This window comes from Meriones unguiculatus, chromosome 1 (genome assembly GCF_030254825.1).
Source record: "Meriones unguiculatus strain TT.TT164.6M chromosome 1, Bangor_MerUng_6.1, whole genome shotgun sequence".
Classification (NCBI taxonomy): Eukaryota; Metazoa; Chordata; class Mammalia; order Rodentia; family Muridae; genus Meriones; species Meriones unguiculatus.
Window position 1 is genome coordinate 159,150,186 of NC_083349.1, and position 136,925 is coordinate 159,287,110.

Below are 136,925 nucleotides of genomic sequence, written 5' to 3' on the forward strand. Positions count from 1 at the left end.
GCGGGTTCTGGAGATTGAACTCAGGTTGGCAGTATTGGCCCCCATGATTTGTATCTTAAATGTCCCCCAAAGCAAGCCAATCATGGTGGCCCAAGACCTTAATCCCAACACTTGGGAGGCAGAAACAGGTGGCTCTCTGAGTTTGAGGCCAGCTTGGTCTACAGAGGGAGTTCCAGGTCAGCCAGGGCTACACAGAGAAAACCTGTCTTGAAAAACCAAAACAGAAAGTTAAGCCAGTAAGGCGTTGCCACCAAACCTGAGGGCCTGAGTTCAATTCCTCGAACCCACTTGGCAGAGGGCAAGAATTAACTCCTGTAAGTTGTCATCCAACCTCCACACACATCCTCTGCCATCCAAAGACATACTCTAACCTCCACACACATGCTCTGACCTCCACACACATGCTCTGACCTCCACACACATGCTCTGACCTCCACACACATGCTCTGACCTCCACACACATGCTCTGACCTCCACACACATGCTCTGACCTCCACACACATGCTGTGGCATGGCCCACCCCCACCCCCATCCCCAACAAATGAAACCTTTTAAAAAGAAGAGCACAGTTTCTTGGTTTATTCTTGAGATGCCAATTTTGCCCTGTGGCCTGGGGAGGAGGGGTGCACAGTGGACGAGGGAGGGTAGAGATCCTTCCGGAATCTCTCGTCATATCCCAGACTCCTTCAACAGGAAGCGGATTAAATAGACCATAGACCATTCATTCCCTTTTTCATACAGTTCCCAGTTATGAACAGGGCAGCACCATTTAGGATCCTGATTTGTGCCCAACAGCTTGGTCCCCAGGCTGCTTGGGGACAGAGGAGTCGGGCAGAGCAGGGAGGGGAGAATGTGCAGAGCTGGGTCAAGGAAGCAGAAGGAAGGCATAGCTATCTCAGGGGCGGGAAGTCCTGCTTTGATCTTGCTTCACCTCGTACCGGAGAAAGAATAGGAATGAGGGGGAAGGGTCCCAGCCAGAGATCAGGAGGTATCCAGTGCTTAACTATGGGAAGGGGTAGCACCAAAAGGTGAAGAGGGCGTCACCGATGGAGGGACGAGAGGCAGGTGACGGGGCTTTCATCAGCTCTGAGGAAAAGAACAGACAGAGCTGCACAACCCCGGATCCAGAGTCCCTGGTGATCAATAGAACGGCCTCAAAGCCTCAGCACCAAGCAACCCCTCATGGGGCTCCCTTCGACTTCCTTCCCACCTCAAAAATTCAGCTGATGAAGCAGATGGGGCCAAGTTCAAACCCAAACTTCTGGTTCGTCTGGCCAAAGTCAATGGCAGCCACATCCCACAGAGGCAGAAAACCCGCACGAGAAGAGCTGAATTCAAAGAGGGTCTTCGCCTGTCCCTTCCGGAGCTGGCCATGAGAGAGCAGAGAGGGTGAGTTAGAGAGAGGGTGAGGGGAGGCTTCCCGCTCCATCCTAGCCAGCCCCGTGGCCCCGTGGCCTTACCCGGCAGCCATCGTGGGAGACCTTGACAGTAGCCGCTGTTGTCTGGTTGGAAGACAGCTCTTCCCAGTTGGTCCCTCGGAAGCGGATGGCGTGCCTGTAGTCTCCCGTAGCTTCATCCAGCCAGGCCACTGAGTTCTGGCAGGAGTAAGTGAACCTCTGATAGGCGGCAGCGCTCAGCAGCTTCAGGAACGTCAACTGGACCACGTTTACTGGGGAGCCATCGGCATCCACATAGGAGAACTGCGATAGGGCAAGGTAGTGTGAGGGGCTTCATCAGCCCACGCTCCTGCTGAGGAGCATACTCCCCAGACTCCTGAAGTCCACCAGCAGACCTGACACTTCTCCCAAGTCTCAAGTAGCCCTAACTAGTCTCCTGATGTAGCTAAGGATGGCCTTGAACCCCCGAAGTTCCTATTTATGTGGTGCTGGGAATGGAGCCCAGGGCCTCATAGAGAAGTGCATGTCCTCCTCTGTCTACCCTGTTAATCTCACACCCAAATTCCCACACCAGTTCCTGCCAATTCTCATGCTGCCCTCCACGTCAGTGTTTGGCCACTCACCTTCTTCCCTCGGCGGAAGGTACTGTACCAGCCTCCAGGCTTTTCTTTGGACCAGGAGGCCAGTTTCACCTGGGGGAGGATGGGAAGGTCATCAGGAACCAACCCAAGGCCCCTCTGCCTCCTCATACTGGAAGTCGTGGATGGTGGATGCCATAGGTGGCACCCTTAGAAAGGCACAGCAAGGGAGGGCTGGTGGGTGGGTTCACAGCCTCCTCACCCCCACATGAAACAACTCCTAGGGTTCTCTGTGGTGACTGGAGACAACCCAGGGCCCTGCCCACACTCAAGTTCAGGGGACAGAAGGCTTGGTACTGCTAGAGAATGGAGCCCGGGGCCATGTATGCTGTTTGGGCTTTGGGATGGAATCCAGCCACTCCACCCCCATCTCCCACTGCCCCCTCCTGTACAGGCCTGGCAAGTACTGGGGATGAAACACAGAGCCTCGTGAATGTGGGCAAGTGCTCTGTTGCTGGGCAGTACCCTTGCCTGAAGGTATGGATTTAGGTACTCTACCACAGGATGTTACTTGACATAGGCAAGAGGGCAGAATAAGCCCTCACAGGTGGCCAGGGATGGAAGAGGTGAGAAAAAGACAAGACGGTTTCATTGACTCACCATCTCAAACTTCTTGTCCGGATGGAGACAGGTCTCACCTCCCGCCGTGAAGTTGCAGAAAACCTTGAAGGCATCTTGTGCGCAGCCCTGATTGGGGTCAATCCAGTATTCTCCTGCCAAAGGGTCAGACCCAAAGGATCAGTGGATACAAACACCGCAATGCTCACCTGCCCTTCCCTGGAGGATCCAGACCTCACCATCTGGCAGGTGTGGGTGGTTGCGGTGAAGCTCGTGGCACGTGAGGCCTGGGCTCTCGGCTGTGCCTGGAGGTCGCTGCAACTGCTCCAGCTCCAAGCTCAGCGAATTGAGTGAGGCCATCACCTCCTCCAGGCCACCTTCTGGGGTGTCCAACACGGATCGGCGGCGCCTTCGCAGGCCATGTGGCTCAGCAGAGGGACCCTGAACTCAGAAGGGAGCAGGAACAAACGAGAGGAAGAGTTGGAGATGAGCAGAGAAGACAAACAATGGGAGGCAGACAGATTCATAAGAGGAAGGAGAGGGACGAGAAGAGGAGGAGGACATGGGGAAGAAGGGGAGGAGAGAATGAAATAAGTGAAATAGAGATGGAGACAGAGATGGGTAAAAAGATGGAAATACGGGGTGGGGGAGATGGATGGAACAGAAAGAATCGAGGGAGATAAGCCCAGGTCAGAGCCCACAAATGGCCTCACCGGGACTGCCACAACCCCCAAGCTCAGACTGTCTTCGAGGGACTCTTTTGAGTATTTGTTTTGATGCAGGGTCTCATGTACCCCAGGCTGGCCTCAAACTCACTATGTAGCTGAGGCTAACCTTGAACTCCTAATCCTATTGCTCCCACCTCCCCAGTGCTGGGGAGAATGGCAGAGTGCACCGCCATTCTCGGTACTGTGCTCTTCCCAAGGCTTTCAAGGAGCCACAGACTGGAATACTGCCCTGGGTTCTGAGGGACCCAACAGGAATACCCCAAGCCCAATTCCTGCCCTCCTCCAGATTCTGGGAACTCACCGGGGGCCCAGGAGGACCCGCTGGTCCAGGGTCTCCACGAGGACCAACAGATCCCTATGAGAGAGGTCACTTTGGAATGAATCCTGTCTATGGAGACCAGTTAGACCTGTTTCTACCAATACAGACGCACGCACATACGCCTCAACATATCGGTTTACTTGCACATATGTGTGTGCATACAGATGCACACATATGCACACACATACACATGTATGTGCATGCATATATAACTGTGCATACACACACCCATGGATACATGAGACATGCACATGACCTCCCAAGCTCCCACACAAAGCTTCCCACATTAAAATCCCCATTACAGCCCCCTGCTTTCCTCAACACAATCCCCACCATTCCTGACCCTGCATCCCTCCTCTAAACCAGCTCTTTCTGAACGTTTTTCTCCCTGCTCAGAGCAGGGCACACACATGTATACATGTGTCCATACTTTCACATACATGGGCATGCAAACACACACACACACAGAGCCCAAGAAGAGACTCCCACTATTCAGTGCTAAATAAACCTAAGCTCTGTACTTCCTTCCCTTGTCCTCTGAAATCAACACACAGTCTCCTGCAAGCCACAGCTTCTTCAGCAAAGCTATTTCCTTTTACAGAGATCAAAACCCTCCTACAACGCACAGCACCTCCGATTCCAAAAATGCAGAAGCAGCTGCTGAACACAGGATGAGTGAGCAATGAACAAAGAGAAGAGGCTGGAGGGTGGGGTGGAGAGGAGCCGGGGGGGGGAGGCTGGGGTGTGGAGGCCTGGGGCAGTGGCACTCACCGGGGACCCCTTGGAGCCCTTCTGTCCCAGAGGGCCCTGTGGGAAGACATAAGGAATATGTCCCAATGCCACCCGTCAGGTGACCTCCCCATTCCACCAAGATCCCCACACTCACCAACACACCTGGGGGCCCAGGGTGACCTAATGAGCCAACAGGACCAGGAAGACCCTAGAACAGAGACATTGGGGTTAGACCTGTTACCGAGACATCTTTCCACACACCTCTAAAGCCACACAGACTCCCAACTCCTTTGGAAGGCCCTCAAGTGCCCAGTCATAGCTTCCTACACAACAGTCCCCAGCTACAGGCCCCCATTCCTCTAACACAGCCCTCCCTCATCCGGAATCCCAAACCCTTCAACTGCCCCCCTTGAACACTTTTCCCCACCCCGGACAGGGCACACACTCACAGCGTCTCCCTGGGGGCCTGGCGGGCCCTGCACTCCTGGCAACCCCTGATCGCCTTTCTCGCCAGCCTCCCCAGGAGGACCAATGAGGCCTATTAGCCCGATGTGGCCCTGAAAGAGAAAGCATTGAGAAACAGACACGTTGGCGTTTTTTCTTTTTTCCTCCCGGAACCTGGGAAGGAATGAGTTGCAGAGGCAGGAAACGCCCAATTCTCCCAGGCCAGGGCAGGAGGTAAAGGTGAGGGAAATGTGGAAACCACAGAGGGAAAGCTGGCTTACCTTCTCCCCCTTGAGGCCAGCGTCTCCCTTCAGCCCTGGGAGGCCGGGTGGACCCTGGGAAAAGGTGAAGTCCAGTTTGTGAGTCCACGGGGAGGTCTACCAGGGAACCACCAGGTAAATTCGAGTGACCAAGGATGGGGGCCACCGGATAGTCAAGAGACAGGAGAGGTAGTGAGAAAAACGGGGGCGGGAGGAGGGATGGCTGAGGATGCCAGGGGTCAGGAACGGAGGGAGCAGTCAGGATTAACCATCAGTGCAGGTCAGCGCAGAGCACCAAGATGGGGGCTGCCATAGAAGGCGTGTAAAGGCTGGTGTGTGGGGTCAGTGCGGATCATAAAGATGGAGGGACATTATGAACAGATGAATGGCAGCAAGGGGCTAGCCTGCACCATCAGCACCACTGCCCACTCGCTGCCCTTAGGTGCCTACTGTGATTTCAGAGCTGTAGCCACAGGGATAGAGAGGTCTCTTACCAGCGGTCCTGGAGGACCTATCAGCCCGGGAGGTCCCAGGTGGCCTGGTTCACCCTGAGGAGGAGACAGAGCAGAGGTGTCTGGTCTCCACCAGCACCCAGTGGGAACATTCCCCACAGTTGGCTCCCCAACTGTGAGGAGGCCCCAAACTAGAAGCCCCGTCCGTGCTGCCCCTTCCTCATTTCCACACCACTCACCACAGGACCAGGGATTCCTGGAAGACCATCAGGCCCAATCCGTCCAGGGGGCCCTCGAGCCCCAGTGGGGCCTGTCCTGCCTGGGGGCCCATCAGGACCGGCATCTCCCTGAAATGGATGTGGGTGGGATTTCCTGCTGGGCACTGATGGGCATCCCCAGGGGAAGGACCACAGGGCTCATCCCATGGGCGTGCTCACCTTGGTGCCTTTCTCCCCTTCTCTGCCTTCTGGACCCATGCGGCCAGGGGAGCCCTGAGGAGGGGAAGCATGAGGGGCATGAGGGCCAGGTGTGGGGCATTCAGGTTTATGTCAGGAGAGGGGTGTGTGTGGAGAGTGAAGCTACTGTGCTCCCGGAGACGAGGTTGGCAGGAGACGATCACTCACCCGCTTGCCAGGGAGTCCACGGGCACCAGGTTCCCCTGAAGCTCCAGGCGGCCCCTGTTTGGTCAAGAGCAGCTGCAGCTTCGGCTCAAAGCTGAGGATAGTCCCATGGACACCACCACCTCCCCCTCCGACCATCCCAATCACAGGGGCCCCTGCTGGTGCCTCAGGCACCCCACGCCCCCATCACCAGCTCTACACACTCCCAAGCACCACACCCCTCTGCGCCCCACTCACCGGTCCCCCGATATCACCAGCATTTCCCTTCTCCCCTGGGATGCCATCCAAACCCTAGGAAGGGGAGACAGTGGGAGAGTCTTGGGATAGGAGGGATTAAGATGATAGTGGAGGGGGTGGGAGCCATTCACTCCTCTCAGCTTGTCCAGGTTTAGGGCCCACGGGGGGGGAGGGGGTAGATGGAGAGACATTTAGGGCTTGGGCTACAGGGAGAGTTTACACCCACCGGAACTCCAGGGTCTCCTGGGGGTCCTAGGTCGCCAGGGAGTCCTGTGGGACCCTAGAATAAAAGCTGATTGCTGAACACATCTCACTGAGGAGGGACTTCTCCACACACCAGACAGTGACCCAGACCAGCTTCAGGGTACATATCACAAACACAAACTAAAGGGCTGGGATTTTATATTCAGGCAGTAAAGTGTTGGCTGTATTCCCAAGATGCTAGGTGTGGGGCCAGCAGGAGGGCTCAGCTTCTCTATTATGTTTTCATATTTCATTTACTCATTCATTCATTCATTCATTCATTTATTCATTCATTCATTCATTGTTGCATCTATTCATACAGTCTTTGTCTGGGTGGCTCAGGGAATTAGAAAATAGAAGGAAGTGGGGCTGGAGAGACGGCTCAGTGGTTGAGAGCCCTGGCTGCTCTTCCAGAGGAACAGGGTTCCATCTCCAGCACCCACATGGTGACTCACACCCATCTGTAACTCTAACTCCAGAGGATCCGACATCGTCTTCTGACCTCTGCACGCAGCAGACACACATGTGGTGCACAGACATATGAGTCGGCAAAATACCCATGCACATAATTTTTTTAAAAAACGGAAAAGAGAAATTAAAAGAAACAGGAAGAACAACTATCTGGCCCGTCCTGGGGATCAGGTTTTACTACCACAAGGGCCCACAGTCTCTGCTCTGTCTCCTTCCAGGACTTACCATGTTCCCCTTAGCTCCGTCCTCTCCAGGGGGTCCCTTCTTGCCTGGAGGTCCAGCAGCCCCTGACGGACCTGAATCCCCCTTTTCACCAATTTCGCCTCTGGGCCCCTTTGCAGAAACAGAGGTCAGAAGTCAAAGGTCAGAGTAGCATGGTCTCTTCAGGTAACAAAGATGAGCACATGTTGAATAAAGGTCCTTGCCTTGGAAGCCTGACAACCTGGTTCAATCCTCAGAGCCCATGGCAGAAGAGAACTGACCTCTAAAACCTGACCTCTGACCTCCACACATGCGCCACACCCTTACACACAATAATTATAAATATATAGATATTTTTTTAAAGATTAAAGGAAAGCGCCCCTGTGATTAAAAGCACATACTGCTGTTGCAGAGGACCCAAAGTCAGCTCCGAGCACCCACATCAGACAGCTCACAACCACCAGGAACTCCAGCCCCAGGGGAATCCAAGGCCATCTTCTAGCCTCTGTGGGCACTTCATTTGCATCACATCACACACACACACACACACACACACACACACACACACACACGGACTCAGGTAGCCTAGGTAACCCAAGTGCTACAGGCCACAGAGCACTAGAACTAGCTGGGTCAGGGATGATGGCACAGTTATCATCTGTCCTAGCCCGTGTGCTGTTTCCAGGTGCATTACAAAATGGCCCCACTTTGGGCAACTTTACAGTTGCCCTTTTCAATTCAAGGTCTGTCCCTTGGACTTAAACCCCTAGCTGTCTCCCCAGCCCTGCACCCTTATGCAGTGGGCATCCCTGAGATCTTCCTCAAGGGAGCATCCTTCATCAAGATAACCAGGGATAGCCATTGGTCTACGGTCAGGGAAGTTCTAAGGACTGCCTAGAGGTCATGCTAGCATGAGCTGCTCGAGGTCAGCAGTTCCTTCTGGTGGGTACAAGGACAATGCTCTGTAGGGACTCACAGGGATACCGGGAATTCCTGGGGGTCCTGCATCTCCAGCATCCCCCGGCTCACCCTGTGGGAGGCAAAGAAAATAGAAGAAGATCATCCCACTGACAGGCAGGGAGGAGGGTCTCCATACAGCTGTGGCCAACAGGAACAGGCCTTCTACCCTCCATCCTGGACAAGTTCAAGTTCTCCTCTTACCTTCTCGCCCACAGCACCAGGCTGTCCTATTCCCCCAGGCAGCCCTGGGGGGCCCTGGAGAGACAGTGAGAGGAGTATGAGTCCCTAGAAGTGTGGCAGACCCACAGAAACATTCTACCCATCCTGGAATTCTCACCTCTGATCCACCGGGCCCAGGGGGACCCCGAGGGCCTGGTGCTCCATGGGGACCCTGTTGAAGAACCAAATAGTGTACAATGAACTCCCATGACTCCACCAGAAAGACTACAGTAGCCACAAATAGCCCGTAGGATGTGTGTGACCCTTTAGATGACAGAGCTCCCAGATGGACCAATGGCCACTCCCATTCCCTCCCATCTTCCAACCCCCAGGGAGTTCATACCATGGATCCCACATCTCCAACCTCTCCCTTTTCCCCCGGAGGGCCCGGCAGCCCCTGTGAAATAAAGAGTGACATGTAGCTGGTGAGGTGGCCCGTTTGGTCAAGCAGCTCTCAAACGAGTGTGAGGACTTGAGTCTGGATCCCTAGAGCCCGTTCTCAAAAGGCCAAACACACCAGAGCTCTCCTGCAACCCCAGCGCTGGGAGGCCGTGACAAGAGGACCCCCGGACACCCCAGCAGCCAGTGGAGCTCCAGGTTCAGTGAGAGATGCAGCCTCAAAAGTAAGGTGAGGAGGGCTGTCGAAACGGCTTAGTGGGTAAAGGGGTTTGCCACAGAGCCTGCTGGCCTGAGTTTGATCCCTGGGATCTACATGGTGGAAGGAGAGAACTAACTCCTGCAAGTTGTCTTCTGACCTCCACACACATGTGCTGCGGCGTGAATGAGCATGTGAGTGCACACACACACACACACACACACACACACACACACTAAATGTTAAAAGAAAGATTAGTTGACTAACAATAGAAAACCATGTCAACCCTCCTCCTCCGAGTGCACATGCGTACATGACAACCTTCATCTTTTAATTTGTGTGTTTGTTTTGAGATAGAGTCTCACTATGTAGCTCTGGCTATCCTCAAACTCACAGAAACCCACCTGCCTTTACCTCCCGAGCTCTGGGACTAAAGGCATCCACCATTACATCTGGCCCTTCTAAGCTTTTCATCTTTACGTATCACTAAGACACAGAAATGGACACACACACACACACACACCACAAAGATTAGAGCCCAGGGTAAGAGGATCAAAAGGTGGCACCCCAAACTCACACACCTACCTGCAGGCCTGGAGGACCAATTACACCTACAAAACCTCGGACTCCATCATCTCCCTTCTGCCCAAAGAGGCCAGGGGGTCCTCGGCGACCCTGAGCCCCATCAGCACCCTGTGAAGATGGGGACAAACGCAGTTGATGTCAAGGTTGTAGACGGGGTCAAAGGTTGGGACTGAGGCTAGGGGATAGGATGAAATTTGCTGAGAGTCAGGTTTTAGTTTGATGTGGTGTTCAGGTGACATTTTGAGTTAATGACATGCTGAGTCAGGGTCGTGGCTCATGTAAGGTTATGAGCAGGGTTTGTAGGAAGTTGAGATGAATTTTAGGGCTAGGTTGGAAGTTATGACCTAATATGATTCGGTAACACTCTAACCTGGACCATCAGGTCATTCTTCAGTGACAGGGTTCCTAAGAGGGAGGTGGCCAGCAGATGAGAAAATAAAGAAGACAGAGAGCAGGGGTCGGGGTCTTGTACAAGCTATGTCTTATGCTAAGCAAGCTTACTAAGATATACAGCATCTTTTAAAAAAAAAAAGATATTATTTATTTATTTTATGTATGTGAGAGCTCTGTCTCTGTCTCCATCTCCATGTACCCCTGCATGCCAGAAGAGAGCATCAGATCCCAGTATAGATGGTTGTGAGCCACCATGTGGTTGCTGGGAATTGAACTCCGGACCTCTGGAAGAGCAGACAGTGATATTAACCACTGAGCCATCTCTCCAGCATCTTATATACAGATGGAAAATGGGACAAAGTCAACAGAAAGCTGTCACACTTCAGAAGAAAGCCGGAAGAAGCTAATGAGTCAGTGTTGCAAAATGGGGCACAGGGTCTCTCAGGGACATCAGCACACAGCAGCCATGGGACTGACAACCAAAGCACCTTAGAGTGTGGGGAGAGTTGGATTCTCAGGATCAGAAGCCACAACTCTTTCAAGGTCATGGTCCCAGGCCACAGCCAGCTCTGCCAACCATGTTCCTGGTTTACAGGAGGATCTACATTCTTTCTCTAAATATCAGGGCCTCAGGGAAATCCTTGGGTTAGGCTACTCAACAACTCTCAAAAGTTCCTGTTAAATTAGAACCTTGAGCCCAGAATCCATATGCTATTTTGAAGCAGGCTCTCATGGGGCCCAGGCTGGTATCAAATTTATTTTATACCTGAGGATGACCTTAAATTCATCATCTTTCTGCTTCTACTTCCCCAGTACAGGCATGGGCTACTATGCATTGGCTCCAGAGTGCTAGAGTTGAAACCCAGAACTTTGGGCATGATAGGTAAGCATGCTGCCAACTAAATCACATCACCAGCCTCCTTCCAAGATTAAACGTTGATAGTATTTGGAGGTAGGGCCTTACGAAAGTACTTAAGATCAGATGCAGTCATAAAGGTGGGGCCCCATGATGCAGTATTAGTGGCTTTATAAGAAGACACAAGAAAAGACCCAAGTTTACCTACTTACTAGTAACACACTATGTTATGATAAAGCAAGAAGACTCTGGACAGATGCCAGCACCACTATAAAGGACTTCCCAGCCTCCAGGACCATGAGTCACCCAAATAAATTATTTGGCTTTAGTGATTTTTGCAACATAAAATTAACTAACGCGAGGCTAGAGTCTAATTCAAAGTTCAAGTCCCCATTTGAGGCCAGCATTGGAGGGGGCAGACCTTGTTGGGACAGACAGTAAGAATAAGGGTGGAGTAAGCTAGGATTTGCTTAATTTGGATATTTGAGTTGGATGAAGATCAAAGCGGAAGCAGAGAATTCAGGCTGAGGTGGGATTCAGGGTTGGAGTTGGGTTTATCATGGGTGTTGGCATCGATGGGAGACCAAGGCTGGGCAAGGACACAGGGATTTTATTCGGGAGAGTGACACACAGTCTTCACTTCAAGGACCCAGGGTACAGTCACCAAGTTGGGAGCACTCACCGGAGGGCCTGGGTGGCCTGCTGGACCCCTTATCCCTGTTGGTCCAGGAGGTCCCTGAAGGGGGAAACAAAGCAGAAAATTCTATCAGAGCTGAGCATGGTGGTGCAAGCCCGTGATGCCAGCACTCAGGAGTCAAGGACAGCCTCAGCTACATAGCAAGTTTGGGGCCAACCTAAGTTACATGAATTCTTCTTTTACCTGAAACAAACAAGCAAACGAAACTCTCCCTATTTGTTCTGAGACTGAAATTCTGAGAGAAAAGCTGCTGGCCACAGTCCAGTGTAGATTCTCACCGCGAAGGGATAGAGGATTTTGAGCCCAAGAGGGGCCTTTCCATAAGTTTTTATTACATTTATGTATTTTGTGTGTGTGTGTATTCATGTGTGTGGCAACCTATGAGAGCGAATTGTTTTCTTCCACTGCGAAAGTTCTGGGGCTGGAATTCAGGTCACTGAGTTTATTGGCAAGCCCTTTACCCCCTGAGCCACCTCACCAGCCCTAGAGGGCTCTTTCTTACTGTCCTGTGCTCTCAGGGCTCAAACAGTGTTCAAGTAGGGCTCTTTAGCCACTCAGTGCCAATGAGCTGGGTGCCAAGACTGGGCCAAGCAGGGCAGGGATCGCAGGCCACCCATGAGCATCGTACCCGCCCTAGGGTCCCCGCTCACCGCATCTCCTTTGTCTCCCTTGTTTCCCTTGTGGCCAGGCATCCCAACTTCCCCCTGTGGGAGAGACACATCAGGAAGTGTCCACCCCCGTCAGCCCCATCCTCTCCCTGTGCTGTCCCTCTCCCTGGCCCTCTCACCTTGTCCCCTTCCTCACCAGAAGGCCCCGCAGCTCCCGGGGGCCCCTGAAGCCCCGGGGGCCCTGGAATACCATCTTTGCCAGTGGGACCAGGAGCACCCCGTTCTCCCTAGTGGAGGAAGAGGAAGGAGAGATGTTAGAAGAGGAAGAAGACACAGACGAAACCATCTGTGCAGCAGTTTCTTTAAAATTGAAACTAGGGCCAGGTGTAACGGCGCATGCCTGAAATCCCAGCATTTGGGAGGCAGAGGCAGGTGGATCCATGTGTCTAGAAAATGAATCTAGAATAACCAAGGCTACACAGAGAAACCCTGTCTCAAAATAAATAAGTAAGTAAATAAATAAATAAATAGAAAAGAGAAGAAAGAAAGAGAAGTAAAGAAAAGAAACTTGGGCTAGAGAAGACCCAGGTTCAATTCCCAGCACCCACATGGCAGCTCACAAATGTCTGTAATGCCAGTTCCAGGGGATCCGACACCCTCACACTGACATACATGTAGGCAAAACACCAGTGCACGTAAAATAAAAATAAAGAAACTATGAAATTGTCTGTCCTAAAGAGAGCTCCTTAAAGGTCAGGATATAAACAAGCTTCAAGTCTCAGAAAATGCCTGGAACTTACAGGGTTCGCCAGGCTCTCTGCTTGGGGCTGTAGAAGCAGTTCACAAGTACTGGGGAGAGAGTCTGTGGCCTGTCAAGCTGCCTGCAAGCTGTACACAGCTCTTCTGAGGCATGAGCCAGGCTGGTGGCTCACTCAGTGATGCAGCTACCTTTGAGTCAGTCTGGTTTTGTAAGACACTCCTCACCCATTCTCTTGTAAGTAATCCCAATAAACTCACAGCTTCGTTAAGCTGAACTTGGGAGAGGTAATTTTATGAAGTGATTTTTTTTTTATTTTAATTTTATCTTTAATTATGTATAGACGTATGTGAATGGGTGAGTATGAGCACACGAGTGCAGTTGCTAATAGAGGCCAGAAGAGGGTGACAGATCACCCGGAACTGGACTTACAGGCAGATGAACCTACCAATGTGGGTGCTGGGAGCTGGCCTCAGGAACTCTACAGGAGCAGTAAGGGCTCTTCTCCGCTGAGCCGCCCTCCTTCCAGCCCACAGAAACAAGCTCTTTGGTCAGACATCGCTGTCCTATCTGGACTGGAGTCCAGATACTTGTTCATATCTCTTCCAGAAAAAGCCACCCAACAGACACTTACCGGGGAACCCTTCTCGCCAGCAGGACCAATAGGGCCTTGCCCACCACTCTGGCCAGGAAGCCCAATGCCACCAGAGGGGCCCACAGGACCACGCTCACCCGGAGAGCCCTGGAAAAGGGGCGGAATGAGAAAGTGACAGGGCTCTAGGCACCATTGCCGTGTCTTACACGCAGCCAGAGGGCACCTCTGAGCACTGTGGTAGGATCCTCTCCACAGGCCTCAATGGCTCCTCAACTTGAGGAGCACATAGCCCTGAATGAACTGCCCCCATCACCATCCACCGTCTTCTCTTCACTCACATACCTAGCCACACAGACCTCACTGTTCCTCAAACCTGCAGGGCCTGGTCCTGACCTGGGGTTCTTTACACATGCTGTTGCTTCTACCTGGAGAGCCATCGCTCAGATCTCCACACGGCCCCATGCTTATCTCCTCCAGGTCTGACTCAGTCAAACCCAGAGCTAGCTGAGGTGCTCCCCTGCTCACCAGCTTCCTCTGGGGACCCCTTGCCTCCAGCTTCCCAGGCTGAATTAAAGGTGGCCCACCACGCCCGCCCAACGTTCATGCTGGTGCTCGGGCTCTGAACTCCATGCTTGCGTGGCCAGCACTTTACCCTCGGAGCCAGCTCCCCACCCAGTCCTACGACCGCTGGGAAGCGTCCGGGCTGAGACGCTGGTGGTGGGTGTCAGAACTGAGTCTGTTCCAGGCCTTCCTTCCCCTAGAGCCCAGGCTCCATCCTGACGCTCTCAAGTCCCCCCCCCCCCGCCCTCTTCCCACCACTTACATTTGCTCCAACAGGCCCAGGGGGCCCCTTGTCACCCTTCAAACCGATGGGTCCCTGGGGGAGGAAATGGCCAGTCAGAAAATCTCCCAGGGATTCTAAGAATTTGCCTTCACTTTTGGGGACCTTATCTGAAGGGGGACCCCGAGTTCTGTAGCTCTGTCCGCTCCAGCTCTGTGCCACTACCATGTCTGTGTGTGTCTGTGTGTATGTTATGTATGTATATGCAAGCATGTCTGTGTGTGTGTGTGTGTGTGTGTGTGTGTGTGTGTGTGTGTGTGTTCCTCGGCACATGTGTCAAGGTCAACGGACAACTAGCAAGAGTTAGTTCTCTCCTCTTCTATCATGTGGGTCCTAGGGATCCGTTCATCAGGATTGGCAGCAAGCCCCTTCCCCTGTTGAGCCCTCTCACTAGCCACCACTAACATCTTTATCCAGGGCACCCTCCTGTTCGCCATCACTGTAGCCAACCTTGAAGAGCCTTCTCTTCTCTACCCCGCAGCACCACACTCCACTCCAGTGGACTCTCCAAAGATACTTACTGGGTCTCCGGGGGCTCCTTGGGAGCCAGGGAAGCCCATGGGCCCAGGTGGCCCCTCCTTCCCAGGGGCTCCCAGGGGTCCTAGTTCACCCTGCGGGAAGCCAAGGCATGAGGTTAGCCTCGGAAATGGGGTGTCTCTCCCAGTCTCGGACTGCTCCCAGCTGCTCCCCACACAGTGGGAGGCCCATGGTGTGGGGCAATTTGTCCAAACTCTTACCTTGGCCCCTTCTCTGCCTTCTGTGCCTGGCAGACCTTGTTCACCAGGAGGCCCAGGGGGTCCTGGGGGCCCCCTCTCGCCTAGAGGCCCCACATCCCCCACCTTTCCCTGGAAACAAGCAAGGGACATCTTGAGCAGCCTGGGGATGGGGAGTATGCCAAACCTCCAGCCCATGTGTTCCTCAGGTGATGAAAAACGGGGGAAGACTGAGGAGGTCCACTCTGACCTGAGGACCAAGGACACCAGCTGGTCCAGGGGGGCCTGTCTGACCTTGGAAGCCCTAAGGAGAGAAACAGAAAGGGGCGTCACTTGGGAGGAAGAAAGGAGAGCCCAAGGGACCAGAGAGAGAGAGCTCAGTGGGCAGAGTGTTCTTCATGCAAGCAGGAAGACCGGAGTTCAGCCTTCTACCCTCCATGCAGAAAGCCAGCTGTGCTCTCCACATTCCTAATCCCCGTGCTGGGGAGGCAGAGACCAGGGCCTCACTGGGGGTCACTGGCCAGCCAGTCTAACCTAATCAGTGAGCCCCATATTCCGGTGAGAGGCTCTGTCTCAAAAAACAAGGTGGAAGCCAGGGAGGGGGCTAAGTGAGTAAGAGCACTTGCTATTCAAGCAAGAGAACAAGAGTTCGAATCCCCAGCACCCATGTAAAAGCCACGCCTGTGACCCCAGCAGGAGACTGGAGACAGGCGAATCTCGGGAATTGTTGGCCGGCCAGCCAGCCTAACCAAAACGGAAAGCTTGGGGCTCACTCCCAACGAGCAAGATGGGGAGAGATAGAGGGAAATCCCAGCATCCTTTTCTGGCTTCCACATGTACACCCACATGAACTCCACCCCATACACAAGGGCCCACCATGGTCAGGAGTCAGAGGTCACGGGTCACTTACCAATTCTCCTCTTTGCCCAGGGTGGCCAGGTACCCCGTCTTTCCCCTGAGGACCCTGGGGAACAAGGTAAGAGGGAACGAAGATTCAGAGCTGGAGCCATCCTCCCTTGTACCCCTCCCCCACTGACTCGGTGTCAGGGTGACATCACTCACTGGGGGGCCCTTTGGTCCAGGGAATCCTGGGGGACCTTGCAGACCAGGGAGACCCTGAAATGGAACCAGAAATAATTACCTCATCCCTCCTGAGTGTCTTGCACCTAAGACTCACAAAAAGGACCTTAAAAGCCAGTCCGGTTGCTGGCAAAATGGCACACACACACACACACACACACACACACACACACAATGCACACATATTCACTATTCACTCACCTTTTCTCCAGGGGCCCCAGGAGAGCCGCTCTGGCCCACATCACCCTGGAACAGAAGGAATGAGCTTCAAACCCAGAACACACCCAACTGGAAGGACTGGGCAGATAGCTGAGTCAGCCTGAGATAGGCAAAGGGCCCTTGGTCATCCCCCATCCCTACTCACTCCCATACCTTGGGGCCAGGCTGGCCTGTGGCCCCTGGCTGTCCTCTGTCTCCACGGGGGCCCTGCACAGAGATAAATTAAGAAAAAAATAAAAATAAAAAAGCACGTAACAGAAGTGAGTGGGAGGGTGGACCTGGGAGAGATCACCACACACAGGTTCCTTCCTCCAAAAGTCCCCTATGGTTCCACCAGGGACAGGACCTGTCCTTTCCTGCCCACTCATGGCTTCACTACCCGGCTCCCCTCAGCCCATTTCCCCTGTGTGGAGTGGCCATCATTTCCTTACCGGTGTGCCACGCTCTCCTTCCTCCCCTGGCTGTCCTGCTTTGCCCTGGAAAGCAAGTTAAAACCGAGAGAAAGTGGAAGTTGCCTTGTGCTTCGTGAGACTCATGTGCACTTATGTGTTCAGCAGGTGGGGATGTATGCATACAGGGATGTCTGCAAAAGAAAGCCTCATGCAGGGAGAAAAACCAGCCCAGAGGAGAGGTCTATGCTGCCGGCAGCAGCACTGGACGGATGGAACCATCTCAGCCCTTTGAAACTGAAGCCCCAGACAGCAGACACGGAGATGCGGAATTTGGTGTTTGCCCTGCTCGCTTTCAGTCTTGTTTTGGTCCAGGATTTCCTCATCATGCCACTCACTATTCTTCCCTTGTGGAATGGGAGTTATATTCTGTGGCATTGTAATATGTTTTCAGTTTGGCTTTTAAAGCATTGGAATTTTGAAAGACTATAAGATTTTAAAAATTAGACTGTATTTTACATTTAAAAATAAACATGAGACTTTGGGGACAGGAAGTGGAAGGTTATGTGTTTGTCCAGTTGACAAGGAGAGAGCTATGCCAGTTAGGTTTCCTTCTGGTAAGATTGTGTGGGGTGTGTGTGTGTGAGAGAGAGAGAGAGTGTGTGTGTGTGTGTGTGGGTGTGTGAGAGAGAGAGTGTATGTGTGTGTGAGAGAGAGAGAGAGAGAGAGAGAGTGTGTGTGTGTGTGTGTGTCTGTTGCTGGGGGTGGGAGTGTTGGTGCACAAAAGTGCAAGTGTTCCCAGCAGCCAGCAGAGGGCATCAGGTCCCGTGGAGCCAGAGCTACAGATGGTTATGAGCCACCTGATGGAGTGCTGAGAACCAAACTCCAGTCCTCTGGGAGAGCGGCCAGTGCTCTTACACTCTGAGCCAGCCCTCCAGCCCTCCAGCCCTGCCTGTGATAGTTAGCTTTAGTTGTCAGCTTGAGGCAATCTAGAAGCATCCAGGAAGAGCCTCACTGAGGGATTCTCTAGATCAGATTAGCCTGTGGGAATAGTGTGTGTGGGGATTGCCTCGACTGCCTTAACTGACGGAGGAAGATGTTAACAAGCACAGACAAACTGCCCTGACACCCTCCTCCTGGCACTCACAAGGACACATTGTTCCACTTGGACCAGGCCACCACCCCCATACCCTCTGGCTTACAACTTACCCTTTTGCCCTTCTCTCCCAGTGGTCCTAGGGGTCCAGGAAATCCAACAGATCCCTAAGCAGAGAGAGAATGAGACATGAGATTTGGGGATTAGTGAGCATTAGGCAGAACTGGCTCCTGGCTCCATCTTTGGAGGCTTCCTTAGGCTACTGAATCTAATGGCTTCCTGGCATCATCTCCAGCCCCAGGCTCCTCAGGGCGGTCCTCCACCCTCCTCCCCACCTCAGTCTCTGACTCTCACCCCCACAGCAGCCACACGGCCCTCCTCCAAATGCTCCAGGTATGCTAGTGTGTTTCTGCCAAGAATCTCTGCACAGCTCCCCCCTTCACCTTAAACGCTCTTCTCTCAGGTCCGCACAAAGCCATCAGTCACTCGTCACTCACAATTTTTATGTGCATGTGATCCATGTGTACATGTATGTGCAGACACACACACCCACATATAGAAGAAGCACAGGAGAACGCCAGGTGGCCTACTCTATTATTGTGTGGCCGCAGCTGGTAAAGCACTTGCCTATCGTGCAGAAATTCCTGAGCTCCACCCCCAGCAACACGTAACACAGGTGTGGTGGCATCTACAGACCAAGTGTAAGGCTAGCCTGGGCTACATGAGACCCTGTCTCAACAAAAATCAAGAGGGGCCGGCTGGCTGGTGAGTGGGTGTGGCAGCAACTCGGAAGGTAGAGAAACGGAGTTCCCAAAGGCGCAAGCTCACTAGCAAGAAAACTAGAATGGGTGAGCTCTAGCTCACGTGCGAGACCCTGCCTCCATACATAAAATGGGAGTGATGGAGGAAGACACGGACACCAGCCTCCAGCTTCCATGCTCAGGCACGCCTGCACACGTGGGAGGGCAACACACATCTGAACACAAACACACACACACACAAAACAAGCAACTCAAAGGCCAACAAAAAGGGGTGAGAATTTGTAGGAGGTGGCTACATTATTGAAAGTGTGTCTTTGAGTGGGACTGGGTGCCTTGGTTTCTCTCTCTCTCTCTCTTCTCTCTTCTCCATATCTCCTCTATCTCCATATCTCTTTCTCCTTTCTCCTCCCCCCCACCTTTTTCTTTCTCTTCCTCTCCCTTTCTATTCTCTTCCCACCTCTCTCCTCTACCCCTGTTCTCCTGGTTCATGATGGGAGTGGCCCGTCTGCCACCAGAAGCCGAAAGTCCAAGGGTCATTCAAGACCACGAACCAAATGTAACTTGCCTGCAAAAGCTGGTCTCCCCTGAGGTATAGACAAGACAACCATGTTAACTCCAAACAGGAAAAATGTGGAACTCAGCAAGAATTCTGTTTCCAGTGAGAGGGCTCGGCGGGTTAAAGGGGCGCCACCAGTCCTAACGGGGTGAGTGTGGTCTGCGGTACCCACGTGGTGGAAGGAGTGAACTGACTCCCATAGGTTGTCCTCTGTGTGTATCTGTGTGTGCCTAGTGCCCACCGGGAACAGAAAATGGCACTGGATCCCCAGGAGCTGCAATTACAGCCACCATGTGAGAACTGATTCCCAGGGTCTCTGCAGGAGCAGCAAGAGCTCTTAACCTCTGAGCCATCTCTCCAGCCCATAAATGCGATTTTTAAAAGAGAATTCTGCAGTTGCTCCCACATATCTTCAAGTTCCCAAGTGACTTTACATAAACTGACATGCTCAGACACCCACGATGCAGTCTGGGGTGTGGCTCAGACAGAAAGTACAATCTCGCACACACTCTTATCCCTGAGGCTAGCACGTGTCTTTCTCCAGAGCCACATCTCTATATTAGTACGCTGTGTTGGGTTATAATGAATTCAAGCTTGGGAAGATCTCAGTTTTTTCAATTTACTCATTGGGATTTCAACGTCTTTGTGTGAGCTGCCCCCTGACCTGTGCTGGTAGCTAGATTCTTAGTGTGAGAATGAGGATGGGGTATCTTTAAGGGGCTTAGTGTGGTGGGAGGTCTTTAGGACATTAGGACTAACAGGAAGGGATTAACATAGTTCTCATGGGACCCAGTTAGATTCCATGAGGAGGTTTTTAAAGGAGGCTGGAGAGATGGCTCAGCAGGTAAGAGCACTGGCTCTTCTTCTGGAGGACCTGGGTTCACTTCCTCCAGCGCCCAATCAGCAGTTCACAACCATCTGTAACTCCAGTTCCAGGGGATCTGACACTCTCTCCTGGCCTCTCCTTGCAAGCACCTGTGGTTCACAGACCCATAGGCAGGCAAAACACCCATACACATAAAATAAAGATAAATACAAATCTAAAAAAAAAAAAAACATTTAGAAGAGATTCTTAAAAAAAAAAAAAAAACATTTTTATCAAGGCCAGCCTGATCTACAAAGCAAGTCCAAGACAGCCTAGGCTACACAGAAAAACCCTGTCTCGAAAAACAAAACAAAAAACCATTTTGATGACCAGCACTCAGAAGCTGGCGGCAGGTGGATCTCTGTGCGTTCAAGACCAGCCTGATCTACGCAGTGAGACTCTGTCTCAGCAAAACCAAGGCACTTTTATTATATTTACTTATTTTCTGTGTGCATGTCCGCCACAGCCTACATGTGAAAGTCACAGACAGCTTGCCGGACTCAGGTCTCTCTTTCCACAACTTGGGTGCTAGGGACCAAACTCAGGTGACATCAGGTCTGGAGGCGAGAACCTTTACCTACTGAGTTATCTTACTTACCCAAGGGGAATTGTGTTTGTTGTATGTGTGTTCCTGTGAGTGCACATACATGTGGAAGTCGATGCTGGGTGTCTCCTTTGACTGTGCTTCACGTTAGTGTACACGTGCACACGCTCTTGGGTTCGTGTGGTAATGAGCATGTGTCCAGGCAGAGGCCGGAACAGGACATCCGACATCCACCTCTATTGCTCTCCACCATATTCTTTGAGACAGGGTCTCTCTCTGAATGTGGAGTTAGGCTGGTGACCAGCAAGCCCCACTGATCCTCCTGATTCAGACCCCCACGGCCCTGACATTACAGATATACACATAGACCTTGCCTGACTTTTTTTCCCTTAGTATTTGTTTTGTTTTATTTTAATGTGTGTGTGAGAGAGAGAGAGAGAGAAAGAGCCAGAGAGAGAGGAAGAGGGGGTTGATTTGTGGGAATGCTGGCAAAGGACAGACTATGTCAGATTCCCTAGAGGTGGTGGTGTTGGCAGTTGTAATGTGGATGCAGAGAAATGGGCTCTGGAAGGGCAGCTGAGCCATTTCTCCATCCTGAAGTGGATGATGGGAATTTGAACTCAGGCTCTTATGCTTGTTATAGCAAGCACTCCCCACTGACTCATCTCCTTGGCTCCTCCTCCCTAACTCGGAGATAAAGTCTCTCACTGAACATGGAACATTGGCTAGATTGGCTGGTCACTGAGCCTCAGGGATCCTCCTGTCCCCACCCCTCCATTGCTGAGGTTGCCCGTGTGTGGCATCACACTTGTGTGGCATCACACACGGCTTCTCACAGGGGTGCTGGGACTCAAACTCAGTGCTTCGGAGGGAGCTGGCTTCCTGTCCTGTTGTGGGATCACTCTAACTTGGAACTGCTTTCATCATGACACTATCCTCTAATAAAGGAACTCAGCCAGGGAGGAAACTTAAGTAGGGCCAAATCAGTGGAGTCTCCATAACTATGCCCACAAAACCTCTTTTCTTCATAAAATATCCAGCTTCAAATGGTTTTTGCTACAGCAATAGAGAGGTCTACTACACCTCTCTGAATGATGAACCAAACAACACACCAAAAACCATCAAGTGAATGAGTCAGGCATCACAGGTACCTCCATTTAGCAGCTGAGAAAACGGGTTCAAGAACCTCACTCAGAGTCATGTAGGTCATGAGCAGTGACCATCTGAGAAAAAGTCCATGATCCTTTTTTACACTCTCTCAATGACATGAGCTGCACACACACACACACACACCCCCCCAGATCACGGCCTCCACCCTCAGGCAGTCTGTCTACCTTTGCCCCGCCTCCCTTCAGTTCCATGGCGGCTTACCTTGGGTCCTGGGCGTCCTGGGTAACCCGGAACACCTGGCACCCCAAGCTTGCCCTACAGAAAAAAGGTGGTAGAACAAAGGTCATACATTGCAAGCTGGAGACCAGAAGGGAAAGGCCAAGATGTCTGCACAGCAGAGTAAGAGCCAAGGAAACTGTTCCTACGAGGGGTTTGCCTGTGAGGAGCTCACTCACCAATGCCAGCCAGTGCCCTCATCTGTAAGGTGTTGATAATAATTTACTACAGGGACCGGAGAGAGGGTTCAGCAATTTGGCTCTCAGCACCCATATCAGGCAGCTCCCAAGCGCCTGTGACTTTAGCTTCAGGAAATGGCCACAGAGACAAACTTTAAAAAAAAAAAATCCCCCCTTTTTAAAGACAGGGGAGATCTCACTGTGTAGCCCTTGATGTCCTAGAACTCACGGTATAGACATGGCTGGCCTCAAACTCATAGAAATACGTGAACCTTTGGCTCACCTCCACCCCTACTGGTGCTGGAATTAAAGAAATGCATCACCATGGCATGCTAAAAACAAAATAAACCTTTTGAAAGATCTGTTACACAAAGTCTCTGTGGGGATTAAAATGAAGGTATATGCAAGGTATGACTCTACAATGCTCAACAAAGAAATTACGTATGACAGCCTTACATCCCTGTCCAGAATCCCCCAGTGAGGGGCTGGGGTGTGGCTCAGTGGTGGAGCCTCTGCCTAGAATCCCCCAGTGAGGGGCTGGGGTGTGGCTCCACAGTACAACTGTTTTCTAACAGGTGAGAATCCCTCGTTCCATCTCTAGATTGGAGGGTGAAGCAGTAGAAAGGTACAGAGATGAACAGGGAACTGTAGGAGAACCCTGTCTCGTCACCTTCTCCCCTGCTGCTCCTGGGGGACCCTCATCGCCAGGCAGTCCCTCAGGCCCCTTTTGTCCTTCTGGACCATCCTCTCCCCTGGGACCTGGGAGTCCCGGGTTTCCCTGAAACAGAAAAGAAAGAGATTGAAACCAGCCATTTGTCGCTCCTACTCTGACCGCCTTCTCTTTAACCCCGGCTCACCCCACTGTGTTTCCCCCACAAAGCTCCTCATCTAGAGCTCGTCTTACCCGGTCGCCTTTTGGTCCCCCATCACCCTTGAAACCAGGAAAGCCATCCTCTCCCTGGGGGACATACAGAAATGGGGATAGAGGAGAGAGAAGAAGGGGAAAAGGGAGGCATAGTAGAAGAGAAAAAGGGATGGAGAGAGGCATGGGTCACAAGTCAGAGCCTTCAGGGACATAGCCAGGTTTTCTATGGGGCTCCCTCTCCCCCCTCCAATGAACCCCTTCCTTCTCACCCTTTCTCCTTTCTCTCCTTGGAGACCCCGGTTACCAGAAGTGCCCTAAAAAAAAATTTATTTTTAGAGCGTTTTCAGTCTCCTTCCTTGCTTAAGAAAGGTTCTAGACTTCCTCCCTTGACCGAAAATTGTGAAAACAGTTTCAAGACGACCAGTGTGCAGTGGGAAGCCCTGAAGAAAACAGTCCTGCTTCCCTAGCGCCCCTCCCTCAGTGTGCTGGCCCAGCTGCGCCTACCCATTGCATGCCTGGTAGCACCCCCTCCTCCCTCCCCTCACCCATTTCCCCCACCAAGTTCATGTGCGTGGTGAGAACCCGGAAAGCTGAACCTCTGTGCCATTCATCTCTACTTCCTGAGGACACAGCGTCCACAGTTCCTTCTGGCAGCAGAAAGAGCATTCCAGAGTCCAGCCTTCATTCCAAAGGCAGGAGCGACTTTCTCCCATTGTGCTGGCCACAAGGAGACTCTGTGCCTGGTGACAGCATGCCCATCCCGTGCATACCCTGGACTGACTTCCTGCCTGCACCACGCTGACAAACTGCAGTTGGCTCAGCCAGGAACTGAGCTCAGCTGAAGAAGGAACTAGCAGTTGGAGCTGATGCAACTATGCGCTTGGAAACAGCAGGGCCTTCTTCAGCCCCACAGTAATTCACCCGACCACAGCAAAGAAAGCTTTTGGCTCCGGCTGTCCCCTCCCTTGGCTACAAAGTAACTAGATTCAGATACAGCACAGGCTGCGGCCACAGCCTCTTGCTTATCTCCAAAATAAACTGGAAGCCCCAGGGGTTGCCGGAAGGCATAAGATCCAGCTCTTATCTGCGTTGCCTCCTCTGTGAACACATCAAACTATGATAAAATTCAATTTACAAGTTAAGCAAAGAACACGATGAAAAAACAACTAACAAGAAAATTAGAGTACCATTTTTTTTTTTCATTTTTTTGCTTACTTTCTGCTTTGTTTTGATTTTTTTTGAGCGGGGGACTCTTGTTTTGTTTTTGGGACAGTAGCACCGCCCACCTGGCCTGGTATTCTCTTGTGTATACCAGGATGGCCTAGAGAACACAGAGATCCTCCTGCCTCTGCCTCCCAAGTGCCAAGAGTGGGTTTGTTTGTTTGTTTGTTTTCTTTCATTTTCTTTTTGAGACAGGGTCTCATGTAGCCCAGGCCGATTTCAAATTCACTACATAGCTAAGGATGACTCTGGAATCCCAATCCCCCTGCCTCTACACCTCAACACTAGAGCCACAGGTATGTAGCACCAAGCTGAGTTTATTGGGGTTCAGGATTCCAGCCACGAACAAGCTGAGCTACAGCCCCAGCTTTCTTGCTAGTTCTTATTTTGAGACAAGCTGGCTTCATCCTTGCATAACTGAGGTTCACTTAAAATTTCTGATCCTCCTCTCGCAAGTACTGCAATTATTGGGGTGTGTATCTGTCTGTCTGTTTGTTTTCTGAGTGGTTTTTTAGACAGGATCTCAAAATACAACAGTGCAGTGCAGCCCTCCTAGCATAAAACTCACTATATAGCCCAGGCTATCCTCAAACTTGCAGCAATCTTCTTGCCTCTGCTTCCCAAATACTGAGACCAGACAGACACACCATGCCTGGCACCTAGCTGGTTTTCCGACACCAACACTAATGAACTATCCCACCTCCAAGCCCTTAAGTGTTACCTACCTTCACACCCCGAGGTCCAGGATAGCCCTGCGGGCCTGCTGACCCTGGTGGACCCTGAAAGGAAAATAAGGTCAGTGCCTTCTTGTTGCAGCCTTCCCTGTTCTCAGTATCCTCTGTCTCCTCACTGGCCCATGGCTACTTCCTACTGCCCTTCCTCAGCCCCGCCACCCTCCTGGTCACTCACCTGGGCCCCTTTCTCTCCTGTGGGACCCTCGTGGCCTGGGTGACCCTGATAGAGAAACACATTCGGTCATGAAAAGCTGAAATTTGCTGTTCAAACCCCCAAGCCTTCCCCTTGCTCCAGCTCTGGGCTCTCACCGGGGGGCCCTCAGCTCCTGGGACACCTGGAATTCCGGGGTTTCCGGGAGGACCCTGAAAGAAGAGGAACAGTAAGAGTAGCCTGAGAGTCTCAGAGTCCAGACAGCAGGGTCTACCCAGGCAGCTCAGAGCAAGCCCGCAACACACTCTGCCCATCTCTGCCAGTGTTTGCTGTGTGACTCTGGTAAACCAGCTTGCCTTCTCTGAGCTTCAGGAATCCTCCTTCTCTGGGAGGGATGTGAAAACATCACCTGGGTGATGGTAGCACAAGCTTTTAATCCCAGCACTCCAGAGGCAGAGGCAGGTGGATCTCTGAGTTGAAGGCCAGCCTGCTCTACAGAGGGAGTCCTGGGACAGCCAAGGCTACACAGAGAAACCCTGTCTTGAAGATCCAATAATAAATAAATAAATAAATAGATCTTTCTAGAATTCCCTAGTGTGAGTGCAGCTCCGTAGTAGAGTACTTGCCTATATCACGCACAAGGCCTAGTCCCAGCCCACAAAAGAACAAAACCAGTATAAAATACATTGGAGTTGGGAATTTCTCCTCCATATCCTTTTGTCCTTTCGTTTTGTTTCTTTGTCTCATTTTATTTTAATCATTTATTTACTTATTTATTGAGACAAAGTTCTGCAATATAGCCCAGGCTGGTTCTCACCCTCAGTTACTGGGACTTTTGGAGTGTGTCCCCACACCTGGTAAGATCCCTTTCTCTGAAAGTACACCCCACCCACAGCTCCATCTGCAGAAGGATGGGCTCAGACAGACGTGAGGGCTTTCCAGTCCTGGTCTCCACGCCTCCTGTTTCTAAGTTCCTGAAGGAGCTGATTGGCTTTGCTGGGCTACACCTTTGGACCTGCCGCATGTTTGCAGGTTGTGGGACATTTTCTTGATTAATGATTACTGTGAGAGGGTCTAGCCCACCTGAGTTGTATAAGAAAGCAGGCTGAAATGCTGGATGTGATGGCACATGCTTATAATTCCAGCACTCTGGGAGGCAGAGGTAGGCAGATCATTGTGAGTTCAAGACCAGCCTGGTCTACAGGATAGCCAAGGCTACACAAAGAAACCCTCTCTCAAAAAAGAGAGAGAGAGAGAAAAGAAAAAGGAAACAAAGAAAGAAACATAAAAAACAACAACAACCAAAAGAAAGCAGGCAAGGCGGAGCCAGTAAGCAGCATTTCAAAACAGCCTTTGCTTTCAGTTCCTGCCTGTAGGTTCCTGTCTTGGCTTTCCTCAATGACACGGAAGCATAGGTTGAATGATCTCCTTCTTCCTCAAGTTGGTTTTGCTCAGGGTTTTGTTACAGCAAGAGTAAAGCAAACTAAGACGTACAAGTGCGTGCCTGAGTGAGTGTGCACACAGCACACACAGAGTATCCGCCAAGGAAGTAAGTAAGCCACAGATGTGCAGAGAGACAAAGCTGGGAGCTCTCTGGTCCCCAGAAAGGGCTGTCTGTCCTCAGCATCTTGGGAGTCTCTTCTGTGAGGGCTTCTGTACTGATAATGTGTCCTCTGTCTGCTAGCTTTGGTGGGATTCTCCTGGAAACCCTCCCCCATCAATGCCACTCTGTCACTCTGGACTGGCTTCTGGAATGTGACTATTCATCAGCAGGAAGTCCCTCAAAGGGGCCATTGAGAGAAGCTTTTCCTGATGACATGAGGAAGTTGCTCACCTTTTGCCCAGGAGCGCCAATGGGACCCTGAGGGCCTGGAATTCCCTGGGACGTAAAAAGAGAGTGAAGGAGCCATGAGGAGAGAGATGGGTGGTAAAACTGGGCAAGGGAGGACTGTGGCTCAGCTGACCACTGCACCCCCTGTCAGGACAGAGGGCTCGAACCTGGGAGCCATGGTTTCCTTGCTGCCCTGGGGGACCTGGTTCTCCAGGAGGACCCTGTGGAGAAAGGAGTAAGTTCAGCAAAGCCGGCAGTCGGGATGAGGAGGGTAAGGAGAGTAGACGAGGCTGCGGATGATGGTGGGCTGGGAGCGTCAGGAGATGGAGAGAGCAGTGGGATACTCACCACGTTGCCTTTGGCACCTGGTGCTCCGTCACTCCCAGTCACACCCTGTGAGGACAGAGGATGTGAGGCCAGGACAGCTCAGGATCTGGGTGCAAGCTGCCGGGAAATGTGTAGGAAAGGAAACACCAGCCACGGAAAGCATATTCCAGCCAGGGACATGCTCAGGGGGAAAGGCACTTGCTACACAAGCATGAAGGTCTGAGTTCGGATCCCCAGAACCCATGCAAAAGCCTAACCGGTGGCATTAGCACTTGTAATCCCCTATAGGGAGATAAGAAGCTTGCAGGCCAGCTACCCCCAGAGACAGAGTGAAAAAACAACAGAAAAACCCTCAATTAAAACCAGCACTTGGGAGGCAGAGGCAGGGAAAAGAGTTCTGGGCCAGCCTAGCCTACAGAATGAATTCCAGGACAGCCAGGGCTACGCAGAGAAACTCTGTCTCAAAAAACAAATACAAAACGGTCAAGCAGGGTAGAAGAAGAGCAACTCCCACAACTGCACCCTGGCTTCCACATCCTGCTCTCATTGTTGGTGCAGGCATCACATCCACACAAAGCCAGGAGAAGAGGGAGCAAGACCGCAAAGAGGCAGTGGGTAACAGCACGTGCTGCTAAGCCTCACGACCTCAGTTTGATTCCAGGGACCCACATGGTAAAAGGAGAAAGCCTGATCTACACATGTGGGACAGATACACACATACACACACACACACACACACACACACACATTGAGGGGGGCAGGGCTTGCAAGAGGAAGACAGGTAAGAATAAAACACAAACAGGGAGCCAACGAGATTCTTACCGGGCGTCCCAGGGGGCCAGGGAGGCCTCTTGGGCCAATCAGACCTCGGGGACCCTGCGAGGAAGGGGCCATATAATCCCAGCATCAGAAGTGTAGACTCTTGCAAGGTTCATGGCCCAAAGGGAGTTTTCCCTTTCCCTCAACAAGGAGTCCCCCAATACTTACTGGCTCTCCAGCCTGGCCAGTGGGCCCTGGAGGTCCCTGTACGCCCTGTGAAAGATGTCATCGTTATTTGGAGTGAAGAAGTACAGTCCATGGGCTACAACCCCGTTCAAGTCAGCCTGGTCTCTCCATGCACCTGTACTGAGCTTCTGGACCCCAGGCCTCAACTTACCACCCCACATCCTGACCCTACAGGTGGCTTTCAGCTCCAGGGCTGTCTTTTAGAGGTCCCTGGTGCTTCCTGCTCCCTCCAATGCAGAACCCGCTCCCTGGATACCATTCAGCCTGTTTCTGGGTTTTTGTTGTTTTGTTTTTTTTCAATGTTAGGAATAGAAGCCAGGGCTTCATACATGGTAAGCAAATGCTCCACCCCTGAGCCATGCCCTCGGCTCCCTGAAGGATTCTCTGCAGGGGCTCTACTGCTGAGCTACTCTCCAGCAAGCTGAGGCATTCTAGGCAGGAGCTTGTCTGCTGACCCACAGCCCTGTTTCTCTGGTTTCCGAACCTCCAAGCCAACCTCATTCCTGTACCACCCTCCAACTTACCTTTTCACCATCCTCTCCTGGGGGACCAGGTTGCCCTACACGTCCAAAATCACCCTGGACCAGAGGAGGAAGAGGACATTTGAATAGATTAGCATATGCAGGAACCACACACTTCAGAAAGGAAGCTCGCTGCTGTGGGGACATGAGGGCTCAGTGTATGAGGCGCTGATGTTAACAAAACACTGGACACTGAAACCAGGGCATGGGTATAGGAAGATAACTCACCCTCTGGCCCTTCTCACCAGGCAGCCCTGGCAGGCCATCAAAGCCCCGGTCACCCTGTTGGAAGACACAGCAGCTGCCTTAAGCTCTTGACCTTGACAGTATCCACCCGCATCCAGTCCCGGCCCCCGGCACCCACCTTAGGTCCTGTGTCTCCTGGGAGACCCCGAGCTCCATCTGCTCCAGCTCGGCCCTATCAAGAAAGTGAAGCTAAAGTCAAGGATGCACTTCCCAGAGCTCTTACCTCTAAAGGTCACACTGCCTTTTACTGACTCTTCTCCCAAGCACTGCTTTCTTAATGTTTGTCTTTTTATTGAGATAGGGTCTTGCTGTGTAGGCCTGGTTGGCCTGGTACTCACTATGTATGCTAGGATTCCAGGCCTGCCCCAGGCCTGCCCAGCAACCTACCTGGCTCTGACTCCTAAGTGCTGGGATTAAAGTCACATGCCACCATACCAGACTAATGTTTTAATTTAAAAGTATTTAGTGTGTGTGTTTGCAAGTGTGTGTGTATGTGTGTGTGCATGTGTGTGTATTTGTGTGTGTGTGTGTGTGTGTGTGTATCCCATGGCACACATGTGGAGGTCAACTTGTGGAAGTGAGTTCTCTTCTTCCATCAGATGAGTCTTGAGACTAAACTCAGGTCACCAGGCTTGACAGCAGGCACTTCACTCTATGCAGAAGGGTGACCTTGAATTTCTAATTCTCCTGTCTCCTCTCCCAAGTTCTAGGATTGCAGGCACGCACTGGCATGTGCAGTTTCAGGATTCTTTTTCATATGTTGTGCTGCTTAGGTTGTTCTTTATCTGCTCCTGACTACGCTTCAGATCCCAGGCCAAGCATTACCCCCCTTCTCAAGTCCCCCTGCAGCTGCGACGCCCCCCCACGTCCCTTCATCCACTGCCACCTTCAGTGCTTGGGTCCCTCCGATAACACAAGACCAGAGGGAGCAAAGCCAGCGCTGGTGGTGAGCGAAGCATAGCTGAAGAACCTGGAAGTTACTCACTGTCTTGCCTTCCCGGCCGGGAGGCCCAGGAGGGCCCTGCAATCCTCGGGGACCCTATGGGGAGAAACAAGAAGGAAGAATTAAAAGGGAAAGCTTATGCTTGTGGGGGGGGGGAGGGGAGTCTTACCATATGACTCCGGCTGGCCTAGATCTTAATAAACAGACCAGGCTGGCCTTGAATTCACAGAGATCCCCCTGCTTCTGCTTCCTGAGAGCTGGGACTAAAGACTATGGCCGTGGAAGGAACACACACCTTTCATTTCCTCCCAAGCACACTCCAGTGCTTGGGAGGCAGAGGCAGGTGGGAATTTGAGGCCAGCCTGATCTACAAAGTGAGTTCCAGGACAGCCAGGGCCATCCTCTGGCTCAAAACAAACAAACAAAAAACAAAACACAAAACAACAACAATAAAAGCTCACCACCGCCACACCCAGCTTATTTTATTTTATTTTTTGAGATAGGGTCCTATGTAGCCCAGGGTAGCCTCCAGCTGTCTAAGTAACTAAAGATGGCCTTGGCCTCCAGCCTCTACACCCCACTAAGGGCCAGGATGACAGATGTGCACCCCACACCTGGTTTATGTGGTGCTGGGCTGGCACCCAAGGCTCCGTGCGTGCTCCTTAGACAAGTGCTCCACCAGCCGGACCCAGCCCCAAGCCCAGGACCTATTTTACTTATTTTCATTTCATGCGCATTGGTATTTTGTGAACATGTATGCCTGTGTGGGGGTACCTATAGGACTGGAGTTACAGACAGTTGTGAGCTGCCATGTGGGTGCTGGGATTTGAACCCAGGTCCCCTGGAAGGGCAGCCAGCTCTCCTAACTGCTGAGACAGCTCTCCAGCTCCCTCGGGGCCTATTTTAAATCACACCCTGGGAGGAGCTGAAATTTAAAAGGTATATTTTATTTCTCCTGTTATTTTCCCCAACCAGCATTTCTCCTGTATCTTTTCACATCTAATCCATTCCCCTGCATCCCTCCAAACTCACCTGTGGCCCTACTTCTCCCAGTTCACCTTTCAGACCTGGATATCCAGGAAGGCCCTTGGAGGAGGAGAGATGGAGGAACACGGCTTGAGCAGCGCAGCCGTCTGGCGTGGATGTATTCCTCTCCCCACCGCACACCCCTTACTCACCACAGGGCCCGGGCGCCCGGTGAGCCCCACTGGACCAGGGGGCCCTTTCATGGAGAGCTGGAGAGACAGAAGCGAGAATTCCCCATAAGAGCACAGAGGCAATGTGTGCCTTCTCCACAGGTTGCAAATTGGTTCCCTAATTCCTGTGTTGATAACACTTTGAGGGGAACCTTTCGGAAGATGATTGGGGTTAGGTAAAATCAGAGGGATTGGGTCCCCGTATGCCAATCAGTATCTTTGTAAGAGTAATGGCTTGTCCTAGTGCATTTACTGTCTTGCCTTCGACTGCCTCCACCAGTCACAACCACACCCAACTAGCCGCTCTGGGTCTTCCCAGCCTCCTGACTCAGGATTTTACTATAACAACAGCAATTGGTGGCAAGCATCATCAGGAGAGAGAAGTCCTCTGTTTCCCTCCTGTCCTGAGTAAACCTTTATGTCTGCCATACCTCACATAAACACACTCCCCTTGTCCCACTCACCTGAGCCTGCTGCAGCACCGCCTGGGCCTGGGCCTGCTGGAAGGAGACTGGGGGTCCTTTCATCGAGCCGCTGGCTAAATGGAACTAAGGAGCAACTAGCGATGAGGAGAGGTGCACAGGAAGGCAGCCCCTGGAGTCAGAGCTCCTCTCCCCAGGGATGGGACACTCCCTCCTTACCGGCATCAGAATCACCGTGCCGGGCAGGCCCCGGACTCCATCAATGCCTGGCATCCCAGGGAGGCCAGCAGGGCCCTGAGAGAGACAGCAAGACAAAGGGACAGATGGAGGAGACAAGAAACAGAGGTGGGAACAGGAGATGGAAGAGAAGAGGAGAAAGAGGGGGAACAGAAAGGGAAAGATTGAGAAGGAGCCCCAGGAGGAAGAGAGAAGAGAGGAATGAGATGGAGACAGAGAGAGTTAAAGGTGACAAGAGAGACACTAAAGTAGAGAAGCAGGAAAAAAAGAAAAGATGGAGGGAAGAATCGAATCACAGAAATGGATGGCCAAGGAAGGCAGAGAGAGGTATAGGAGGATGAGAGAGATGTGGACTCACACAGGGCTGGAGAGATGGCTCAGCAGTTAAGAGCCCAGATGCTCAATCATGAGGACTGGAGTTTACAGCCCAGAACGCACGTGATAAAGCAGGCACCCCACAGAGGAAGGCAACCCCAGCTTCTGGGGATCCAAAGCCCTCTGGGGGTCTCTGTATGTGCACAGTATAAACACACAGGCACAGACACTCACTTGCACACATGATATAAATAAGGTAAATATTTTAAAGGGGGGCATTCCAGAAAGATGGCTCAGCAGGTAAGGGCACACTCTGCCAAGCCTGACGACCTGAGTTTGATCGCCAGGATCCACATGGTAGAAGAAGAGAAGTGACTCCTGCAAAGTGACCTCTGACCTCCACACAGGTGCCAGGGTACATGCCACTATCCTCCATGTGTGTGCATGCACACACAAAATAGATATAAGATGTCATAAAAAAAATTAAAGACACACAAAAACAGGCATGAGGTGAAAAATGGGATGAGGGGTCAGAGAGACTGTTCACGGATGGGGCAGCTTCAGCAGTGAGGGTGAATGTCATTTCTGGGATGGTGTTCCTAATTCTGCCACCACACCCACACTCAAACCTCCCCTCTCCCAAGCTGAAATCCCACCCCTGCGCTCCACCGCACACCCCAGTGGAGAATCTCTTACCGGCAGACCACGGTCCCCAGGGAAGCCCGGAGGCCCAGGAGGGCCTGAGGGACCAGATATTCCCTGTGGAGGCAGAGAAAAGAGAAGTCACAGGAGATGCAGAACTTGAGCCCAGCTGGCTTCTGACACACACACACACACACACACACACACACCATGACCTTGACTTCAAGCAGACTCTATCGCCTAGCCAGTTCTGTTCCCTTCATGGTCTATTGGCTTCTCAGCTTTGCACTCTAGACCTTTTTATAAATACATCTTTTGAGTATTGAATATCCAATGACCTCCAGGCAACACTATAATCCTAATCTTCTCCCCAGCTACAAGAGGGTCAGGCACCATGGTGCACTCCTGTAATCCCAGCACTCGGGAGGCTGAGGTGCAAGGATCAAGAGATGGATTCCAGCCGAGACTACATAGTGAGTTGGAGACCAGCCTGAGCTCTTATCAAAGAAAAGGAAGGAAGGAAGCGAATGCAGCTACGTGAGCATAGCGTAGCGTAGCTGTTCTGTGCACGGGCTCTAGAAGAAAGGGGTGGGGAGAAGGAAGCTGGAGTGTGGGACTAGGACCAGTACTCACGCGGGGTCCCGGAGCTCCTGCAGGCCCCTCGAACTGCTGTCCCTGGAGAGACACACAAGTATGACCCCTGTTCCCATGAGGCCCCTCAACCTCCTCACAGCCCCCCATCCTCTCACCTGCTCTATTGTCGCAGGCTCTCCTTTTGCTCCCTTTTCTCCAGCATTCTGGGGAAGGTGGACAGACAGAGGAAACATGAGACCAGAGACAGAGACGGGAGGGCAGAGGGACAGCTGTTTGCAAAAGCAAGTTCCGTTCAAGCCTGATGACTCAAATTCAATCCCTGGACTCCACGGTGGAAGAAGAGGGCTGACTCCTGAAAGTCATACAAGGTGAAGGCAAGGACTCCAGAGGTCCTTCTCATGGCTCCACCTCTTCCGCAGTGAGGGTGGGACCTTACCCAGCCCTGCAGCCATCCACACTTAACGCAGAAAGTCAGTGAGTGCAGGACACCCGTATGGAAAACGGGTTACAACATTGGACACATGTGATGCCTGCCAGGTGTGATGGTTCACACTTTAATCCCAGGATCTGGAGGCGGAGGCACAGAGATCTTTGGGAACTCGGGGCCAGTTTGGTCTACATAGCAAATTCCAGGATAATCAGGGCTACATAGTGAGACCCTGTCTCAACAAATGAATGAATGAATGAATGAATAGATAGAGAGATAGATAGGTAGGTAGGTAGATAGATAGATAGATAGATAGATAGATAGATAGATAGATAGATAGATAGATGGATAGATGGATAGATGGATAGATGATAGATAGAACAACAACAATAACATAGCAAAATTTCCTAGGAGACTGGTAAGATGCAACTGTGGGTGTGTCTGTGTGCTTCCAGAGAGAGCTGACTGAGGAAATCATCCAGAGGGATGGTGGTACTTCCCCTGACAGAGTTAAGGGGGGAAGGGCTGCGAGAAAGCCAGCAGAGAACCGGCTTCCCCTACTCACTGCTTCCCCTTCTCCAAGAACTGAGACCTCCCTACCACGTGCTCCGTGATGCTCTGCTCAAGCGTGGAAGGCCAGGCAACTGTGGCCACCCTCTGAAACGTGAGCAGAACAACCCTTTCCTCCCACAAGTTTTCTCCGTCAGGCATTTTGTGACAGCACCAAGAAAGTCAACGCCAGTCTCCACTCTAACTCCTCTGCCAGCCCCAAGGAGAACCAGGACCGCCAGCCCCTCTAGCCGCTTCCACCCAAGGTTTTATGACTGAGGACACGGTCTCTCTGCTCAGGAGTCAGTCCCGAGTCTGTCTCCCCAGCCTCGGTGGGCTCCCCTGGACTCTAGAATCTTCTAGCCATCCCTGGTTTGGAATCTCACTTGAACGTCAAGCACAGGTTACAAATTTGAGGCCCCCAGAAGGGCTCAGCTTTCTCCCTTGTCCTGCAGCTCACTTGACGGCCCCGCTACCTGCCTGCCTTTCTCCACTGTCTGCACTGCTTTCCTCGCTGTGACAGATACCAGAGGAAGCAACTAAGTGGAAGAGGCTTGTTTCAGCTTACACTTCAAGGGGATTCGGTTCACCATGGCAGGGGAGGTACACGAGGCAGCTGGTCACAGCACAGCCACAGCCACAGCCACAGCCACAGCCACAGCCACAGCCACAGCCACAGCCACAGCCACAGCCACAGCCACAGCCACAGCCACAGGTGGGGCGAGAGCGATGGCCACTCAGCTCACTGTCTCCTTTAATGCTGCCTGCCCACGAGCTGGCGTTGCACACATTTAGTGTGGGTCTCTCCTTCCTCGTTTAGCCTCATCTAGGTAATGCCTCACAGGGCATGGCCAGAGGCTTGTGGCAGGTGGTGCTGGAGCCTGTCAAGGTGCCGACCATCACATCAACCTCCAGCAACAAGAACAAAGGAAGCATGTCCCCAAACAGGGGCATTCTCTCTCCCATTGCCAGTTAACAGTGCAAGTGTCCCCCACAGACTCTCTGGCTCCCCCTACTGTCCACTCGGCAGGCAGGGCACTCAGAGAGCTAGAAGCAGGGCTCTGGAGGAAGTCGAGTGGCTTCTCACCCTGCCTAACTAAAGGCCAGTTGCATCACCAGTCTCTGTCACACTGTAAGTGCTTGGTAAACACTTTTCAACTGCAGCTGTGCCGCGGTCACACAAAGGTTGTTGACACAAGGCAAACCCAATCAGGAGAAAGTGTGTGTCTACAGTCCGTCTCCTCATGCAACCCCTCTAGACTCACAGGGAAGATCTGGAACTCAGTCTGTGAAGACTGTTCCGCTGCCCGGAACTTGGGGCCCATGGTGGGGCCACCTCCTTCCTCATCCTCCTCGGCAGCTTCCATCTCTTGAGTCCTCAGCTCATTTTTAGCACCAGAGTCCAATCCCTGCAGAAGGACATTGGGGACGTCAAGGTTTGCTCTCTGTCATCACCTTCACCGCCCTACCAGCTGGCCCAGCACCATCCACTTCCTGCCAACCTGCAAGACAGTGGCATTTCGTCCAATAGTCACAGTGGTGGTGACGGCCGAAGGTGGAGGGGTCGGAGGCGTCTGGGGAGCCGGCTTCTCCGTCTCAGCGGTGTGGAGGGAGGTCTGCAGCAGGAATGGAAGGCGTGTCAGATCGGGATGAGGCCAGTCAAAACAGAAGGAAACAAAAGAGGAGCCAGGTCTCTCCCTTAGGGAGTTCCCAGTTCGGGGGCAAGGCGTGGACAGACAGAGGCAGCTTCCCACCAAGCGCAGAGGCTGGCGTGGAGAAAGGAAACAGGTCTAAGGTGGCCAGAGTGGTAACGTCCCTGCATACAGGAGGAGCAGGAAGGGCCAAGTCTCCCAGGCCTGGGAACAGAACTGGATGAGCTCCAGGGGCCCGGTGGTAAAAGTCAAGAGCCAGCACGCAGGGCCAGACTCCCGGAAGCCCAGCCCCGCATGTCTTCTTCCCTGACAGCTCAGCAGTCGGCCAGCCAGGCTGCAGCTTCTCCAGCCTGGACAGCTGCGGGAGAACTGGGTCAAGGCAGAGAAAGGAACCAGAGGGGCGTAGGTCAGAACCAGGGGCTGGCGAGGGCGTGCTGCTCTCGGTATTCATGCTATGGGCTAGAAAGATCCAGAACTGTACTTAAACAACCGGTGACCCCTACAACCAAGGACTTCAAGCGATGACCCAGCCAATGACCTAGGACCCCTTACAAGCACCAGTGACTGCTAAGTGAGCTCTGCGTCAGGATTCCCGCCAACGTCTCTAAACAGAGATCATTCCACCTGGGGACCCTACTGTGACCCCAAGCAGAGGCATCTCGTGATGGGGGAGGGGCATTGGCCCCTCATCTGAGATTCCAGCCCCTCACTCCCAGCTATCTATCATTCTGCCCAGGCTGCACATGGTCTCCTGGGCTCTGGAAAGGCAGGAGTCCTGGGTGTGAAAGGCTAACTGAAGGAGCCCTCCATTTGTGCAGCATGCTTGGGGTGAGCGCTTAGGGGGGACCCACGCCCCAGTAGGTAACCCCTCGCATTAGCTCTCTGTAAGCACACCCAGTCAACTCATTGGTTTCCCAGGCTAGATCTGAGTGAAATTGAACGTTGGTTGGCCGTTACTGCCCTATCTATTGTTCTCCCCAGGAAAAGCTCACACACAACAATGAACACCAAAAACACCAGCAGTGACCTTTATCGATGGCCTCCTAGGGGACACCTACAAGTGGGAACTGTTGGGGGATAATTTAAATAATGACAATTAGGAGCACAACAGATCTTGTATGAAAGGGGTTTATTAGATGGAGATGAAGAGAGAGAGAGAAAGGAGAGAGGGATGATGAGGTGGGGAAGAGAGAGGGGGCAACCGGATAGAGAAAGGGGAGAGGGGCAAGAGGGCAAGAGGGGGAGCAAGAGGCAAGAGGATGGCAGGCTGGTCCCTTTAAGGAGGAAGGTAACCACGCCTTCCAGGTGTGACCTCCTGGCTGGCAACACGATGACATCATAAGTTGCTAGGCAACCCAGAAGGAGGTTTCCTAAATACTAACATTCCTCCCTTTTTCTATAATTAAAAAATGAGGAACTTGAGCTGCTTCTCATGTAAGACAAGTCAAAGTATATAAACTTAGGTTCATTAGAAGCAGCTCTTGGTTGCCATGCAAGGGGTTAAGAGAGAGAAGAAATAATAACAACAAAATGTCCAGATTACACCGTCAAGAGGAAGGGAAGCCTCTGCCCTGGAAAATTTGGGGTAGAGGGTTGTCAGTAGAGAGTTGCCAGCCATGCAAGGCAGCAGGTAGGGACTGAGGAATGCTGGGAGAACCTGGAGCTGCTTGTCCTGGGCCTGAAGCACACCATGTATGTCTCGGGAGTACCTGTGCCCACCAATGGCCCCCAGCAGTGAACCCCACACACTGACACAATAACCAATGCACCTGCAGCCAGTTACCCCAGCTGGTGAGTCCCTCGTTAAGACTCATCATAGCCCTTCTAGTCATCAGGTCCTCTTGGGTTCAGAGGTACCTTCTCTAGCTCCTCATGGGCACAGAGTGACACCAGAGAGCCCCTGACACAGGACCCGGCATCCCCTCTGGCTGAGAGGAGTCAGATTCTGAGGACCAATGCAGAAAATGAGGAACCAGAGATGGGGGCATCAGGCAGCAAAGGGCAAAGCGGGACCTCCCAGGTTCTTACCTGATTCTCAGGAGCACCAGCGGTTGGATCCAGCCTTGAGGTCTCCTTGTTTTTGTTTTTCTTTCTCCCCTTGCCCTTGCGACCCCGCCCTTTTTTCTTTCCTTTGCCCTTTCGACGAGGGGCGGGTGTTTCTGGTTCATCTCTGGGGGCCTGAGGAAAGGGTTCTAGTTAGGGCTAGAGTCTCTCACCATAGGATATGCCATCACTTGGGTACTGAGAGAGGTATGGCACAGTCCGTAACTGTGAGTATGTAAGTGTGCATGCGTGTGTGTGTGTGTGTGTGTGTGTGTGTGTGTACCTGCTCATGGAAGCCAGAGGGCAGTGTCAGGCACCGTCCATCTCTTTTGGCTGTTGTTGAGACAGAGTAATGGCCTGGAGCTCACCAATTAAGCCAACTTAGTTCACCAACTAAGCCGAGCTCACCAACCGGCCAGTGAACCCCAGGGATCCACATGCCTCTGCCTTCCCAAGCACTGGGATTAGAAATGTGCCACCATGTCCAGCTGCTCCACACAGGCTCTGGGGGTCAAACAGGTCCTTTAAAGTGAAGGCCCTTTACTGACTGAGCCATCTCCCCGTCCCCAGATGGATCCTTTTGTTGTTGATATTTTGAGGACAGGATTTTGCTACGTAGCCTAGGTTGACCTCAAAGTCCTCTCACATCTGCCTCCCAAGTACAGAGCTGACAGAGATGTACCTCAAGTACAGAGCTGACAGAGATGTACCTCACACCTGGCTTGTCCTGGCACTGGAGGTTAAGATCACCGTCGGGATCTGCCCTGCGTTTGGGGTCTGAAGTGGCCAGCCTCCTCGTTTCTGGGTCATCACCTGCTCTTTCTTGACATCTAGAGCCAGGGAGGCCTCACCCGGAACAGCCACCCGGAACAGCTCACTCACCCCTGTGGTTGTGGACTCCAGGCTCTCACAGCCAGGGAGGAAGCGCTCACAGGCCTGGAAGGCAGCCTGAGGGTCTGGAATTAACAGCAGCTCCTGGATGTCTCCCTAGACAGGAGGAAAGGAGCCACAGGATGATTCTGGCCCTGGTTTCCCAGCGTATCTCCGCCCCGCTCCTGACATGGCACCGTGGTGCTTCCCACCCGGAGCGTCCTAGGGTGGGGAAGGCCTGTGGCCTTCACACCTGTAACTGAGAGAAGCAAAGAGCTCCCCAGCCTCATGACACCACAGAAGAACACACACCCAGTGTGCTGGTCAAACTTGCAGGCTCCTAAAACTTGCATTGGTTTATTAAAGCATGTGGCTGCACTCACAGGGCTGCCAGCTCACTCCCGTGTGGAGCGAGGGGCTAGCCTGCGGGATTTCATTCTCTCCTCCCACCACATACATTGCAGGTCCCCGATCAGGTCACCAGGCTTAGCAGCACGCACCATTGCTGACTGAGCCGGCCCCTGATAGCCAGCTTGACCGGATCTACATTTACCTAAGCCTCGGGGCACACCTGTTGGCGATTGTGTACATTAAGTGCCTTCATGCTTCTGTCTTGAAGCAGCAGTGAAAAACATAGCAATAATAACACTCAGCATCCGCCCCCTGAGGCTCAGGGTCCCCTCCCTCTCAGGTCACCTCCGTGTGCCAGGTACCAGACACCAGGTGGCTCACTGGAGAGATGAGTTTTCTAGTCTCCCCCAAATCACACTGCATAACCTCCACCCCAGCCAGAGCCACACAGAGCTGCCGCATCTGTCCCAGACGCTCGCCTTACGGCCAGACACTATCCTGACCACGGGCACTGCCTCATGTGCTGTCTCAGTCACAGTTTACCCCAGCAGGGACCCAGTCTAGGCACGTGCATGCTGAGCTGATAATCCAGATTTCCTGACGCTCTCTGGTGCAGAGCTCCCTTCCGCCTCCGTTCTCTTCTGGTTTAGGCTGAGGAAAGAGTTCCCCTCCCTCCTCCTCAGTTTCCCCTGCCACTGAATTCTATACCTCGAAAGCATCCTCCCCACTGTCCTGGGTTCCCATCATGGTGAGTCCAGCTGTGCTGATAAACCGAGGCCCCTGACCAAATACGGGGGCCTGAGGTTCACAATCAGCCACCAGGGTCACCATGTCACCACTGATGCTGACGGCCACGCGGTGCCACCTGCAACAGGAAACAAGTCTCAGTGCCCGGATATCCTCCGGGCACCCCCTCCCCCTTTCTCATACTCACCTGCCATCCATAAGGTTGACCTGCTTGGGGAGGGGCCTGAAGGAGTCACCAAGGAGACCCAGAGCGGGCCCCAGTGACAGCCCCAGCTGCCGGACGCCCTTCTCATCATAAATAGACAGAAGGACAGAGCCATTGGCTGGCTGGCCCCGCAGAGTAAGCAGCACAGAAAAGTTCTCAGGAAAATGCCCATCTGTGTGGGCAGAGGCAAAGGGATCGGTTAGACAGCCCTGCTGACTTCACCCATCCAGGATGAGCCCCCGCCCCAGCATTCCTGCCCCGACTCACCCGGAAAGAGCTGCCATGTGGGGACGCTGAGCGGGCTGGCTTTGCCCACCCTGAAGGCGCGGTCGCCCTGTGGAATCCTCTGGGGGCAGAAGCCAGGCCCCTCGGCAATCCCAGCCTGGCCCCCACGCACACCCCAGGCTTTCAGCACATCCACAGGCTCCACTATAGAGAGACAGCAGGGTGAGGAGGCACGCTCAGAACCTGCTGGTTGCCCTGCCCCCAATCCTGATAGCTACCCGGTGAGTTCAGAGCCAGCCTGAACAACTGAATGAGACTGTCTAGAACATGGAGAAGTTTAACAACATCAACAGAAAAAGCCCCGAACTCCACAATTCTTGCTCAGGTTTTGGGGTCTCCTCTCCTCACATGTGTGTCAACAGTCCGGGAAGAACTGGGCGGCCCGGGACCAGCAGCACCTCCCCCACTCCCCGACAGATGTTCCTGGTACATCAATCTGTTGACTGCGTTTTTTCCCCCCTAAGTTTTTGGTGAGAAAAAAAAAAGCTGACCTAGTTCTAGGATGAATCAAAGCTTCCTGGCTGGAACCCCAGAGCCAAGCCTTCCCCTCTCCCTACGCCCCCACACTGGTTCCTGGGGCAGATTCCCAGCATGGAGCCCCCTTGCAAGGAAAAACCCACGGGGGGGGGGAAGGGGCGTAAGGGTGCACTCTTCTCAGACCCCATAGCCTCCTCCCTCTGACCCCCGGCCCCACGGCCCCCTCCCTCTGACTCCCAGGCTCCACAAACTTCTCTTCCTCATTCTCTCTTCTAACTCTTCCCTGACTTTTCCGCCTGACTCCCTATCTAACGTCCACCCTGACCTCTTCCTTTATCTTTCACATGATCCTCCATATCACCCGGACAGGTTTTATCACCTTCTGACCATCTATTTCTGATAACCCCCTGATCCTCTCCCTCTCTCATCTCACAAAGGAAAGAATAGGTCTAGCCCTACAGGCCCCTAAGCCAAGCCATCCTTGCAGCCCCACCCAGGCAGCTTGGCCAGCTTTAACTGGATCCACATGGTCTGGGCAGGGCGGGTGAAGGCTTCCCCTGGGCCGAAAGCCCCTGGCCTGTCCTCTCCCCCAGCAAACTGTCCCACTAACCCCCTGACCCAGACTCTTGGCAGGAGCCAGGTTCTGCTCAGTCTGCCATGACCTCACTCCAGGGTGGCTCAGCTAACCTTGCCACTGAGAACTGGGTTGGGGGGCGAGGCTTGGAGAGGCATGAACTTGGGTGAAGACCCCCACGCCAGCCACCCCCTTTCCCCTCCAGACTTTGTAGAGCCCTGTTCAGGTCCCTCTGTCCCACTTCATGGCTCAGGTCTGGAGTCAGCCAGTCGACAATCAATCTTGCTCTCTTGACATCCTCTCCTCCCCGCACCACCCTCTTCCTACCATCTGTAACTGTCTCTTCAGTGGCCAGGCTGTCATTAAGAAGTATGTGGGGGCTGAAGAGATGGCTCAGTGGTTAAGAGCACTAGCTGGTCTTCCAGAGGACCTGGGTTCAATTCCTGGTACTCACATGGCCGCTCACAACTATCTGTAACTCACGTTCCGGGGGATCCGACACCCTCCCATAGACACACATGCAGGCAAAAACCCTAACACATGCAAAATTACAATAACATTTTTAAAAGTTTAAAAAGAAGTATTTGAGGCTGGAAAGATGACTCAGCAGGTAAGAGCACTGTCTGTTCTTTCAAAGGTCCTGAGTTCAATTCCCAGCAGCCACATGGCGCCTACAACCAGCTTTAGAGAGATCTTGTGCCCTCTTCTGGCCTGCTGGCTCACATGCAGGCAGAAAGCCATACAGAAATAAATAAATAAATAAAATCTTAAAATTAAAAAAAAAAAGTATTTGATGACAGCACCCGCCCCCAGGACTGAATTTGGGTTCTCAAGTTCTGCTACCACAAAGTCATCTCCATCAATCCCAGAAATCCCCTCCAGACTGGGAGCCCCTGGGAAGACAGATCTACGACACCATCCAGTGGAGGGACTGTGCCCGGCTCAGTTTGTTTTTGTTTTTGAGACAACGTCTACTGCAGGCCAGGCTGGCCTTGCACTTGTGAAGCTCTGTTACCGCCCCCGGAGTGCTGAGATTAAAGCATGCGCCACCATGCCCCATCTATGCATCGAGGGGATGGAACACAGGGATCCCCGAGTGAGGGGATCACGTCACCAACTGCGCCACCTCCTAACACAGACCCCAGCTTCAATGCAGTAGGAAAAGGGGTCTCCCCTTAGTCACTGCTCACTCCAGTTTCAAAAGTCCTTCCTGCCATCCAACCCAAAAGACTCTTGCTTCAATCTGGAGTCTTCTCTGCCCTGACCTTTCCACTGGCAGGCTGCCCTTTCTCTCTCATGGCTCCATGACAAGGAGACACACAAGAGCCATTGAGCCTGTGGGGCACACAGGAGGGGTCAGGAGCTGCCCAAACTCTCCCCCACATACACCCTCTCCCTGCCTCGGTCAAGACCTCTAGGGAGATAGACGCCTGGTGGAGCTAAGATGTGGAGGGAGGCTGGTGAGGATCCAGCTGAGTCACGGATGGAATCCCCCACAGTAAATGCACGACGTTTTGCAAGCACAGGACTTGCCACTGGCTGAGGGATGGGCAGCTAATTAGATGAAAAGTTCTGAGGACCGGCAAGATGGCTCAGCCGGTAAACGCACTTGCTGTCAAGCCTGATGCCCTGAGCTTGACTGCAGGAACCCACACGTGGAAGGAGAGAGCCAACTGACCCCTTCAGGTTGTCTGAATTCCATGTGTGCACCGTGCCATGCGCACACACATACAAAATAAATAAATGAAGAAAAAGAAAAATTCGTATTTGATGCCACTGCTCCCCATGAGGGGGTGCCCTGGGCAGCGAGATTTCCACACCATAAAACCGCCAACAGGCCAGACTTGCAACTGGAGATGGTGGCTTTAACTGAAGGAGATTCTCCCACGCCATGCAAGGGAAAATATGACCAAGCCACTGAGTGGGTGACTCGTGGTGGAAGATGACAGCATTTGTCTGTGGGCCACGGGGAAGCATGAGTGAGACTCTGAAAACACAGGAGGGCCCTGTCTGGGTGGCAGATGGGGTTGCCTGGGTGTGGCCGTGAGTTGCACATTCCTGGAGTCCCCGGGGTCTTGTATACTGAAGGAATGCCTGAGGTTGCATGACCCTGAGGTTGTTGTGAGCGTGGGAATGGGGCATAGGCCAACGCGGAGTTCTCAACGCTGGCCGCAACCTCCGTAGAGTCAGCACAAACCGGGAGAGTGTATGCGCCTGACCTCTGGGAGGCCATCTTCCTTTACCCCGGGGAGGTGATCTAGATCACAGCGGCCCCGATCAGGGAGGTGATGGAGATCACAGCGGCCCTGCTCACCCATCACTTGGAAGGTCGTCATGCCCTCTCACCATTGCCATCGCAGAACCCTGAGAGGCGTGGCTGGGGCACCAGGCCAGATGCTCACAGCTGGGCATGCGTCAGCGGTGACTCACCCGTCCCTTTGCCCTGGGGACCCCCTTGGGGCCCTGAGAAATTCTTCAGGAAAAATCACCCCAAGATCTTGCAGCTGGGGTGAGATGCAGCTTCCACTTGGCTGCCCCTCCACCGGCGCTCAGCCCCACTCCGCCTCCTGCCTCACCCAGCCTCGCCCCTCGGTGCAGCCCTCCCGAGGGCCCTGTCCATGGTGCTGATGCCGTGGCTCTAGGGAGAGCAGAGTGGGGGAGGGGAGGGGAAAGGAAGGGTAGGTGCCAGTTTTGGGCAAAGAAGAGAGCATGGTGTGAAGCCCTTGGAAGAAGCAAAAAAAGTAACTGTGGGTCGGTGAGACAGCTATATCGGGCTGCTCACTGCCAAGTCTAAACCTGAGTTTGATTGGGGGGCTGGGGGGCCCACACGGTGGGAGGAAAAACCTGACCCTCTAAATTTGTCATCTGACTGATCTCCACACACACTCTTGTGGCACAAGTGTACACACGCGCAAGCGTGCGCGTGCGTGTGCGCGAAAGCACACACACACACTAGATAGATAAATGTAATTTTGAAAGAAAGCTGTGAATTCCTGATTTGGCCATTCCACTCAGCACCAAGCCCAGAACCAGCCTCTCACGCTCCCATGGGCAATAATATAAACTCCTAAATCCCATCCACAGTCAACCAAAGACAAACACATCTGTAACACATGATTACTCTGCAAACCATCCCTGAGGGGTAAGGGATGAAAAGGTGGAGAGAGTGCTTCCCTAGCGTGCGGGGAGTCCAGGGTTCCAGCCCCAGCACCACGTGACCTGCCGTCCCAGTGCTTGGAGGACAGAGGCAGAAGGATTGGAAGTTCAAAGCTACATTCCTGGGTTCCACGGTGAGTTCGAGGCCAGCCTGAGCCACGTGAGACCCTATCTCATACAACAGACAAGAAAGAGAGAAGAGGGCAGAAAAGTCTCACAGCTCCACAGGCACGCTGACCTCTCCCATCTGACCCACCCTTCCAGGGACTGCCCTGTCAGCCACTCTTACAGTCCCAGCCAACCCTCACACCCAAGTGCACAGGTATACACAAACCCCTCTAAGATACAGTTGTTGGTTTGTTAAGGCAAGCTGTCATACAGCCCCCTGATCTCAAATTCAGTGTGTACTTCAGACTGGCTGTCAACTCCCTATGCTCCTCCTCTACAGTCCCAGTCCTGGGGTTTCGGGTACATTTTTACACAGTGCTGATGATGGAACCTGGAGTTTGATTCATGCTAGAAAAGCTTGTCTGCCAGCTGAGCCACAGCCCATGCCCCGTACACCCACCAAGTAAGTCCCTTTGAGAGACAGGGTCTGCTTGCGGAGCCCAAGACGCCCTTGAATTCAGTACCTAGCTCAGACTAGTCTTGAACGTGCAAACCACCTAATTCTGCCACTTGAGCGTCGGGACTGCACCACACCCAGCAGCATCTGCCTTCACACACCAGCTTGTTTCCTGGCAACATCCCCCTCCTCAATGGTCACATGCACACATCAGCCCGAGCTAGATCCTAGGATCTTCACATCACCGTGACACCCATTACTAACGACCTTTCCCTTGCAGCCCCAAATGCTGTTCCAGCCTCTCCTCCCAGCTCACCAGCCAGCGTCCAGGACACGAGCTGCAGAGAGGCCAGGAGCAGGCAGAGGCCGGCGCAGGGCTGGTGCAGTCTCCGGCAACTTCTCATCCCAGCGGGGCCTGGTGCGCTAAGGCCAAGCGGGCTGTGGACTGGGCTGACCACCGGGAGCAGTCACTCTGGACAGCCGGAGGCTGTGAGGATCTACAGGAGACTGTCCGAGATCCCGCCCTAGCCGCGCCCTGCGCTCCAGCGCCTTGGCCGGGAGGGGCCCGGGCCGGAGGCGGGGGACCCACAGCTGCACGGAGGAAAAAGTTTGCGAAGTGTGAGCCACGCGCTGATTGGCTGGCTGAGGTGAGGGGCCATTCTCGCATCGTCCACCACAAGGACGATGGGCTACGCCTACCAGCCCTGGAAGGGGGGGGCCGGGGGCGGGGACAGCGGAGTCCCAGCCTAACGCTGGCTCCCAGACTGGCTCTCTGAAAGGCTTCGACCTCAGAGCTAGACAGAGCTCAGCACGGAGAGGCACTTGCCACCAAAATTGATGACCTGAGCTCTGTCCCGGAACTCTCAAGATGGAAAGAGAGAACTGACACCCAAAAGTAGTCCTCTGACTTCCACCCCCATGCCATGGCAACACACGCTCCCCACCCTTTGGACACACACTAAACAAATAAATGTAAGTTTTAAACCAAAGCACACACACACACACACTAAAGGCATGCTTTTTAAATCCCAGCCTTCAGAAGGCAGAGGCAGCGGGATCTCCCTGAGTCTACATAGTGGGTGATTTCCAGGAGAGCCGGAGCTCCATAGTGAGACCCTGTCTCGGAAAATAAATCAATAAGACAAAATAAAAGCACCTCCAGCCTTCCCTCAGACGTGGGGTTAAGGTTAGGTGTAAAGCTACACCTAACCCTTGTTGTCTCAAGGCCTGCAAAGAATTCCCAGCATCACCCCAAAGCCTTTGGGACCCCACTTCTTCCATAATCCTCACCCCAGAGGCCCAAACTGTCCTCGCCATTCTCTAAACCTCCGTATGCCCACATGAGCCTGGAATTTGGAATTCAGTGCCTGCTACCATCCTTAAACTCTCACCATTGACTTCAAAACGCACTTCTGACTTTCCATCCAACTTCTGTGTACGTTCATGAGCTGTGCGTGTGCATGCAGCTGTATGTGGAGGTCAGACGTTGGCTATCTTCCTCTATCACTCTTCCACCTGTGTGTGTGTGTGTGTGTGTGTGTGTGTGTGTGTGTGTGTGTCGGGGTCTCTCGTTGAACCTGGAACTCTCCAGTTTGGCTAGGCTGCCTGGGCACTGAACCCCAGGGAGCCTCCTGCCTCTTCCTCCACAGTGACTCTGGATTCTAGGCAGGGGCTAGCTTTTTACGTGGGTGCTAAGCATCTGAACTCAGGTCCTTGGACCCAGGTCCTCACTCCTGTACAGCAAGAACTTGAACACCTGAGCCCTATCTCCAGCCCTCACACGGTTTCTTTTCTTTGTTTTTATGGAGTGGGGATAGAACCCACTGCCTTCTATTCTGTGAACACTCTGCCACTGAGCCACACCCCAGGTGTCCCTCTTAATCTCCAAGGAGAGGAACTGGTGTCCATTTCTTCTGCCTCACCTTCCATAATTCGAGGGAGGCAACCACTCAGGTCAGGGACTGCTCTGCCAATGACTGGCTGGTGTAGACAGGCAGGAGTCAGAGGATTTGCCCAGGGAGGAATCAAAGCAGCGGTGTGGGCGTGTCTTTTCCTAAATGCCCCTCCTGAGGGACTGTGAGGTGCCAAACTGCTCCCTCCCAGTCTGGGCTCCTCAGACAAAGGCTCTCTGTCCCTGGAGAGAAGGGGGTGGGGCCCCATGTAGCTAGAGGAAATGGGGCTCCCTAGGGTGGAGAGAAAAGAGAGATGTTCCTCTCTCCAGAGACAGCCTTCTCCAAAGAAAGGAGAAGGCTGTCACAATGTCCTAGCCATAGCCCCTTGCTAGGAAGTTCTTCTGGAAGTCTAACTGCTTTTTCTTTTAACATTTATTTATCATGTGTGTACGTGCGTGCATACAGTCTTGCCCAAATGTCACAGCTCCCAGGAGAGTCAGAAGACAGCTTTTCAGGAAGTCTGCTCTCTCCTCCTCCTGCCATACGAGACCCTGGAATTGAACTCAGGTCGTTGGGCTTGGCAGCAGGTACCTCTATCCACGGAGCCATCTGGCTGCCCCCAGTCTGACTTCTTGACCTCTAACTGGCTTTTTGAGGGGAGGGGATACTGGGACAGAAGCCAGGCCGTATGCATGCTGGGCAAGGGCTCCACCTCCAACCTCTGTCTCCACTCGGCTCTGACTGACGTCTGTCAGTGGAGACTTCAGGAGTCCTTTCTGTTTCTTCCTCGGTGCATCTAGACCTTTTGCAGGCCGAGTCGGTAAGAGAAGGAATACCCATTTGCCCTCAAGCTGGATGACACCTTAACAAAATACTTAGAACCACTTATAAGCCAAGCAGTGGGGTATGACCTGTGACCACAGCACCTGAGAGGCTGAAGGTCTCAAAATCAGTTCTACCTAGACTACAGAGGAAAACACGTCTCAAAAGAGACAAAAAGTTGGGGGGCTGGAGAAACGGCCCACAGGGTGAAGACGCTTGCAGACCAGCAGCTCAACCTGAGTCAGATCCATCCGTGGAACCCACAAGGTGGAAGGAGAGAACTGACTCCATAAGTTGTCCTCTGACCTCCATGTGCATGCCATGGCATGTGACACACACACACACAAATAGTTGAATGTAGTTGTTTTGTTTTATTTATTTATTTTTTAAGGGGGAGTTGAGTACAGTCTCTGAAGAATGAATGTGTGTGCACAATCAGGGCTGGGCCTTGAGCCACATCTCCATTTTGTTTGTTTGTTTTAATTGAGGCAGGCTCAGACTAAATCGCCCAGCCTGAAAGAAAACAGCCAACCTGTGAGTGCGGTGGCGTGCCTCTTAAATCCCAGCACTTTGGAGGCAGAGGCAGGCAGATCTTTCTGAATTTGAGTCCAGCTGGCCTGCATATCACTTCCAGGAGAACCAGGGCTCCATAGACCCTGTATCCAAATAGCAATAATAATATTAGAAAAAATAATAAAACAAACAAGTAAATAAATAAATAGCCCGGACTCAGCCTCAACTTTCCAAACCAGTGCTGGAATTACAGGCCTTATGCTCCTAGGCTTGGCTCTAAGAAGAAGCATCTGCTGGATGAGAGTTAGGGCTGCTGAACTGAACAGAGTCTCTGCAGCTGCCTGTGCAGATCCGCCTCAGCCAAGTCCTCCTTAGGCCTCCCGGCTCTGCTCCGCAGGGGACCAGGTGGCTGGGGTTTAGGAGGGAGGGATGAGGAAAGCCGTGGGCCTGGTGGGGGTGGGGCAGGGGCTGTGTGGGTGACGCCACAGGCTCCTGAGAGGATCAGCATGGCCTCCCAGCCTCGGAGCGTGCTCATCTCTGGCTGTTCTTCAGGGATAGGCCTTGAACTCGCTCTTCAGCTGGCTCATGACCCCAGACAACGTTACCAGGGTAAGAGCTAGAAGCTTCCTAGGGCCCACAGCCTCTAGCACCCTCCTGGTGTAGGTTGGATACATGATGCCTGGGGAAGACCCTGGACACATAGAGGGAAGCTCTCTATTCCCCTACCGTAGGTAATTCTCTCATCTTATATATTTCCTTTTTTTCCCCTAAGATTTATTTATTTTTATTTTATGAGTGTGGGTGTTTTGCCAGCCTTTGTATCTGTGTAATACTTCTGTACCTGGTGCTAAAGGATGTCAGAGAGATTGTCAGATCCCCTGGAACTGGGGTTACAAACAGCTGTGAGCCACCCTGTGGATGCTAAGAATGGAACCCCGGTCCTCAGGAAGAACATCCAATGCTCCCAAGCCATCTCGCCAACCCCTCATATGTATTACTTGAGTACTGGATGGCAGATGAGAAAAAGTTATGAACAAGAAACAGGGTGTGTGTGTGGGTGTGGATGTAGAGCAATTGACACTATGCTTGCCTAGCATGCACAAATCCCTGGGGTCTAGGCCCAGTTGTTGCCCTTGCCTGTAATCCCAGTACTCAAGATGTAGCCAGGAGGATCAGGAGTTCAAGGTCAGCCTCAGCCTTAGAGCAAATTCAAGACAAACCTGTGTTACATGAGACCCAGTCGAAGAAGAAGAAGAAGAAGAAGAAGAAGAAGAAGAAGAAGAAGAAGAAGAAGAAGAAGAAGAAGTTTAGCCCCAAACCAGGCTATGACAGGGCACATCTGAAATTCTGCTATTCAAGAGGTTGAGGCAGGAGGATTCTGAATTCAAGGTAAGCCTAGGTCACATAGTAATGCCTGTCTCAAAATAAAATAGGCAAGCAAAGAAAACACCTTCAGCTCTGGTTGGTGTACAGAGGCAGAGGCAGGCAGATCTGTGTGAGTTTGAGGCCAGCCTGGTCTACAGAGCAAGTTCCAGGACAGCCATGGCTACACAGAGACACCCTGTATCCAAGCAAGTAAAGGAACGAACAAACAAAAAAGATAGATAGAAAGAAAGAAGAGAAAAGAAAAAGAATTGCAGGCTGGGAGTGGAATGGTAGTACATGCTTGTAATCCTAGCATTCCAGAGCAGAGGCAAGAGGATCATGGTAAATTCAAGGCCACCCTAGGCTATATAACCAAATTTCAAAAAAGGAAGGAAGGAACGAAGGAACGAAGGAACGAAGGAAGGGGAGGGACTGAGCATGCCCAGTGGTAATAAATGTTAACGTAATAAAGCAAGGAGTGTGGGGCCGAGTGTGGCGGCACAAACCTATAATCCCAGATCTCGGGAGGCAGAGGCAGGTGGACCTCTGGGTTTGAGGCCAGGGCTACATAACAAGACCCTGTCTCAAAAAAAAATAAAGAATAGAAGCTGGAGAGACAATTAAATAATTAAGAGAGGAGCCGGGTTCAATTTCCAGGTGGCTCACAACCATCCAGGACCCCAGTTCCAGAGCATCCAACAGGCACACAACACCCAAACACACAGAGTAAATAAATACATCCCGAGGGGTGGGGAGTGTGGGGTGTGGGGAGGATCTGTCCCAGAAAGCATCTCAGAGGAGGCTGGCTCCAGCACCCCTCAGGCTGCTCACTGACAATGCCCCTACTAAGCTGATTACAGCTCCAAGATGACATGCTTACTGCCTTGCCTTGCCTTGTACCTGACCTTGGGGCCTTAAAGGAGCCTTTAGCTACTGCAGCTGTGCAGCTCATGGCTGTGCTGTGTGGGCCGTCCCTGGGTCCTCTGACCCAGAGGGGAAGCTGGCCGACACGGTCACTTGAGAGCCAGCTGCCGGAGTGAGGACATCACCCCAGTTGGCAGAGCTGATTCTCCCAGCTCTCTGGGTTAGAGGTGGGCAGAGCTGTGAGTGTGCGAGCGTGAATTCCCATGAGAGCAAGGCTCAATCCCTGTGGGTGGGTATTCAGCAGGTGAAGGTGCCTGCCACACGGCCAATGCCGGAATTCAGTCCCTGGGATCACACCGGGAAAGGAAACCAGTCACGACAAGTTGTCCTCTGAGGTTCGAGCACACACACACACACCCACACACAAATACACAAAAGTAAAACTTTTTTTTAAATAATAATGCTAAAGGGGGTTGGGGTTTTTATTGTTGGTTGCAGTATGTGTATGTGTGTGTATTTGTTGGAGTATGTGAACATATGTGTTGGACTGGTGCTAAATGTCCGAGTGAAAACATGTGGGTCTCTATCTGTGACTGTGTAAGACCACAGAAACAGCTGGGCGTGGTAGCTCACAGCGGTCATCCCAGCAATCAGGAGACTGAGGCAGGAAGACCTCCACAAGTCCAAGGCCAGTTTGGTCTACATACTGAGTTCCAGGCCAGCCAAGGCCATGTAGCGACACCCTGCCCTAACCAAAACAGGAAAGCTAGGAAGAGCACTTGCTGTTCTTGCCGAGGGCCTGGGCTCAGTTCCCATCATCCACATAGCTGCTCACAACTACGTGTAAACACACATCATGAACATACATACTTGCAGACAAAACACACATAGAAATAAGCGATATAAATCTTAAAAATTTAGGTCTGAGAGACAGCTCACCCAGGAAGTGCTTCCCACACACGAGAGGGCCTGGGTTCTACTCCCTCACCCAGGTAAAACAGCCAGCATGGTGGCCTGGTCTTGACATCCCAGCACCTGAGAGGCAGAGGAGGGAGGAGCCAGGAGCTCACTGGACGGTCAGTCTAGCAGGGCTGGCAAGACGGCTCACCAGGTAAAAGTGCTTGCCTCTCAAACCTGACAACCTTAGTTCGCTCCCCAGAACCCACAGCATAAAAAGGAAACCGACTCCCAACTTGTTCTCTGGCCTGCATGCATGTGCTATGGCATGGAGGGGTGTGTGTGTGTGTGTGTCATAACATACACACTTAATTTGTGGTGGGGGGGCAGTTGTCTCCAAAGGAATGACACCAGGGTTATCCTGTACACACACATGAATGGGCATGCGCAGAGAAAGACACACACACATGATAGAAAAACGCACAGGACAGAGGAGCCCAGCACCTGCCCAGCTCTGCTCTCTTTGCCCCCAGTGGTGGCCACCATGAGGGACCTGGGGAAGAAGGAGCCCTTAGAGGCAGCTGCTGGAGAGGCCCTTGGAAAGACGCTCACCGTGGCCCAGCTGGACGTATGCAGTGACGAGTCAGTGGCTAACTGTCTCAGCCACATCGAGGGAGGACGAGTGGACGTGCTGGGTGAGATTGCAGCCTCTTGGGTCACTCACGCACACACATCGACTCTTAAGTATACACTGTCAGCCAGACGACAATTTCTAGCCCCAGACGGATAGACGGGTAGACCAGTTGACTAGGAGTCAGAGGTACCAGTCTGTTAATTAGAGATGCCAGACTTTGGGGGACGGGCTGCATGGGAGAGACACCCTCACATAAGGAGAAAACCATATGTGGTTGGGAAGATTACTTCAGTGAGTCACTTGAAGGCAAGAGGGTGATGACGCAGCGCTCACGGCCTCGTGGAGCCTGCTAAGGTGGGTGGGTCTGGCCGTCGTGGTGCAATTTTGGGGCAGATGGGAATTGCTCACATATTGTATGACAAAGATTTGGTTTGCAGTTTTTTTAGTTTCCAGCTCTTCCACCCACTCTCCCAGGACCTGAGGCTTGTGCAAAAACCAAACTGTGTAATTCCACCTCGGTTCCACGTGTCTCCTCCTAGACTGGTTCTGAGGACGCAGGTCCTCGGGGCAACTTCAGACCACACTCTCTGTGCATGCCCTTAGTGAACAATGCTGGAGTGGGCCTCGTGGGGCCCCTGGAGGAGGTCAGCCTAGCCACTATGCAGAACCTGTTTGACACCAACTTCTTCGGGGCCGTCCGTCTGGTCAAAGCTGTGCTTCCGGGCATGAAGAGGAGGCGCCAGGGCCACATCGTGGTGGTCAGCAGTGTTATGGGGCTCCAGGGTAAGTCCGGGGCCGCCCCCCATACAAGGTCAGAAAGCTGTCCAATAGTTCAAATGAACTTGTGTTGAGAAGGACTCTGCAGCCCACAAGGGAAGCATTCTAGGGAAGCATTTGTCTGCCCTGGGTAAGAGTAGACAGCCAGCAGAGGTATGCCTGTCACTGACAGCCACCCACATCCCAGGATCAACTCCACTTCTGGATGTACCTGAAACATCTCTTAACTCACACGCCTGAAATCCAGTGAACCGTCAGAAACACACACACCCCCCCCTTGACAAAAGCCGCCATCAGACCATAGGGACTTATATAGCGCTGGGATTCTGAGACTCAGCAGACAGAGGAATCTATTTGTGATATCCTCCGTGGACCTAACAGCCACCTACTTGCCATCTATGCTCCTGGCATCTTCTTTCTCCTCAAATCTTTCTAGGCCCTCTTCCTCATGATGGACATCCTCTGTGAGCTGGCTCCTGCCTCAGCCACTCTCTAACTGCATCTGTCATGGAGAAGCATTAACAACTCACTGTGTTCATGGGCCCTAGGGACGCCATAAGTAAATGAAGCCTAGATACAGATAGAGGGAAATGGGGGAGGGGGACCCTGGGAGCAGGTCGAGCTGAAAAACGATGACATGTTGCCCAGAACAACCTTGTCCTCATGCTATGTGTGACCATTGCAGGATTCCATACACCTGTGATTTGGGCCCTGGGCAGCCCCTCATTCAAATGCCCAGATCCTCCTTGCTCTGTGGTCCAAAGACCTCATCGCTCTGGGACGCACAAAGACTATCACTGACACACACACACACACACACACACCTGAGTCTGCCTCACTCTTCCTCTTCCAGGTGTCATGTTCAATGATATCTATGCAGCCTCCAAGTTCGCCCTGGAAGGGTTCTTCGAGAGCCTGGCTATCCAGCTGCGGCAATTTAATATCTTGTGAGTCATGAGTCAGGCTCTTGGGTCGCCAGGGGAAAGGGGAGATGGTGATGTGGGAGGCAGCGAAGGACAGAGTCTGAAAAGCAAGTTAATAAAGCAGGGGCCTCATGCCCTGCCCCTCTCTCGGGACTGACGGGCAGTTAACAGTTGCTGGGGAGCCCTTCACCCACTCTGTAAACAACCCCCAGGGAAGTCACTGGGTCACACACACACACACATACACACAAAAAAGTGGGGAGGGCTCGTTGGGAGGAGGGAAGGGTCAGCAGGAGTAGAAGGAGGTGAGGGTCAAATATGATCAAGGCACATTATGTCCGTAAGATACCCATTATTAGGCATAATTCATGTGTGATGATGAAAACCATTTTCAAAGTGGGAAGGAGGGGGAAGCAAGCTGAGGAGGAGACAGGAACGGAAGCAAGATGAAATAATGACCACAGAGGGCTGGGGCCACAGCCTAGAAGTCGAGCATTTGAACCTTAAGCCCATGCAACCCAGCGCTGCAAAGTAACAACAACAACAACAAATACTAAGGAGGGACCAGACACTGTGGACCGTGCCAGCACTCAGGAGGCAGGCAGGTCTCTGTGAATTCAAGACCAGCCTGAGCTACATAGGAAGTGCTAGGATATCCAGGGATACAGTATAACCCTGTCTCAAAACAGCAACAATGATCACACCGACACCTGGAGGGAGGGGGACAGGACAGTGAGGGAATTGTCTGGAGCACAGCCAAGCCCTGGTCCTCTTCCCAGTGTCTCAATGGTGGAGCCAGGCCCCGTCTCCACTGACTTTGAAGGAAAACTCCTGGATCAGGTTTCCAAGGCGGAGTTTTCGGACACGGATCCCGACACCCTCGGCTACTTCCGGGACATGTACCTCCCAGCCTCCAGGGAGCTCTTCCGCTCTGTGGGACAGAGCCCACGGGATGTGGCCCAGGTGAGTGGACAAGCACGGTGGCTCAGGATGCTGGAGAGCTCTGTAAGTCGCAGAGCTCAGGGTCCCCTTCCACAGGTCATTGCCAAGGTCATCGGTTCCTCCAGACCCCCGCTCCGCAGACAGACCAACACTCGGTACCTCCCGCTGACGGTGCTTAAGGCCGTGGACCCCTCCGGAAGCCTGTATGTGGGAGTTACCCACAGGCTCCTTTTCCGCTGGCCTCGCCTTCTCAGCCTTGGTCTCCGATGCCTGGCCTGTGGTTGCCTCCCAGCGCGCGTGCGACCTAGGTGAAAGGTGCAGAACGGACCCTTCCCCCTGAACAGGCCGGGCTCTGCCCCTAGATTGTACAGACTCACTTTTGCACTCATTCAGGCCCCTGGGAAAATTTTCTTGGACAAGGTCCCACTGTGTAGCCCTGGAACTCACTATATAGACCAGGCTGGCCTCAAACTCCTAGACACCGGGCTGACTCAGCCTCCCAGATTGCTGGAATTAAAGGCATGCACCACCACACCCAGATAACTTTCTTCGTTAATGTGTATGTTGGCATGTGTGCCAGGGGTGCCCTCAGAAGCCAAAAAAGGGCATTAGCTCCCCTGGAGCTGGAGTACAGTCTTAGGATCGCCCAGTACCAGTACTGGGAACTGAAGCTGTGTGTGTGTGTGTGTGTGTGTGTGTGTGGTGTGTGTGTGTGTGTGGTGTGTGTGTGTGTGTCCAGCCATCTATATGCACGTGTAAATGGAGACCAGAGGCTAACCCTGGACGTCTTCCTGGATCGCTCTTCACCTTATGCATTGAGGCAGGGTCTCCCAGCAGCACATCTGCGGTCTTGGCACTGCGGGATGCAGAGTCAGGAGGACCAGGAACTCAGGGCCGTTCCTTTGGTCTTCAATTAAAGGTGATGATGTGAGACCTCCATTTGAACATCATCATCTCCCTGAGGGCCCCTCCACCCTGTCCTCGCCTGCTTTGATCATTGCCTACATTATCCACCTCCCAAGTGCTCTGTCTCTCCACCTGAGGGCCATCAAGATGGCTCAGGGGACAGAGGTACTTACCACTTAGCCTGACCACCTGAGTTCAGTTCCTGGGACCTACATGGTAGCAGGAAAACAGCCCGTATGTAGTCCTCTGACCTCTACGTGTGCTCTGTGATGTTCACACACACATGTACACACACACACACACACACAAATGTACATACATGGGGGGAGAGTTCCTTGCAGTTTGGGGTCAAGTGGGAGGCAGAGGGGCTGAGGGGTTCTGGCTGTGGCTTTGCATCACTCTGGATTTCCCGAGGCTGATGCTATGAACCCTGAACTTGCCATACATTCCTGTGCTGCTGAAATCACGCTGAGTCAGACTCAGCTGCACAGAAGAAAGACTCCTCATCACTAAGAGCGGTAACTATACAAACAAACACAGCGAGGGGAAGCTGGTGTTGGACACTGGCGGGCTGTTATCGCCGACCTGACGGGGAGACTGGCCCAAGTTCAGACAATGCTGGAGACAGGCTCGCGCTTGGTTCTACACTGCTGCCCTGTGAGGGTCCCAGTCCAGCCAGGACACACCCAGCCTGCAGCTGGTTAGGCTAAGAGACACCTGAGCTTCTCTCCTGACAGGACAGCTATGGCTTCCTCCCTCCCTCCCTCCCTCCCTCCCTCCTCCCTTCCTCCCTCCCTCCGTCCCTCTCTTCCTTCATCTTCCTTCTTGCTTTCCCTCCTCTTCTTTTGTATTCTCTCCTCAACCCCAGGAGACTCCAGCATGCCAATCATGTGCTCTAAAGTCCCTTATTACTTTTTTGTTTTTGTTGGGTTTGTTTTTGCTTTTGCTTTTTTTTCATTTGTTTTTTTGCTTTTGTTTTTGAAACTGGGTTTATATGTTTAGCCTTGGCTGTTCTAGAACTCACCCTACAGTTGAGGCTGGCCTCGAACTCACAGAGATCCCCCTGCCTCTGGCCCCCAAATTCTGGGATTAAAGGCTTCTGCTACTGTCATCCAGCAACTGGTTACTTTTTAGCAATGTATATGGTCACCAATTGCATGCAGCACCTGAGGAGGCCAGAAGAGGGTGCCAGATCAGGAACTGAAGTTACAGGTGGTTGCTGAGCCACCGCGTGCTGCAACCCCAACTCAGGTCCTTTGAAAGAGCTGCGAGTGCTTTAGTCATCTCTCCAGCCTAGAGGTGTCAGCTGTTGGTGTCAATATAGAAGCCTCATAATACCCATAGTAATGTTCCCGGGAAGCAAGCAAGCCAGCACGTAGACAGCAGCCCTTCAGGATGGAGATGAGCTTGAGGATGCTCGTACAGTGATTACACAGGCACAGACCGTGGCCAAGTTATCTCATGAACTCTGGCACATGTGTGAAATGATGTATTCATTCTAGTGTTTATATAACAGCAGAATACACACTGGAGACCGCCCAAGGATCTGTCAGTAGCAGACCAGCCCCAGAACTGATCATTCCTCTAAAGCTGGAATGCACTGCAGGTCTGGAGAGAACGAGGAAGCCTATTTGGGCTTCTGCAGAGAATGCTCCAAGGTACATTATTCAAGAAAAGAACTCGCTCAACAGATCAACAAGATGGCAACAAGTAAAAAGGTTTAAAAGAATGATATATTTGGGGTTTTTTTCCTCATTAAAACCTTCTCTCCTGATTTTTTTAAATGATAAAATATGCACAATGTAAAATTTACCATCTTAATTTTATTTTCTGAGTTCGGGGTCTTAAAGAGTCATGGCTGGTCTCCAACTCCTGATCCTCCCATCTCTGCCTATAAGTGCTAGGATTATGGGCCCGAGGCACCGCACCCAACTTTGGTCAGTTTTTAAAGAATGATTATTTTATGTGTGTTGGCATTTTGCCTGCCTGTATGTGAGGATGTTGGATTCCCGGGAACTGAAATTACTGACAGTTGTGTTGCTGGGAATTGAACCCAGGCCCTCTGGAAGAGCAGCCAGTGCTCTTAATCACTAACCCATCCTTCCAGCCCCCAGCTTTAGTCATTTTTAAAAATTAAAAGTGAAATCTGGAGAGATGGCTCAGCAGTTAAGAGCACTCATTGCTTTTGCAGAAGACCCAGGCTTGTTTCCGAACACCCGAATTAGGCAACTCAGAATCAACTGCAATTCTAGCTTCAGGGGACCAGACACCCTCTTCTGACCACCAGGGGCACTCCCCCCCCCCCCCCGTGCACACTCACACAAATGAGACAAAATAAATCTTTTCTAAAAGAGAATATCACAGGGTCTGGAGAGATGGCTCAGCAGTTAAGAGCACTGGCTGTTCTTCCAAAGGAGCTGGGTTCAACTCCCAGAACACATATGGCAGCTCACAACTGTCTGTAACTCCAGTTTCAGGAGATCTGACACCCTCACAGAGACAGACATGGAGGCAAAACACCAATGTACATAAATTAAATTGTTAAAAAAAAAAAACAAAAAACATCACAGCGTGGAGTTATTTCATTTATTCAGTTTTGGTTTTTGTATTTTAGATGTGTGTGTGTGTGTGTGTGTGTGTGTGTGTGTGTGTCTTTGAACACCTTCAGGAATCTCCTCCCTCCTTCCATCTTGTTGAGGCGGGGTCTATCTTTTTGCTCCTCTGGTGCTGAATACTCCATGCTAGCTGCTCTTTGAGATTCTGGGAAATTCTCTAGTCCCCACCTCCTACCTCCCCCGAGAAGTGCTGTGATTACAGATGGGCACCTCTGTGTCTGGATTGCCACATGACTTCTGGGCCTTGAACTCAGGTCTTCAGGCTTGCAAAGCAAGTGCTTTTTCCCTCTGAAGCATCTCTGGCTCTAGGGCTTTTGTTGTTGTGGTTGGTTGGTTGGTTTTTGTTGTTGTTATTTAAGACAGGGTTTCTCTGTGTATCTGTGTGTCCCTTACTGTTCTAGAACTCACTTTGTAGACTTGACTGAACTCAGAGATACACTTGCCTCTGCCACCCAAGCACTGGGGTTGAAGGTGTGAACCACAACACTGGCTTTTTCTTTTGATTTTTCCCTTGGCCTTAGGCTTGTTGGTGTGTCTGTTTGTTCATTTGTTTTGTATGACAGGGTCTCAGGTAGCCCAGGGTGGCCTTGAAAATACTGAGAGTTGAGGATGACCTTGACCTCCATCCTCCATCTCTGGAGTGCTAGGATCACAGGTGTGCACAGCTGTGCCTGCTTTATTCGGTGCTGAGGCATGCTAGGCAAGCCCTCTGCCACTGAGACACACACACACACACGCACACACACACACACACACACACACACACCTGTTTTGACACAGGATCTCACTTTGTAGCCCAGGCTGACCTTACACTTGTCGGTAGCCACACCCAGCCCTTCTCTAGGTCTTAAACGGCAGTTACCTCTGTGAAATAACTCAGTCTTCCTTCCCTTTCCATCTCCGTCATTCCCGACTCACGGAGGCTACTGCAGCGGCCTGATGTCAGTTCTGGTGATTTGAGCTCTGCACTCTGGGCAGCAAGCACTTTCCAGTAAAATGTCCTCATCCCAGAGGTGTCTCCCATGCCCCCACCCCCGCCTGCAGCCCTCCTACCTTTCTTTTGGTGACAAGGCCTGTGCATGTTGCCCAGGTTAGCCTTGACTTCCTAGGTCCAGGGGATCCTCCTGCCTCAGCCTTCTCAAACAGTTGGGCCCACAAGCACTTGCCTGCTGATGACTTTCTGATTGCAGCCTAAGCATCGCTTCCTCTGAGAGGCCTCTGCCTCCGGAGTGCTGGGATTAAAGGCGTGCACCACCACACCCAAATGACAAACCTCTCAATGGTCTTGCTCTTGGGCACACAGCGGAGCACCTCATGCAGAGAATTAGCTGCACTTGGCCTCCACCCTTTTTGGCACGACCTTTGTTTCCTGGCGTCAAGGATCAAAAGAGCGCTAGTGAGATTTCTTTTAAAGTCAGGAATGAAGCAGACACTGCGTGCACCAGCACTCAGGAAGCAGAGGCTGAGGAGCAGAACTTCAAGGTCATTTTCAGCCAGCCAGCCTAAGGTACGTGATGTCCTTGGAACTTGGGCTGGAGCTGGGAGTGACTGCCCTTGGTGTCTTCGCGTCTCTGCGGTCCATTGGACCGGATACAGCGCCTTTCCGCAGGCCTCAGGACCTCATCTGTAAGCTCATGCGAGCTAGGGACGACTTCGCCGTTCTGTGCTGGGCCCGCTAGGTGTTTAATCACTTATCAACCCTTGTCAGTTCCGTGGACACTGGTAATATCTTCTGGCCTCCAGAAGCCTGCCTAGCCTTTTCCCGGGAAGCCCTGGGCTGAGTGCCCTGGAGGAGGCGGGAGGCCCCAGGCCACTCATCTCAATAAGTCCCTGCAAGTCCGCTCCTCCCGCCCGTGCCTCTGCGCTGCAAATCCCCAGGTCCCAGGGAGGGGAAGGCTAGCTGGATGGCAGCCGCAGCAGCAGCAGCTGCTCGGGGCTGGAGGCCAGCGCCGCCGCCTCCCTCCATCCGCAGCGTTCCTGCGGGAGCGGGAAGCCCGGCCTGTCGTCGGCTCGCTGTCGCCCCCTGGTGGCCACGTGTGAGACGACAGGCGGACTTGACCACAAGTCTGCAGACTCCCTCCGTCCTGCCAACCCTGGAGAGGCTGACGCTCCAGGACTGCTGCGAGTTCGAAGCCACAGTGATACTCAAAAATCACAACAGCAGCAAGTAGGTTATAGGGGCTGCGGCTCAGTGGGTAGACACCCTGCCAACATGTCGGAAGTTCTGGGTTCCACGCGCAGCACCACATAAACAGTGCCAGCCTGTAATTCCAGTATTTGTCAGGTGAAGGTGGGGAGAGGGGGAAGATAGGGATCCGGGAGTTCCCATACAAAATAAAATTAAATTTAAAAAAAAAAAGGGGCGCTGGAGAGATAGCTCAGTGGTTAAGAGCGCTGGCTGCTCTTCCAAAGGACCCGGGTTCGATTCCTAGCACCCACATGGCGGCTCACGACTGTCTCTAACACCAATTCTGAGGGATCTGAAGCCTTCACACTGATGCACATAACATAAGATTCAATTAAAAAAAGATACTCACGTAAGGAGTTTGAGGGCCACCTGAGACCCTGTTTGAAAAGAAAAGCAAGGAAAACAAAAGGAAGGCGAGGGACAAGTCCTGCCAGCTGCCAGCTGCCCTTGAGTGCAACCATGAATGTCACACAGCACCGGACACACATCTTTTTAAAGTTATTTTTTTTGGCGCTAATTCTGCACCAGCCCACATCCCAGGTTTCAACCTGACCCAGGGACTTCCTCCCCCAGTCTCCCGCTGTGCTGCTGTATGGGTAGGGCTTTTGGTGTTTTGTTTTCTTTGTTTGTCAATTGCCACAAGCTAGAGTCATCTAGGAAGAAGAACCCCCACTGGGGAGTTGCCGCCATCATACAGGCCTGTGGGGCATCTTCTTGATTAATGATGGATGTGGGCCAGTCCACTGAGGACAGTACCACCCCTGGGCAGGTGGTCCTGTGTAAGACGGCAGGCTGAGCAAGCCATGGAAATCCTGTCATTACTCGGGGGTTCTCCTCTGCTTTGGTTCCTGCCCCCAGGCTCCTCCCATGAGTTCCCATCAACATGGACTGTCCACTGTAATATTAAATAAACCCTTCCGTCCCAAAGTTGCTTTGGTCCTGGCACTTATCACAGCAACAGAAAGCATGCTAGGACACCTACCCACCTTGACTCCATGAATTTCCTCCCCGACCCAGGACCTGGAGCTCAGTCCCAAAGCATGCTGTGTGGCCCTGGGCAACGTGTTTACCCTCTCTGTGCCTCGTTTCTTACACGCGCAATTTATGGCAAGTACGTCCTCCATTCTGGGCCTCAGTTTTTCCTCCTCTGCAAAATGAGCCGCCAATGATGCCCCATTCATTAGGTTGCTAAAACAACTACAAGAAAAAGGGAGCTACATCTGTGGCAGAAATACCCATGCCACAGGACCCTTTATTTCTGTCCTGTTCCATGCTGCCCAGGGACTCAGACCTGGGTCTTACTTACTTTTCTCATTATTGTGATAAAATAACTGACAAGAAGTGTCACAGTTGCTGGGCATGGTGGAACACGCCTTTAACCCAGCACCTGGGGAGGCAGCGAGGCAGGCAGGCAGCAGGCAGGCAGGCCGCCGGAGCCGTAGCTAGGAGTTTTAATCTATCTGATCCACAAGCACAAAGCACAGAGCTAACTGGGAACAGCTCGGTTATTAAAGCCTCAAAGCCCACGCCCATTGACACACCTCCTCCAAGGCCACACCCCCAGTCCTTGCTAAACAGTGCCACCGGGCATTGCCAACCAAGCATTCAAATATATGAGCTTTGGGGTGGGGGTGGGGTTATTCAAATATCACAGGGACTTAGGGAAAGAGGACTTAGGTTAGCTCGCAGCTCAAAGGTGTCCGTCATGGCAGAAGGCTTGGCCGTAGGAGCGTGAGGCAGCTGCTCACTTTGCCTCCATAGTCAGGAAGTAGAGAGAGATGGATGCTGGTGCTCATTTTGTCCCCTCATTTGTTCATTCCAGGCCCCCAGATCATGGTATGGTGCCGCCCACACTCAGCGTGGGTCTCCCCACCTCTCTTAACCCAATCTAGAAACCCCCTCACAGCTGTGCCTACAACTTCATCTCCTAGATGGTTCTAGATCCTGTCACCGTGAGCTGGAGAGGTGGTTCAGGCTCAGGTGAGCATGAGGACCCCGTTTAATCCCCAGCACCCATTTAAAGGCTAGGCATGATGGCACGTGTCTAGGAAGAAGAACCCCCACTGGGGAGTTGCCGCCATCATACAGGCCTGTGGGGCATCTTCTTGATTAATGATGGATGTGGGCCAGTCCACTGAGGACAGTACCACCCCTGGGCAGGTGGTCCTGTGTAAGACGGCAGGCTGAGCAAGCCATGGAAATCCTGTCATTACTCGGGGGTTCTCCTCTGCTTTGGTTCCTGCCCCCAGGCTCCTCCCATGAGTTCCCATCAACATGGACTGTCCACTGTAATATTAAATAAACCCTTCCGTCCCAAAGTTGCTTTGGTCCTGGCACTTATCACAGCAACAGAAAGCATGCTAGGACACCTACCCACCTTGACTCAGCCCGAGGAAGCAGAGACAAGCAGAAACAGGCCACATCTGGCTGGTTGAATTCTTGCCTAATTGAATGGGTGAGCCCCAGGTTAGTGAGAGACCCTGCCTCAAAGAGTAAGGTGGAGAAGAACGGCATGATGATACACACCTTTAATCCCAGAACTCAGGAGTCCAAGGCAGGTAAGGTAGATCTCAGGAGTTTCAGGACAACCAGAGCTATATACACAGAGCATGTCTCAGATAGATAGACAGACAGACAGACAGACAGATAGATAGATACTTAGATGTTAGATAGATAGATATGATAGATAGATAGATAGATTGATTGATTGATTGATTGATTGATAGCTGATAAAGTGGAGGCCCAAAGAGATGGTTCAGTGGGTAAAGGCATTTATCACCAAGACTGATTTCCTTCAACCCACAGGGTAGAAGGAAAGAACTGGCTCCTGCAAGTTGTCCTTTGACCTCTGCAGGCATATACATACAAGTACAGATATACCACATTCACACATGCACACGCAGATGTCTACATACCCCACAACACTGGACACACAGAAGACACTCAATCTCTACATGTCGATCAAATGCTTGTCGTTGTAGTTTGCCGGACCTGAGGTGTGTGGGATAGGAGCTGATGTGGGGGGGACCAAATTAGAGAAAAAAGTGGCAGGGATGGAGCTCAGAGGCCCAGACCCTCTCACCATTGGTCTGTTGCTGCCCTGGGCCCCTTAGCATCACCCCCAACACAGAGAAAAACCTGGTGAGGGGCAAAGATCAGCTCTCCTAGCCAAGGGTGAGTCCTTGAGAGCCTAGGACTGTAAATGGACAGCAATGTTCTAGAACCTTTCAGATTAGAATTGACCAGCTTTCAGACATCAACAAGCAACCCCCAAGACTCACATGGAAGGAGCGAATGGGCCTCGGGAAGTTGTGCCCCAACCTGTATGTGTGCATCTTAGAATGTGCCAGCACCTGGCGGCCTGAGCTCCAAAGCAGCCTGTTGGAATCCACCGCCTTCTTAGATGCAGTGTCGCAGAGGGCTGTGGAGCCCTAGTTCTAAGAGTTGCAGCCTGTAAGTTCATCCGCTTTGTCTCTGTGGTGTATGCACAAGCGTGTGTACAGGCGTGAAAGTGTGTGGAGATCTGAAGAGGAGGTCAGGAGTTCCTCTAGTGCCCTCTGCTTTACTTTTCAAACTACATTTATGGCTGGGCAATGGTGGCGCATGCCGTTAGCCCCAGTGCCCAGGAGGCAGAGGCAGGTGGACCTCTGAGTTTGAGGCCACCCTGGTCTACAGAGTGAGTTGCAGGACAGCCAGGGCTATACAGAGAAACCACGCACACCTGGGTGGAGGTCAGAGGAGAACTTGGGGGGTCTGGTTCTCTCCCGAGTGTGGGTCCTGAGGACAGAACTCAGGTTGTCGGTCTTGGTGGCAAACAGCTTTACCTACTGAGCCATCTTGCTGGCCCACAAACATGGAGGTCAGAGAAGGCCTTTCGAGAGTCCGTTCTCTCCTTCTCCTTACCAGGGACCAAGCTTTAGTTCATCAGTCTTGCTGACTGCCTGTTTGTTTTTAGGTAGGGACTTTGGGGCTTAGTCTGGCCTTCTGCCTCCAGCTCCCCAAGTGCTGGCATTACAGTCTTGTATCGCCATGCCCAGCTCACTGTGAGCTGTACATTGGAAGAGGGAGAACGCATCTTGGGCTTTTAAGTTCTCAAGAAATGCCCACACTCACAGGAGTGATCTCATTTGCCATGTTCCTGGTGTGCTAGGTAGAGACAGACTCAGAGAAAATGCTTCCTAGACAAATGTACGTTGGAGTCATTTGTGGGCATCAGACAGTATGCACAAGTCAAAAGACGGCCCAAGCAGAGGCCAGGCTGCAGTTCAGTTGGTAGTGATCAGCCACCGTGCGGCAGGCTCTGGGTTAAATCCTCTGCAGTTACACCTGTAACCCCAGAACCCAGGGTTAGAGTCAGGAGGATCAGGAGTTCAAGGTCAAGGGTAGGCTGAGCCACATGACGAGCTGTCTCAAAACTAAAGTCATGATTGTAGCAGTAAGTTGTCCAAGCTGGCAGGCAGAGCATTGGGCAGAATTGCTCTGCATCTCCAGCTGTGTCCAAGCCAAATCGACGTTCTCTTTAACACGCACAGCAGCCAGTGGGACTCGCTGGGACAGAGCAAGCCTTCTTCCAGGAATGCGCCCAGTGAGCCGTACTCTCCCCCCTGCCTTTAATCCACAGCATTGGCCTTCTGCAAAGAGAGGATGACGTCGGTCAGGAACAATGGACAATGGACCTGATTCACCAAGAGCAACCATTGCCTGCAAGGAGGGGGAGCCTAGTGGGTGCCTGCTGGGTGCAGAAACTGAAGGCCAGCTCAGAAAGAGCTGGGGGTGGCACACATGCAGTGTGTGTGTGTGTGTGTGTGTGTGTGTGTGTGTGTGTGTACACACGTTTGTTTGTGCGTGTTTATGCCCTGCTCTGCATCTCATTATTTGAGACAGGGTCTCTCACTGGACCTAGGACTTGCTGCTATGTCTAAACTAACTAGCTGGCCAGTCTGAGCCCCTGGGGAGCCACCTGTCTCTGTCCCCAGCCCGGGGACACACACACCAGGCACACACCACCATGCCTGGCTTTTACATGGGGATCTGAACCACTGCACTTTTGCACGTCCATCCTTGACACCTGCAGTCTTCCTCACTTCCTTCAGCCTCAGGCCCTCCTTCTTCTATTCTATTCCTGGTTTTTCCTCTTTCTTTTTTGTTTTCTTTCTTTCTTTCTTTTTTTTTTTTTTTTTTTTTTAGCACAGTTTCATGTAGACTGGGAAGGCCTTGGAGTCATAAAGATCCCCCTGCCTCTGCCTTGCCAGGATGAGAGTACACACATGAGCCACAGCACCCACTTCATGGTGCTGGGGGTGGAACCCAGGGCTTTGTGTACAGATGCCAGCTCTCTGTCCACTGAGCCAAAATCTCCAGCCTGAAAGAGAATTTTTAAAAAGATTTATGTATTTATTATCTATACAATGTTCTGTCTGGTCTGAAACGCCCCATGTGCACCAGGCTGCCTTTGAACTCATGGAGATCTGCCTGCCTCTGCCTCCCCCGAGCTGGAATTACAGACGTAGCTCCTCTACTTTGTGCTAGAAACTTATTTTTATTTTTAATTATTGGGTGTGAGAGTGTGTGCACGTGAATGCAGGTGCCCTCAGAGGCTAGAGGAGTCGCTGTGGGTGTGACTCTCCAGACGTGGGTGCTGGGAAACAAACTCAGGTCCTCTGTGAGAGCAACAAGCACTGAGCCATCCCTCCAGCCCTTCCATCTTAGTTTTTGAGATGGGATCTCTCCCTGAGCCTGGAGCTCATTAATTGGCTAGACTGTCTGGCCATCGATTTCTTCTATCACTGTCCCCGAGCTCTGGAGTGACAGGTGTGTGCCACCACAGCCAACCTTTCACGGCTGTGCTGCGGATCAGAACTCGGGTCCTCACGCCTGCGCAGCATGCACTTGACCTGCTGGGTCAGATCCCCAGGCCTCTTCAGTTGCTTCTTTTAGAAACACATGGTCAAAAGCTTTACCCCTAGAGAGAGAGAACCCCCAGCAGAACCTGAGGAAAGTGGGTATCTCTCTCTAGCGCCCCACGAGCCTAGTGAACCCCCTACAAACGAGGACAGCAGAGTGTCCACCTCTGGGTCACTTGGATTCCTAGCCCCAACTCCGCATCTGTAGAGAAGATGCTGTTAGAGTTTTGCCATGCTGACAGGCAGACAAGCCCGTCTGCACCCCTCCTGGGCTCTGTCTTAGTGAGGGTTCCTATTACTGTGAGGAGACACCGTGACCACCACCACTCTTCTAGGGAAAGCATTTAATTAGGGCTGGCTTATAGTTCAGAGGTGTGGCCCACTATCATCATGGCAGGGAGTGTGGCGACACTCAGGCAGACACGGTGCTGGAGAAGAAAACAAGAATCCTACATCTGGATCAGCAGGCAGCACGAAGAGAGTGGGCCACTGGGCCTGGCTGAGCTTCTGAGACCTCAAAGCCCAGCCCCCAGCGGCACACTTCCTCCAATAAGGTCACACCTACTCCAACAAGGCCACAGGTCCCCAATCCTTTCAGATAATGCCACTCCCATGAGCCAATGGGGGCCATTTTACTCAAAGGGACACAAACTCTTATCTCAAATACCCTAAACTCCTCAGCAGCTCCCAAGGTCTCCCTCCTCTGCCCATACCTTAAAGGAGCTTCTCCGTCTCCCCAAATCCTCTCTCCCTCCTGTCCGCTGTCAAATACTCAAGAGTCTTCCAGTTTCTCTTAGGTCAGTACCTGGTGCTTACTGTGGGCTATGGGATGGATATCCAGTGAAATATCCAGATATTTCATACTGGACATCAAGGTGGATTCTGGCAGGGGAAGGGGGTTCTCGTGAGCTGGAGTTGAGCTGTGTGCTGGAAGCACAGGCATCAAGACCCTTCCCGAGGACAGTTACAAGCCCCGCCCCCTGTGCCAGCAGACCGCAGACAGAGCCACTGGGACCAACCAGAGCCTGATGGCCACCAACGTCTCCTCCCTACCTGCCGAAACTAGTTGGGTGGGAAGCGCCCTCTGCTGGTGTTTTAGGGAACTAAGTGGAAACTGTACCTCATTCCTCAACCTGGGAATGTCCTTGTGTGATGAGCCACCTGCACAATTGCACATGGCGGCCGGGCCCCCAACCACAGAGACCCTCAACTGTTTCCTTTCCCAAGGTCTGGCTCAAGGCTTTGCTCCTGGGGAAAGAGACTGCAAGAGAACATGACAAACATGGGTCCTGGACCACGGAGACCAAGTACCAAAGCACAAAGAGAAGTGCAAAGCGACCTTTGCCGTGGAGGAGCCCAGTGAGGAGAGCGTGGGTAGAAGAACATGTGGAGGGCAGAAGGGAGGGCAAGGGGAAGTCAGAGAGGAAGAACAGCGAGGGGACAAGTGATGGGCTGAGGGGCCATCGTGTCCAGGGCTGATGCCTTTTGAGGTCAGGCTGAAGCCAAACAAGACATTCGTCTACCTTTGCAACAAGGTGATGAGTGTTGGCATCCTGACCAGGTGAGTCCTCTTGATCCCCTGCCATGCTGGAAGACCAGGGACACCAAGAACTGGACAGACGGAGGACTGGCTACTGCTCCGGTGTGACGGTGGAATGTCCCCCAGGAGCGAGTGCTGGAACGCTGGGCTCCGCCACGGGGCTTCCAGAGGTGGAGCCTATCCGAAGGAAGTGGCTCACCGGCCGCCTCTCTTCAACCCGCCCACCGTGAGGGTCTGTCCCACACTCCCAGGGCCTTGAATCCCACCATGTCTCTCTTTCCACGTCGAGCTGAAGCACCCCTAAAACTCCAGGCAAAATCAACCCACTGTCCTTTAAGTTGCTTCTGTCGGGGGTGGTCACCACGCTGAGAGAAGCCGTGCTGCCCGTTGCCATGAGGAGACCAAGACTGAAGCAGGGAAGTGCTGGTAACTGCTGAGCCACCCCCAGCCCTGTGGCCCCTGTACCAGTCTTCAAAAGCCACCTCGGCCTCTCCCAAGGCTGTGCTGCTATCACGCGGCCCTCCTGCCTCCACCCCTTGAGTGCTGGAGCCTCAGGCTTCTGCCTGTTTTAGTCTGTGTTAGTGATGGGTGCCAAGGCCCCACGCACGCGAGGCAAGCACTCCACCCATGGCCACACCCCAGGCCCAGGCCCAGGCCCAGGCCCAGGTTCTGGACGCAGTGAGGTTCAAGCACCACTCTCTGAAATCAGGAGATCACAGGTGTCTCCAAGCCACCAAGAGACCCTTCTCTCTGCAGGTCTGTCTTCAGCAAGCCAAAGGATGGGTGTGTGCCGGCCATCTTCAGGGTCAGGTGGACTCCCACAGATTGCCATCCACAGCTCGCTGCAGAGGGTGGAGGTGACTGAGTTCTGGACTCACTCCATTAGCCCATGCTGCCCCATCCTAAGGTCCCTGGAGGCCTGGGCTGTGTCTTCCTACAGAAGGACTGGTGTTGACAGTCCCCCAACGAACCTCACCAGGCCTCCATCTCCCTCAGGAACCAGCAGCACCCAGGCTCCCACAGTGGCTCCAGTCGTGTGACCTCAGGATCTGAATGAGTCTCCTCATCCAAGCAATGAGGGAGGGCCCCAAAGGCCCTATCCAGGCAGCCAGAGCTCAGTGTGCCTCCCTCTTCCAGAAGCTTCTCTAAGCACGCCGTCCAATGAGCAAATGCTGGACTCTGTCCCCATGTGGCAGTCTGTGGCTGCTAGTCCTTTTTTTGTCTTGTTTTTCGAGACAGGGTTTCTCTGTGTAGCCCTGGCTGTCCTGGACTCACTTTGTAGACTGACTGGCCTTAGACTCACAGAGATCCACCTGCCTCTGCTTCTCAGGTTCTGGGATTAAAGCCGCCACAACCACCCAGCTGGCTGTGAGTGTCAAGGAAGGACAGGTGCTCCAGAGATCCCAGCTCTGGGGAGGAGGGGAGCTCGCCCTGCCTGAGCTGAGTACCCAGGCCTTGGCACTAACCCAGTGCACTCCGGGGGCCACTGGCATCTGTGTCTCTGACCCGTCGGGGCCGAAGGACACAAAATCATTCTTTGAGGATCTGCAGGCACCTCCGCCAGAGATCACACCCTCAATCCCAACACTCCGGAGGCAGAGGCAGGCGCATCTCTGAACTGGAGGCCAGCCTGGTCTACAAAGACAGTTCCAGGACAGCCAGGGCTACACAGGGAAACACTGTCTCAAAAAAAAAATAATAATAATAATAATAATAATACTCTCTCATAATAATAATAATAATAATAATAATAATAATAAATCTCAGAAACCTTGAGGTGACGGTAAAGCAACTCTCAAAAACTCCTGGGAAGATTTATTTTCTTTTTGTGTGTGTGCATGTCTGTGTGCATACGTAATGCCTATGTATGTATGTATGTATGTATGTATGTATGTATGTATCTCATAAGAGCAGTGTCCTCAGAGTCCAGAGGCATCAAACCCTCTGGAGCTGGAGTTACAGACAGTTGTGGGCCTCTGCTGTGGGATCTGGGAACTGAACTCAGCTCCTCTGCAAGAGTGGCCAGTCCTCTTAGCCACTGAGGCATCTCTCCAGCCCCATATCACCTCATCTAAACAACAGGTACAATGATTTAGGTTTGAAATGAGGAACTGAAAACAAAGAACATGAAATAGCAGGAGCAGGCCTGTGCAGTGAACTAGGGGTGTGTGTGTGTGTGTGTGTGTGTGTGTGTGTGTGTGTGTGTGTGATGCCTGTGAGCACACAGACCTGTCCCTCCTGCCTGAGGACCAAGTGAAATTCCCCCTCAAGGAGTCACTGTGCCTCTAGGCCAAGAGCTCCACTTAGCCAGGCAGTGGCTGTGGCCCCCACCTCCACCAGCTCTGTGCCCTTCATGCTTCTCCCTCTCAAGTTTGGGATATGGAGGCCAAGGGCACAGGCCCTGTAGAAGACACTCTCAGTCCAGGAAATTCTGTAACTAGTAAATCACACTGCTGCGGGGGCCCCTGCCGAAGGGACAGACAAGCAGGGTTTCCACACGTCCCAGACTCTGTGACTGATCTGAGAATGGGAGCGAGACGTGGGAGTATGGATGGGAAGGATGTCAATGGCCGGGCTTGAGAGAGCCAGGAAGCTTAGCTGTGAGGCTGTTCGTTCAAATGGTGCCTCTGCTTTGTGACACTGGGCGACTGATGGTGTTTCTGTGAGCTTCCATTTCCTCATTTATAAGACCAGGTTAAGCATGTCACCCACAGAATAGTCAGCGATCTGTGGGAAGTGCCCACATGTGTGTCCGATCAAGCTAAAATTAACTCCAGTAACTAGAATTTAGATGTTGTTTTTTTTTTAATCACATTGGTGATGTCGGGAACTGAACACAGGGCCCTTTGCAGGCAAGGCAAAAACACTCTACCACTGAGCTATGCACACCCCAGCCCTAGATTTTAAAAAATGAAAAGAAATGGGGTTTTGTTTCTTGTTTTTGTTTGTTTGTCTTTTATAGTTTAGGCTTGCCTTGAATTTGAATAAGCAGAGTGACCTCCAAGGCCTGGGCCTCCATCCTCTGCCTCCCAAGTGCTGGGGTCCCTGGTGTGAGCTGGGCCATAAATAGCACTCAGCAACAGATCTGCAGCTCAAAGCCGGGTGGGTGATAGCCGGGTCTCCTGATAGAGACCTGGAATTCCTGGAACTAAAGCATTCCTGGCACCGTAAGCCCCAGCCAATAGTCCACATCTACCCTAGTAACCCTCCACCCACCCCCAAGAGCTATATACCCCTTGCCCCCTCCTGTCACTTCTGCTCCCTTTGTCCTCATGACCGACACTGGCCAACAATGGGAGGGAGAGGGTATCACAATCTGAGGTAGGAATCCTGATTATCCTCCCTTTATTAAAATAAATAAATAAATAAATAGGCACAGAGAGGCTAGTTAATCTGCCTAAAGCACATAACTCTAAGCAGAAGAGCTGAGATTTGAACCCCAAACCTCTGCTCACATGGGTCGGCTGCATTTGCTTTTGCCGTTACTGGGATTATTGTAATTGCTGCCATGGTGAATGTTTTAACTTTGCATCCTCCCTTCAGTCATGAGGGCTGGGGAAAGATTCTTCAACAGCATCCTCCTGAACCTTCAAGGTTTGCTGGGCTTGCCAGGGCCATGTATGATCCTAGGGCACGGTAGGGGACGGGTGAGGGTGCCCAGCCCTTCCCACACTCTGTCCGTCCTCATATCCCTGACCCCATGGACACCTGTACCTGTTCCAAACTGAGTCAAAGGTGGTGGTGGGATGGAATTTTTCGAGCAAGGTAACAGGAACTGAAGGGGAAGTGTTCATCGAGGTGTGGAATAGGTCAGGAGCGGGGAGCTGCCTTCTCAGAAATTGCTGGGCTCAGGGTGGCCGAGTGCGGCAGCGAGCAAGCGAGTCATGTGTCACGGTGCTGTCATCATCTGACAGGTGACAGACATCCTTGGAAAGTCGGCCGTGGGCAGCCTGACATCCAGTGATCCACTGAAGCAGAGCACATGCTACAGGTCCCCAGGGGCTGCCCAATGGCAGGTGGGTTTGGTTTTGTTTTCTCGAGACAGGGTTTCTCTGTGTAGCCCTGGCTGTCCTGAAACTCACTCTTTAGACCAGGCTGTCCTCAAACTCATAGATCCGTCTGCCACTGCCTCCCAAGTGCTGGGATCATAGGTGTGCACCACCACCACCTGGCTCTCCGTGATTATCTTGACCTGATGCTACAGGCCAGTGGGGCAAGGTGGGGGAGAAACATCGTCGGTTTCGGAGAAACAAGTGCGGCCCTTGGGGGACTTCAGCAAGGCATCTATGGCACCCCAGTTCCCCAGGTGACCCAAGTTACCGTTGGTCTGCCCCTTTGCAATGTGACAGGGGATCCCACGATTTCCCCCAAGCAATGGCCCTGCAGGTGATGCTGCACTCATTGTCCCCACTGTGGCCAAGACAGAGCAAAACGGCAAACCACAGAGTAATGCCTGGGGATGTCATCACAGGACATCTGCGTGTTGACACCTCCGTCAGCTGACAGTCACACCTGGACATCAGAGACACGCCAGGCGCCAGCCAGCCAGGCCATCCCCAGGTACTGCCAGCCCAGTATCACCCAAACACCAAACCTGCAGGTAGCTTTTGACAACACCCAAATAGCAAGAGTCAGAGTTGGGTGTGATGGCCCACCCCTGCTGAATACTAAAGAGGCAGAGGCAGGAGGATCAAAAAAAACCAGCCTGGGCTACACAGCAAGATGTGTCTTGAAATAATAGATGGGAGGGGAGATAGCTTGGAGAGGAAGTGCTGCTCGGATGCCTGGATGCCAAGCGCCCACCATAAAGAGCCAGCTGCCACAGTCTGTGCCAGGAACCTCAGCAGTTGACTCAGGAACTGGGTGGGAAGAGGCAGATCCCAGAGAAAACCTGTCTCAAACAATCAAAGAATTAGGGGAAGAGCCGAGTGGTGGTGGTGCACACCTTTAATCCCAGCACTCAGGAGGCAGAGGCAGGTGGATCTCTGTGAGGTCAGCCCGGTCCACAAAGCAAGTCCAGGACAGCCAAGTACACAGAGGAACCCTGTCTCAGAAAACAAACAAACAAATTAGGTGAAGAGAGATACAGAACATTACCTTCAGTTGACCTCTCTGTGCTCAAAACACACACACAGATGATTCCACAGGCAGCACACACACACACACACACACACACACACACACACACACACACAGAGGGAGAGAGAGAGAGAGAGAGAGAGAGAGAGAGAGAGAGAGCTGAGAATGTGGTTCATTGGTAGAACCCGTCTAGAGTCCCCGTGTGAGAGGCTGGGCATGGTTCAGCTATAAAGTTCTTGCCTAGAATTCAAGAGGCTCTGAGTTTGAGCCCCTGTACTGAATCTGAAAATAGCAATATTCGCCAGGCACGGTGGCACACCCCTGTAATCCCAGCACTCAGGGAGGCAGATGCTGTGAGTTCAAGGCCAGTCTGCTCTATAAAGCAAGTCCAGTACAACTACACAGAGAAATCCCTCTCGCACAACAACAACAACAAAATAGCAATATTCAAAACATCAGAATCTACCCATGCGCTCCTGAAACTACCTTTCTGTTGGCAGAGGCACCGTGGTGATGGCCTGAGTTTACACTCAGGGTGCGGCTCAAGGACACTCACAGACCTCGGGTGCCCCTCCACAGCTGCACCCAAGTAGACCTGCAGCCTGTCTGGGTACCCCCAAGGCACACCTCTCTCTAGCACCCCCAAGGGGACTCCTAGGCAATTGCAACTGGACCCTCAGTCCTTAGCCATGATCTTCAAGTTCCTTCAGCTCTATAGCCCCACCCTTCACATGCCTGGATGAGTCTCCTCCCCCGAGTGTCACCCAGCTGTACCATCATGGCCAGATGGCGCAGTGGGTAGAAGCATTTAACACCAAGTCTGATGACCTGCGTTCTGTCCCTGGGATTTACATGGTGGAAGGTAAAGACCAATCCCTGAAAGCTGTCCTCTAGCCTCTATATGCACTGACGTCTGTGCCACCCCACACTTATGTAAGTTAAACACATAAATAAATAAAAATTTAAAATTAAGCATGGTGTGGACCCAAGCCCCACCTGCACCCTGGCCCCACGCTCTGGATTCTCCTTGGTAACTGAGGGTAACTTCCTGATCACCTCACACACCAAGGGACACCCCTCCCTGCCCCTCCAGGTCACGCCCAGATGACCTAGCCTGGCGAAAAGGAAGCTGCCATATCACCAAGACAAGCCCAACAAGCACATGGTGAGGACAGACCTGTCACACCCGCCTCCACCGCCCGGAGAGGCTACGGGACTCCGAGGTTTGGGTGGGCAGCCCTTTCCACAAAGGCTGGCAGCCTCTGTGGCAGGTGGGGACACCCCAGTTGCTCTTCTGTTGCTGTGACAGAATCCCTAACAAGAAGCGATTGAAGGGACTCGCAGGGGTCGGTTGCGGTGGGAAAGGTGAGGTGCTAGGAGCAGCAGGGGCTGGTCACATTGCCTCCACAGCCTAGAAGCAGAAAAGGAACGGAGAGTTGGGCCTGAATGGAAATCCTGAAGCCCACCCACCGCCAGTTACCCACCTCCTAAAAGTCCCACAACCTTCCAAAACAGCACCACCAGCTGATGACCAAGTGTCCCAATGCACGAGCCTGGGGCAGGCGTGGCATTTTACATCCAAACTACCAGTGGCCACCCCAGTTGCCCCTCCCCTGCTCCTGACAGACTCGCCAGCTACATGTCCTGCTCCTGACAGACTCGCCAGCTACATGTCCTGGATCTTCATCACGGCTTAGGCCATAACAACAGTCAGCGTGCTCGTGCTGACTTCGCTCTGCACCATGGCTAACTGGAGCATACCCAGAGACGGGCAGAAGACGGCCACAGCGTGGGGAGGGGCCCCGGGAACCTGGCATCCATGCGGGTGTATGCTGCTTCTCCGCCTGGGTCATTCCAACTAAGCTTAGCTCTCCGCACCTGGGCGGGGCCACCCAGGATGAGATGCAGACAGTGGAGGTTCACGGTCAAGGGTGCTCGCTCACCCTCTCTCCCCAGTGCTAAGATGACAGGTGTGTGCCAACGGCTGGATACTGCCTCCTACATGGTAGGCAGCTGCTCCACCATAGCCAAGGCCCTGGTCCCTTCCCTGGGGCCTTCTAGGCAGGCTTCTACCATTGAGCCATGCTCCCCAACACCTCTTGGTAGACTGCAGGCCCATGCTCTACCTCTGAGGCACAGGCCACCCTCCAAGTTCCCACTGTCTCCAGGGGAAGCAAGCAAGTGACAAAACACATCAGTGTATAATTATTAACTGAGATAAACACTGGCAAAATAGTGTTGGCTGTCAGAGGTGACAGGGAGGGGTATAAAGATTGGAGGATGGGTGGCTATTAAACGCACAGACGCAGCCAGGCACAATAGCGCACACCGGCCATCTCAGCATATGGGGCCTGATGAAGGAGGAGAGTGAACTGAAAATCAGCTCACCTAGGCCATATAGTGATACCTTGTCAAGGAAAGAGAATGAAAAAGGGGGAAGGAAATAGGGGGTGAAAAGAGGGGAAAAAGACACAGAGAGTGAAAGAGGAAGGGAATCAAAAAAGGAAGAAAGAGATACAGGAAGGAAAAAAACTGTGATATGGACAAAATTAGCAAAGTGTGCTTTCACTGGATGGAAGGGACTTCTAGGGTCTTTGCTGAACCTCAGTTACCCATATCTGAGTAGCTGGAGCCCTGTCGCATAGCATGATCGGTATTGTCCGCATTTAGCAAAGGGTTTTTCACAAACAGCAGGCGAGCCAGGCTTGCTGGAGCATGCCTACCATCCCAGTACTCAGGAGGCTGAGGCAGGAAGATCTCTGTGAATTCAAGACCAGCCTAAGCTATACAGTAAGTTCCAGGACGGCCTTGCTGTCTCATAGACATTATAAAAACAAGTTAAAAAAATTTAACCAGGAGGTAGGGGTACTCAGGAGGCAGAGACAAGCAATTCTCTATGAATTCATGGTCAGCCTGGTCTGCAAACTGAGTTCCAGGACAGCCAGGGCTACACAGAGACACCCTGTCTTGAAAAACAAAGCAAACAAAATAAAGTAAAATAAAAACCAAAACAGGACTGGGGCTGTGGATCAGTTGATAGAGTGTGTGCCTTTCACACATGAAGCCCTGGATTCCGTCCCCAGAAAGGTGTAAACTGGGTGTGGCAAAGCACACCTGTACCCTCAGCACTCAGGAGGTAGAGGCAGAAGGGCCACGAGCCCACCATGCATGCATAGTGAGTTTGGGGCCAGTCTGGGCTACGCAAGACCCTGCTCCAAATTATTTTGAAGGTAGATGCAAAGAAAAAGCTGGGTGACCCAAAAACAGGTTGAGCTGGGTAACCCAGTTCTGCCTAAGTAGATGAATGAGCCTCTTGTAGACTAAGCCATTGTTGAGATGACAGCCTACACACTGATGCTCTCAGAAGCTTCAGCCAGGTCCGCACAGTGTAACAAACCGATGTAGAGCGGCTGCTTGACAAGCAGGAGCTGAGGAGGTGGCCTGGGGTCCACCCAGGTGTATCTGGGGAAGCCAGGGACGCGGAAGTAACCAAGGTGTTGCTCCGCCCAGATCCACGCTGTCCGTGGTCCTGAGCAGAGTTCCCAAGGTGGCCTGCGGGAGCTGTCCGCAGTGCTGACAAGGACACTGGAACAGAGGGGCCGACCCAGGTGGAAGGGGGAGCTACCTGCAGATCACTACATGGTGGCGAGGAGGCCCTAGAGGAGCCGGGCTGTGGCCATCCTGACAACCCGGCGGAGATCCGTCCGTCGGTGCTGAGGACCTTGGAGAGAGGGGTGTGGTGTGGTGACTGAGGGGCTGGTGTGTCCCGCCCAACCCATGCAGCTGTCTGTGGTGCTGAACGGGGCTGTGGGACACGGGGCTGGAGTCGCCAAACTGCTGAGGTTCCCGGTCCCAAGGCAAGGGTGTCTCTCCATGGTGCTGCATTAGAGTCCATCTTAAGCGTTCTAAATACAAGAACAAATGGGTACACGTGTGAAGGAGGAGACTGTGGGTCCAGGGAGTTAGAGCACCTGTATGACCTGACTCCAGCCTGGTGACAGACCTGCCATCCTGCCTATCTGGGAGGCCAGCCTGGGATTCAGACTGAGTTCAAGGCAAGCCTGGGCAAGCCAGCAAGACGTTGTCTCAAAATGAAAGAAGCTGGGAGCCTGCCTCGGTGCTAGAGCCCATGCCTAGAATCCCCCAGTGTGGGGTAGGAGCCTGGCTTAGCAGTAAAATGTGAACCTGGAATTCCCCAGTGAGGCACTGGGGACAAGGCCAGAGATCCAGCACTTGCTGTATGATGGTGCTGGGTCTGGCTCTGAGCACCAGCAAACACAGGAGGAGAAAAAGCAAAGAAAGAAAAGTTTTTGTGCGAGAAAGGCAGCAATGACTACATTCCAGGGTGAGAAAATAGCCAAAGGCCGGGATTCTGTGTGTGCTTTCCTCCCCGCCCTACCTAACGGCTGCTGGTGGTGTTTCTTCCTCCATCCCTCGATGCTTTCCGACCTTCCTCTCACTTGCCTTTATTTATTTATTATACAGTATTCTGTCTGCATGTGAGTCAGGAGGTCAGAAGAAGGTACCAGATCTCACTATAGATGGTTGTGAGCCACCATGTGGTTGCTGGGAATTGAACTCGGGACCTTTGGAAGAACAGCCAGTGCTCTTATCCTCTCGAGCCATCTCTCCGGCCCTTTCTCACACTTCTTATCAAGGCCAGTGGCAGGGGCAAAGACACCACCAGGTAAGTGTGATATCACCATCACCTTAATGTGCTCACTGTCACCAGAAGGTGGGCTCAGCAGCAGCCACCTGCCCAGAATCTCTAGTGAGGGACCGGGACATGGCTGAGCAGAGCAGGGCCTGCCTGGCATTCCTGAGCTTGTGGATGGCAACACAGTAAACCAAAAAAAGCTGCCATAAACTTAGGAGGCTCATTAACAAGGAGCATTCCTCCCTGTTCTGTAGCAGGAAGTTCTGGAATGCTGGCTCTGGCAGAGTCGGCTCCCAGAGAGTGCCTCCTTCTCCTCTTCTTTCATTCTCTTTCCTTTTTGTTTTTAGTTTTTCTGGTTGTATTTTGTTTTGTTTTGTTTTTTCCAGAAAAAAGAGAGTCTCATTATGGAGCTTTGACTGGAACTTACTTTGTAGCCCAGCCGGCCTCAAACTCATAGATATCTGCCTGCCTCTTCCTCCTGAGCGTTGGGAACTAAAGGTGTGCTCCATCATGCCTGGCTCACTTTCTTTTACTTTTTAAGGTTCTGTGTGTGTGTGTGTGTGTGTGTGTGTGCACATGTAGAGGTCAGAGTTACTTTGTGGAGCTGAATCTCTCCTTCCATCATATGCATTCCAAAAATCAAACAGGGTACAAGGCTTGGTGGCAACACCATCACCCACTGTGCCCTCTCACTGGCCCTGTATGGCTCTTCTGGACATCAAATACTCACAAGCTAAGGCTGGGGCTCGAGAGGAACAGAATTTGAGTTGAATTCCCACGTGGCTCCAAACACGGGAGATTAGGAGTGAGGAGAGCCGCGCCCCCTTGCTGCCTGGAAGATCCTGACATGTGCTACACTGTCACCAGAGGCGTGGAAGGGGATCTTAGGGGCGGCCTGCAACCTGTCCTGGCTAAACGTGATTCTGCAACGTGCTCCTGACAGCGGCTGCACCTGGCCGGCCTCCAGCTGCTGCTTCAGTGGTTTAGTTAACTACGCCGCGAGGCACAGCACAGCTTTGTTCGGTCACTCAACTCACCTTTATGAGCATCAGTCACACGCTGGGTCATTTCTTGGCCGTGAGAGCTTTTCTGTGAGCTCAGAAAGTAACCCTTTTTCATTGGACTGTGAGAGACTTCCCCTGTGGAGACACAAAACACATACACACACACACACACACACACACACACACACCTTACTCTGGAAAGGGGGCCAACGACAGACCAAAGTAACAATTCATCGTGTGACTAACAGGAGTTTGGCTGAGGAGTTATGTACGTGGAGCAGGGATGACCCAAAGCAGCCGAGTCACCACAAAGGCCATCCCAGCTCGGGTGATGACGCACAATCAGTGCAAACGTGAAACTCTGCATTGCGCCTGTCAGCCACAGGTCTGGGGTCAGTTCTGCCTAAAGCGGAGGCACGGGTTGGCACTGGACAACTCCAGGGGCTCTCATGCTTGTGGAGATGGTTCGTGTGTGTGTGTGTGTGTGTGTGTGTGCGTGTTATGACTCAGTTATCCGACAGAGATCAGTGGACAGGCAAAAGGGGACATCCCCCCAAATCTCCGTGATGGGTGCTAGCAGCTGGGAGACCAGAGACCTTGTAGTGGGTACACGCCCTGACGATTTTCTTGAGTGAATGTGTGTTCACATGTGTGTGGATCTGTGGAGTGGGGAGCACATGTGCCTTTGGAGGCCAGAGGTTGGTTCCTCTCTCCTTTCACTTAACTCAGAGCTCGCTGGTTCTGTGTAGCCTGACGGCCAGGGGCTCCTCTCTGCCACCTCCTGTGTGTGAACAGTCCAGGCATCTGCCACACCTACCTGGCCTTCATGTGCGTTGTGGGGACCCAGCACTGCAGGTGCCCCTTACTGAGGGAGTGACCATCCCAGGCCCAAAGCTGAGCTCCTCATTGTCACAGCAGCAGACCAGCTGGGCGAGGTGGGGGAGGGGATGCCAGGCTCTCCTTGCCTAGTCTCCCATCGCCTTTCTTGGTCGAGGAGCTATGCCTCAGGCTTTGGCCAATGGATGGAAGATGCGGGACAGAAGGCACGGCTGGAGCAGCTTCAGACATCCTCAGAATACATGACCACCCGTGGCTGCCATGATACAAATGATACAAATAACCTTTGCGTTGTCAGTCCCATTAATAATAAGTGGATTTAAGAATGAACTCAAGTGGAGACACGAAGACAGTTGTTGGGGTTTAAAAAGAAAACTCCAGTGAGGGCCAGCTGTCAGCCTCCGCCATAGCTCAGAGGGGGAGGGTGGAGAGAGGGGAAAAGGCCATGCCACTGTTGGTCAACGCGAGGTGGGAGTGAGGCTGTAAAGGAAGAGCAAGGAAGCAGAAAATGTTGAGGGAAAACCCCAAGATTCAGGAGAGCATGTTAAGAAAAGCCATAGAAGAAGAGTTACACTTTTTTCTGAATAACTTAGAAAAATGTCCTGGTCGCTGTTCGGTTGCTGTAAAAACACACCACGACCTTGGCAACTCTTATGAGAAAAAGTCATTTGGTTGGGACCGGCTCACAGCTTCAGGGGCTCAGCCCGTGATCAAAGGCGGGCGGTACAGCAGCGTGCGGCTGACGCAGCGCTGGAGAGGTCGCCGAGAGCCTTACACCCTCTCCACGGCAGCAGGCAGAGCGAAAGCAACCCTGGACCCTGCGCGGGCTTCTGAAACCTCAAAGCTCACCACCCCACACCCCGCGACACACTTCCTCGCCTCCACCAAGCAGACACCTCCCAGGCCCCTCCAGAGAGCCGCTCTCACCCAAGCCACCACAAGAGGGCAGACTTGAGACCCTGCGAGGCTGCTGTCCACAGCTTTCTGCACAAGGACTGGGATCGGGGAGGAAAAGAGCGGTATCCCACTAAAGGACTAATTGTCCCGCTCATCTTTCTAGCGGCTTAAGGTAAGCCCACCTTCCTATGGGTGCTCCCTCAGCCAAAGCGACTGACCAGACCATCTGAAGTATTTCGTCTCCACCCAGGCCAGATGGACTCAAACACTGGGTCCTGAGACCAGGGAGGGAGGAGAAGTCTCCGAGGATGGGCCAAACCTTAACCCAAGTACAGACATTCCATTCTGCCCCGGTTTTCATATCATATCATTCACGACCTGCCTGTCACTCATCACTGCCTGACACCGTCTTGACTTACCAAGCCTCTTTTGTGTCCTTCCAACAGCCATATTGATTTTAACCACAGAACCTTTGCCCTCGCTGACCCTCCGCCAGGTCCACTCTCATCCCATTGCAGAGCTTGAGCCATTCTCAGTGGGACTCTGCTTTAAGGTCACCACCTCAGGGCTGGAGAGATGGCTCAGAGGTTAAAAGCACTGCTTGCTCTTCCAGGGGTCACAAGTTCAATTCCCAGCAACCACATGGTGGCTCCCACCATCTATAATGAAATCTGGTGCCCTCTTCCTGGCATTCAGGTGTATATGCAGGCATAAAGCTGTATACATAATAAATAAATAAAATCTTCAAAAAAAAAAAAAAAGGTCAGCACAGCACCTCAAAGGCCTCTCCCTCTAAAATGGAGGGTTCAGGGCATGGCTTAGTGGTAGAGCTCCTGCCTAGAATCCTCCAGGGAGGGGCTAGGGATATGGCTGTAGTGTGCCTATGTAGCCTTGTGAGGTCCTGGGTTATACTCAACCCTTAAAGAAAAAAAAAAATAAGTAGGGCACACATACATAATTTTCTTACTCTCTGATACTAGGTGTCCTTATGTGCTTCCTGTTGCTGATAACTCACTGGCAGAGACTGAGTTTAAAAGGCTGCATATCTATTTATTTTGTAGATTCTGATCCAAGGTCAAAGAGCAGATGCCCACCTGGTGATGACCTCTCTGCTGGCTGAATTCCCTGGTAGTCTGGGGCACCACATGGGGAAAGAGAAGAGCACACGAGAGGCTGGCAAGAGGGCTCGGCGGGTAGAACCCTCTGCTGCCAAACGTGACACAATACCTACGATTGATCCCTGAACCCCATGTGGTAGGAGGAGAAAATGGAGTCCCCCAAGCTTTTCTCTGACGCCCATACTTCTGCCAAGGCAACATGTAAAAGTCAGAGACCCTGGTTCAAACACCTCACCTGTTGCAAAGCAGCCCATTAACACACACACACTGTTCCCCAAAGAGTTAAAAAGGATTGTTCCCACAAGTTCTCATCTCCTCTTCCTTCCTTCCTGGGAATGAAATGTTCTTACCAAGCAGACTGGTTTTAAAGTCTCTCCTCAGACAGTTCAGTGCTGGGATGGGGCCCAAGGCTCCATGCTAGGCAAGCGCTCTCTCCTCTGGGCCCATTCCCAGCCTGCAGTTTCCACATTCACCAAATTCACCTGAGCACAGCCCTGAACTGTGGATGGTAGCTTCCTCCATCTCTGCCTGGAGATGCATTCTGGGGAAAAAAAAAAATTCGATGATGAGGACTTGACAAGCCGAACCACAGATGTGTGTGCTGCCAAAGGAAATCTGGTACATGTCTGGGTCCCAGACCTGCTCTTTTCACCGAGGAACACAAATCAGATGCCTGCTGAGTTACGCCTCACCTTGCAAGTATCGTTGTCACAATGCCATACTTGCTATTTTCTTTCTCTCTTCTTCCACGGTGAGGGTTCTGGGGACGGATAGACCTTGGGTTGTCAGGCTTGGTGAACGCATTTACCCACTGAGCCATCTTGACAGCCAGTAGGTTTTGTTGTTGTGGTGGTTTGGCTTTTTGAAACAAGATCTCACTGTTCGGGATCGCTCTGGCTCTCCTGGAACTCGCTCTGTAGACCCACCCCCCTCTGTCTCCTGCGTGCTGGAATTACAGGTGTGTACCACAGCCCTGGTGAGTTTTGTTGGACGTCAGGTCCTCTTTTGTAACTGGTACAGATGGTTGTGAGTGATCATATGGGTGCTAAGACCTGGCTCCTCCACCCAGCAGCCTGGGGCTCAAATCATGCTCCTCCCTTCCCCCTCAGAGGCAGGATCCACTAACAGGCTTTGAACTTACAGAATTGGTGGGAGTGAGGCCAGGCAGCCTGAAAGGCTGAGTTGTGAGGTGATTTAGCTTCCACACAGTTGTTGCTGGCTCCTACTGCGTACTCTGGAAAGGCCAGGTGACACAGCTCACTAGCAGCCGGCACACCGGCCTTAGACGGCTCAGTGAGTAAAGGTGCTTGCAGCCAAGTCTGGAGACCTGAGTTCGAGCTCCAGGACCCATATGTGGAAGGAGAAACCCAACTTCCACAAGCTGTCCTCTGACATCCACACATGCACCATGCACCCCCCCACCCCCACAAACATACAATGCCCTCACAGACAGACAGACAGACAAGGTTTTGCTACACAGCCCAGACTGGCCTCCCATTCACTATGTAGCCAGGGCTAGCCTGGAACTGATCCTCCTGCTTCTATCTCTGGTGTTGGGATTGCAGGCACCCGCCACCAGGTTCTGCAGTGCTAGAGACTAAAGACAGGGTTCTACACGTGGGCACAAGTGCTCCACTAACTGAGCGACAGCCCGGCTCTGGATTGTTTATTTATTTATTTATTTACTTACTTACTTTTTTAATTTTTAATTTTTTTGGTCTTTCAAGACAGGGTCTCTCTGTGTTGTCCTGGCTATCCTGGAACTCCTTCTGTAAACCAGGCTGGCCTCCAACTCACAGAGATGTGCCTGCCTCAGGAGAGCTGGGATTAAAAGTGTGCACCACCACCCAGGTTCTGACTGGCTCATGATAGAAATGGAGCATTCGCGTGCTCACCAAAGCAAACACGGATGTTTCTTCCTGTGACCCCCCCCCCCCCCCCGGGTCTCTTCCAGCTATTTTGAAGCAGTCAGGCGACTCCTGAGCGGTAGGTCAGCACAAGGGAATTCACTGTTGTATTCTAGCTGTAACACTGTAACCTTTGACCGGTGGCTTTTCCCCACCCTCCCACCTCTGCACTGCGCTGCTGCTGCTGCTGCTGCTGCTGCTGCTGCTGCTGCTGCTGCTGCTGCTGCTGCTGCACGCCTCTGCTTCTCCATCAAGTGCTTAGTCTCCTCTGGGTGAGGTTTAACGGCTTATGTGCCTTGCCATAATGCCCTCTAGCACCATCCTTATTACAGCAAATACTAAGGCTCCCTCTTTCTGTGGGTGCGTAGTATCCCACGGTGTGTACAGACCACATTTTCCTTATCCACTCACCTATGAATAGACACGTAGGTTGGTTCTGTATCTTGGCTCCTGTGGACAGTGCCACAATGCACACAGGAGCAATCATGGGGCATTCTTTAGCATGCTGGCTTCCTATCCCACAGGAATAGTCCCCAGGAGCGGACTGACAGGTCTTACGTTCATTCTATTTCCTGAGGAGCTTCTATCCCATTTTCCACAACAGCTATAGTATTTCAGTATAATTTATTGATGACCGTCCATGTGAGGGCGTTCCTTTCAGGTCTGGGGGGGAAACCAGGGCCTCACACATGCTGTCCACGTGATTCTCACCCCTCCGTTAAATTCACAAAGTGGATTCCCAGGAGCCAGAAGTCTACTTGGGCGTTAGGGAGCAGGAGTCTGCTTTTCTTCATATTCTTACTCTGCCTCCAACCTGCATGACGCTCCAAAAGTCATCCACTGACTGATGCAATTTCTATGTCCCGCATTGTGCTAAGTGCCATTATTTCCCCTGGAAAACCAGGCCTGGAGGCTCACAGCTGGAATCTCGGTGCTAGGGAAAGCGAGGCTGAAGGACACCATACCATACGTTGAAGAACAGCCCGGGCTATCCAGTGAGAGTCCGGGGTGCACAGCTGTGAGCCCAGCATTCAGAAGATGGAAGCAGGAGGATGGGGAGGTCAAGGTTACCCTCAGCCACATAGAAAGTTCCAGGGTAACCTCTACCGCGGTGAGCGGCCATCGAATCTGCGGGGCCCTGGAAAGGGGCCGAGGCAGGAGGGTAGATCAGTTTCCGTTTCCGCCCCTGTGGTGAGGGTTTCTGGTTCGCCGCGAAGCCACCATTCTCCGCACCTGTGGCGTCCACCCTGCTTGGCGCCAGGAGAAACCACCCCGCTGAGGTTTCTGTGCTCCCGGATCACAATGAGACCCAGTCAGTCCCAGCGCAAAAAGGGGCAAGGAAGAGGGTCATCAGGAGGAAGGGGCCTGAACGCGGGAAAAGCCCAGGCCTGTCCGTAAAGCTTGCCCGGAAAAGTTCTTTCATTTTGACCTAGGGTATTCCCCCAACTTTTTTTTTCTTTTTCTTTTCTTAAATAGAGTCCCACGTAGACCTAGACAACCCTGAACTGATCCTCCTGCCGCCACCTTCCAGATGCCGGGGTGACAAGTGTGTGTCACCACGCCCGGCTTTTCGTGCCCATTTTACAGAGGAGGAAACTGAGGCTGGGAGGGAGCTCTAGGTAGAGATGCCGCAGGGACTGGAGCCTCTGAGCGGAGCAAAGCGCCCCGGAGGGCCTGGGACGCTTCGGGTTCCCCGGGGGAGGAGCGGCGCGGGAGCACCGGGACCCGCGGGTGCGCGGTGCGGCCCCGCCCCCACGGGGGACGTGAAGACGCGGACCCCGCGCAGCGTGGGGACATGTGACCGACTGCAGAGGCCGCGCTGCTGCGCAGGACGCGGCGAGGCGCGCGCCGAGGCCCGGGAGCACCGCCCGGGAGCACCGCGGGGCGCGCGCGGGGGGCAGACGCCGGGCCGCACGACCAGGGCGGGGTCCCCGCGGGGGTCCCCGGCTTTGCGCAGAAACGAAACCGAAAGAGGGGCCCCGGGGAGGCGGAGCCGCGCCGGCGCCACCCAGCCCGAGCGGGCCCGGACCCAGGCGCGGCCAGGTGTGCCCCCGCCAGCACCATGGCTCAGGACGGCGTGGAGGTAGGACGGCCGCGTCGCCGGCGACAGGCCGCGCCGAGACCGCTCCCGGGGCCGCCCCTGCCCGGGCCGCCTCCCTCCTCCATCCCCGGGCACAGCGGGGCTGCGGGGCCAGGGGTCAGGAGGACCGAGGGGAGCCTGGCCTGCATCACCCCCCCCCCCCCCGCCGCGCGCCCCGCCAGACCTCACCTTCGCAGCCGGGAGGCTGGGGCGAGCTGCAGTCTCCGCCCTCCCCCAGAGCCTGGAGAACTTTGGATTTTTCCAGGAAATGGCTTAAAGGGAGGAGGGGGGGATGGGGATGCGGAGGCTCAGGAGCCAGGGTCAAGCTCAGGAGGATGAAGGTGCGGGCGCTGCCCCCGGTCGCCCACACACACACACCAGACTTCATCCCTCCCTCTGTCCCAGTTGGAGAAGAGCGTCAGGCGCCTCCGGGAGAAGTTTCATGGGAAAGTGTCCCCCAAGAAGGCAGGGGCTCTCATGAGGAAGTTTGGCAGCGACCACACCGGAGTAGGGCGGTCTATCGTGTATGGTGAGTCAGCCTTGGGGAGACGGTGGGTGGGTGTGGCCTAATCGCTTCAGCGACCCTGGCTCCCCCTTGACGTGAGGCGCTCCACCGCCTGGAACTCCTACACACACTTCAAGAGCCCCTCCCGTGTTCTCCCACCAGGTGTCAAGCAGAAAGACGGACAGGAACTGAGCAACGATTTGGACGCTCAGGTAACCCATCCTCCCTCCGTCCTCAGAGGAAGGGGGAGAATCCCCTTTCCCTTGGGCAGAAGGAACAAAGTGCCACCTCGCCATCTGGGTTCCTTCCCCTTCCCGAGCAGCCTGCGAACGGCAGGCGCTCACTAGGTTCTGATTACCTCAAATGGGGGAGACAGGACGGTGGGATACGGAGGTCCCGGATGTCGAAAAGACTCAAGGGAACTGTCCTTTGCACTAGGAGAAAGGCTGGTGCTGAGCTGGGGAGGAAAGAGGACTGATTGGAGGAGAAGGGATGAACCAATCAGCTTCTGTAGCTGGTACCCTGTGTGCTCAACTTGCTTGAAAGACATACTAAAGTTTTGTTTTGTTTGAGACAGGGTCTCGCTCTGCAGCCCAGGACTGTCCTGGAACTCCCTACACAGGCCAGGCTGGCTTTGAACTCAGAGATCCACTTGCCTCTGCTTCCCAAGTGCTGGGAATCCAGGCATGCAGCACCGTGCTGGGCACCGGAAAGGGTCCACCAAATACCATTCTTTAGGTTTAGGTCCATAAGCAAAGTGATAAAATAGCACTAGCAGGAAGTAGCCTTCATGGAGAGTGCCTGTGGGCAGACCTCCAGGCCGTGGTTCATGTACCCATGGTACCCCTCATCGTGGTCGCAGGGAGCAACCCAGTTACACAGAAACACAGCCCAGGGTCACGGCAATCGCCAGAGAGCAGCAGCCGACTTCCGGGATTCAAACTCAAGCCCCTCGGGGTGAAGCCTGGGCTCTGTGAGGAGCCACACAGAGAGAGGGGCTTGACCAGCGGGGAGCAGTAGAATAGCCCCCAAAGCCCAGAGCACTTTAAAGCCACACGGCCAGGGGCGGGGAGATGGCTCAGCCGTTAAGAGCACTTGCTGCTCTCACAGAGGACCCCAGATGGATTCCCAGCACCCCTTGGGACAGCTCACAACCACTTCAGTTCCGGGGGCTCTGACACCCTCCTCTGGCCTCCATGGGTACTGCCCATGTATACATGTACACAGGGAGACACACATGTACACACAGAGTGGCCAGGCGTCATGGGTGTGGCCTGCGCGGATGGAGACTCACCCGGGGCTCTGGGTTCTGTGGGCCGAGATCCAGTGATGTCAGATTCTGGCCCAATTGGGACATGAGACTAGCAGATGTGTTCACTTCTCAAGCCTGTTTGGGACACTGCACGTTTGTCTGTTTTTACGGTACAGGGGCTTGAACTCAGGACTTCATACCTTGCAGGAAAGGGCTCTGATGCGGAGCCGTGGCCCCAGCTTTCTATTTACTTGTAATCCTCCCGCCTCGCCCTTCTGGGTAGCTTGAATGACAGGCTTGTGCCACCATCCCCAGTGGCTAACTGGGGAGCCGTCAACACAGGCAATAGCGTTCCATCTCTGCGGGACCTGTAGAGACCCAGGGTCCTGTCTCCAGCCCAGGAGCCCCAGGCAGGGGCTAACCCTCTCTAAACACTCTAAACACTGGTGTAGCACCCCAGGGCCTTTCCGGTTTCTGCCCTCCCCTTCCCTGTCTCCCCTCAGGACCCCCCTGAGGACATGAAGCAAGACCGAGACATCCAGGTGCGTTGGTGGTTGGGGCGGGACGGTGTGGCTGGGAGGAGACGCAGGGTGGATACCCATCCGAGGGGCTAGAGCGAGGAGCTTGGCTGTGGGTTCTAACGACAGCAGTGACCTTGCCGTCGGCGCTCACCCACCTTGCAGGCAGTGGCCACCTCTCTGTTGCCCCTGACGGAAGCCAATCTTCGAATGTTCCAAAGAGCCCAAGACGACCTCATCCCTGCCGTGGACCGACAGTTTGCCTGCTCCTCCTGTGACCACGTGTGGTGGCGCCGTGTGCCCCAGAGGAAGGAGGTGATATCCCACACCTTGCTTGAGTCCCTCCTACCCCCATTCCTGACCTCCATGTCCAGAAATTATGTCTGGCCGAAGGTTATCAATTCTGTGTGCAAGTACGTGTGAGCGTGTGTGCATGCCTGTATGTGTGTGTGTGTGCAGTTTGGTGGTGGGTGTGTTTCTCAGTTGCCCTCAGCCGTAGGTTTTGAGACAGGGATTCCACTGAACCCCTGGGGGTCATCAGTTCAGCCAAGGGGTTGGATCTGCCAGCATGGCCCCGCAAGCCTCGTCTCAGCCTCGGCAGCACCGTGGCTACAGGCGCATTTAGCCATGCCTTGCAGTTCAGTGGCTGCTATGGCTTTGAACCCGGGACTTGTGCACAGCAGGCACTTTACCCTCTGAGCCATCTCTCTACCCTCTGTGTTTAGTTTTTAGTTCTTTAGGTTTCCTTGTTCTTGTGCACATTAGTATCTTTGCTTGTATGTATGTCTGCGCACCACAGCGCCACGTGGGTGCTGGGAATTGACACTGGATTCTCTGCAGAAATAACAAGCGCTCTTAACCTTTGAGGCTTCTCCCTGGTCCCTTGATTTGGTTTGGTTTGGGGTATTTTGAGGTTTTTGTTGTTGTTGTAGCTTTTGGTTTGAGGTTTTGGTTTTGGTTTTTGGTTTTTCAAAACAGGGTTTCTCTGTGTAGCCCTGGCTGTCCTGGAACTCACTCTGTAGACGAGGCTGGCCTCAAACACACAGAGATCTGCCCACCCCTGCCTCCCCAGTGCTGGGGTTATGTCTTGTTCTTTTGAGAGGGTCTCATGTAGCCCAGGCTGGTCTCGGACCTACTTTGTAGCTGAGGATGACCTTGAACTCCTCATCCTCCTGCCTCCACACCTGGTTCATGTGGGGTTGGGCTCGTAACCAGGGGCTTCACGCATGGCAGGCAAGCCCAACTTCTATATCCAACTGAAGTCATTCACCCTTGCGCTTGAGAAGTCAAACCCTTGGCTTTGACAGCTATGGCACAAATCAAACCCCAATCTGGCTTTCTAACCTCTTTTCTTTTCTTTTCTTTTTTTTTTTTTTTTTTTTTTTTACTTTAGACAGGGCCTCTCTATGTAGTCCTGGCTGGCCTGGAACTCAGAGATCCGCCTGCCAGAGTGCTAGGATTAAAGGCATACACTGCCGTGCCTGGCTTGGCTTCCTAACCTCTTGATTATGAGCGTGCTTCTGATAAAGCTGAGGCTGCACTGGTACAGAGTCAGCCTAGCACTCCTGAAGCCCACACACCAGGCTCAGTGATGCAGGCTCCTCCTCCAGTGAATCCTCCATGGGTCCCTAGAGCTGGCTTCTCCCTTCCTCCTCCCATGGAGTTTCCAGCAGTTCAGCCCAGCATCAGAGGTGGAGGCAGGAGGATCGGGAGTCAGAAGCTAGTCTTCCGAGACCACGAGAGACGCTGACTGAGCCCTGACAGCTTTGGGTCCCCCTCCCAATCTTCTCAGGTGTCACGGTGTCGAAAATGTAGGAAGCGTTATGAACCAGTGCCAAACGACAAGATGTGGGGTCTGGCAGAGTTCCACTGCCCAAAGTGTCGCCACAACTTCCGGTGAGGGCCCAGACCCCCTCCTACCCTCAGCCCTGTCCCACCCCAGCCCGCCCTCAGCCCTGTCCCAGCTGTCCCCTCAGCCCCTCACAGCCCTGCTGGCCCCCAGGGGCTGGGCACAGATGGGGTCCCCATCACCCTGCTACGGGTGCGGCTTCCCTGTGTACCCCACTCGGATCCTGCCCCCACGCTGGGACCGCGACCTGGATCGGCGAAGCACACACACCCACTCCTGCTCAGCTGCAGATTGCTACAATCGGAGAGGTGAGGCCCCGGTGTGCACGCGGTTCTGCACCCCCTGGGCGTTGACCCCAAGGGGTCATGGGCTGCTCCCTCATCCCATGAGTCCTCCAAGGTTCCCTAGAGCTGGCTGCTCCCCCCTCCCCCCCACGGAGTTTCCACCAGCTATATAGTGTCCAACCTGTTAGGCCCATGGACTCCACTAACTGTGGGTCTGTCCTGGACGCCAGAGAGTTTCAACACCTGTACATTTTATGACCTCTGACCTCTGTCATCTGGCTCCAGTGAGTCACCCTGCAGAGCCCCCCTCCCCTCTTAACCTCCAGAGTCCCTCAGGACCTCAGCAACTCTCCTTCCCCTAGAGCCCCATGTGCCTGGGACATCCTGTGCCCACCCCAAGAGCCGTAAGCAGAACCACCTCCCCAAAGTGCTGCATCCCAGCAACCCCCACATTAGCAGCGGCTCCACGGTGGCCACGTGCCTCAGCCAGGGCGGCCTCCTGGATGACCTGGACCATCTCATCCTGGAGGACCTGAAGGAGGAAGAGGAGGAAGAGGAGGAAGAGGAGGGGGATGGTGGGCCCCGAGAGTGATCCTGCCCGGGCGCGCACAGGGACGACAGACACTGTGTGTGGACGCCTCGTGTTGCTCTAAGATACCAGCTCAAGGAGATAGGAGCGCCCTCGGGGTGCTCACGGGACAGTCACAGCCGCACAAGCCGGGTCATCATCACAGCCTTCTTCAGAGAGTACGCCCCACCGCGGAACTCAGCCCAGTAGACCCCATCCTGGTAGCGGCTCCGGTAATGACCTCCATGATACCATACACCATTGAGGTTGGAGTGGGCACAGGCATGGTACCACCAGCCCCCACGATGGTACAGGGCGCAGTTACCTGAGGGGAGAGAAAGAATTTGTGTTTGCACCAAAATAAAAGTCTCTACCAGCACTTCTTTGTGCAAAGCTGTTGCAGGCATCCCTCAACCTTCCCTGTCTCACTGACTAGAAGCCCTGATCCTCCATCTCGTCACCAAAATAAAAGACTCTGGCTTCTCACTTTCTTCTTCAGAGTCATAGCCTTAATTCCCTATCACCTCGCCAAAATAAGAGGCAGATCTTTCCCATACCTTCTGCAAAGTAATAATCTATCATTCATTCCGTGTGTGTGTGTGTGTGTGTGTGTGTGTGTGTAGGGGTGTTGGTGGGGGGACGGGGTGGGCCTCTTCTGTTTCCTTTTTAGAAGGTTTATTCCAGGCGTGCTGGCACAAACCTGTAATCTCAGTGTGTGGGAGGCCGAGGCAAGAGGTTTGTAGTCTCGGACCAGCCTGCACTCCATAGTGAGATCCTATCCCAAAAATGAACAAACAGACTCGGTTTATAGCTCAGTGGTGGGGTATGCTTACATGGCAGGGTGATCCAGCTCTGTCCCTCCCTTAAAGGAATCTTAGCTTTCACTTTCAGCCCTGCACACAGCACAGGCTGCCTGGGTCTTTTAGTCATCAGAGGACTCTGGGCTCCCTGCCCCCCATCTGGATAAAAGCTCCTTGTTCTCTGGTTAGCCTAGACGCCTCCTTACTCTGAGGTACTCAGCCTTATGGGAGTTTCTGAGACAGGGTATCCTGTAGCCCAGGCTGACCTTGAACTTGCCATCCCAAGGATGACCTGGAATTCCTGCCCCTCAGGCCTCCATCTCCTGGAGCTGAGGCTGCAGCCCTGTACCACCACAAAGGAAACATTTATTCTAGTGTAGGTGCCCACAGGGGCTAGAGGTATCATATCTCCTAGTGCTAGAGTTACACTGCTGGGAGCTACCCAGTGCGGGTGCTGAGAACCGAACCCAGGAAGAACAGTATGTGCTCTTCGTTGCTGAGCCATGTCTGGCCTCCCAGAAGGGAAAACTTGGCTTTACTGCTCCCCACTCTAATCAGAAAAGCAGTCCCACCTCCCTGCCCTCCCACCAGAATGAAAGCTCTCCTTACCAGAATAGGAGTCCCGGTCCCTATCCACAGTGCTGAAAGGTTTGTCATTGTGCCAGGAGAGAGAATCTCCAGCATCACCATGGTACTGGCCAAGCCGCAGACGGTAGTGGTCACTCTCGGGTTCCAAGGAGAAGCTGTCATAGTGGGCACGTGCCCCGCGTCCCCCCCAGTCCTCCAGCAGAATCAGCAGCTCGTGGTCCCCACGGCTGGTCACCTGATGCACGGCCTCCAAGCCCAGCCAGTATTCCCCGTCTGGCCGGCCAAAGCCCACCTGGAAGGGCAGGAGGAACGGGATGGGGTACCCTCCCCGCCCAGGGCGATCTCCCTCACTCCTGCCACCAGCACCCACCTTGTAGTGCTGCCAGTTGGTGAAGAAATTGACAGAGCCATCCTGCCGCCTCTGGATGACGGTCCAGCCTCCGCCCTCCCGCTGCTGTTCGCACCACACGGAGACCACGCGCCGGCCCAGCCGCAGCTCGTACACTCCACTCTGCCGGTGGCCCGCCCCGTGAGCCTCCGCACAATCCCTCCACGGGCCTGCGGCAAGGTTCACACTGAGCCAAGCAATCCCTCGGGCGTCAGATCCCGGTTCTCAGCAGTCGCCTCACCCAAACCAAAGTCCTCTTCTGTCTTTTCTGTCATCACCTGAGGAAGGGCCATTTTCTCACCAGTCTCTCTTCTCTCAACAAGCATGGTCCTGTGAGCCAACCGCTCACCAGAGTAGCAGTCCTAATCTCTCATGCCCTCATCAAAATAAGAGTACTCCAGTGATGGTGCACCCGTTTACAGCCTGGTCTATAGAGCAAGTTTCAGGACAGCCAGGGCTACACAGAGAAACCCTGTCTCAAAAAGCCAGGACAGCGGCATACACCTGGCAATCCAGCACACCTGTAATCCCAGCACTCTGGAGGTAGAGGCAGGTGGATCTTTGTGAGTTCAAGACCAGCCTGGTCTACAGCAACGCTAGTTTGGGCAGCCAAGGCTACACAGAAAAACCCTGTCTCAAAAAAAAAAAAAAATTAATTAATTAATTAATTACCCATATGCTTGTTTTCTCTTCCTATTTTCACACTCTGGGAGACAACTGCAAACTGTGGTGCTCTCCCAGGGAAGCACATCTCCAGCCTGTTCTCCACACCAGCTAAGAGTCCTTCTTCTTAGCCCCTTACCAGAGTAAGGGCACCCTGTCCCCTAGTCCTCACACTGTGAGCCCAATCCTCACTCTGCTATTTTCATCTACCCACATGGCACTGGAGCCCCGGCGTCCTCATCTCTCTCACACACCTCCCATCAGGCCCACCTTGACTTACCCACCGGCCTGGTGGAGACAGCAAATTGCCCTGTGGGCAGGGGAGAAGATGGAGGCCCCTGCTGTCTCAAGCTCTGGTCTGGCTGCCGCTCTGAAGTTTGGTCCAGCCTCCTGCTGGTGTTGCTGGCACTGCCCACTAGACTCAGAGGAACCAAAGGCACCAGGGGCAATGGCAGGACCTGGGGCAGACATAATTACACTCAGCCCTCGGCAGGAGGCCTGGCATCCCCGGCCGGGGGCGGGGGCGCAGTGAAAGAGGTGGTGGATCAAACCTCCCAACGGATAAACAGCAAAGCAGGCAGGGCGATGTCTCCTCTTTACCACCCATCCTAACACAAGCAAGGAGGGCAAAGAGGGGTTGGGTTTCCTGCTCTACCAGGCTCCCTGCTCCTGAGACAGGGTGTCTTACTGCACTTGAGTTAGCCTGGCAGCCAGCAGGCCGCAGTCAACCTGTCTGCCTGCCACAGGCAGGCAGGCCCAGGCTTTCGAGGTGCTGGGGGTTAGAGCTCAGGCCCTCACTCTTGCGTAGCAAGCTCTTCCACACTGAGCTGTCACCCATCCCTTGCGTAACTTGGTTTGTGTTGATTTTTCGTTTGCGAAACGGTCTCCCTCCAACTGGCTAGCCCTCCTGCCTCTGCCTGCTGCGCGCATGTGGGTACTCTGTGCCGTTGAGCTCAGAAAGCTGGGCCGATTCCCACCCACCGTGCTGGTGGCCACCGCTTCACTGCAGCTATGTGCTGGGCCAGACTCATGGACCTTGGATGAGGTAGGGGAATCTACAGAACCATCGCTAATCCAAAATCCAGGGCCAACCCTGGAGATACGGTTCAGCAGTAGAGCTGTCACCTCACACTGGAGGGCCCCGGGGACCCCAAAACCAACAGGAATGAAAAAGAAACAGCCCAAGCTAGGCCTGTTGTCCCATGTCTGTCTGTCCAGCACCTAGGAGGCAGAACATGAGGATCAAGGTTATCCTCGGCTACACAAGGAGCTAGAAGCCAGCCTGGGCCACAGGAGACACAGTCTCAATTAAAACAAGCAAGCAGGCAAGCAAACAAACAAACAAAAACTGCCGGGTGCCGCGGTGCACACCTTTGATCCCAGCACTCAGGGAGGCCGGCCTGGTCTACAAAGGAAGCCCAGGACAGCCAGGCCTGTTGTTACACAGGGAAACCCTGTCAGGGAGTGGGGGAGAGGCACAAGGAAACATACAGAACCAATGAACCTGGGCCCATAGGAACCCACAGAGACTGAGCCACCAAACAGAGAGCGGACTTGGGATGGACCTAGGCCCTCTGGGCTTACGTAACAGCAATGCAGCTCAGTTTTCATGGGGGGCTGCTAACAGCAGGAGCGGTATGTGACTCTGTTGCCGGCCTTGGATCCCCTCCCCTAACCGGACTGCCTTGCCTATCCACAATAGGGGAAGTGCACCTGGTCCTACTACAACTAGATCTGTCAAGCCAGGTTGACAGCCATGGGAAGCCTCCCATGGAGGATGTCGGGGAAGGTGAGGTGAGAGGGTAGGACTGGGAAGAGAGAAGGCAGGGGAAACTTCGATTAGTATGTAAAATAAATTAATAATAATAATGATGGCGGTGGTGGTGCACACCTTTAATCCCAGCACTCAGGGTTAGAGGAGGCAGAGACAGATGGCTCTCTGTGAGTTCAAGACCAGCCTGGTCTACAAAGTGAGTTCAAGGACAACCGTGGCTACACAGAGAAACCCTGTCTCAAAAGTCAGTCCAACATTCAGAAACCTCGTGTAGTTACAAGAACACATTGTCTTAGGGGCTGGAGCGCTGGCTCGGCAGTTAAGAGCACTGGCTGCTCTTCAAAAGGACCCAGCTTCAATTCCCAGTACCCACATGGTGGCTCACCACAATCTGTAACGCCAGTTCGGGCTTCCCTGGAGACTGCTCACATACGTGATGCACAGACGTGCATGCATGCAGGCAAAACACCCACACACATTAAGAGTAAAATAAATATTTTTTTAAAAAAAGAATATGCAGCCCTTGTGTACGGTGACAGTCCGTGTGAGTCTAGGCGTCTATGAATATTTTCGTGCAACGGATGAGCCGTTCACCCGGAAGAGCAGTGGGTGGCGCCGCAGGCACAGTTTCGGATTTAGGAACTGTGACTGCCGAGCCGTAGTACCTGCTGCTGGCCCCGGTCCGGGCCGGCGCACGCGCGCTGCAGGCGGCCGAGGAGGCTGCTGTGCTGTCCCATGAGCTGCGCATGCTCGCGGAGCTGCGCGTCCACCTGCTGCAGGCGCGCCGTCGTCTGGCGCGCTCCGGCCGCGGCGTCCAGCACGCGCTCCGCCAGGAGGCCGAGGGCGGCTGCAGGCTCCGCCCCCGGGCCAGGCTCCGCCCCCGAGTCCTGCTGCAGTTGCGCGCGCAGCTGGCCCAGACGCGTGTTCAGGTCGCGGCTGTGCTCGCGCAGCGCGCGCACCTCGTCCGCGAGCGCGCCTCCCTCCGCCGCGCGCCTTTGCAGCGCGAGCAGCAGCTCTTCGTGGCGGCCCACGCGCATGCGCAGCGCGTCCAGTTCGCCGTCCTGGGCGGCTTCCGAGCTCCTGCAGACGGCGCCGGCCGCCTTCTGCGGGGACAGTACCAGCGTGACGCGGCATCGCGCAGCACCTCCAAGGGGCCGCTGAGTGCCTAGCAGGAGCAGCAGCTGCAGTGTGAGCAGCCTGGCAGTCCCCATGGCCACCTGCAGCGGAGAGGGAGGAGGTTACTGTCTATTTTAGCCCAGACCACTGTTTCAAAGCTCCCAGGTAGCCAAGGAGGATGGGGAAGTCTTAATCCTCCGGCCTCACCTCCCACAGCAGTGCTCTGAGCTGAGCTAGCTGGAGCTGGCGGCGCAGATTCTCCTTTCATCACAGCCGATCCAGCAAGCTGCAACTGTTTACACTCAAAATCCCCATCCAACCCCGGTTCCAGACCCCTTCTCAGCCACACGCGGTCATCTCTCTCCCCTCAGAACTTTAGTGGCTTCCTCCTCAGGGGAAAATTGCGTGTGTGTGTAAAACCCTAGACCTCACTCATGCTGGGCCACTCATTTCTAGTTAAGACTTGGTGTCGCTATGTAGCCCAGGCTGGTCCATCCCTAGATGGCCAATGTTGTGCCGCCGTGCCACGTTTCACAGTGTCTTCAGCCAGGTTAATATTCCTGCCCTGCAGAGCTCACAAGCTAACCTGCCACCACTCCCAGGCGTTCAGGATCTCATATTTGCACCACTAGCTCAGAAAGAGGCGTGGGTGCAAAGGTCCTGGGGTTAAATCTCATTTCAGACGTGCTGAAGAGAATAAACAGCAAGGGGGCCTGGGAGGGTGGCATGGCAGGGAAGAGGGAGGGAGGGAGCAGGAAGACAGGAAAGCACTTGAGGTTCTGCTCTGCGCCATCAGGAACCATGGAAGTTTCTGAGGTAGAGGCAGAGCGCAGTAGCGACAGCAGCCCCTCACCAGGCAGGAGCTCCCAAGAACTGGGCAGGTCTTCTCTTTGGCACATGTGGCTGCCTTCAAGCACATGTCAAAGCCTGGAGTAAGCAAGAGGCCTGAGGTCCATCCACCTACCCACCCACCCAAATCAAGACCAGGAGTCTCTAGACAAACAGCATCTACCTGTATCCGATTCTACCCCACTCTCACCTCTCGCAGATGCTGACTCCAGTGAGGTCTGCAGCAAGCCCACCAAAATCTGAGGAAGACCTGAAGGATTGTGAGGGCCTCTGTGCTGTCTGAATAGAGGAGGCTGGAAGGACAGAAGCTGAGAGAAGGCTTGGAAACCACCCATCCCCCCAAGCCTGGGATGGAGCCTGGAAGCACAGCAAGCATAAATATTTAGTATTTCCAGTGTGAGAACACCAGACAGAAAAGCCAGATCCCCATGCCCAGGCCTCCAGAGCATGATAAGAGAGGCCACTGACCTCCATGAGTTTCTTCCTTTCTCACAGAGGACCATGGAACATGGGAGACCTGTGGGATCCAGTCTCAAACAACCATGATATGCTAGTATGACAATGATGGGTATCAGTGAGCAACCTGCCTGGTGTTGGGGACACCCTTAAGAGGTAAAACTTATTTCTCATTTAATCCTAGCAGCCAGGACAGGGGTGTGACTCAACTGCTTAGTTTCTGCCCTACTGCTGTGAAGAGACACCATGACCAAGGCAACTTACACAAGAAAGCATTTAACTGGGAGCTTGCTTAGAGTTTCAGAGGATGAGTGCATGACCAGCATGGCGGGAGCATGGTGGCAGACAGACAGACATGGTCCTAGAGCAGTAGCTGAGAGCTCGCCTCTGATCCCCAAGCAGGAGGCAGAGAAAGACACTGGGCCTGGGGTGACCTTTTGAAACCTCAAAGCCCAGCCTCAGTGAAATACCTCTTCTAATAAGGCCACAGGGTTGTAGTAAATTCCCAAACTGTTCTACAATATTGGGTATCAAATTTTCAAATGTAGGAGCCTCATTCAAACAACCAGAGTCATTAGCTGTTCACTGGGTGTGGTGGCACAAGCCTTTTATCTCAGGAGGCTGAGTTCCAGGCTGGTCTGATCTACATAATGAGACCCTGTCTCAAAAAATGAAAGAAGAAGAGATGAAAGGATGAATGTGCTCACGCTCTGGCACATACTGCACACCTTAAAAAGAAAATAGCAGCAAGGCAATGATGGCGCAAGCCTTTGATCCCGGTGCTCAGGAGGCAGAAGCAGGTGAATCTCTGAGTTCGAGCCCAGCCTGGTCTACAGAGCTAGTTTCAAGACAGCCAGGGCTACACAAAGAAACACTGTCTCCAAAAACCCAGAAAAAAAGAAAAGAAAACTAGCATGGGCCGTGTGGCTAGAGCCGTATCTAGCCACACTCCACACAGCACAATTAATGCTCACATGTCCTATTACAGATTCTGTTTTTCTCCCACACAGTTGCATTTTCATATCAGTCAAACCATGCAGTGACAGAACAAGAATAAAAAGTCTATGTGGTCACTTCCCAGAGATAGAAAGCAGTCCCGCAGCCCAGACCCAGGATTCCTGACTAGACTTTCACTGGGCAAAATGGCCTCTCCTTGCTTAGCAGGGTCCTCAACTCCCCAAAACAGCACACTCCAAGGACAAGAGAGGAAAGGACTGTTCCAGACTTAGAAAGCAGCTGCCAGGGCCTGGAGAGATGGCTCAAAGGTTAAGAACACTGGCTCCTCTTCCAGAGGTGCTGAGTTCAATGGCTCACAACCATCTATACTGAGATCTGGTGCCCTCTTCTGACCTGCAGGTGTACATGCAGGCAGAACACTCTAAATAAAATCTTTTAAAAAATAAAAAGAAAGAAAGGAAAGAAAAAGAAGAAGAAGAGGAGGAGGAGGAGGAGGAGGAAGAGGAAGAAGAGGAAGAAGAAGAAGGTAAGAAAGCAGCTGCCAGCCCTGGGCTACAGGGAAAATCTTTTGCTTCTCCATTGCCAGCAGAGAGAAGAAACCTCAGAAGTCACAGAAAAGGACTAACGGACAAGAGTGCTTAGGAGGCAGCAACAGGCCTGAGATGGATGGAGACAGGAACAGAAGAAAGATGAAACTTTCGATATAATGAAAGGGGAAAGTTGCTGACAATATCATAAGGGGAGGGCTAAGAGTGGGAAGCCAGGTGGGGTTCCAGCGAAATAAAGGGTGAAGAGGGAGAATTGGGAAGGGACTTAACAGATGCATGCTCCTGGGTGAGTGTCCTTCCCTTCACTGAAAGGTTTTTCAGGAAGAAGCCAGAGTTCTGTGGCTGAGATGGTTGGTGTGGGAGGGGGGCAAATGGGAAGAGAGAGGAATGAGAAATTCAAAGCACTTGACTTCCAAAGGAAGCTTCCATTCCACGCTTCTGCCCATCTGCAGACAGGGATCCTGGGGAGCAGAGCTGGCCCTCAGCTCTGCTGAGGAGACAAAGGTAATGGGTCACTCGGGGTCCACTCCCTTGACTGGCTGTTCCCTAAGTGCCAGGGAGCAATGTGCCTAGGATTCGTATGGCATCTTCCTTCATTAAGGGCAGGGAGACGGGACACTTAAGAAATGGTTGTTAAAATACAACAGATGGGGAGGCAGGCTGCCAACTCAGCAGGAGGATGCCGAGTCCAAGGCTAGCTAGGGCTACATGGTGAAAAAATGGGGAGGAGAAAAGAAAGGGAGGAAGGAAATGGATGGAAGTGTAGGGAGAATTTTGGCTTCTTTAAAAACCAAGTTACGTTATGTGACTGTGTTTTGTTTTAATCCCAGGTGTGGGAAATGGGGCCACTTCAGATAGTCCACAGCTGCTAACTATGATTTATCTTGTGCTCTTGGAGGGTCGTGGGTTTGCCAGCTGCAAATATGTTCCTTAGAGTGTGTGACCTTTGGAATTCTAGCAACTTTTCAGAGGGGATAAATGCCAGAGCCTTAAGAGGGCCAAGCTACTCCTTGATAGGGTCCAGAAGAAGCCGCACAAACCATTTGGACACCGATCTCAGTCAGATGGTTTATTGAACACAACACCCCAAGACTGACCATGGTCAGGGACACAGTGGACATGAGAGCCAAGCTGTGACACTGAGTGTGTCTTGGAGTCCGTTTATAAAGGCAAAAACTTCAATTAGCACATATAGGGGGTGTGAATGGAACAGGGTAGTCAGCTCTGACCCAAGTTATTTTTACTAGGTGGGCAAGCAGTTCTACCTGACCTCGAAAGAGTGCTTGGCAACTGGGGCCAGCTGGGCTTATGGTTGGGAACAACAAAGCCATAGAGTTTCTCCTTAAACATAACATAGTTTATGGTTAACCTGACCTTATACAGAGATTCTTTTACAACAGCAATGAGCCGAGATAATGGGGCTGGTGGGTCTGAAACAAATATGGCCATAGTTACGCTACCCGAAAGGAACAGGCCGCAACACTTTTCCTATTGTTGTGATTGTTCCCATTGCTGCTGTTGGCTGGTTGCCGCTTGCTGTGGCTTGTCAAGCAGTCATGCACAGAGAGACAAGAAGAAAAAATTGAAATATTCTGATAGCCCAGGTCAAACTGCCTTGTCCCAAGGAACCCTCTGCCCCTGATCAGCAGAAAGTAGTCTAAAGAGGTCTATGGCTCCTTTCTCCTCTAACCTTTTTTTCTCATCTGCCTACTGTTGAGGGTTGGAAGGGACTGGGATGGAGAAGGGTGGTAGATAGAGGCACTCAATAAAGTGGGAAAAAATGTATGCCTACCAGGAAGAAAGAGAAAAATGAAGGCAGGGTCAGCCTAAACTAAGGATATCCAATACTTGATAAGCTGATTGTACATTAAAACTGGATGCAGAGAGCACTGGGTTAAAAGTACTTGTTGCTTTTGCCGAGGATTCAGGTTCAATTCCCAGCACCCGCACGGCAGCTCACAACCATCTGTAATTCTAGTTCCCTCTCTAGGATGCCCTCTTCTTACACAGGAACCCAGCACACAAACATTCACGCATGCAAAACACCCATGTACATAAAATAATAATTTAAAACATGTTTAGGGTTCTGGCAAGATGTCTCAGTGAGTAGACAGCTGCCACCAAGTCTGAAGACCTGAATTCCTTGTCCAGCCCTCACACGGCAGGAGAGAACCAACTCTTACAAGTTATCCTCTGACCTCACGTGTGCCTTGGCGTGTGCACCACCGCACACGCCAGTTATAAATAAATGACTGACGTTGATTCGGGGAGGGGCGACGTGGGTGTATGCCTTTAACCCCAGTGCTTGGAAGAGGCCCGCAGTCCTGTGTGAGTTGAGCCAGCCAGGGCTACACTGTGAGATCCTGTCACATATATTTTTAATATATATTACATACATATGCATGTATGTATGTAATATATATACATTTATATAAATGAATGACCCTGTCTAGCCAGGCTGGTCGCAACGCTCAGCCTAGGCAAGCAGATCTTTGTTAGCTGCAGATCAGCTCGGCCTGAATAAGTGATTATCTGTTTCAGGGGGGGAAAAAATCTGCCTGAAAACGCAAATAAATAAATAAATAAATAAATAAATAAATAAATAGATAAAAAAGAGAGAGATAAGGTTTCGCACACCTTGCGAAAACAAGGTGGGCGGGTGGTTGCCCACACCTTTAATCTCAGCATTCCGGAGGCGGAGGCAGGCGGATCTCTGAGAGTTCGAGGCGAGCCCAGGAGAGTAAAGGCTACCTAGAGAAACCCTGTCCTGAGAAGCAAAGCAAAACAAAAAAAAAAATCCTGCAAAGAGTTTAGTCCCTCAAGGATCCCAGCAGCACTGCTAGCTGACGCCAGCGGTGGGCGTACCGGAAGTGGGAAGCCCTACGAGCGACACGTCGCCGGAAGTAGGTCACGCAGCGCATAAGGAGGCCCCCGTTGAGCCTCCTGCGTCGGAAGTGAGCGCTGCGCGCCGGAAGCGGCTGCAGAGGCGGCCTCGTGGAGAAGCAGGCAGCATGGGGCAGTCGGGACGGGTGAGGCGCGGCGGCCAGGGCGGGCGTGGGGCGCCGGTGGGGTCGCGAGCCAGGCCAGGGTGCTCACCGCGCCCCTGTCGTCCCCGCAGTCCCGGCACCAGAAGCGCGCTCGCGCCCAGGCGCAGCTCCGCAACCTCGAGGCCTACGCCGCACAGCCGCACTCGTTCGTGTTCACGCGAGGCCGCGCGGGTCGCAGTGTCCAGCAGCTCAGCCTGGATGTACGGCGGGTCATGGAGCCCCTCACCGCCACCCGCCTGCAGGTGTGCAGCCTCAGCTCCCGTCCCGGGGCAGCAGCGAGGGACCCCGGGGAGGACTTGGGGCCAGAGGTGGACGGTTAAACTAAGTAGCAGAGCGCCTTCCTTCCCTGCGGGAACCCCGGCGGAATCCCCGGCACGGCTCGAACCAGGCATACTGGGGACCAGGGGGGAAGGTCCGGTTGGAGGCCAGCCGAGGTTACATAGTGAATGTCTTCTGTAAAAAGTAATAAAGGCGCGCGCGGGGGATGGGGTGCATAATCGAGAGAGAACTCAGAGGGAAAGGGGGCTTGCCTAGTTCAATTCCCGGTCCGGACCCCATGTAGTGGAGGAGGTGAACCAGCCCCCGAAGGTTGTCCTCTGACCTTCAGCTCTGCGCCCCTACGTGCTTACACAAAAGAAATACTTTATAAAAGTTATTCTTGAGTGCTGGGGCTGCAGCTTGGGTAAATCCTCAGACCCTCCAGAAAGCGGGGTGGCGGTTAGGAATAACATCTCAGAATCCCCAGTTTAAGCTTTTTTGCTCAATAAGAAACACCTGTATCCATTCCTTTCTCCAATCACCAGGTTCGAAAAAAGAACTCCCTGAAGGACTGTGTGGCGGTGGCTGGCCCCCTCGGGGTCACACACTTTATCATTTTGAGCAAAACGGACAGCAGTATATACTTGGTGAGTGGGCGCCAGACCATGCCTTTCCCTCCCTCCATCCCAGCTGCTCCTGTCTCATGATGAGCCCACTGCCCTGAGCTGTTGTGATGCTGGCTTCAAAGTAAACGCTCTGAAGCAATGGAGCAAGCCTCGCCCTTTGTCCCACTCCCTAGCCAGACACCTCCAGCCTCACCCATCCTTTCCTTGGCAGAAGCTGATGCGCCTCCCAGGCGGCCCCACTCTGACCTTCCAGATCAATAAGGTGAGGGGTAGAGGTACCATGCGCCCAGGTTGCCTGGGGAGGGCCCTGGCCACACAGGGGGTCCTCAGCTTCTCCCCTCCTTTTTAGTACACACTAGTGCGGGATGTTGTCTCTTCCCTACGCCGGCACCGGATGCATGAGCAGCAGTTCAACCACCCACCCCTCCTGGTGCTCAACAGCTTCGGGGTCCAGGGCATGCACATCAAGCTCATGGCCACCATGTTCCAGAACCTGTTCCCGTCCATCAACGTGCACACGGTGGGCCAGATCTGCGGGCAGCTGCTGGGGGTGGGCAGGGGGCAGTATTGGAGGCCAGTGTTTGGTCCTCATGTGTGGAGGGAGAGTCACTGGTGTGAAGTGACTGACTTGGTCTTAAATTCAAAGACGGGGCTGGGGCTGGTTTTGTTACAGAGATAGGACCTCATGTGTCTCAGGCTGGCCTCCAGTTTGGTTGCTGAGACTGGACTTGAATTTCTGCTCCTCCACCTTTTTTTTTTTTTTTTTTTTTATGTATAGCGTTCTGTCTGCATGTAGGCTAGCATACCAGAAAAGGGTACCAAGTCTCATTATAGATGGTTGTGAGCCGCCATGTGGTTGCTGGCAATTGAACTCAGGGCCTTTGGAAAAGCAGCCAGTGCTCTTAACCTCTGAGCCATCTCTCCGGCTTCTCCTGCCGATTTTTCTTGACCCAAGGTCATATGTTAGCCCAGGCTGGGCATAGACTTGTGATCTTCTTGCCTCAGCCACCCAGCAAGACTGTAGTTTCATATACATTCCTGTCACCAATGTGAGCATCAGATTGGGCTCATTACAAGGCCCCATTTATTAAGAAGTCTGATAGGCTCCAGACAGTTTATAGACACTTGTGGGTCACTCCTAGTACTCACCCTGGACACACTGCAGGAGAGAACCAGCTCTCCCACCCAGTTGTAGTCTCTGGCTTCAGCACTTAGACCACAGGCATCTCACAGGTCCCGTCTCCCTGGCCCCCAGGTAAACCTGAACACCATTAAGAGATGCCTCCTCATTAACTTCAACCCCGACTCCCAGGAGCTGGACTTCCGACACTAGTGAGTGTTGGTGGGAGGGGCTCAGGGTGAGACACCCCATGCACCTGATGAGAACGCTGCTGCTGAGACTGTGTGATTGCTCAGACTCAAAGTAAACGCCCTGATGCATGCACAGAAGGGGGGGACCAAGAAGCTGCCCTTGGACTCCGTGACCCTTCACCCTCCCTCTGCTCTCGCCACTACAGCAGCATCAAAGTGGTTCCAGTCGGTGCAAGCCGGGGCATGAAGAAACTTCTGCAGGAGAAGTTCCCCAACATGAGCCGACTGCAGGACATCAGTGAGCTGCTGGCCTCGTGAGAAAATGGGTGTTGGCAGGTGCAGCTTCAGGGGTCTGCAGCCTGGGCGGAGCACCCCAGGTGACCTGTTATCCTACGCAGGGGTGTAGCACTGTCAGAGAGTGAGGTGGAGCCAGATGGAGAACACAATATCACAGAGCTGCCCCAGGCTGTGGCCGGACGGGGGAACATGCAGGCCCAGCAGAGTGCCATCCGACTTACAGAGGTGAGGGGTGCTCACGGTGGCTCCCGCAGCCCCCAGTCCTGAGGCGAGACTGACTCTTCCCCTCCCTGCTTCCAGATCGGGCCCCGGATGACACTGCAGCTCATTAAGATCCAGGAGGGTGTTGGAAACGGCAATGTCCTCTTCCACAGTTTTGGTGAGGGGACAGGGTGAGGCCAACCTGTGAGAGCAGTGTTCAGTCCTGCTGTGACCTTGACAGATATGTCTGGTCCTTCCTCAGTGCACAAGACGGAGGAGGAGCTGCAGGCCATCCTGGCAGCAAAGGAGGAGAAGCTACGGCTCAAGGCACAGCGTCAGAACCAACAGGCTGAGAACTTGCAGCGCAAGCAGGAACTTCGGGAGGCCCACAAGTACACAGAGGCACTGGGCAGGAAAGGTGGGTGGGAGCTTGGGCACCTGGGCAAACTGGCTCATGACACACTCCTCCAGGAAGAAGAGCCTGGCAGGCATGAAGCGGGCCCGTGCAAAGGCCGATGGTGACAGTGATGCTGAGGACCCAGGGGCACCTCCAGAGGCAGAGGGGGCCGGCCAGCTTGAGGAGGATGAGGACGATGCTGAGTATTTTCGCCAGGCTGTGGGCGAAGAGCCTGACGAAGGTGTGTAGCAGGGTCTGCTGTGACACCCGGGGCCCTTTCTTTATTTCCTCCTGAGGACATGGAGTATTTCTCTTTCCACAGACCTGTTCCCCAGAACGGCCAAACGGAGACGGCAGGGAGGGCCTCAGGGCAAGAAGCAGCGAGGGAAGGAGCAGAGGCCTGGCTTGGGCCGAGGTCAGGGTGGCAACTGGCGGCCTCCAAAGCTGCAGGGTCGACCCCAAAGAGTCAAGACCAAGCTGGGACCCAGAGCCACACGCCGGGACAGGGGGCCAACACCAAGGCGAGGAACTTGAAGCTGCCCCACTGCCTCGCAGTGGATGAACCATGGATGCCCCAGATTGGGGACCGGGATCTGCCTGGGTTCCAGTGCAGCCCGGTTTCCTTTTATAAAGGAACTGTCCCACTTCTTTCCTCCAATAAACCCGACCCTTTTTTTTTTGAATCTTCTCTCTAGTTGAGGTGGGGACAGAGTTAACAGTACTTGGTTATGACAGGCCAAGAGACAGGTGTAGCCCTGTATGAGGAGGAAATGAGCTAGCTGGGAGATGTCGCTCTGAGTGGCTGTGCCAGTTGAGATGAGCCAGTGGCCACACTGCTGGGAAGCCAGAAGGTACCTTGTATAGGAGCTGCTATGACCACTGCTCCCCACCTAAGTAAACCAGAACTCAGTCAAGAGATGGGGTATGCTTAACTGGGCTGACCAGTGCTTCAGCAGATGACAGCTCAGAGGGACATATGTTAAGGGAAGGAAGATGGTGGGAGACTGTTGCAGACTGCTAAGTTTGGGGTGGCCAGGCCAGAGGTAGGCAGTCTTTAGAGTGTTGCATGCACCTAAAAGAGGCTGCCTTGGTGGAGATGGCTGCTTGCTGGCGAGGGGAATGCAGGGCTTTGTAAATTGGGGGTGGGAGTGTGGAGAATGTGAAGACTGTAGAATGGAGATGCTGATTTCTTTGGGGACTTTCTGGTGGTTGTAGAGGATCTGGCAACATGAGGGGAGTGTGGACCAGAACTGCTCTGGGTGGAGATGGCAGGTGGCAATGGCTTGGCCCTGTACTGCCTTACCACCCAAGAGCTAAGGCCCTGGCACTTAGTTGTGGTCTTCTCTGTGCAGCTGGCAGACACCTGCCTCCTTCTCTACCCACCCTAACACTAGGGCTTCAGGGAGGTGGCCTGCCACCTGGAGTGCTTTGTCGCTACCTGTGGCCTGCTAGGTGGCAGCAGCATCACCTGCATCAGCCTCTGCAGCCTTTCTTCACAAGAAAACACCTACCCAGGCATTCCTGGCTTGTCAGTGTTACCAGCTGGATCATGCTTGGCTTCTCCTACCAGAAACGGGCCCCACCAAAACCTGTCTAGGATGTCTAATGCCTGCAACAAGTGCCGAAGGGTGATGGGCAGCCAGCTAAAGCCCTGCGGAACCTCCAGCCTGCCTGGTGTTGGCGGTCCTGCCTCTGCTGCTCACGCTAATGGCACACAGTGCCCTGGGGCTGGTGGTGCTGCACAGCCAGCAAGACCGCAGCCCAGAAGCTGTGTTATGTTGGCGGCTGACGGTGTGGCCATCTAGGCCTGCTCCTGTGTGCCCTACCACATCATACAAATGTTCCGCGTGAACACCCTGTGCTGCATGGATGGCTGCCCCAGCGACACCAATGAGTCACAGGCTTAGAAGGAACTGGAGCTGGGGCCCTGGTTTAGCTACTAGACAATATGCACCCTTAAGCCTCTTAGTCCTCCAGTTACCCCTCAAGGCTGGTGCCTTACCAATGAAGGCTGCCTCCCATCCAGCCAGGTCCTCTGTAAGACCTCAGCGCCAACCCCCACAGTGAGACCCACAAAAACAAGCAGGACACAAGTCTATTTGGAGTCTGTTTACTGAAGGCTTTCTGTCCCTGATGGTCTGGGTGACAGCAGCACATGGCAGGTCTCTTAGTTCGTTGACGGTCTGGAAAGAGGGAAAGAGGTAGTAAGGATACTGGTGGGGACTGATCCTGAAGGTGCCTGGGACTACACCTGGCATACCAGGGAGCCTAGGCCTTGCCTGCTAGTGTTTTTCCCAGGGGACAATACAGGGCTTTCCTTCAGACAGGCCTGGCAACCACATAACTGGGCTAGGGAGAACATGGGAAGGGGTGGGGTTTCTTACTTGGCCCACTCGACATTGAGGATGAGGTGGTCATAGCCAAAGCCAGACACCCCTGCAATGGCGCGTGCAGCATCCTCCCGGCGGTGGAAGCTAATAAAAGCAAAGCCCTGAGGGCAGGAGCAGACATTCAGGTGGTAAGAAGTGGGTCAGTCACAGGACCCCACTTTCCAGACGCCCACCCCTCAGACCAGCCCATCCACCTTGGACTGGCCAGTGGTCTTGTCCTTGGCCAAGTAGATGCGAGAGATGGAGCCAAAAGGCCGGAAGAGCTCCTGCAGGTCAGTCTCGCGCGTGTCCTCAGACAGGTTAGTAACACGGATGGTGGCATTGTCGTCAGCTTTGTGGGCAGGGCAGGGTGGGGAGCAGTGAGAAGCACGCCAGAGCTGGACCCCACCCGCACAATTTGGGAGTAATGACAGCATTGGGTCAGCCGCCTGCTACCTGGGCTGCCCCTCCCTCCTCACCTCTGCGGTTTGGCTGCATAGACTCCCCACGGCGGCTGGCCCCGTCCCGGAGACTTGGGGGCACGTACTTTCCTGTTTTGTTCTGGGCAGCCTGTACGGGCTCCAGCTCTGGAAAATAGGGATCAAAAGTAACATTCGGCCCCAGCTGAAGGCATCCAGTCATCCTTTGGTGACCCAAATGTCACATTCAGGACCCTTCAGAGCCCCTGCGGACAACATGGGCAAAGCGAACAAGCGGAAGGACAGACACGATCCTGGCACCCACAGCCCCACAGCATCCAGACTGCAGGCATGTGACTTAAGCTGCTCGCTCATTCATGATGGTCAAAAGCAGAGCTCCGTGTACGTCACAAGAGGCAGCTACCCACCAGACACATTAGAGTTCCACCTACAGAAGGCGCACTGAGTCCAGAACATGGGCATTGCCTGTATGTATGTGCAATACACACATGCTAGAATAAGTCGTCAGCCACACACATAGGAACAGCCATGCCCCAAGCTGCTCAAATTTGGCTACATGCTGTGGAAAGAAAACAGCACACCGCAAAAGGATGAGGGGAGGCTTCTCCCAGGCCCCCCAGGCCCAAACCTCCTGGCAGTTTCTCCTTCTCCCCAGTGGACAGGCCCAGCTGCTCAGCCAGCTCCTTCTGCATGGGTCCTAGTGTGTCCTTGTAGGGGCAGCGGGTGGTCCAATGGTCGCCCTTGCAGATGCGGCAGGACACAATCTTCTGGCCCTTGAGCTTGTTCATTGGGTCCTCTTCCTCTTGGCAGTTTAGGTCCTGGTGGGGAACAAGAAGGATGGCTCAGAAGGGGCTGTTGTGCCCTGCCCACCCTCCCCCAACTGCACTTCTGAGCTCCAGCTTCACCCTGCTCACCTCTTTGCTAGTGATGAATGTCATGGAGACATCATCACTGACTGTGGTGGTGGCCACATTGGGCCCTGGTGGGTCAAACTCCGAGTTGCCAAACTTCTTCCAATTCTGGATCCAGAAGGATAGGGAAAAGTGGGAGCAAAGTAAGGCAGGATCCCACAGTGAGGTACCCCAGACAGACAACCACATCAGGGCCTTGAATCCTATGTTCTAGTCTCTCTAGAGGCCATCCATGTGATAATGGTGACAATTCCCATTTCCTAAGCTAGACATGGTGCTGCTTGACTGTCACCCTAAGACTTGAGGTGGTAACCGGAGGACCCTGAGATACACAAACTCAGAACCAGCCTGAGCTAGATGAGGCCCTGTCTCAAAAAAACAAAACAAAACAAAAAAAAAAACAAAAACAAAAAACAAGTAACTAGATAAAAAGAAAGAAAAGGGGAAAAAAGGTGCTGGTGAAGTGGCTCAGTGTGAAAAAGGGCTTGCTGTACACTCAAGAAAGAGCTTGATCCCAAACTGTCATAGACTATGTTAAGCATGTGCTGGGCTGTGGTGGTGTACACCTTTAATCCTAGTGCTTTGGAGGCAGAGGCAGGTTTTCTGAATTTGAGGCCAGCCTGGTCTACAGTGTAAGTTCCAAGACAGCACGACTACATAGAGAAACTCTGTCTCAAACAAACAAAAAAGCAGAATATGCTGGAGGAATGACACTTTGCACATGCACAAACCAAACAAAAAAAAAAACAAAAAACCTAACCTCATCAACTCCGGGAGTCAGACACTAAACCTTAATTCTACATCAATAAGAAAGACAAGAAAGCTTCCCAAACTCCTCCGGTCAGCTGAAGGGTACAGCCCCACGCCCAGCAATCGAGGAAGGAGGGGCTCACCTTCCTCCTGGCCACAGCCTTTGATGCCTTCCGGGTCTCAATCCTGAAGGTTCTGACAATCTAAAGATGGAAGGGGAGAGGAGTGCTTCCGGAGTCTCAGGAACTTTCTCACCCACCCAAAGCACCCGCACCCCAGTCTCAGCTCTGAACACAGAGGAACACTGAACGTCTGCGCCCACCTCACCTTGAACTTCTTGCCCTCTTCATCTATCTTGTACTCGGTCACCGTCTTTATGTTCCCGTTGATGACTTCCTTGGGAGGTGGCAGTGGATCTGGAGAAAGATGACAGAAACTGAGTCCTGGGCCATGGGAACTGGCTGAAAAGTAGGCTTGAGGGCAGGAAGGGAGGGAGGCAGAAACTGACGAAGCTCACCTCCAGGCAGTAACTCAGGCTCTGGACTGGTGTCACCGGTGGGCAAAGGGATTCCTTTCAGGAGTTCGCTGGTGACACACTTGTCTGCCAGAGGAAACGCGGGGGGGAGAAAAATGAGCCCCAGGGCTGGAACTATCAAGCCAAGTGGAGGGTTTGGGGGTGACACTCGCTTCGAGGGCAGAGCGCAAGGCGGGGGTGGGGAGGCAGCGGGCAGTCCCGCGCGGCTCTAGCCTGAGCGTGAGTCCTGGGGTATCGCAGCGGCCAGGGCGGCGGCACAAGCACTCACCATCCTCGCCCTCCTCTTCCACCTGGTCGGCCCAGCTGGGCTTCGAGCTGCGGGGACACGAGATCGGTGAGCGGATCCTGGCCCCCGCGCCGCCCGGGCCACCATACACCCCAGAGCTGCCCCCACACCGCCTCTCTGGAGACCCTGCCGCCACCCCACGCTCACTCAAAGTCGCCAGTCGGCATCGCGAAGTCTTGCTCCACGCAGCTCCAGCCCGGGCAGAGAGCGGAAGCGCGGGGAGAATGAGGCTTCCGGTGCCGCTGCCGCAGCCTAGAGCGGCCAGACCACGGTTAGCACAGCGCCTCCCTGCGGACAAAAGTGGACACGCAGGTCTCGTGCGCCGCGAAGCGCTGTGATCCAAGCTGGGACTGGGAGAGAGCATCCAAGAACTTCTTGAACTTTTACCTCCCCTTCTTTGTCGGGTGATGGGGCTAGAAGTCAGTGTCTCACTCTGAGCTAAGATTCCCAGAAACTTCCCGCACTCTTCCTGCCTCAACCTCCAAATGGTTAAAATTACAGGTTAGCCTTGAAATTCATGATGTACGCCAGCTGGCCTTGAACTCAAAGCAATCTTTCCACCCTACCTGCCTCCCACGTGCTGGGAATACAAACGTGAAACCACCACATCCGAGACTGGCTCATTCTCTCCCGCCTCCTGGAGAATTAGGATTCCAGTAATCCCAGTACTAGGCTGGAAGCTCGTGAGTTAAAGGCCAGTCTTGTCCACGTCCTGGATTCCAGGCTAGCCTGCTCTACATGAGACTCTGTCTCTAAAACCAAAACCCTGGAGTCTTGCTTGGTCCCCAGAATTGCCCCTGAACGCCTGAATGCCAGCAATTCACAAATAGCTGAGACTACAGTTGTGTGCCAACAAGCCTGGCCGAAAGCACATGTATGAAGAACGCTCTTGCAGCTGGACGTGTTGGCGCTCGCCTGTCATCCCAGCACTCTGGGAGGCAGAGACAGGTGGATCTCTGTGAGGTAGAGGCTAGTCTGGTCTACAAAGCGAGCCCAGGACAGCCAAGGCCACACAGAGAAACCCTGTCTGGAAAAACAAAAACAAACATATGCTCTTGCCCCATACTGTTTGGGGGATACCAGCATTCAGGTCTCGTTGTGGAAGAAACAGGCTCAGAACAAACCTCTCTGTGCTAGAACATCCTTTCTCTGAGCAAGAGGCCAACTGGTCTCCTGTGCTTTCTTTTCTCTGTTTTTCTGCTGGGTTTTATCACACAATCGTACGTGTGCATGTCTGTGTGTGCGCGCACACACTCGTGCTGTGCGTCTGAAGACACCATGTTTGTGCATACACAAGTCCTTCTGCCACAGCACCCAGATGGAATTCAGAGGACGTTTTGAGCTCTCTCCTCCCACTATGTGGGCCCTAGAGATTGAGCTCAGGTCTTCAGGCTTGCAAGCCTCCTTAGCTGCAGACATTTCTCTCTGCTCATAATCATCTCAAACTCTTCCCTGCGCTGAGCTCTTGTCCACAGAGATATTCCTCTAGAACTCTGACAGAATCTTCATTTACTCGATTCTCTGCTCTAGGAGTATGCATTCCAAAAAGCTTGTTGTGCTGGGGTGGAATGCTGGGACTGGGACACATTAGGGACAACGTATATTCCCAGCACTTAGACCTTGTTTGCGTCTTGGGCTGCACGATGACTCAGTGGGTAAAGGCGCCTTCCACAAGCCTCGTCAGCCTGAGCTCAACCCCCAGCAGATGGCAGAGGGAGAGAACTGACTTGGCGGGTTGTTCCCTGGCCTCCATGTGTGGTGGTGTGGCTTCCTCTCACACACTAGATTATAGTGGAATTCTAGTAGAATTATTTTTATCTAGGGGAACCATCAGAATGGAGAGTTTTATTTCCTATAAGTATGTAGGTCCTGAAGGAGTCTTGCAAGGCTGTCTGAGATTCAGTCCACAGCGGCTGGATCTCCCTGCCGCCAGCAAGGCCTTACTTCTTCCTCCAGTGAACCTTTCTTCCATAGACCCTCTCAACCAAGAACACTGACACTAAATAAAAATACAATGAAATCAGACAAGGTCAGGCAACATCCAAGCATGGGGTGGCCATAAAAGGAGGTGGCTAACTGACTGACATTCCGCTTTTACTGTTTTTCTCTTTAAGGATGCAATAAACAAAATGGTCACCCCAATGCTAGGGAGGCCAAGGCAGGAAGATTGAGTTTGAAGCCAGCTGGGAATGATGCAAATACAGTTTGCTCATGCATGAACACCTCAAATAACTAACAACAACAACAACAACAAATACCAGACTGAAGCATTCAAGGTCTTTATCCTCCTGTTTTCTGTGGAACTTTAGTTTTCTTGTGAGAAAACTTCTTGAGTAGCCGCTAGCCGGCAGAGTGGTCAGTTAAAACAAGGCAGTTGGGAAACCAAAGAAAGAATCCAAACAGCAAAGCCACCTTTTAGGAAGGTGGCCCACCCTGGGGTACAGCACATCCGGTGGCTGAGGCAGGAGGGCCATCTCAAGATGGAGGCCCGCCTGGGTTACAGAGCAACAGCCTGTTGTAATGAAATGAAAAGAAAATGGCTGGGCGGTTTTAAAAGTACAAACATGAAGTATAGGGGCCTGAGAGATAGCTCAGCGGTTAAGAGCACTGGCTGTTCTTCCAGAGGACCTGGGTTCAATTCCCAGCACCCACAGGGCAGCTCAAAACTGTCTGTTAACTGCAAGAGCTGACACCCTCACACAGACATACAGGCAGGCTAAACACCAACGCATATAAAATAAATAAAGTATAGGTAGGATTGTTCCTTGGAACCTAGTAGTTTAACTTGTGGACAAACTGTGTACAAAGATGTGTCAGTGAGGTGGCTGTGTGGCGGGAGTGGTGGCACCCAGGCAGCCTTCAAAGAACACCACTTGCACTGCACTGGGAAAACCTAGAGATGGTGTTGTTTCTCTCTCCTTTTCTGGGCAGCAGAGGCTTTCGCCGGCCTCAGAATTGCTACATAGCTGTGGAGGAGCTCAAGCTACTGATCCTCCTACCTCCACCTCCCAGCGCTGGCGTGACAGGCAGGCGCTGTCGCAGCTGGTTTATTTAGTGCTAGACATGAAGCCCAGTACACACTGGCCAAGCTGTCTAGGTTTCTATGGCTGTGACAGACACCATGCCCAAAAGCAACTTAGGGAGGAAAGGGTTCATTTTACCTTACAGTTCGTAGCCCGACACTGAGGGAAGCAGGCAGGAGGCTAGAGATAAGAAATGAAGCAGAGGCCACGGGGGAGTGCTGCTTCCTGGCTTGAAATCCATGAGTTTCATAGTTGGCTTTTGGCTGTCTGGTTTTTGTAGTTTAGTTTTTGTTTTTTTAAGACAGTCGTTCTATCTCCCAGCTGTCGTGGCACTGACTATTTAGACCAAGCTGGCCTCTAACTCACAGAGATCCAACTGCTTAAGTTCTGGGCTTGAATGCATGGGCCACCATCCTCAGCCCTTCAGTAGGTTAAAAAAAAAAAAAAAAAAAAAAAAAGCATGGTATCACTGTTCAGGCTGGCCTTGAACTCAGTGATCCACATTCCTCTGCCTCCCGATATGGGCATTAAGGGTGTCTTCCATGCCCATGTCTGACCCTTGATTTTGTGATTGTGTGGAGATCAGAGAACAACATCCAGGAGTGGTCCTCGCCTTTCGCCATCTGGGTCCCAGGAGCCTCACTCGCGCCATTAGACTTGGCTTCAACTGTGTTTATTCACCGAGCCATCTTCATGGGAACCGTTTTTTTGGTCACTGGCAAACCACCTCACATGTCTCTGCTGAAGGCCTTTCCCTTCACCCTGGCCTAAACTCACCTTCATCTTGCATTATCTTTGTGGAGGCAGATTTAAGGCTTGAGTTTTTGCCTCCACGCCTTTCTAGCCACTCTCTTTAGAGGCTGGGGAGAGGCGGAGGGGCATGCTTGTTATCTTGGTACTCCAGAAACAGAGGCAGGAGAATCGTGAGCTCAAGACCAGGCTAGCCACAAAATATATATCGCTATATAACGATATGAGAAAAGCCTGGGCTACTGGAGACTATCTCAAAACCAGAATATAATTTTGCAGCCTCTATGGAGGTTTTGATGATCTCTCAGACCCTGTGGCATCCCACCCACTTCTAGGCATAATTACCTTACGGAGGAACAGCAGCTTCCGGGGATACTGTTTTGCCCAGTCGTTTGACATGTGCTAAATGAATCCCTTAAAACAGAAACATGCAGTTGGGAATAGTGACTCATCCCTGCAACCTCAGCGGTGGAAGAAAGTCTGAGGCAGGAGGATCACTGCCAGTCTGAGATCAGTCTAGGCTACACAAATGAGCTGCAGGCTAGCCTGAGCTATATAAAATGAGACCCACCTCAAAACAACTACCACGAACTGTCTCAGGCCATTGCTCACACCAAATAAGCCCAGCCCTCAGGAGGGAGGCTGAGGCAGCAAAATTAAGGCAAGCTCAAGGGCAGCGTGCACTACAGTGAGACCCTCAAAAAACCCAGAGAGGCCCAGAGGCCCAGAGAGCAACTGGCCTGGACAGTGAACAGAGGCAAACACAGACTCAAGGCTGCTCAGGATACTTAGAACAAGCGATGGTTGAGTGTGCAGTCGTAAGAGCTTTCGGCTAAGCCCAACAACACCCCAGAGTTTGCAGTGGCAAGAAACCCTGTTATCCTCTGGCCCCACATGTGTACCAGGGGACAAAAAGCCACACAAACACACCAAACACAGGGCAACAGCTGGGCAAGGGGGCACACACCTTTAGTGCCAGTACCTGGGGAAGCAGAGTCGGGCTGATCTGGGAGTTCCAGGCCAGCCGGAGCTACAGTGAGACCATCTCAACCCCTACCCCACAAAAACCTGTCAGGTGTGACAGCACAGCTTTAATCCTGTACTTGGAATGCAGCGGCAGGCGGATCTTTTGTGGCTAGCCTGGTTTATACAGGTTCAGGCGGTGTGTGCCGATTTGACTGAAGATGTGCTTACATATCTGGATGCTTGGTCCCTAGCTGGAACTGTCTGGAAAGGGTTAGAAGGGGTAGCCTTATTGGAGGTTGTCGCTGGGAGTGGCCTGTGAGGTTTCAAAAGGCCACTCCAGGCCAGTGTCTCTTGATTCCTGCTTGTAGAAGAGGTAAATTCTCAGCTAACCACTCCAGCACCATGCTCCCTCCCAGGATTGCCATGGATTCACTCTGAAATTGTAAGCAAGGCTCCAATTAAGTGTTCTTTTTTAAAAGTTACCCTGGTATTGGCAACATGGTCTTCAGAGTAATCGGAAAGTAAGATACTCGGCCACACAGTGAGATTCTGACTCAGTACAAAAAACAAGCCCCTATTCTGAGGCACATGATGGTTCAGGGGTTGAGTGCTTGGTGTGCAAGCTGGGCATCTGAGTGCCTAGAATCCACATACAGGTGGAAGAGTACACCCCTCAGAGCGGTTCTGACTTCTGTGAGCTGTGGCATACGCCCACCCCCAACACCACACTATAAAATTTGACATATAGAACTTTTTGTTTTTGAGACAGGGTTTCTCCGTGGATAGCTTTGGCTGTCCTGTAACTCACTTGTAGACCAGGCTGGCCTCGAACTCAGTGATCCACCTGTCTCTGCCTCCCAAGTTCTGGGATCAAAGGTGTGCGCCACCACCACCACCCAGCCTTAGCAAAACTTAATGGAGCTGGGGGTTTGGATCAGCTGGTAATGTTCGCCTAGCATGGGTTCCATCCCAGCACTGCATAAGTTAGGTTGATCAAAGATAGCCCGAGCAACGTGACATCTCCAAACAAACTCAGTTTGACCTTCTGGTTTCTATTCCCTGAAAGCAAAGCTTGAACTTGAGCTCTGAAGGGAAGCATGTCCGATGGTTCAACACAGCAGCACATCCGGTGTCCACACGCCTGAGCTGGACCAAATGTGTGGAGGTGACAGTTTGGCACATGTCTATTACCAGAAGCCAGCATGGAAGCCACCCTGCAGCTTCACTCAAGAGACAACAGCCCAGGGCCCACCGGAAGACAGTAGCTGCCCCACAGAGGCACAGAGGCACTGCCATCCATTTACACAAAAGTACATCCTCTGACTGTTGTTCTGGCTGGGTGTGGGGGCAGAGTTATAAACACAGGGTTTGGGGAGGATGAGGCAGGAGGACTAAGTTCCAAGATAGCCTGGGGAACACAGTGAGGCCTTGAATTACTGCTGGGTTTATATACTTGAAAGGTACACGCAGGAGGATTGCCACACTACTGGGTTACCCTAGGCTCCACAGTGAGCATAGTGGCCAGACATGGTTACAAAATACATTAAAAAAAAGAAAAGTGTATATGCTGAGCCACACCCAATGACCCAGGAGTCTCCTAGACATTTCTAGAACAGATGAGAAGGGCTGCGGGATCTCAGCACAGTTCACATCCTGCCTGTTTGCTCCCGAGGGGTCTTGGCACATTTGTGACTCAAGGAGTGAAGAGCAAACTGATGAACACAGACATGTCTGCATTTTAGAGCTGGCATTCCCTAAAGACAAACTCAAGCTCTGTTCACTTTAGAATTCAGTAGATCAAGTCAGACTGCAGAAAGCCCAGGCTGGTCTTAAGCCAACTGGAGTTCTGCTTGAGGTCAGACAGACTGGAGTTTGGAAGGCAGCTCAGCTGTGGTTCTGCCCTTCTCGCTCCAGCATCCAGCTCTTATACCCTCATGATCACAGGATGGCTGCCGTATAACCAGACACTGAAGGAAACGGTCAACTCCAAAACAAAAAGGGCAAAGTGGGCCAGGCACGATGCCATATGTCTATACTCCCAACACTCAGGGAGAGAGAGGCAGGTGGATCTCTGCAAGTTCAAGGCCAGCCTGGTCTACAAAGCAAGTCCAGAACAGCCAAGGCTACACAGAGAAACCCTGTCTGGAAAAAAAAGGGGTGTGTGTGTGTCAAACTAGCCACAGAGATTAGGCAAGACCGGCCTCTTAACAGACTTTCTAGAAAGATGTCCTATAAAGTTCCACCTACTTCTCAGTGGAAGAACGGAGTCACAGAAGCGTACCCTACCAAGGCAGACGCAGAGATGCAGGCGGCCTGTCCATGGACACCTTCACGCCGGCACCCTCCCCTCCCCTCCCCTGCTGGTGGGGAAGCGGCCAGAGAAAGCGGTCACCACCCGAGGTGCTTTACAGAAGCACTTTATTTGGAGAAATATCACAACATATAAAAACTACATCAAGTCTCGCTCCCACCTGCGCAGTGGCAGATCTGATCGAATACGGAATTAAAAAGACTTCCAATTCAGAATGCACAAAGTACTGCACGGCTCGGTCACAAAGCAAACCTCACACAGACAGCCTAGTGTCAGCCACGGCCACAGACACGGTGTACAACACTTCAAATGATGGGCTCAACAGCTTAAAAATCACAACAGCAGTGCACGGAGGGCTCCGGGGGAGAAGAGTCCGTGGTGGCAGTCTCCTCCGCTGCAGCGGAGGAGGGAGGGGCGTCACCCGGAGCACGCAGCAGCGTAGACGCTCACGGCTGGCCTGGAGAACCTGAGCCTGGAGAACCTGCGGCGGATGGAAACATTCAGGACTGAGACACCGCCCTCCAGTCTCCACTGGTGCTTGGCGCAGCGCTTGAAGCCGGCAGGAGTGTTCCCGCTGCCTGGAGAGCCGGTGTGGTCGGCGCAGGCTCCGCTGCTCTGTCCTCCTGTGGAGTTGGGGCATGCACCCCGCCCCCAGGGCCTAGAGCTACCCACAGGGAAAGTGGCACATACCTGAGGCATTCTCCTGAGCTGTGGCCAGCATGCAGAGCTTAATCTCCAGGCCGATGGCTTTGGCCAGGGGTGGCGGGACAGCGTTACCCACCTGTGGGAAGGAAGGGGCAACACCAGATAAACACCTGGCTCACCAGCATCCGGCCTCAGCTCGGACCAAACCAGAACCGCGACCCGGGCACCGGGGACTCGGTCTACGCAAATGGCACAACCCTTTCACTGTGATGCCTTCAGACCCACATCACTAACAGGGAGCTCTTTTTGCTTATTGAGACAGGGTCTACGTAACTCTGGGCTGGGATCCACAGACCCACCTGCTTCTGCCTCCCCAGTGCTGGGATTAAAGGCCTGAGACACCGACCTGGCTAACTGAGCTTTTAAAAGGATTTCGGAAAATCTGGAAGCCAAGTGCAGACACACCCAGACAGACCCTCTTTGATTCCCATTATGAGCCCAGGGTCAGTCTGTAGCACAGGGCTGGTCTGCACGGAGCCCGGGTCAGGTTGGCGTGTCTGGCCTGGGCCACTTTCGCTCCACAGCAGTTCCTTACGGGCCAGCCAGCCCAGGAAGTGCATTTGTGCTAACCCACTCTTGGTGACAACACAACCCAACCCAACCAAGCCCTGGGCCCTGCCGCCTATACGAGAACTGGGGCTGCTTGGAGACAAGCTCTGGTGCTAAGCTGACCTGCCGATGTCTGTCCAGGATGTTGCCGAAGAGCCGGTAGGTGTCCGGAAAGCCCTGGGAGCGGGCACACTCACGCACACTCACCACCCGGTGCTGCTCCGGGTGGAGCACACGGCCCTGCTTGCCCATAGGCTCAGGGTTGGTGACAGTAGTGCTGAAGAAGCCATCCCACTCCAGGCGCCCGTAGAGGCCGGCCCAGTGGTTGTGCCGGTTCCCAGTGTGCGGCAGGCACCAGGGGATGAGGGTGTTGAACTGCCTGGCCGTGGGGTCGCAGGTCTTGCCAGCTGCAACACAACACTGTGCTATGGCCAGGGCTGGGGCCAGGCTGCAGGGGGACACACTCTCTGGGCACCTCATCTCTGCAAAGGGGCTTCCGGAGGGGAGCTCCCACGGCTGCTTGGTCCAGGCATGGAGCACCTGGCCCCCCTAGGCTGCAGGTCAGCTGCTGCCATTCCCCATCCCGGCAGCCATTTAATCAGCAGCACCCAGGCACGGCGAGACTTCAGGCTTGACAAGTACATGTGGCAACTGGGGGCTGCTAGGGAAGCCCAGGAAGCCACCCCACTGAGCAGCCAGGCCACACACAGGGCTAGGGTAAGTGGGGTTTATGTCGGTGGAGACTGAGTGGGGGAGAGGATTAAAGCCTGGGGTCCCACCTTCCACACAGGAACAGACCCCGCGCATGGCGCCGGTGCTGCTGCAGCCGTTCTTCCTGTCGTGGAAGGTGTAGCGCAGCTTCCTGGTCAGCGTGCCGTCTGTCAGGCGCACCTCTATATTGGGCAGGTCACGCCAGTCTGAGCCTGGGAAGAGCGGGATGTGCCGCATGCGGGCAGCCACCAGCGGGCTCATGTCCTACAACACAGGGAACACCAGCTGAAACCTGGTTCAGGGAGCACATCAGGGAACCTGGAGGCTCCGACCCCATCAGGAGGCGAGCAGGCAACCCTAGCGTGAGGTCCGTGTAGGACAGCGAGGAAACGGGGACGTGCCCAGAGGGACAGCTGAGATGCGTGCATGGGACTGGTAGGTTCAGTCAGCCAGGGAGGCACACAGAGGGCGAGACCTGGCGCATGAGAAGCCCACACAGGAAGGTTAAGAGGCTGTATTGTAAGGCCCTTGGATGCCACTCAGGGCCAACTGAAGAGAACACTCCAGCCAGATGGGCAGGAGATCAGAGATGCTGAGCCTGGAGGCCAGTGTAGGCCCAGGAGAGAAGCTGGGCTGGGCGCTGGCCAGACCCCTGGAGCACCAGACCAGGAGAGCTACCTTGCAGATATGGTCCCTGAGGATGGGCTGGTAGTGCGAGCCTCTCAGCTGCCTCTGGAACCAGGACTGCGGCTCTCCGTTATAGGAGATCTCGGGTGCTGAGGCTCCGTTCTGGATCTCAGGGAGGTCAGACATGGTGTCCCGCACCGTGATGGTTCGGAAGGGGCCCGAGCTCAGCCTGTAGCAGAGGGTCTCTCTTAGATGTCAAAGAGGCAGCACCACGACGCTACGGCCACTGCCCGCACACAGGGGCGGGGCCGAGCAGCTCCGTGACCTCCTGCCTGCACTCAGGGGCTGGGCACGGCTCTTACCTCGTAATGTTGCTAACGAACTTCTTGTCGTCCACCACAACGCTCAGCTGGCAGGCGCGGGGTGCAAACACATGCAGAGGCTCTGGGAACAGGGGCAGCTTCTCTCCTGGGGCTGCAGCCAAGATGATGGCCCTCCTCCGTGTCTGGGCCACGCCATACTGTCCAGCCTGCAATAGGGGAACGGACAGAGCTTGCCCCGGCCGGCCTCTTCATGGGGAACCAGAACGCGGAAGCGGGCAACACTCCTGCAACTCACCAAACGACACTGCAGCTGGCCAGAAGAGCAGCTTGCCCCAGTTAGCCAGGGTCATGCCATTGGCAAAACTCCCGTTTGGTTAAATTGCAACAATCCAAGGCTACAGTAATTTGAATTTCTAGAACCAAAGTCACTGTCTTCACAGGCTCCTGTCATCCCAATTCTGTCAAGCCCAGTAAAGGCCGACCCCCAAAGAATGCTAACCCATCATGTCTTGACTCTCTCCCTGTTTCTCCACACAGTAACTCCTGCATCTGTAAGCAGATAACAAACCTCTGGGTGACCAAATGGAGAGCTGCTACTCTCCAGTTTGTTCTGTAGTAATCCTCTTCTGCTGTGGGGCCGTTTTCTCTCTCCTCTCCTGAGGCAGGGTTTCTCTGTGTAGCCTTTGGCTGGCCTGGACTCACTTTGTAGACCAGGCTGGCCTTCGGCTCAAGAGATCGGCCTGCCTCTGCTGCTAAGCGCAACGGGGAGGCCAGGAGCCCCCACTTCCTGACAGTCAAAGCGTGCCTCTAGCACAAGGCTACAGGCCAGGGCTGGGAACACAGCCCTGGCCCGTGTGGGCAACCTTCAGTTACTTCAGCACCCATTTGGATGGCTATTTTGCTGTTTGAATCAAGGGCTCATGTAGCCTAGGCTGACCACAAACTTGCTGTACAGACGACAACACGAAGTCCTGGCGAACCTCCGCCCTGACCTAGCTGCTGGGATGATAGGCGTGCAACTAGATCTGGCCTGTGTGATAAACCCAGACTTCCTGAAGCTTAAACAAATGCTCTACCACCTGGGCGTCTGCAGTGTCGCTGGTGAGCGCACCGCACTGAACTACAATTTAGCTGTTAATCCCCAGACACCAGCCCCGAACCCGTACCTCAGCCTTCCAGGTCTGGAAGGACAGGCTTGTCGCACTGTACTTGGGTCACCCATGCTTTTTATTTTCTTTTCCAAGACAGGGTTTCTCTGTGCAGCCTGGTGTCCTTTCTGTAGACCAGGCTGGCCTCTACCTGCCTCCCCGGTGCTGGGACTAAAGGCGTGTGCCACCACACCCAGCTAACACTGTGCGTCTTCTACCCGAGCCGTGAGCTGCCTCTCCTAGTCTCCCAGCCACACCGAGGGTCACGCAGGCCTGTGCTGCCCACGGCAGGCAGGCGGGAGAGCAGCGGCGCGGGGGCTGCGCTGGGGGAGGCCCTTCCTGCCCGCGGCGCCCACCTGCAGCACACCGAAGGTGCACTGGTAGCCCATGCGGACCAGGCAGCGCAGCGTGAGCTTCAGCACCATGGAGCGCTTGAAGGACACGAAGTTCCGGACGTTCTCCAGGAGGAAGAACCGGGGCCGGTAGTAGTCGCAGTAGCTGGGGGGCCAGGAAGGACACAGTCACTGCAAACTCCCACCAGGCCCCGGGAACCCGCAAGAGGGCACACTGGGTGCACGTGGCCTGGGACTTTACCCCACAGAGCAAGTGACGGGGGGGGCGGGGGGGGGGAGGGCTGTCCGAGCTCACCTGAGGAAGGAGACCACCAGGGAGTTCTTGAACTTGGAGTAGGTGCGGGAATTGAAGCGGTTCATGCCGCTGAAGCCCTGGCAGGGTGGCCCGCCACACAGCATCTCCACATCACCCTTCTGCGGCAGTCTCTGGCCCAGGGAGTTGGTCACCTCACCGGCCATGACCAGCTTGAGCAGCACGTTGCAGTCCTCCGTAAACACCGTGGCGCCAGGGTTGTTCAGTCGAAACGCCTGGGCTGCTGGGTCCCACATCTCAATGGCCCACAGCGTCTCCGAGATGCCTGGCAGACACAGTCGGAGGTTGGCTTTTTTGGAGCCGTTTTTGTTTTATTTGCTCAGACATGCGTAGAGTCCCTCAAGAACCACCTTGGCCAGCCAAACATGCTTTGAAGCCGCCCCAAAGACAGGCCAGGGTCAGCACTGGCCATGCTCACCTGCTTGGTGGAATCCTTCTGATAACCCTCCACAGCCAGAGAATACATCCAAGGTCCGAAGCTTGGGCAGTTTGATGGCTGCCTCGGGCCCTCTGGGCTCCGACACCGGATGCTTTGCCTTCCCTTTCCCTGAAGGAGGAACAGCTGTCAGAACGGCCCACCAGGCTGCTCTCCTCAGAGGCCTAATTCAGGAGGCTCTTTGTCTGGCTCTGTGATCTAGAGTAGCCCCTAGGAGACATTTCTGATTCAGCTTCCCAAGCACCGCAGCCATAATCCCGAAATTTGGAGGTTGGAGGCAGGAAGCTTCCAGGCTCCAGTACAGCCTGGGTGACACGCAACCTTGTCTCACAAACGCCACCCACACACAAGAACAATGACAGACGGGGACGCACCTTTCCCCTTCCCTTTCTTCCCAGGGCTGCGGGCGTGGTTTGGGGGGTCTTCGAAGCTTTTGCTCTTTGCATTGTAGGCCTGCAGAGAAGAGCCACATTAGTCCGGAAGAAATGCAGGGATCCCTTCACGCCGCTAAAGAATTAACCGACAGTCTCAATCTCTGCGTAGAACCACAGCCCATCAGCCACCAATGGAATCTGGTCTCGCCACTGGGAACAGCCAGCTGGTCGAGGTGCTGAGGCCCAAGAACTGAGTTTGAGCACAGTCCACACTACAAAGAGACTACCTAAAACCCCCATCTGCTCCTTCATCCTGTGGTCTACACCAACGCCTGCTACAATGAGCACCCAGAGCGCACACTCTAAGGAAAGGGCAGTACGGGAGCCTGCCGTCCAACGCCACACAGACATGCGCACACAGAACCCGGAAAAACAGGCACGTAACACCACCGAAGAGCCAAGGTATCCAAATGGGCCTGCTGTAACAGGCACTTGGATCCCTACTCCAAACCGAGGAATCACCTGGTCACAAGACATGTGGCCAAAGTGTATTCCTCTCAAGAATACCTTCCCAGCGCATATCAAGACCCTAGGCATGGCTGGTAGAAGCCTTCAGAAACAGTCCCTCAGGTAAATCTTCATGGTGTTAAGACAGCAACATGTTGCATTCTCAATTTCTACTCTTAAAAAGCTGAGTTGGGGCTGGAGAGATGGCTCAGAGGTTAAGAGAACTGGCTGCTCTTCCAGAGGTCCTGAGTTCAATTCCCAGAAACCACATGGTGGCTCACAACCATCTGCAATGAGATCTGGCGCCCTCTTCTGGAGCACAAGTAACCATGCAGGCAGAACACTGGCTATATAATAAAAATAAATCTTAAAAAAACAAAACCAAAAGTAACCTTAAGAGCTGAATCTCAGAACCCCCTGCTGTCACACCTGTGCTGTGGGTAACTGCACGAATGTGCAAAGCTACTGTGCCCTATCCCCTCACACGGTCAACAATTTGCCCGCAGGCCATCCCCTATCCCCTTCTGAATGCCCAATCCCGCTCCATGCCCCAGGGCTGGGACCCAGCCTGGGGCTTCATGTGTGCCAGGCAAGAGTTCTACGGATCCAGCCACATCCCCAGCTGTCCTGTTTCCTTTAAAAGCCAAAATCCCACGACTAAGTCTCTGTGTGGGAGGGAGGGGCCTACATGACAAGCCTTTAGACACAAGGCAGGTGGCTCTGCAGTTCAAGAGCACTATTCTACAGACGAGTTCCGGGGTTCGAGGGCCAGACCTTATCTCTAAAACAAAGCAAAAAACAGGTCTGGAGAGATGGCTCAGCTGTAAAGAGCACTAGCTGCTCTTCCAGAGGACCTGGGTTCAATCCCCAGCACCCACACGGCAGCTGGGAACTATAGCTCCAGTTTCGGGGGATCTAATGCCAACAGCACAGATACACAGGCAGGCAAACGCCAATCAATTCTCATAAAGATAAAAATATAGAAAACAAAACTCATGTGCACATTAGCTGCTTCCTTGGCCTATCCTGTACCTCCGACCCTAAGACATGTCCCAAGGCCTAGCCTAGCCTTTGCTGAACACAGGTCCCACCACTGAGCCCTGCCCCAGCCGGAGCTGCTTTCCTGGGCACCCTGCTCTCACACATTTGCCCCTGAAGCCTGGCTGCAGACAGCCCGGGATCCACCTCAAGGAAGTAGAAGCGGTCAGGGCCCCCCTGGGAGTAATCCTGGATGCTCTCAGGCAGGTCTTCCCCGTACTCCACAGTGCAGCGGCCCTGCACGTCACTGAAGTCCACCACGGCCTCCTCATCGCTCCAGTACAGCAGGTTGATGTCTGCGTGGTAGGTTGCCTTGCTGGACTTGTGGGTGTTCTCGGGCCTGCAAGGAGGACACAGATGAGTACTACTTTACCACTTTGTAATCACAGGGCGAAGCCCCTCATTTGAAATGCCCAGAACCAGCAATTGGAGTGCCAAGTCTGAGAACAGGAATCTTGTTAGCCTCATACATCACAGCTTCAAGGACTTTTTTTTTTTTTGAGATAACGCGTCTTGCTCTGCTGCCCAGGCTGACCTCCAACTCAGTGATCCTCCTACCACAACACCTCCAGTGCTGGAATTCTAGACATTAGCTACCATTCTAGTCGCCACAGGCCATTTTAGACAGCATTTTAAAAAAGATTTGTTCATTTTTGTCTAACGTGTCTAGATCCTTTTGCCTGTGTGGATGTCTGGCAACAGGCGAGTACGGTGGCTGTGGAGGCCAGAAGAGGGCATCGGATCCTGTGGAAGTGATGTCATCAACCACTGTGAGCCATCACGTGGGTGCTGGGAATCAAACTCAAACCTTTAGCACTGAGCCATTGCTCCAGCCCCAACATGGCAGTAAGTACACCTGTGGCAGCCTGTAAGCTGAGGTCAGCTGCAGAATTTGAGTGTTTTGGTTTAGGGATGTTCAACCTATAAACAGAATCACGGAAGAGACCATGTCCCAGTCCCATTGCCTTGGTGACCACCTCCCTTACTTGGCCCTAATACCACAGCAGGAAAAAGATTCCCGGGCACCAAATCAGGGACTGGTCTGCTTCTTTGCCTTCATCCTGCCCATCAATGCTGGGTGCCCTGCTCTTCTGTAACCATGTTGATTATTACAAAGACTCCAGAAAAATCAGGTGTAGTAGCAGGTGCCTGTTGCCCTAGGACTTAGCCTGAGGAGATGGGGACCTCAAGTTCCAGGAGTGCTGGTGAAGCACACACGTACTGGTCCATCTGGGAGGTTTCTTCACAGCAGCCCCTTATCACGTCCAGTTACAGGAGCTTTTTGTTTTTTGTTTTTTCGAGACAGGGTTTCTCTGTGTAGTGTAGCCTTGGCTGTCCTGGACTAGATGTGTAGACCAGGCTGGCCTTGAACTTGAAGATCCACCTGCTTTTACCTCCCTAAGTGCTGGGATTACAGGCATGTGCCACCACACCTGGTTTTTATTTTTTGTTTTTCGTTTTTTATTTTTTTGCAGTTATAGGAGCTTTACAAAGAGAAAACTGAGGGCCAAGGCAAGAGGATCAACATGGATTCAAGGCAGGACTAGACTACATAGTTTTAGAAGAGCCTAAACTGCAGAATGAAGCCCCCCTTTTTTGTTTTTGTTTTGTCAAAGTCAGGGATTCGCTGTGTAGCCCCAGCTGTCCTGGAAACTCACTTTGTAGACCAGCCTAGCCTGAACTCAAGAGATCCACCTGCCTCTATCAGTCAGCTGAAACCTACTCTCAAACAACAAAGAAGCCACAAACACGCATGCTCAAGATGGGGTAGGGTGGGGGTTAAGTAAAACCAAGGGCGGGAAAGCAGAAACCCCAAAAGCAGCAAAGGTGGTGCAGAACAGAAGGACTGAAGAGAGTAGTGGTTTGGGTAGGAGAACAGACCAGGGTACCCTCCCTGACATGAAGCTTTTTGTCCTTGCCAGACACAGGCTCCCCGCTATCCACACCTGACCCTGAAAGACACAACTACAACACACCGGTTCCCCCAGGATAACTAGCAGCAGCCACCTCCACCGCAGAGCCTTCTGGAAAGGCTTCCTGGCAGCCAGAGCTCCCACCCACCTGTAGAACTTGTTGAGCCTGAGCTTGATGTCTGCCTCGTTGGGTTTGCCGTTCTTCTTGCCACAGTGGATCTCTTTTATCCGACCGATTCGATACGGCTCAGGAGCATCCAGGTTACTGCCTTTGATGTAGTCGGAATACTTGCGGTAGTGCTCAGGGTACAGGTCCTCGTTTACAGGCTCCTTCTTTGAGCGTTTCAAGGGGCTAGCCAGCTTGATACTGTAGAGAGGAGTAAAGGATACAACTGAGCTTGGGGTGCTGGAGCCCAGGACAGGCTGGAGTGGGCCGATTCCTCATCACAAGCTGGTCCAGGCAAATGCCATTGAGAGAAGGTAACGCAAATGAGATCTCCAGCACGGTGTACAATGCCACTCAGTTCCCAGGGCTCAGGTGGACATGGCTGCACACGCTTGCCAGACCAGGATTTAGGACAATACAGACAGGCCAGAGTCCCACACAAGCTTAGGATACCTACTGAGTATCCTGGCCCTGCCTCCCAGCCACGTGGCATCTTGAATTTACTGGCTGGTATGTGACAAAGTCCTGTCAGCAAACACAAGTTGAAATGTCATGGGGGGGCACTTCACTAGGAGGGACAGTAGCTTCTGAGAGGCCGCAGTATCATCTCCCCAGGTGTCAGCCAAGAGCAAGCACTGTGTTCTGAGAAGGCCCTTGTTACTTAAGGCTTTCACTGTGGCGTGATCTTCACTTCCCTGATGGAGCACAGACGTAAATGGGATGCTGACGGATGGAAGCTGAGAAAGCCTGAATTTGGTCCAACTCATCACAAAGCTGGTTGCCCAGTCTGGCTCCTGCTCTAACAGTTGCCTCTACAGAGTCTGCTCCAGTCCCAGAGGCAGCGCTGAGCATGTGTGCGGCCTACCTGCTGTGTCTGTACCTGGCAGCCGACACCACAGGGAGCAACCCAGAGGACACCAACGACAGTCTGGCAATATACCCAACACCACCAGTGCAGAGGTGCCATCCCACCCACTGCCCAGGAATCTGGGGGCTGAGGTCACACTGGACACTAGGGAAACATATCCTCAAATCTAAATACTAAACTATGTTTGGAAAATACAAGCTGCAATTCCAAGTTGTCCTTGTGCTAAGGATGCAGAGTGGATGGAGGCTAGAGATGTTCCTCTGACATCTGACATTCTGAGTCTGAGGTAATCCTGTTCACAGTACAAGATCCCTTTAACCAGCCCGTGGTGCACTGTCCTTGCCACTCGCTCTGACTGTCTGGCACTGTGGGTCTTACCCAGCCTCACACACAGCTCAGACTGCTGCAGCCGAGATGCTGAGCTCCCAAGGCGGCATGTGGCGGGCAAGTGCCCCGGAGTAGCACTCTCGGCAAGCGACAGGGCCTTTGCATGGCGAGACCTAGGAAAAAACTCCCTGGGGGTGTGCCCTCAAGGGGGAGAGCGGCAACACAACCTCTTCTCTCCTTTGCTTGCTGGCCAGGTGGTGACATGAGCTCTGTCTCTCTCAGAGCCTAGAGTGACAGATCTGCCACTTGCAGATATTGTTATAGTAGAGAGCTGAGAGCTCAGAAATTGAAATTCAGTCACTAGGTATCAGCTTCTCATCAGAAACCAGTGTGATGGTCTACACCCTGGCTTGAGGGAAGAAGCTGGGAGTATCACAAAGCTGACGGACTGCTGTGTAACACGCGGCACTCACTTGAAGGTAAAAGCCTCAGGAGGCAGGTACACACTGTCGCCCAGTCTGTAGACCACACCATTCTTGGTGATAGAACTGCAGTAGAGCCGGCCATCCACCTCTTCAAGTTGTTCCAGGACCTTGGGCATTTCTTTTTGTCTCAGCTCACCCAGGTAAATGCAAGATAGGCAGAACCTGCAGAAGCCAAGGGCAGAGACTCAAGGCTCTGAAGCGGCAGAATGGTGCCTGAGCAGCCACTGAAATCCCAAAGAAGGCAACTGCAGGTGTCTAAAGGAAACATCCCCATAGGTCCACACTTTGAAGACAGTGCTTGGGGACCACAGCTCACTCACAGAAAGTCACAAGAACGAACAAGCCAGAGGCTGTGAACATCAACAGCAGTGTTCAGCCAGCACGCCCAAGGCCCAGGGCTATATCCCCGCACCACAAAGGAGTATTTTTAAACAGGAGGCCATGCCTTGCTCAAGCTAACCCCCAGGTGGTCCACAGGTTTTCAACGGCTCCAGCCAGGGAGGCTGGAGGGACTGTCAGCAGGACAGGGCACAGGAAGGCCGCACCTGGCCCCCACACTCACTTGTGCTTGTTGTCCTCCGTTGGCTGGGTCTTGGGAGGGGATTCAAACCTGGCATAGTCCTGGTTGTACCAGAGTTGGTAGAAATAGGTCTTCCCGTCATCCTCAGCCCCTGGCAGCATGGTCTCGGGGTCCATGCCTCCCTGTGGAAAGGAAGACATGTCAGCCCTGGCTCCAACTGGGAGACAGAGAATGCAGAGGAGCAGAGGCACTCACCTCCATGGCCCAATTTTTGGAGGGTGCTTTGTAGATGACCTTGACCTTGCTGTGAATGTAGGAAAGCTGCATATTTTCACACTCGCCCACCAGGAACAGCTCCAGGGGGTCAGAGGTGGCTCCAAGGACTGTGTCTGTCCCGGCACAGAACCAGTGTGCATGGAACATCTGTCCGTTCTTGTCTTCCCAGAGTGCTGTGACCCTGCAGCCATAAGATAGGACAGGGAAGAGACAGCTTATGCAACCAGCATGACTTGACCACACGGACACTGGGTATCTTTTGGTTTCATTCTGACAACTGGGAAACGAAGAAGAACCTACCAGGAACCCACACAAAGTATTGAAAAAAAAAAGAAAAAACTACATTTGGCACACAACATGGGGTACCAAAAAAAGTCTTTTAAACCAGTTACTATCAGGCTGTTAGGTGTTCAAGTGAAAAAGCAGGGGCTCAAGTTTGGCAAAAGGGACACACACCTGGCTAGGTACAGTGGTTTGGAAGAATCATCTGGGATGACGGAGACACAGTCCCCCACCTCCAGTGTCTCCTCGTCGATGCACACCTTCTGATAGTAAGTTCTCTTCTCTTCAATCTGAAACCAAGCGCTGGAGCTCAGTGAGGGTCATGTCCAAGGTTCTCACGAGACATAACCTGGGTGCCTCTCCCTACCATTCTAAGAAAACTTGAAACTAAGTGTGTGTGGGTCAGCGGTACAAAGAGGACTGAACACAGACCAGGCTCTGGGCTCCATCCCCAGCAGCCCTAAGACGAAAACGCAACTTAGGATTTTAAGTCATGAGGGTCAACAAGGTGGCTCAGGGGGTAGGAGCTTGCCTCCAAGCCAGATAGCCAGAGTCCCATCTCTAGAACCGACAACTCGGGGAACAAACAGAAAGAAGCCATCCCCCGATGTTCTCAACAATGCTGTGGTATGTGGGTACAGCCACATGTAAATGTAATAAAATTAAGAAAAGAGCCAGGAGTAATGGGAAACACCTTTAGTCCCAGCACTCATGAGACAGAGGCAGTTCTACCTAGTCTACACCGAGTTCCAGGACAGCCAGAGCTACACAGTACAAACCCTGACTCAAAGGAAGAAGAGAGAGGAAAAGAAAAAAGATATGAGCTTCTGGGATTGGTAGCACATGCCTGTAATCTTAGCATGTAAAAGGCTACAAAAAAGGATCAAGATTTCCAGGACAGCCAGGATGGCTCAGCAGTGAAGAGTACTCAGTTTTCCTACAGAGGACCTGGGTTCGAGTCCCAGCACTCACAGCAGCTCACAACCACCCACAGCTCCAGTTCCAGGCGATTCATACCTTCTTCTGACCTCTGGGGGGCACCAGGCATGCATGTGGTGCACATACATGCATACAGACGAAACAATCATCTACATATGATAAATCTAAAAACATTAATGAAAATAAAAATTAAGTTCTAACCCATCCTGGGCTATACAGAGAGATCCTAACTCTAAAACACTTCCGAATGAATGCCTTTCCCTGGCCTTGGCTGTCCTGGAACATGCTCTGTAGACCAGGCTAGCCTAGAACTTAGAAATCTGCCTGCCTCTGTCTCCCACATCCTGGGATTAAAGGCATGCACCGCCACTGCCAGGCTTAAATAAATTACTTTTATTTAGAAACAAAAACAGCTGACATAGCAGCACATGGCTGAGAGCACTGGGGAGGTACACGAGCGTCCGGGCTGCCTGGGCTACAAATGCAGTCAGGATTTACCAGTGAGGAGCTGGGGGAAGGCTCAGCTGTGGAGCTCCAGCCTAGCATGCCCGAGACCTTGCATTCCAGTTCCAGCATCAGGAGAAGAGGGAAGAGCAGCTGGGAAACAGCTCCCCTCACAGGCAAGCCAGCAGTTCCCTGCCTGCAGAGGCGCGGCAGCGTGCAAGGGAAGGGACCTCACCTTCACGGGCTGTCCGAGCCAGGAGATGCGATCCTTGTTCTGTTTCTTTTTCTTTCCCTGATGCATCTTTTTGGGTGATGGTACCTCTGGGATGTCATCAGGAGCTTCCTCGTCTTCATCCGCCTCCTTCATGGCCAAATTGGGACACCTGCAAGACGACACACACTGCAGTCAGCCCCAGCACAAAGCATCGTGTCAGCGCCACGCCACGTCCCCCAGGACACTGTGCGGACCGGCTGCCCCGGCCACCCTGGCCTCCGGTGTCTGAAGAGGACACAGCACAGCCTACCTCCTCTTGAGGCAAGCCTGTTTACTCCGTCCAGTGCCGCCAAACTTCACCATGTCCTTGCAGGCCTTGCACTTCCCGCACTCAGGCTGCTGGCAGACCTGAAGATGTTAAAAGGGTCAGTCACCAATTCGGAACTGGGAGCTTTTCTTTTTGTTGTTTGGGGTTTGCTTTTATTTTGCTTGGAGACAAAGTCTCTCTACATAGCTCTGGCTGTCCTGGAACTCACTATGTAGACTAGGCTGGCCTCAAACAGAGATCCTCCTGCCTGAGCCTCCCAAGTGCTGGGATTAAAGACGTGCACCACACCCAGCCCAGGAAGAACTTTCAGTAAATTCCAACTTTAGAGATATGCATGCTCTGGGCTGGAGAGATGGCTCAGTGGTTAAGAGCACTATCTGCTCTTCCAAAGGACCTGGGTTCAATTCCCAGCACCCACATGGCAGCTTACAACTATCTGTAATGCCAATTTTGGGGGATCTGACACCTTCACATTCATGTACATAAAATAAAATTAAATAAATTATTTTTTAAAATATGCATGCTTGAGGCTGCCTTGACACCCTAAGTTGCTTGGTGCCAAGCCTTATAACCTGAGTTGAATATCTAAAACCCACAGAAAGACAGAAAAATCCACCTACAGAGCTGCTTCTGACCTTTGCCCGCACACACCTTCAATAAACATACTGCATTTGTCTTGAGCACTTACAGACTCTCCTCACCCACCCCCTAAGCAATACAGCAGGGCAACTACATAGCCTTACCCTATTAGGTATCAAGTCATCCAGCTGTCCATACAGGAAATGCACAGATGCCTTAACGCTATACCTTTAGAAAGGGGACATCTGCATCTGAGAATCTGGAGATGCACAGGGTGATGATGGTACCCTAGAAACTCACAAGCTTTGTTGAGCTATTACAGAGTTAGCAGCGTCCCCACCAGTCACTGAGGGGTCAGTGTGGACATCCCCTAATCAAACACAACAGGGCATGAGAACAAGGTAACCAAACAGGGCTACCAAGCACCCAGCTTGCTTGTTTAAAATACAAACTTTAAAGGAATAAACATTAAATACAAGGACACTGAGGAGAAAGTCAAAGAATGCAGAAGGCACCCTGCGGAAGGCTGCAGGAGAGGGGGACAGACACTACAGGGCGTGGAGATTACCAGGCTCTACTGTAGCCAAGGAACGTTAAAACAGTAAATTGCAAAAACACAGCAAAATACACCGTGTTCACAGCATTAGGATGCCTTCCTCTCAAAATAACCCTAGCTGTCCCCAAGATAACATGCAGGAGGCTTCTCTCCTATTCGAAGCCCTCAAGATGCCCAAGTGCCTTGGACAGCCTAAAACAAGGTGAGCCCTGTAAGCTGGTGTCAGAACACAGTGACATCACAGGCCTGGGCCCAGGCAGATGAAGGAACACCAGCAGCTTCAGGACAGCCTTGTCTACAGAGCTGCCTCAGAACACATGTGCACAAGCAGGCTGTTCTTCAGAATATAAACTCATTCTAACTTTTCAAACATGGTAGCCCAGGCTAACCTCAACTGCACTATGTAACTGAAAATGACCTTGAAATCCTGATCCTCCTGTCTCTAGTTTCCCAACTGTCAAGGTCACAGTATAGCTTAACCACACTGAGGTTTTTGTTTTTTAATGTGATGTAGCTTGATTCCAAGGCTATCTACATGAAAAGGATTCACAGGAGCCAGGCATGGTGAGACAGAATTTTACAGAAACCCAGCTCTTGGAAGAATGAAATAGGAGGATTCAGACTTCCAGGCCAGCCTGAGTTGATAATACCCAAGTCACAGCCAAAGGCCTTCTGCAGCCACAAATCTGAGCTCAGAGAAATATGAACCTCTGTAGGAGTTCTAGACAGGCTCCCAGGGAATGTGCCCCAAGAGGCAGTTCTGGCTCAGATAGCTGTCTCAGTACCCACAGGACATGGAGGAAGAGCCAACATCTCTCAGGGAACCCAGGCTCTGTAGCCAACAGGATATGCCCTGGACACTCTTGCTCACTTCAAATCTATCTGTCCACCTGTCCTTAAAGGCAGGCAGCTCCTCCCCTCCCCCCGAGCACTGACTCCTTTTCCACATCTAAGAAAGAAGAGCCAAGGATGGCACAGGGGCAGGGCTGGGCCCACTCACCTCACAGACACCACACCGGCGGCGCTTACTGGCATTCTCCTTGTCTTCCTTATCATCTTTCTCAATCTGCTCTGAGAAGAAAGCGTCAAAGATCTGGTAGACCAACTTGGTTGTGGTGGCTTTTGTGGGCCCTTTGTCCTTCTCCTTGGCAGAATGTTTGCTGATATTGCGCCTCTCAGCTCGCCTGAGAAAGATGACCATCATTTTAGGGAACCGAACACAGGAAATTGCCTTCTCTGGTCTCAAGCCTCTGTTTTGATTCTTGCTACACCCTTACCTCTGTCCCAGGGTGACCCCGGCCAAATTGATCAGGGCTCTCATACAAGGAGACAAGACGATGTGTGTCTCATCAAAATCCTTGGCATCATCATAACTCTCTACCTGGTTCACCACAAATTGGGCATGGCGCAGGAGGGAGTCTTCTGTGAACCGGTTCAGGTTAAGGGCAGGAGGAGGGACAGTGGTCTTCAGGGAGGAAGAAAGAGATCAGATGTTGCTACTATTTTGCTTCCTTGTAATGCTGGGGGAGGGTACTTCATGCATGCTGGGCAAGCATTGTACTACTAAGCCACACACCCCCAGACCCTCAATGGGTGATTCTAGGCAGGGGCTCTACCACTGAGCTATGCCCCAGGCCTTCTATCAAGTCTTTTAGTGATAGTGGAAGGTTCTGCAGATCCCAATCGGAGTTTTTTCTAGCATTACCCATGTTGTGTATATATGGATCCAAAACCATCACAGAGAAGGCAAAGCTCTTACCTCGATCTTATTGATCAGGTCTTCATAGACGGCATGGGGATTGCCTATCAGGAACTCAACCACAATCTTGCTGATGTAAATTTTCTCCTGCATCAGCCCAAATATTGGCGCATAATCTGGGCTGGGTTCCATCAGAATGTATTCTGCAAATGCTGGGAAGAACACAGCACTTGGTTTTAAAGAATGTGGAGGGATGGTCAGTTAGGGTGATCAGCATCTGTGTTTCCTCCAGCACCTGTCGTTTATGCAGACGGCTGTTTGGTTTAAGTAATGGGATCTGTCATGTTGCCCAGGCTAACCCTGAACTTCCTCAGCCTCCTGAGTAGCAACAGGGATCTGCTGGGTTTAGAATGTCAAACATTTTAAAAAGTTGTTTCAGCGCCAGTTAGATGGCTCAGCAGAAAAAGGCACCTGTGTTTGATCCTAGGGACTCAGATGGTAGGGGGAGAAAAACTCCTACAAGTTGTCCTCTGACCCCACATTCATGCTATGATATACACACTCACCCACACACAATAAATGCAGAAAAAGAAAAAAAAATGAAGGACATCTCAATCTGATGGCCTCCAAGCTAGAAAATAGGACAAGTATGAGTCTTCTGAGGTTCCAGAACAATCTAAAGTTTATTCTACAACCTAAAACCAAACCAAACACCCATAACCAAACCCCAACAGCTCAATTTCTCTATTAGCTAGTTCCACCTGGGCCTGCCGGAGCCAGTTGAAAAGGGGACTTAGCTAAGATTTGGAACCACTGGAACCATAAGCATTTGACTGTCATACAACTAGAGGGTCCACTTCTAGGACAGTCATGATAACACAAGTCACCAGATCCTCCCAGGCCTGATGAAACCTCCCCACACCAAGTCCCCCAAGCCTAGACAGGCAGGAGGTTCCAGGACACCTGTGACTGGGCAGACACCCAGTAATGGGATCTTGTCATGTTGCCAAGGCTAAGTTGCCCTACTACTTACAGGAGCTAAAGCCAATGAGCGCCTTTTCACCACCATCGAAGCCAGTGATCCACCACTCATTGATCGGCCCAAGATTTTTGCCATTAATACCACCTGTGAAAAAAATGACTTTCCATAAGAAAAAGACTAATCACAGTGACTCACAGCCCAGCCAGGAAGACCCAGCCAGCATGCTGCCTCTCTTCAGGGCCATTTTGCTCAGTTAAAGGCAGAATTTTCAAGTTCTCCCTTAAATTAGTACCTCCCATGGGTTATTCTTGCCTTCTAAATTTGCTTGCTTCTTGAAACAAAAAACCTTTCAACATTCCACGTACCTTCCACCGACGGGTTTTCATCATAAATTGCTTTGGCAACACCAGAAAAGTAGAGTTCAATGTTCTTCTCAATTAGACCAGTGTCGACAGGACACAGGTGACCTCGACTGCAATATACGCTGGACAGGCAACAAACATCACTTTACCACCCAACCCAACACACAGGGCCATAAATCACTGTCAGAATCAAGGTACCCGAACTAAGTGAGGTTCTGGGCTCAGCAATATCTTTGCCAACACTGTCCATCACCCAACTGTGTCTCACTCCCCTCCTGTATGACAAGTGCACACACCAAGAGAAGTGCTCTGAAGCTGGAGCAGTAAGTGGCTGGTTGCAGGCTGCCCTACATAGGTATCAAGAGCCAGGCTGGAGCTGAGTGTTGAGTTCTCTCTCCAGACCACCCAAGTACCAGGCCTGATCATGCCCATGGTTTGGGTCCACCAGCCACACTTGGCCAAGGGTGGAATCCCTTATGACTTGATTTCTAGCACAAGAGCTGCATGCCCTCAACATCTTTCCTACCTGGAAGAAAGCTGTATAACTGAATGAAGTTTGGGCAGCCTGGCCTCAGCTCTCTCCTGAGGATACCACAGTTGGACCCACAGCTGACAGCTATGGCTTTAACTGGCCCCTCAGAGGTCTCCTGCCTATTAGGGCCTGGCTCTCGAGATCACTGCCAGACAGTACCCTTTATGGGAATCAATGTTCAAACCAACTTTGAGGGAGTAGTACAGCCACAAATCAGGGATATTGATCCAAATGGCCCTAGAACTCCAGGCCATAAGGTTCAACATCAAAGAACACCCAGAAATAATACCTACTGGGATGTTAATGGGTGCTCCTGAGGGAGCCTTTGCCACAGACAACTCTGAAAAACTCATTTGTCCCAGTCTAGTCACATCCTGACCCTGTTTCTCCATCAGCCACTATGGCCTCTAACATTTATTGTCCACAGCCAGAGCAGGACTAGCCCAAGCCCAAGCCTTCAGGAAAACTGACCATACGCCAAGGGCCTCTGCCTCCTCACTGTGCCCCAACAGCCTTCATGCTAAGGCCTTTCTTCATGTCAGACCTTCATTCTGACCACAACTTTGCTTCAGTCATTTCTCTGCTCCCCAAGCTTGCCTCAATTAGCTGGAACTGTTAGGCTGAGTATCACTAACCCCCAAACCCACAATCCCAATATAAGCATAAAGCACAGGGGAATTGCTGTTTTGACCCTTCCAAACAGATTACTGAGAGTTCACTAAGGAGATACTGTCTGAACTATATATGGCGGGGCATGCCTGTAACTCCAGCACTTGAAAGGCAGAGGTAGGATCACCAAAACTTCAGTTAGCCTGGTCTGGATAGCTCACTCTAATGTAGCCAGCTAAGAGGATCCTCTCTAGGTTGTAGTAGGAGATGCCTCTGAACCCTAGTGTCATGCCTAGATGTGAATCTCAGGATACCTTGTGATCTACACGCACATACTGCAAAACAGCGCAAATCCAAAGTGGTTTTAGGTCACAAGTATTTCCAAATATCCGAGCACTCTCACTGGTCTAGGCGAGGCTGTGTTGCTACCTGTGTGTTTCTTGGCACTCTGCACAGAGCTGG

At 52.9% G+C, this 136,925-nt stretch overlaps 7 protein-coding genes and 2 non-coding genes across 14 annotated transcripts in view; 5 read left to right on the forward strand and 4 right to left on the reverse strand.

The window, feature by feature from the left end:
- Nucleotides 1-564: 564 nt before the first annotated feature.
- Nucleotides 565-45,931, reverse strand: Col5a3 (collagen type V alpha 3 chain). Of its 6 annotated transcripts, XM_060370045.1 has the most exons (69): nucleotides 45,662-45,926; nucleotides 40,556-40,717; nucleotides 40,271-40,460; nucleotides 40,045-40,201; nucleotides 38,998-39,102; nucleotides 38,101-38,250; nucleotides 35,923-36,036; nucleotides 35,686-35,829; nucleotides 33,600-33,647; nucleotides 33,484-33,525; nucleotides 32,905-32,967; nucleotides 31,876-31,950; nucleotides 31,699-31,782; nucleotides 31,217-31,273; nucleotides 31,071-31,124; nucleotides 30,081-30,134; nucleotides 29,214-29,267; nucleotides 29,078-29,131; nucleotides 28,853-28,906; nucleotides 28,311-28,355; nucleotides 28,146-28,199; nucleotides 27,345-27,389; nucleotides 27,164-27,217; nucleotides 27,000-27,044; nucleotides 25,324-25,377; nucleotides 25,190-25,234; nucleotides 25,006-25,059; nucleotides 23,329-23,373; nucleotides 23,099-23,152; nucleotides 22,865-22,972; nucleotides 22,001-22,054; nucleotides 18,017-18,070; nucleotides 16,850-16,894; nucleotides 16,572-16,625; nucleotides 16,401-16,445; nucleotides 16,182-16,235; nucleotides 16,030-16,083; nucleotides 15,370-15,423; nucleotides 15,144-15,251; nucleotides 14,928-15,017; nucleotides 14,389-14,442; nucleotides 13,605-13,712; nucleotides 12,410-12,500; nucleotides 12,256-12,309; nucleotides 11,591-11,644; nucleotides 10,030-10,064; nucleotides 9,660-9,767; nucleotides 8,823-8,876; nucleotides 8,598-8,651; nucleotides 8,462-8,515; nucleotides 8,277-8,330; nucleotides 7,325-7,432; nucleotides 6,612-6,665; nucleotides 6,386-6,439; nucleotides 6,152-6,205; nucleotides 5,966-6,019; nucleotides 5,768-5,875; nucleotides 5,571-5,624; nucleotides 5,098-5,151; nucleotides 4,822-4,929; nucleotides 4,527-4,580; nucleotides 4,412-4,447; nucleotides 3,623-3,676; nucleotides 2,833-3,034; nucleotides 2,636-2,748; nucleotides 2,021-2,089; nucleotides 1,461-1,700; nucleotides 1,211-1,366; nucleotides 565-1,086 (listed from the first exon to the last, which is right to left on the reverse strand). In XM_060370045.1, exons 1-68 carry the CDS (start codon nucleotides 45,747-45,749, stop codon nucleotides 1,220-1,222), a joined length of 5,247 nt encoding a protein of 1,748 aa, XP_060226028.1. In that variant the 5' UTR covers nucleotides 45,750-45,926; the 3' UTR covers nucleotides 565-1,086; nucleotides 1,211-1,219. The 6 variants fall into 6 exon arrangements, with proteins under 6 accessions (XP_060226028.1, XP_060226024.1, XP_060226036.1 ...); XM_060370041.1 differs by having other exon boundaries at nucleotides 565-1,366; XM_060370053.1 differs by lacking the exon at nucleotides 3,623-3,676 and having other exon boundaries at nucleotides 565-1,366; nucleotides 45,662-45,927.
- Nucleotides 45,932-49,078: 3,147 nt separating this feature from the next.
- Rdh8 (retinol dehydrogenase 8) lies at nucleotides 49,079-55,286 on the forward strand. The gene is made up of 6 exons (XM_021652454.1): nucleotides 49,079-49,181; nucleotides 52,232-52,393; nucleotides 52,936-53,115; nucleotides 53,963-54,056; nucleotides 54,812-54,995; nucleotides 55,071-55,286. The coding sequence occupies exons 1-6, from the start codon at nucleotides 49,079-49,081 to the stop codon at nucleotides 55,284-55,286; spliced, it is 939 nt and encodes a 312-aa protein (XP_021508129.1).
- A 30,164-nt stretch (nucleotides 55,287-85,450) lies between these two features.
- Shfl (shiftless antiviral inhibitor of ribosomal frameshifting) lies at nucleotides 85,451-91,167 on the forward strand. The gene is made up of 8 exons (XM_021652466.2): nucleotides 85,451-85,708; nucleotides 86,111-86,234; nucleotides 86,373-86,422; nucleotides 87,966-88,004; nucleotides 88,146-88,295; nucleotides 89,773-89,876; nucleotides 89,983-90,137; nucleotides 90,476-91,167. The coding sequence occupies exons 1-8, from the start codon at nucleotides 85,688-85,690 to the stop codon at nucleotides 90,703-90,705; spliced, it is 873 nt and encodes a 290-aa protein (XP_021508141.1). The 5' UTR covers nucleotides 85,451-85,687; the 3' UTR covers nucleotides 90,706-91,167.
- Angptl6 (angiopoietin like 6) lies at nucleotides 90,739-97,201 on the reverse strand. Its single transcript, XM_021652465.2, has 6 exons — nucleotides 97,050-97,201; nucleotides 95,560-96,111; nucleotides 93,401-93,578; nucleotides 92,440-92,627; nucleotides 92,091-92,361; nucleotides 90,739-91,006 (listed from the first exon to the last, which is right to left on the reverse strand). Exons 2-6 carry the CDS (start codon nucleotides 96,103-96,105, stop codon nucleotides 90,816-90,818), a joined length of 1,374 nt encoding a protein of 457 aa, XP_021508140.1. The 5' UTR covers nucleotides 96,106-96,111; nucleotides 97,050-97,201; the 3' UTR covers nucleotides 90,739-90,815.
- Nucleotides 97,202-101,695: 4,494 nt separating this feature from the next.
- Ppan (peter pan homolog) lies at nucleotides 101,696-105,640 on the forward strand. Its single transcript, XM_021652452.2, has 12 exons — nucleotides 101,696-101,849; nucleotides 101,939-102,109; nucleotides 102,671-102,772; nucleotides 102,963-103,013; nucleotides 103,101-103,271; nucleotides 104,007-104,083; nucleotides 104,269-104,376; nucleotides 104,461-104,584; nucleotides 104,660-104,738; nucleotides 104,823-104,952; nucleotides 105,032-105,198; nucleotides 105,280-105,640. The coding sequence occupies exons 1-12, from the start codon at nucleotides 101,832-101,834 to the stop codon at nucleotides 105,489-105,491; spliced, it is 1,410 nt and encodes a 469-aa protein (XP_021508127.1). The 5' UTR covers nucleotides 101,696-101,831; the 3' UTR covers nucleotides 105,492-105,640.
- Nucleotides 102,819-102,901, forward strand: LOC132652041 (small nucleolar RNA SNORD105). The gene has a single exon (XR_009589536.1). It is a non-coding gene; the product is annotated as a small nucleolar RNA SNORD105 (small nucleolar RNA).
- LOC132652052 (small nucleolar RNA U105B) lies at nucleotides 104,118-104,197 on the forward strand. Its single transcript, XR_009589545.1, has one exon. It is a non-coding gene; the product is annotated as a small nucleolar RNA U105B (small nucleolar RNA).
- A 1,411-nt stretch (nucleotides 105,641-107,051) lies between the features above and the next one.
- Eif3g (eukaryotic translation initiation factor 3 subunit G) lies at nucleotides 107,052-110,482 on the reverse strand. The gene is made up of 11 exons (XM_021652453.2): nucleotides 110,396-110,482; nucleotides 110,231-110,277; nucleotides 109,945-110,028; nucleotides 109,755-109,843; nucleotides 109,571-109,630; nucleotides 108,681-108,785; nucleotides 108,395-108,584; nucleotides 107,806-107,913; nucleotides 107,542-107,678; nucleotides 107,342-107,448; nucleotides 107,052-107,140 (listed from the first exon to the last, which is right to left on the reverse strand). The coding sequence occupies exons 1-11, from the start codon at nucleotides 110,413-110,415 to the stop codon at nucleotides 107,125-107,127; spliced, it is 963 nt and encodes a 320-aa protein (XP_021508128.1). The 5' UTR covers nucleotides 110,416-110,482; the 3' UTR covers nucleotides 107,052-107,124.
- Nucleotides 110,483-117,388: 6,906 nt separating this feature from the next.
- Nucleotides 117,389-136,925, reverse strand: part of Dnmt1 (DNA methyltransferase 1) — a 48,864-nt gene continuing 29,327 nt past the window's right edge. Inside the window, exons 17-39 of the mRNA XM_021652455.2 lie at nucleotides 135,326-135,444; nucleotides 135,012-135,104; nucleotides 134,039-134,190; nucleotides 133,557-133,744; nucleotides 133,280-133,463; nucleotides 131,127-131,224; nucleotides 130,838-130,985; nucleotides 129,394-129,509; nucleotides 128,917-129,118; nucleotides 128,704-128,843; nucleotides 128,130-128,303; nucleotides 126,444-126,662; nucleotides 124,530-124,722; nucleotides 122,838-122,916; nucleotides 122,446-122,574; nucleotides 122,010-122,292; nucleotides 121,718-121,859; nucleotides 120,253-120,419; nucleotides 119,942-120,119; nucleotides 119,332-119,527; nucleotides 118,676-118,959; nucleotides 117,989-118,079; nucleotides 117,389-117,779 (exon numbers count right to left, since the gene is read on the reverse strand). Coding sequence (XP_021508130.1) covers nucleotides 117,745-117,779; nucleotides 117,989-118,079; nucleotides 118,676-118,959; nucleotides 119,332-119,527; nucleotides 119,942-120,119; nucleotides 120,253-120,419; nucleotides 121,718-121,859; nucleotides 122,010-122,292; nucleotides 122,446-122,574; nucleotides 122,838-122,916; nucleotides 124,530-124,722; nucleotides 126,444-126,662; nucleotides 128,130-128,303; nucleotides 128,704-128,843; nucleotides 128,917-129,118; nucleotides 129,394-129,509; nucleotides 130,838-130,985; nucleotides 131,127-131,224; nucleotides 133,280-133,463; nucleotides 133,557-133,744; nucleotides 134,039-134,190; nucleotides 135,012-135,104; nucleotides 135,326-135,444 — 3,610 coding nt within the window. The 3' untranslated portion in view covers nucleotides 117,389-117,744. The remainder of the gene's footprint in view (nucleotides 117,780-117,988; nucleotides 118,080-118,675; nucleotides 118,960-119,331; nucleotides 119,528-119,941; nucleotides 120,120-120,252; nucleotides 120,420-121,717; nucleotides 121,860-122,009; nucleotides 122,293-122,445; nucleotides 122,575-122,837; nucleotides 122,917-124,529; nucleotides 124,723-126,443; nucleotides 126,663-128,129; nucleotides 128,304-128,703; nucleotides 128,844-128,916; nucleotides 129,119-129,393; nucleotides 129,510-130,837; nucleotides 130,986-131,126; nucleotides 131,225-133,279; nucleotides 133,464-133,556; nucleotides 133,745-134,038; nucleotides 134,191-135,011; nucleotides 135,105-135,325; nucleotides 135,445-136,925) is intronic.

Bases quoted from the DNA above. Each gene is read 5' to 3' on its own strand.
- Eif3g (XM_021652453.2), bottom strand. From the start codon at position 110,415: ATGCCGACTGGCGACTTTGA. The intron at 109,844-109,944 runs GTGAGCTTCGTC...ATCTTTCTCCAG, and splicing joins GCCTGAGTTACTGCCTGGAG to ATCCACTGCCACCTCCCAAG. The intron at 107,914-108,394 runs GTTTGGGCCTGG...CCTATTTTCCAG, and splicing joins GAAGGAGAAACTGCCAGGAG to AGCTGGAGCCCGTACAGGCT.
- Rdh8 (XM_021652454.1), top strand. From the start codon at position 49,079: ATGGCCTCCCAGCCTCGGAGCGTGCTCATCTCTGGCTGTTCTTCAGGG. The intron at 49,182-52,231 runs GTAAGAGCTAGA...CTTTGCCCCCAG, and splicing joins CCCCAGACAACGTTACCAGG to TGGTGGCCACCATGAGGGAC. The intron at 53,116-53,962 runs GTAAGTCCGGGG...TTCCTCTTCCAG, and splicing joins CAGTGTTATGGGGCTCCAGG to GTGTCATGTTCAATGATATC.
- Col5a3 (XM_060370045.1), bottom strand. From the start codon at position 45,749: ATGAGAAGTTGCCGGAGACTGCACCAGCCCTGCGCCGGCCTCTGCCTG. The intron at 16,626-16,849 runs GTAAGGAAATGA...ATCTCTGTGCAG, and splicing joins AAGGAGAGCGTGGCACACCG to GGCCCCCGTGGAGACAGAGG. The intron at 16,446-16,571 runs GTATGGGAGTGA...CTTCTGTTCCAG, and splicing joins CAGGCCAGCCTGGCCCCAAG to GGTGATGTGGGCCAGAGCGG.
- Ppan (XM_021652452.2), top strand. The intron at 102,110-102,670 runs GTGTGCAGCCTC...TCCAATCACCAG, and splicing joins TCACCGCCACCCGCCTGCAG to GTTCGAAAAAAGAACTCCCT. The intron at 104,084-104,268 runs GTGAGTGTTGGT...TCGCCACTACAG, and splicing joins GAGCTGGACTTCCGACACTA to CAGCATCAAAGTGGTTCCAG.
- Angptl6 (XM_021652465.2), bottom strand. From the start codon at position 96,105: ATGGGGACTGCCAGGCTGCTCACACTGCAGCTGCTGCTCCTGCTAGGC. The intron at 93,579-95,559 runs GTACTACGGCTC...TGTCTGCCCCAG, and splicing joins CGGACCGGGGCCAGCAGCAG to GTCCTGCCATTGCCCCTGGT. The intron at 92,362-92,439 runs GTGGGTGCTGGT...CTGCCCTTCCAG, and splicing joins CCAACTGGCAGCACTACAAG to GTGGGCTTTGGCCGGCCAGA.
- Shfl (XM_021652466.2), top strand. From the start codon at position 85,688: ATGGCTCAGGACGGCGTGGAG. The intron at 88,005-88,145 runs GTGCGTTGGTGG...CCCACCTTGCAG, and splicing joins AGCAAGACCGAGACATCCAG to GCAGTGGCCACCTCTCTGTT. The intron at 88,296-89,772 runs GTGATATCCCAC...CAATCTTCTCAG, and splicing joins GTGTGCCCCAGAGGAAGGAG to GTGTCACGGTGTCGAAAATG.